Source organism: Oryx dammah, unplaced genomic scaffold (genome assembly GCF_014754425.2).
Source record: "Oryx dammah isolate SB20612 unplaced genomic scaffold, SCBI_Odam_1.1 HiC_scaffold_10, whole genome shotgun sequence".
Taxonomy (NCBI): Eukaryota; Metazoa; Chordata; class Mammalia; order Artiodactyla; family Bovidae; genus Oryx; species Oryx dammah.
In genome coordinates this window covers 52,361,268-52,505,446 of record NW_024070194.1, presented here as the reverse complement: position 1 = coordinate 52,505,446, position 144,179 = coordinate 52,361,268, and the positions used below count along the sequence as shown (strand labels likewise).

The following is a 144,179-nucleotide window of genomic DNA, read 5'->3' as shown; positions in this document are numbered from 1 at the left end:
GCCTAAAAACTATGAAAACACATGTTTGACCACTTTAACAAATTACCTTTATAATGACAAAGTAGAAAAATGTATAGAAAGCTGCAGCTTTTATAACATTGCAAATCAGTAAAACAGCAAATGACTAAATTTAAATTTTTGTATAGATCAGCTTGTTTTGTTGATGCATCATTAAGTCATAAGACATATAATTTATAAATTATAATTAATTCCATGAAGTTTATTTTTATATGTTCCTTTCCACAAAATCAATAATTATGCTGTTATAATAAAGATACATATATATACATATATATACATAGATTTGCCCAATTATATCAGTAATCACCTAAAGAATTATTTACAGTAGAAATCAAGTGACAACTTTTGACTATATTTCATCCAAAATGTAAATTAATGTTTACACAAAAAATACAAAATCATTTTATATACTTTTTTTAAGATATTTTCTTCCATAATAGAGTTATTAATTAAAACAAAGGTAAAATACAAATTACATTTAAGAGTTTCCAAAACTTTTATCAATTTAAGTTGCCGACTATAACTAAAATTAGACATCCATTTATTTTTTGAAAATTTAATTAAGTACAGAACTAAAACTATTTGTAAACCAGGGCTCAATGTTCATCTAATTTCCAACATAAAGAATTGATACCATGCTTCACACACCTAGACCTACATATTTACAAGTAAGAGTGGGCTTCCTTGGTGCCTCAGACAGTAAAGAATCCACCTGCAACTTGGGAGACGTGGGTTTGATCCCTGGGTTGGGAAGATACCCTGAATCTGGCATGGCAACCCACCAGGAAAATTCCATGGACAGAGGAGCCTGGTAGGCTGCAGTCCATTGGGTCGCTAGGAGTCAGACACGACTGAGCGACTTCACTTTCACTTTTCACTTTCATGCATTGGAGAAGGCAATGGCAACCCACTCCAGTGTTCTTGCCTGGAGAATCCCAGGGATGGGGGAGCCTCGTGGGCTGCCATCTATGGGGTCGCACAGAGTCCGACATGACTGACGCGACTTAGCAGCAGCAGCAGTGAGTACTTCCAAAACCAGAGACTGGAAAATTCAAACTGAGCGGGACACCCTGGGGTTCCCAGGCAGGGAAGTCTTTCAAACAGTTGCCAATTAGGAGAGGGAGGGGAAGCAGAGATAAGGGAGGAGCAGTCAAGAACAACACTATAGCCTTGGGGCAAAGTCCCCCTCAAAGGATATACACAATGTCTTTAAACTCTTCTGCAAAAATAAAACTCCCACCAAAGAGAAGACCTAGAGAGAAGGTCACAGTTTGATAACCTCAAAGCTCATCAGGAGATCACCTGTTCAGTTCAATTTAGTTGTGTCCAATTCTTTGCGACCCCATGGACTGCAGCACACCAGGCAGGCTTCCCCGTCTGTCACCAACTCCTGGAGCTTGCTCAAACTCCTGTCCATCGAGTCGGTGATGCCATCCAACTATCTCAACTTCTGTTGTTCCCTTCTCCTTAAAGCCCCTGTACACACCCTGAGCCTTATCAGCAAGCCTGCCCTTGAACCGCTGCTATAAAATTCCTCACCAAATTTCCCCAGGTTGGGACAAACAGTTTCTCAGGGCATGAGCCACCTGTGTCCTCCTTTACCTGGCAAAGCAATAAAGCTCTTTTCTACTTCACCCCAAATTTTGTCTCTGAGATTTAATTCAGCACTGATGCACAGAAGTCAAGTTTTTGGCATCAAAATGAGTGCAGGTTCTACTGGGAAATTCATGTTACACAAAATCTATTTCCATCTTAGAAGAAAGATGTAACTTGTCTTCACTTTTAATTAAAGTGTTAGTTGCTCAGTTGTGTCCTACTCTTTTGTGACCCCATGGTTGTCTATGGAATTCTCCAGCAAGAATACTGGAGTGGGTTGCCATTCCCTTCTTGAGGGGAATCTTCCCAACTCAGGGATCCAACCAGGGTCTCCAGCATTGGAGGCAGGTTTTTGTTTGTTTGTTTGTTTGTTTGTTTTTAACCATCTGAGCTACCAGGGAACCCCACTTAATTAAATGTCTCGCACATTAAAAGTCCATTCTCAGCCCCCAGCTTTCTCCAACCCACTCCCAAGTCAGCAAACCTTTAAGACATTCAAATTTGATGATCTCTTTTCTTTCAAAGTTGGAGAGCAGAAAACTTGGATAAACCTTCCCTGGGGCCTCAGGTTTGTTGATCACCACTCTGGATGTTTAGGACCCTAAGTGTAGCTATGGGGATGCCAAGCACCAGCATTCATTTGTGGTAGGTTTTTGTGATTGTATGGGGCCCCCTAAAGCTCAGGGCAAGGATTAAGACTAGAGGACTCCACCCTACTACCCCACCAGAAAAGCTGAAACTGTTTTGTTTTGCTAAATTCACAACTTATTTTTGTATGAAAGATCAGAGGTCGGAGAAACATGGGTGCTGGGTAAAGGCTAATCCAGTAGGAAAGGTGGAGCCTGTGAGAAACTAAAAAGGTCAGGACTACCTAAAGTAGGTATTCAAACTCAAAGGCAATTTGCAAACACTTAAGATTTACTCTAAAGTATTCTCAACACACACCAACAGACACCCACAAACACACACACAAGGTCACTATTGAGATTTGTTGTTATTGTTTAGCCACTAAGTCATGCCTGACTCTTTTGCAACCCCGTGGAGCCCACCAGGCTCCTCTCTCCATGGAATTTTCCAGACAAGAATCCTGGAGTGGGTAGCCGTTCCCTTCTCCAGGGAATCTTCCTGAGACACGAATTAAACTCAGGTTTCCCACATTGCAGGTGGATTCTTTACTGTCTGAACCATCTGAGAAGCCCTATGTGAGGTTATAGGTGTGTAATAAACTTGATTGTGACAAGCATTTCACAATGTATACTTTTTTAAAATCATCACATTGTGCACCTTAAAAAAAAAACACATTGTACAAGCTAAATATATATACTTTTTAATCTGTCAATCATAACTCAATAAAGCTAGAAAGACAGAATTTGAGGCCAAATTTGAAACCACTGTGATCCATCGTATGAGACTACAGCAAATTATACGAAGTAATTTGTTCTACAACAACAAATATGTATGCTACATACGCAATGCTTATAGGTGCTACTCAGGAAATGACTTACAGTCCCCACCCAATCCCAGCTGAAAAAACACAATTCAAGTAAACCCTGAAGGTTGAATTTTGAAATAAGAGTTTCCTTCTTTGTCTCAACAGATCTGTTTACATATATCACACACAGAGATTTACTTTTTTCTGGAACAAATTATATACACATATAATTTATAAATTGTATATCTAGATAATTAACTCCAGAAAAATTGGGGGAAAAAACATGGATCTTTTAAATCATTTGGTATATTTGACTTTAAGGGCATTACCCAGGGTCTATTACCTCTCATAGTCACAGTCCCTGAAATTCAGGAAGGTTACTATCAGGTGGGCAATAATGTCCAGCTTAGGACCCCATGTTCCAAACAGCACAACAGAGCAAATGGAATTTCAATGACCCTCAGTTCATCTAATATAGTAGAAGGCACTATTTAGGCTAAAATTTAAACTAAAAAATATATTTTTGGACTCTTAGCAAGTTCTGCTTGTATTGACCCTGTTTATATTTCCAGATGTAGGGGGAAATTCCTTTTCTGATTTACTTTGAAACTTCTTTATTCCAGGATAATCAAGGTTTAGCTTAGATTAAATTTCACTTAGTGTTGATGAAAATAGTGTTTCTGCTACAGCTCGGAACTGAGTTGTACCTATTATGTTTTTTCCCCCACCTCTGAGAAGATCTTGAGTCATATCCTTGACAGCTAATAAGCACCCTAAACAATCAAGAGGCTTTCATCTAGATTTTAAATATCAACAAAAGCAGACAGTGAATAATAACCACCCTCCAAAATGAAGTATTTAGTAATGGTAGGTGCCAAGCATACTGCTAAAATGTCCTACTGTGTTATTTCTCAGAACCACCCTACAGAGCCTATGAGCATTTTTACTGTCACCTCCATTTCACAAGGGAGAAGGACCAGACAGAGAGAAGGACCAGTTCAGTCAACTGCCCTGGGTCACACAGCTAGTAAATGGCTTCACCAAGACTCCAGATCATATCTGCTAGATTCCAGAGCTCAATATTCACCCACCCCACACACTTTTTTTTTTTTTCCTTTTGGACTTATACGAGCCTTCTGTTTTCTACTCAAAGTTTCTGTTAGTTCCATTTCTGTCTCAACTCTTCATCCATTCAGATTATTTTTTGTAATTTTTAATTTGACTACAATGTTTAAGCCTGTATGTTCAAACAAATATAGCTTTCTGTCTGTTCAAACAAATATAGCTTTCTGTCTGATATAGACCGCTCTTTCAAAATAAATAAGATAATGATCTCTTTCTACATCCTAACATTTTCAGCATACCCCCAATGGAAATTAGCCAAGAATTTAAAACAGAGGTGTAAACATATTTCTCTATAGAAGAGTACTCATAACAATAGTTCACATCCTAAGAAAGCCAAAGAATGACTTGGAAGATTAATGGAATTCACTTTAAAGTAATGAAATTTTCATCAAATGGAGATTCTCATAAGGTGTAAAACAAACAAATATGATTCAATGAATTATTAGAAGTGAAACTTCAGGGCTATCTGAAATTACCCTCATCCAAAGAATCCTTTGCAAAGAAATAGAAAATCACACTGAAAGAAAAAATCTTTACTGGGAAGTGGAAACTTTCAAGACCACAGCAAACTAATTTGACTTAATTGTTGATCCATTTTTTGACCTGTACATCACTTTCTGCAATTTGACACAACCAGTGGTTTAACCCAGATCACACGGTTGACTTTTATTTGAAAAGCAAATAATCATCTACAGAAGTTCTTGATTCAGAAATGACTCACTGGTGTCCACAGTCCATGAGCACCGTCCCGTATGGACGGACTCCAGCTTCATGATTAACCTCTGCTATGGGCTCAGTCGACTTCGGAGACTGAGCAAATGACTAATGAGTGAAAAGCATTTTTCCCTCTGGTACTTACAGTGTGTGCACCTAGACAGAATGCTATGGCAACCAGAACATAGAGAAGTGATGGAAGGATGTTGCCGAGTAATAAGAAAAGCATTTTGCTGGAAATACTGAAGCTATGGGTAAATGAATATGAAACAGAAATGAAGTCTTGGGAAGGAAAAAAATAAACAGAATGAAAGGAGAGGGAAAACTCAAGAAATCTGGACCTTTAGGAGAAAGAATAAAACTTTACAGACATGAAACAAAATGAGAAAATTTTTCTGGGTAAAAGGGAATAAGTAATAGCAATAGAATCCGCAACTCAAAGAGTTTTGAGGCCATCAACCAAAATTAGGTAATTTCTCAGTCACATGTGAGCAGCTGTTATTTATTAATCACGAATGTCATAAACCATCACCATCATCTTCCAGAAGCATCTAGTAAATGTAAATTGTGCATGACTTGGGTTTTTCTGGCAAGAAAATTTCATATTCTTAGTTTTTAACCTACCAAGTCACTTTGGAGCACATTAAGTACACAAAAGTTTGCTGGTTGTTGTGTTACGCTGACAAAAATGGTCATGTATAAGAATATAGAATAGGGAAAAAATTAGAAATGGCCCAAATGTCACTGCATCTTGGCAACAAGAATTTTAGCATATATAATCAAGACAGCATCAAGCAGCCACTGAGTTTGAGATGAAATGGTGAGCTCAGTTCTTATGTCTGGGAGGCCTGAAGACAGGAGGGAATTAAACAGCATTTCTAGTGATGGATGAAACAGCTCAGTATCCAGGAGAGGGGGCTAGTCAGGAGTGGAGGCTCTAGGCAGAGCCTTGGCCAGTTTAAGTAGGTGTGTGAATGACCGACTCCTGATGTATGTATTGATATGGGTCTGAGATGAGCAGAAGCCATGCATGGACTGAAGTATAGAAAGTTATCAGCGCACTTTGCTGTACAGCAGAAATTGGCGCAACATTGCAAATCAACTATATATACTTCAATAAAAAGAATGTATAAAAAAGGAAAGCTATTAGGTAAGATGGAGATAAGACTTAAGATGACTGCCAAAATCCACAATGAGGAGAAAGGATGCTTTGGCATGGTAGGTTAAAATATTTAGAATATTATGCTTTTCTTCCTTGCTGACAATCATAGTTCTTTTTGCATGGAAATCTTGGTGGCAGAAAAAAAAATGTGAACATAGAAATCAGCATAGTTAGAACTATGTTAAGACTAGCCCAATCCACGTTGCATTCAGAAAATCTGAGCAGAAAAGAATAGCAACCACTGATGATCATCAAGTGCATTTGGGTGAAGCCAAAAAACTTGAATATTACTTACTTACCCTCCTGCCCCAGCTCTAATATGACCACTCAAGGCAAGTCACTGACAACTTTTCCTTCAGGACCCTTAAGTTCCGCACAGAACAGCGTGCACTCTAACAGCAGAGAAATTAATCAACCAATCAGGCCTTGAATCCACCCTGATATCACTCTCTGAAGATTGTTGTAGGAGCTCAAGGAGGGCTGTGATGCCCAAATCCACAGCAAACTTTCTGGAACAGGGTTGATTAGGTAATGGTCTGCAAAGAAAGGGCCCAGTTTCCAAAGATCCACAATGAGCCTCATGAATGGTGTGTTCCCACCGGCAGAACTGAGGGAGGGAGGGAATATACTCTCCAGCTGGGCTGATGTCCCATAATTGGTCTCTAAGAAGCAACAATTACTTTTCAGGTGTCCTGTCAATGAAGCCCTAAATACATGCTGCACTCTAAAAATGTCCCAACTATGTGTTATCTGCAAATCCATTACTGGCAAAGAGCCTATCACTTTTGGCCTAAAACCCTGCGATTCACCCCCTTCCTGCTGAATATCTCAAAAGGCAGGAAGAGGACAATGGAGCAGAATGTGACTAACCCATCCGTCAGGTCATTCCTGTGACTATTTCTGCAGCCCCTTTGTCCCCTCTCAGTCAGTATTAACGATACAGTCCAATTAAACCTCGCACTGGTTGTCCACAGGGATTCCTTTCATACAAAAATGCAATTCTCTCCCAGAGTCTCAGCATTACCTAATGGCCTGCATAGAATCAGTTGGATGGTCTCTGGCTGATTCCTGGGGGACAAATTGATCACCATGGCAATAATCAGAGGCTCTCACCCTATAGCAGGCAAGGTAAAATCCACAGTGTCATGGAGGAGGCAGACCTGATTATTTCAGAAAGCCTGCCTCCTTGGAGTAGGCTGCTGCTGCCAATTACACTACACACACACACTCACACACACACACACACATATACACACACTCACACACATACACAAAACCCCTGCCAGAATGTGGAAGCAGGCATATGGTTGTAAACTGAGTGGGTGAAACATGCCAACTTCTGATGCAGCCCAGCATCCTCTGTTCAGGTGGTCTGGGTCAGCTCTCTGTGCATAAGACCTGCTCAGCCCCAGGAAAGAGCTCTGATAGATATTTGCAGAAATAGAACTGGACTGAATCCGGAAACCACTGCACCAACCATAGAGGAGGAGGAGAAACAGTCAGGAAATGTGATCCCATGAGAACGTTTGAAAAAGTAACACAAGCCTACACCAAAACCCTCTGATAATTAAAAACTGTTTGATTTTACAAGTCCTTTGCCGAGACTATAATTACTACAAGAGGAACTATATCTAAATTCAATACATTTTCTGCTATATTGCCTTCAAATAGATTTGCATCTTTGGTGGAGACATCCTCTGAAAAGAATGGTTGCTGAAGTATAAATGAGGAGAGAAGTGTAAAAAAAGTATACACAAGTACTGAATAAATTCTATTGTATGGATTTGGCCAAAAAGTTTGTTCAGGTCTTCCATAAAATGTTACAGATGAACTCAAATGAATTTTTTGGCCAATCTAGTGTAACAAATGCCTAGTGGGCAAAACAAGACCAAAAATCTAGTTTCCTACTCTTATGTGAAACTGGTATGTTTGCACTGCACAAAGCTGGGAAAGAAACTGTTCCAAGGAGAAGTTAATGTATGTAGAATTATGGTTGTGGTGGCAGAAGGATGAGGGGAAGGGATAGTTAGGGAGTTTGGGATGGACACGTACACACTGCTGTATTTAAAATGGATAACCAACAAGGACCTACTGTGTAGCACAGGGAACTCTGCTAGGTGTTATGTGGCAGCCTGGATGGGAGGGGAGTTTGAGGGAGAATGGATACATGTATATGCATGGCTGAGTCCCTTCACTGTTCACTTGAAACTATCATAATATTGTTAATCGACTATACCCCAACACAAAATGAAAAGTTTAAACAGAAGTTAATGTATGCATTTTTAAAATTTTTATTTTACTTTACAATACTGTATTGGTTTTGCCATACATTGACATGAATCCACCACGGGTATACATGCGTTCCCAAACATGAACCCCCCTCCCACCTCCCTCTAATGTATGCATTTTAAAAATTACCTATTGTAAGGCACATACGTACTTTTCCTTATTACTCTGTACATTCCAAGGCCTTCAAAACATGCATGCACAACTATTTTCTTTAGTGTTGAGAACAATCTAGGGACAGTTCTCTGTAGATAATCGAGCAAGAGAAATACTTGTGAAGCCCTCATGGAAAGTTCCCCTCTTTGTGATGTCAGAGGCTGATACTTAGCTCCCTATGACAAGGAAGATGTGAGCTAGCAGTCAGACTGCTTCTCGGGGGACTGCCTGCAATCAGCTCTGGGGAGAAAGATGGGCCTTTGCAGGACTTTAATGAGCTTGCTGAAAATCGCACTGAACCCAAACACCGAAGGATTCCACAATTAGAAGTTGGAATTGTCTGTTCTCCTACTTTTCTGTCACATTTTTCAACTGGGTGTTAATAGGTCCTTCATACTCTTTTTGACTAACCCCTTAAATAGACTGCAATTAAAGAATCTCAGTGGTGCCATACCATATAGGATAAATCATATTTCAGATCTGTGAAAACTCATCTTTTTTTTCTTGTTCAAGAAACCACTATCTTGCATTAATCTATGTTAAAATAAATGTAGATTTGACATGGCGTTTTGTACAAAGTTTCTTTAAACTGCTGCCTTTTAAAATAAAGAGCAGCCTCTTCTTTGCTGGGACAGTAGTAAAGAGTTAACCTATTGATCTCTGAGTCTCAGTTTCCTCAATTGGTGAAAAAATTGAGATTTCTGTGTCTATCCCATGGGTTTGTGATGAAGATTACATACTTGGCATGTAAGAGTTTCTCAGAATAACAAGTTACTATTCCCTCCCATTTACTAACCATCTTTTTGTCAAGACTTTATGTTGAAAGTGAAAGTGTTAGTTGCTCAGTCGTGTCTGACTTTTTGTAGCCTGTAGCCTGCCAGGTTTCTCCATCCATGGGATTTTCCAGGCAAGAATACTGAAGTTGGTTGCCATGCCCTCCTCCAGGGGACCTTCCTGACCCAGGGATGAAACCCAGGTCTCCCACATTGCAGGCAGACTACCATCTGAGCCACCAGGGAAGACATTATGTTAAATATCCTTAAATATTTTATTCTATGTTCATTCTACTTGCTATTTCATAAAAAGAAAATTATAAAAGTATATTTTAAAACCTCTGAAGCATAGTTTAGTGAATCTTTGGGAAATTAATTAGAGGAGCCGAGGCATAACATATCCATACATAAACCTCATCATAAATTTCTTTCAAATCAACTAAGTGTCCTTTCTCACCTCAAATGCCTTCATTCTTTTTATAGTCCTCAATTCAGGATGTGCAGAGACCTCCTAAAGTAAGATTTTACCAAAACCAAGCTGGGAGCCAGGGGTGCATTTCATTTGAAGAAGTCCACTGTTACTTAGTTCCTTAGGGGCAGGGGGTGTAACCTTTGGCATGGGGCAGAGCTGGTTCAAATTCCAGTTCTACTGTATTTGGCTGGTTGATCACCAGCAAAGTGTTCCAACTTGCTAAGTCTCAGTTTCCTCAATGGTGCCATGAGCCATACCCAGCTCTCTGCAAGTGCTGTCAAAGACTCAGGTGGATTTATGGTAGAGCTAATTAAGCTCAGCTTTCAGGACTGTTCACATGCATGGGGTGTCTTCAAGGCCCTCTACCTAATAATGTATTTCTACTTTTTATTTCTTCTCTTAAACAGATCTTCTCAATTTGTGTAAACATCAGGCTCCACAAATCCTGGATCTACCCTTGCATGATGGTTAAACAGGATAATAAACATCCTTTGCAATTATCTAGTAAACAGTATTATTGTCATCAGATTCACAGGCCAAGTGACTGGATTTGATATGAAGCCAATGCATAGGTTATCACATAATGATATTGCTTACAGGTTACACAAAGTTTAACCTAATAACCTAAATGGGAAAAGAATTGGAAAAAGAATAGATACATGTATATGCATAACTGAATCACTTTGCTGTACACCTGAAACACAATATTGTTCATCAACTATACCCCAATATAAAGGGGTATAGTTTTAAATATAAAGGGGTATAATATAAAGGGGTATAAAATTTAAAAAGAATCAGTAATTTCAAAAGAATATTCATTGATTCAAGAGTCATTTCCCAAACATTTACTGGGTACCAAGATTTAGTACAATAAAAGCAAATACAAAATAAAACTTAAAAAAAATGTAAACTCATCTTAAAATATGTCACACCAAACCTGGTGAGATGCTAGAACCAAGCTCTAGTGACACACTTGGGTTAAACACTAACATTAAATGTGTAACCATATTTGGGTATATTAGGAAGTCAGGCTTTAAGTTAATACGTCACAGGATGTATGTGCTAAAGTCACTTCGGTTGCGCCTGATTCTTTTTGACCCACCAGGCTCCTCTGTCCATGGGATTCTCAAGGCAACAATACTGGGGTATGGTCAGTTTAAATGAGGAGGAAGCAAATGTAAAAGCCTTGAGTAAATGATTCACAGTGTTCTAGGTGGGGGAGCCCAGGCTCTGCCTCTCCAGGGACTCAGTATGACATGGTTTGTCCACACATGGTCTGTCTTCCATTTGCATCTTGACATCCTATGGAATCTCAATGAAAATACAACTTCCTTGACCTCAGCATTGCTCATGAAATCAGGACCTCTGCAGGAGAAGTTCAAGATTCTGCCTTTTTGTTTCTTTTTAAAATTTTTGCCCCCACTGTGAAACATGTGGGATCTTAGCTCCTTGACCAGGGATTGAACCTGTGCCCCTTGCACTGGAAAGAGGAATCTTAGCCAATGGACTGCCAGGGAGGTCCCCAAATTAACCATTTTAAAAGTGAACAATTCAGTGGCATTTAGTCCATTCACAGTGTCAAGAACTCTTACTTCTATATTGTTCTAAACCATTTCCATCGCTTCAAAGTAAAACCCTTTACCCAGTAGGCATTTTGTCCCTCAGCCTCCTCTCCTATCTCACACCATCACTCAAACTCCTCTGTCTCTGTGGACTTGCATATTCTAGATACTTTGTATAAATGGAAACATACAATATGTGGCCTTTAGTATCCAGCTTCTCTTATTTAACATAATGTTTTAAAGGTTCATTCCTTTATTCACCTTGTGGCAGGTATCAGTTCTTCACCAGGAGTCTGCTTTTCTTAACCAGCTACCGCACCCTGGTGATCCTGAATTCCAGTTAGTTTGACAACACTTGCTTACAGATTAAACATGAGATAGATAACTGATGGGTATTTTTCAGGAGTCTGTATATGTTTCTGCCTGGCCCAGAAGACAAGAAATTTTCTACTGCCAGTATAATCCTTCTCTTCCACAGTAAGAGACGAGTGGTTTGTACATTTTGTCTCTTGATGCATTGTCTTTGTGTGTGCATGGTCCTGTCCGACTCTTTGTGACCCCATGGACTGTAGCCTGCCAGGCTCCTCTGTCCATGGCATTTTCCAGGCAAGAATACTGGAGTGGGTTGCCAGTTCCTCCTCCAGGGGATCTTCCCAACTCAGAGATTGAACCTGTGTCACCTGTGGCTCCTACACTGGCAGGCAGACTCTTTACCACTGAGCCACCTGGGAAGCCCTCTCTCTCAACAGGTCTACGACAATTGTAGATAAAGAGCATGGGAAGTTTGCCATTAGCATCTAGCCACAGGTAGAGGACAGGGATGTTGCTAAGAGGACCCTTCCCCAAAGAAATAACTATCAGTTCAAATTGATAACAGTGCCAAAGTTGAGAAACTCTGGTTTTAGCCCCTAGAGCACGTGGCCCTGAACTTGTCATTGCTGAAAGACACCATGTTAAAAGTGAAACTTTCCTAACTCCATAATCTAACAGGATGTCAAAGCTGTTTTCCCTGAAATAAACTGAAATCAAAAGATTTTTTTTAAGGAGCATGCCATTCAGATATAAATCATGATTTTGGTATGATTAGGTATCTATATACTAAGATGGTTTAATGTTAGCTGAAATATGGATCTACTGCCCAGAGGAATAGAATCTTCCTGAAGATGGTAGATTAACAGCCACAAAAGCCTAAAACAAAGTTTCTAGTGGATGGACAAAATGCCTGCTCTCTGGGGTTGTTATGTTTCAACTTTGCTATCAATAATGGATGGAAACCTAAGACGCATGCTTAAAAATAGTTAGAAAACACAAAAAATATGGAAGGAATAAATGCCTGGGACGGGATAATGATCAAGCTACAGAACAATCCAAACAGGACGGAATGTGAAACAAAAACAAATCAGATCATGGAACGGATGCCAGCACGAGTGAAAAGAAAAGAAAACCAGAACTGTCTCAGGAGGGTATTTTGAATACAGGTTCTGTTCAAGTCAACAGGAAAATGCTGTTAATTTAATGCTGTTGCTGCTACTCTTCTATGTGCATGTATTTTTAGTGTTTGGAAGAAAATAGTTCTATTCTGTGCTGGTCAGACTGTTTTTTGGAACAGATTCATTTCTGGGCGTAATATTTTAGGAGGAGAAATTTTCAAATTACTCTGTAGGCAGAAGGGGGTTGGCTAGGATGGTGAAGTCTAGCACCTAATGTATGCTCCATGTGATAATTTGAAGGGAAAAAGGCTTTCTTCAAATAATGTACTGTCTGTAGATTTACTCTTTTAGTTGCTCAGTTGTGTCTGACTCTTTGCAGCCCCTCGGACTGAAACCCACCAGGCTCCTCTGTCCATGGGATTCTTCAGGCAAGACTACTGGAGTGAGTTGCCATTTCCTTCTGCAGACTTACGCTGTTGGTGTTTCCAAAATCATGACTCTGTGACGGATGCAAGAAGGCATATTAATAGGACTTCCGTGCTAACTCAGTGGTTAAGAATCCGTCGGCCAATTCAGTAGACAAGAGTTCTATCCCTGGTCTGGGAAGATCCCAAGTACGCCAGAACAACTAAGCTCACATGCCACAGCTATTGAACCTATACTCTAGAGCCCACTGAAGGCTCACATGCCTAGATCCTGGGCTCCACGAGAGAAGTCACTGCAATGTGAAGTCTGTGCACCAAACTAGAGAGTAGCCCCCACTTGCTGCAACTAGAGAAAAGCCCATGCAGAAAGCAAGACCCAGGAGAGCAAAAATAAATAAATAAATAGATAGATAGATAGATAAATTAAATTATTCTTTATAAAAAAGAAGACATATTAAGTTTAGGAAAATACAATGAAACAGCTAAGTATCTCCCAAAAACGCAGTGGAGAATCCAGAATGGAAGTAAGCTCCCTGTTGTGAAGGTAATCAAAAACAGACTAAGGAACAACTGAGCCAGAATTGGTAAAAAAAAAAAAAAAAAAAAAAGGTTTCTTTCTCTTGATACTGTTTGGAAAGGAGAGTGGATAAATCTGAGAGGCTTCCAACTCCATAGCAAAGTTTCTATGATTTGCTTTATCTTAGCTAGCTCAGTGTTTAGGCTTCAAGCTAAGACTGGAGAATGAGCAGAAAACAACTAAGAGCAGGAGAAATTAAAAAATAAAACAGGGACTTCCCTGGTGGTCCAGTGGCTAAGACTCTGTGCTCCCAATGCCAGGGGCCTGGGTTCAATCCCTGCTCAGGGAACTAGACCCCACATGCCACACCTGAGTTCAAAGGCTGCAACAAAGACCCAACACAGACAAATAAATATATATTAAAACAACAACAACAACAACAACAACAGCGGAATAGCCATTCAGTAAGTATATATGGAGCACACACTAAGTGCCATTCCTTATTCCAGGCGATGGGGATACAGCAGGAGAAACATTCCAACCTCAATTTCTGCCCTCATAGAGCTTATATTCTATTAAGAATAGAATATATGTATGAGAGGTGTTTGGTAATTTCCTCCTGCTATGAGAACACAAAATAAAGTAAAAAGGACTGGGAAACATAATTGTGCTAAGAGGGACTTACTTGAATGAATGCTTTTCATTCTAAATAAATCCCAAGATTGCTTATCAATAAATCTATCCCATATTAAGATTTTATTGGCTTCTCTGAAGCACTGTAGTCTGTTCATTTAGAGAGGGCACACTGGCTGCCCACACTCGCCTTTTAAACATCCCCAAACGACCATCTGACTCTATCAATATTGATTTCTTTACAGGAGGTCACCACCTACCAGATATTACATCCATCACTACAAACAAGTTCCCCTTGACATATTGACTATTTCATTTTTCTTGTCTTTTGGTCAGAACCTCCCTTCTAATTAATGTATTCTTGGTTCCATCAGTGTGTATATATTTGATGTCCCCAAGACCCTATTGGCTACCTGCATCACCAGCTGCTTCATTCTTATAACTGCCATTTCTCTGTCTCTGGCTTAGTGATCTTGAAGCCTGGCTCTGTTTGCCTTACATCTTATTTAATTCTAAATCCAGGAATGCTTCAGTGTACCTGCCTATCTTCTATGGTAGAGTCTCTCTTCATGACCCACAGGCATCACTGGGAGTGAATGACTTGAATTCTCAGAGTCTTCCATGATCAGATTAACCCCCTATTTGCTCTCTCTGCTTTGATTTCTGGTGTCTGCTCACTTCTGTTCACCTTCAGGAACAGTGTTAGTTACTGGGCTCTGGAGGTCAATGGTGAGGGTGTTTGAGTTAATAACCTCAGCAAGCCACGATGCATTGATCTGCAGCCTCCAAGTGCACTCATATTTCTCTCCCTGGAATTAGACACTCAGCTGTCTGCCAGGGTGCCTCTTGCCAGACAGTCTCAGATTTGAACTATCCAAAGACTCCTCATCAAGCTGTTCAGGGAGAGTAACAACCCACATAGCTCATGCTAGTGCTCCATTCCTAGGGAACTGCTGCAACCTGACCAACCAATCCACCCAATACCTCCATCATGGAAGATGAATGTCTCTTTGCTTCCATCCTTGAAGGGGGGGAAAGTAGCTAAATGTGATTCTCTCCTTCCCGAAGGCTTCTATGCAATAAGTGGCCGGGATTAAATTATATAATCACGTCATCTATCTGTTCAAAAGCCTGTCACTCTTCTGCTGCATGTACCAGCTTGTCCCTTTAGCAGAGGGGCTCAGTACTGTCAGCAGTGGAAAAAGGAACATTATGATGCCGAGTAATATAATTCTAAATACCATCAAGGCCATAAAATGGGAAGTGATAAATAATTTATATTTATCAGAATGACTGAATCTTATTACAAGTTCAGCAATATGATATCCTCCCAGACAGCACAGACATGGATAGAGAAAGAGAGCAGAATTTCAATAGTGTGGGCCAGGGTCAGATGGAATTCTTATTTAAAGCCCTATGAATCTGGTGTGAACCTGATTCATCTTGTTTTCACTGCTCCCTAGAAACGACGGTGCTAGTCTTCAAACAAGGAAAAAAGGAAATCCAACTCAACAAGATAATCTGGAATAGATAAGAAAATATAGCACTAAGTATTAATGCTAAGATGCCATAGTCGTTTCCATTCTTCATTCTGAGTTTACCTTTATTAATTCATTTCTTCATGCATTCATTCACTTTCTTAAACAATTAAGCATGTGCAAGATACTGTAATATTAATAAGAATCATGGAAGAGGTAACAGTAAAGAATAGATATGATTCTCACCTTCAAGTACTTTAGACTCAGATACAACATTCTGGAATAACCCTTGTGGGAAGCAGAACTCCACCTTTATAAAGAAGTGAGTGTATTTCTGAACTAAACACTAATACATTATCTTTTATCATCATCCTTCTATTTTGACGGTAAATGTCTAAACCAGGGACTTGCCAGGTGGGTGAATGGTAAAGAACCTGTTTGACCATGCAGGAGGCATGGGTTCAATCCCTGGTTTGGGAAGATCCCTGGAGAAGAAAATGACAACCCACTCCAGTATTCTTGCCTGGAAAACCCCATGGACAGAGGAGCCTAGCAGGCTACAGTCCATACGGTTGCACAGTTGAACACAACTAAGTGACTAAGCATGTGTGCCTAAACCAGAGCTGCTCACTCTTGAAAAGTTTTCTCCTGAAACCAGGTCCGTGGTTTGAAAAGCAAAAGTTCAAATATATTTGTATTTCTGAAATAGGATAATCAGAACAAAGCCATTTCTCAAATAATCAATCAGACTTTAGAACTTTTTTTTTTTTTTGGTGGGATATCTCTTACCAATGAGCACAGTGTAAGGTACAGAGTGATTTCTGATCATGTATTTGATTTAAAACACCTGTCCCTTTCGCATTTTCTGTTTGGAATGAGAGTAGCAGTTCACCTGTGTGAATCCTCCTCACCTGGTCTGGCTCTTCTTTCAGAGTTAGCTCCCAGGCTTCATTTTCTGGTCCAAAAGAGTTTATTAAATAAACTAACACTAACATCAGAATACATTTTAGGGGCACTTCCCTGGTGGTCCAATGGTTAAGACTGCCTTCCAATGCAGGGAGTGTGGGTTTGGTCCCTGGTCAGGGGGCTAAGATCCCACATGCCTTGTGACCAAAAAAACCAAAATATGAAACAGAAACAAGATTATAACAAATTCAATAAAGACTTTAAAAATGTGCTCAGTTGCTCAGTCACATTTGACTCTTTGCACCCTTTGGACTGTAGCCCTTCAGGCTCCTCTGTCCATGGGATTCTCCAGGCTAGAATACTGGAGTGGATTGCCATTTCCTCCCCCAGGGGATCTTCCCAACCCTGGGATTGAGCCCAAGTCTCCTGCTTGTAGGTAGAGTCTTTCACCGCTGAGCCACAGGGGACTTTAATGGTCCACGTTAAAAAAAAGATACATTTTTTGGCAGCCTTTCTCTGAATCCCCACTTTTCTGCAAGCCACACCTGAGAGACAACCAAGGTGGGAAAACCAAGGGACCCAGTGCTGCCACGAGCTACCAAATTTTGGCAACAGTGAGTAGAGGTGCTGGGCTAGTCCACTCTTCTAGTGACAGTGAGAGAAAGTGAAGTCGCTCAGTCATGTCTGACTTTTTGAGACCCCCATGGACTGTAGCCTACCAGGCTCCTCTGTCCATGGAATTTTCCAGGCAAAAGTACTGAAGTGGGTTGCCATTTCCTTCTCCAGGGGATCTTCCCAACCCAGGGATCGAACCCAGGTCTCCGTCATTGCAGGCAGACACTATATAGTCTGAGCCACCAGTAGGGAGTAAGTTAAATAAGCAAGGTGTCTGACTCTGTGTGACCCCATAGATGGCAGCCCACCAGGCTCTGCCATCTCTGGGATTCTCGAGGCAAGAACACCGGAGTGGGTTGCCATTTCCTTCTTCAATGCATGAAAGTGAAAAGTGAAAGTGAAGTTGCTCAGTCGTGTCCGACTCTTCAAAACCCCATGGACTGCAGCCCACCAGGCCTCTCCATCCATGGGATTCTCCAGGCAAGAGTACTGGAGTGGGCTGCCATTGCCTTCTCCCTCCCTCATTGCAGTCAGATGCTTTTACCGTCTAAGCCACCAGGGAAGCCTTCTAGTGATGGTAGTGGCTTACAAATGTATCCTCTTCTCCTCCACACACATTCCACCCAATTCTCTCCATTACCCTGCTTCAACAGAACCTCCACGTTGGATTAACAAGTGAATCAGCAAATTCTCAACATTGCCCAAAATGCATCAAGCACTTCTGTGCCTCTGAGTCAGTTCCTGCACTCCTCTCTCTGCCTGGCCTGGCCTTTCCTTCCCCAACCCTCTCCTGCCTCCAGAATACCAACTTATCCTTCAAAACCCAGTTCAGGGACTTCCTGGTGGCACAGTGGATAAGACTCCACCTGCCCATGCAGGAAATATGGGTTCAATCCCTGGTCGGGGAAGATCCCACATGCCATGGAGCAACTAAGTCCATCTGCCACAACTACTGAGTCCATGCTCCACCACAAGACAAGCCACCACAATGAGAAGCCACTCCACAACTGGAGAGTGATCCCTGTTTGCTACAACTACAGAAAGCCTGCACAGTGACAAGGACCCAGCACAACCAAAAATAAGTAAACAAAATTTAAAAACCCAGTTCAGGAACCACTTCCTTAAGCTCCATTCTACCATCTTTCTAACCACAGAGGAATGAACTCTTCCCTCCTGTTGGTTGCCAATTGTTGCTGAAACCAATTACCATCAACGGAGGGACTTAATCCAAACTGATGATCTTACCGTTCTGCAGGTCAGAAGTCCTAAACATCAAGGTGTCAGCCAGACTATCTTCCTTCTGCAGGCCAGAGGGGAGAATTCGTTTCTTCGCTTTCTCCATCTTCTAGAGTTGCTTGCACTTTCTGGCTCATGGCCCCTCTCCCAAGCGCTCTGCTCTCTGCTTTCCTCGCATCCTCCTCTCTCTCAGGAGAACTCTTAAGGCACCTGATTCTCATTAGGATCTAATTACATGCAACCCACCTAGATAAGCTAGTCTACTCTCCTCAACTCAGGATCCTTAATATTAAAAAAAAAAATTTTTTTTTTAAACTGTAGTTGATTTACAGTGTTGTTCCTGGGAGTGTGGCATTAGCAGAGGCAAACTAGTATGGTATAGGCTGGATTAACAACAAGGTCCTGCTGTGTAGCACAGGGAACTATATTCAATATCCTGAGATAAACCATAATGAAAAAGATCCTTAATATAATCATGACTGCAAAGACCCTTTTGCATATAAGGTAATGTACTCCCTTACATGCAAACAGAGGCTGAGATGGTTAGATGGCTTCACTGATTCAATGGACTCGAGTCTGAGCAAGCTCCAGGAGATGGTGATGGGCAAGAAAGCCTGGCATGCTGCAGTAGATGGGGTTGCAGAGAGTGAACAACAACAATATATTCCCAGGTTCTGGGGATCAGGACTTAGACATCTTTGGAGGTGCAGTTATTCTGCTTACAGCAAGTCCTTTTAAAGCCTCAGTCTCCTGTTCAAAATGTCCACGTTAGCTGCATTCAGCGTACTTTGTTGATAAAAGTCACCCTAACAGTCTCCTGGAGGATGCTTTGGTCTTTTAAGTTGTTTCTCCAATGCCTAGAATTTTGCTTATTATTTAGCAGTTGTTCAATAAATCGAATTGAATATTTGCAGAGAAGAAACTTGGTGGAAAAAATAGTAAGGACAATTTAACTGTAAAGTTATTATTTGACAAGAAAATATAATAAGGAAATTTTTGCATTGACAGGATTCCAAAATAAATGGTTGGGAAAACATAATCAATTCAGCATTTTGGCATAGTGTCTCATAGGCAATCACAGAACAAAACCCAAAAGGTCTCAATCAGTGGTACACAAACAACAGCTCATGGCTACCTTTTATTTGTAAATAAAGTTTTATTGGGACACAGCTGTGTCCACTTGTTTATATATTGGTTGAGGCTGATTTTGTGAGTCGGTGGCAGAGGTGAGCAGTTGCTACAGACACTACATCCCTGCAAGCTGAAAAGATTTAGTATTTGGCCCTTTATTGAAAACATTTGCTGACTTCTGAGCTAGATAATGAGAAAGGTTAAATCAGAATTTTGTTCCAGGCAGGTTGGAATTTTGAAAGCCAGATTCACCCATTCAACTACCATGGCAGTTGAATATCCCACAGTTTAGCTGGACTCCATCTTATTGCTTAAATTAGTAGGCTGACATTCTAATCCAGTCATGACATTATAAAGCTGGTCAGTTGATATATTTTGAATATCTTAATGATAGCCAAGATAAGATAGTGTTATATCCAATTTTTTATTCAATGATCAATCTTCCATCCTTATAAAATGTGGATTAAATTGTCTTACCCATGCTTAACAGAGGCACCCTTAGAAAATAAAATATTTAATATGTATCATTTCTACTTCCTACTTGTCTCTTTTGAATGCATTCACAGGCAATAAGGAGAAATAGCCACTCAATTATCTTTGATAAAAATTAACCTGTTTTAAGAGAAAAAGAATGAGGATGACAAGAAAACTCAGGAAGCTAAAAAAATATTTTTTCTAAAATATTACCTTTTAACAAAGATGGCTTTGTAGTTTTAAACAAATGAATAAATAAGCCACTATTTGTGGTATTTGTATGAAATTAGAATTTTTCATATATTTGGTCTGAGAAAATATATTTATTGGCCATTTTTGCTGTATCATTTTAAATGGTAACCCTTTAATTAAAAAAAATTAAGATTGAACAACAGCAAGCACTATTATAAAACTACTAATATTTACCCTACTTTCTCATTCTCAGGAACTGAAATTGGGAGTCTTAGGTCATGATTTCAGTTTTGCCATTAACTTGCCATGCAAACTACAAGTCACATACATTTCCATGGCCTCAGCTTTCCTATATGCAAAATCATTATAATAATATCTTCCTCACTTAATTCGTAGCACTGCTATTATGATAAAATGAGGTAATGTTGGTGAATTTGCACAAACTCTATACAAATGAAAGATATTATCATTATCTGATTATCACCTTAACCAAACTGTCTCTGATAGTAAAAATGTTGTGGTCATAAACATCTATAACGGTGCTCCACAGTTGACTATGAAATAATTCTCCTTGTGAATTTCATAGTTTAGATTTTATTTTGATGTAATAAACGAGCATAATTAACTTTTATTGTGTGCATTATTTGTGGGGATGTTTTAACACGTTAAGTATAGCCATTTATCTCAGCATTACCCAAGGATTACCAAGCTGAGAAGTGCTATCTTTAAAAATGGGGTGATTTCATTTGGAGATTTGAGTTTGGTTTTATTGTTGAGATTAATAAAATGTTGTTGTTTAAAATGAAACTGTTTTCTTTCCAGCACTTCATATTTTTGCTCGGTTAAAGAAACAGCAGTAACATGATTAGATGTCAGTAATTAAATATCTTTGCTGAACAGTATCTTAATAGCATATATTTAGAATGCAGCCATACCAAAACATTCAATTACATAGATACAGCTTTAATATTTAACAGCTTGTTTCTTAACTACCAACCTTCTGGTAAGCTGATGTTGACTATGGATAAAAGCAAGGAAGCAGCTTAGTGTCAAATTATGGGAAGTGGAATATATTATAATGGCGCTTTTTATGTTTTGCTATTCTCACATTCAGCCAAGTATAATGTTTTTACTTAATACATTTAACTATCAATTCATCTCTCTTATTTTTAGCAACAGGGGCCTTCAATTTTCTTTAAACACAATGAGGGCTTATCCAGGGACCAAAGAAGAAAAAAAAAGTCATTTAATTTAAGCACCACAAGGAAACGAACATGTATAAAAAACAATAGGCATTTCCAATAAAATTCCTGGAAAATAACAAGTTGAAACCACTGGAAAGGCATCTTAGGGAGTAGGGAAGAAAGCTATCTTGTACTCTTTCTTAGAGATGGGAATAGCAAAGGAGTTGGGCTTCTGTTAACTGCTTCTATGTTTCTCTTTTACACCTAACATTAAATGTGAATTTGTAAATAAATGGAATTATCCCTAATTTATTAATGGTGGACTCTGTTTTAGAAAAGAACCTCATGGAACCTCCCTGATGGTCCAGTAGCTTAGACTCCCACTCCTAATGCAGAGGACCTGGGTTCCATCCTTGGTCGGGGAACTAGATCTTGCATGCCGCAACTAAGATTTTGCATGCTACAGCTAAAGATCCCGTGTGCCACAACCATGATTGATGATCCCATGTGCGGCAACTAATACCCGGTGCAGTCAAAAAAATAAACTAAATAAAAGTAAATATTTAAAAAGAAAGAAACTAGTGTTTTTCCTAAATTTTGACTCTGATTCCAATTTCATGACTCCTTACTCTAAATCAGGGCTCAGTTCTTTTTTACTAAAAACCAAAGAACTAGCCATTGACTCGGGTAATACGTAGGGTAATAGGTCAACAATCCATGAAGGTAGGGATGTGTCTTATACTAAATTCTAGGTCCCCATAGCAAAAATGACCAGGACGGTTCGGGAGCAAGATGTCCATCAAAGACTGACTCACATCTCTGGTTGGGTAGCACATAAGCCAGGTTGTCAGTAGACACAACTGAGTCTGAAGTTAAACTGCAGGGATTCAAAGTGGAGTACCACCTACCACCACTTATTCCCTGTGTGACGCTGTGCAAGTGGCTAACTGTCCAAATCAGTCTCTTACCTGTGTGCATGGGTAGGTGCTAAGTAGCTTCAGTCGTGTGTGACTCTTTGTGACCCTATGGACTATAGCCTGCCAGGTTCCTCTATCCATGGGAATCTCCAGGCAAGAATACTGGGGTGAGTTGCCATGCCTACTTCCAAAGGATCTCCCTGACTCAGGGATCGAACCCATATCCCTTACATCTCCTGTATTTGCAGGTAGGTTCTTTACCACTAGCGCCAGCTGATGAGAGCTAATCACAGTACCTACTTTCTGGAAATGTCAGAATGTTTAAGCCAGGTGTGCAATTAGTGCTCAATAAATAGAATAACAAAGGTGAAACACTACTAGAGAAAAATGAAGCAAAGGGGAGACATTATATAGGAAGAGAGTGCCTGGGACTTCCTTGGTGTTCTAGTGGTTAATACTCCACACTTCCACTGCTGGGGCATGAGATTCAACCTGGGCCAGCAAAACTAAGATACCACATGCTGCAAAGCATGCCTGCCCCACCCCTCAGCCCACAAAAAAAAGTGAAAGGGGTTTGTTTGGATTAGAGCAAGTCTTTAAGAGTGTACAGAGAGGTGACTTTTCAGTAGTTGAAAGGAAGAGCATACCTCATCAGTGAATTCTGGCTCCTGCTTGTCAGTTACAGTTCCTGGGGTTTGGCCTTGACTTAAATGCCTTGCACTTCCTCTTTGACCTTTGATCCTTAAAATGTTGTTCACTGTTTCTGGCCTTTTGAACTTAATTACGATGACAATAACGATGGCTATATATCCAGAGCAGGCCACACCCTTTGCATGGGAACCACTGGACATAATCCTCCTTCAGTTCAGTTCAGTTGCTCAGTCCTGTCCGACTCTTGGCAACGCTCTTACAATTCTCCTTACTCTGGCTATTAGTGAGCACTTGACAGACATTTGTTGAGTAGCTGATTTTCCTGATAACCTTGTTAACTGTTCTGCACTGTTAAAGCAGAGTATCAAGTACCTTGTATGGAGATGGTGGGGGTCAGAGGGTGCCTAACGTTCTTTCTGGCAAATGAGGGCACTGAGCCCCCCACCCCACTGTCCCGTGAGACGTGTGCCTTGTGAAGGCAGCTCCCCTCCGTCCTTCTGCTCTATTCTCCAGCCAAGATCATAATCAATATCCTTTAGCAGTGAATAGCCTATCCATGGCTGAAATGGAGAGAGAAAAAAAAAAGAACTTTATTCCTGATTCATCTCTCAAGAACTGCAGTGGAGGGGATTTTGATAAAGAAGAGTGGTAAACATTCTCAACAAACACTGCTCTCCTTCAGTCTGTTAGGAAGGGAACTAAGATGCTGCCATAGAAGCAATATTTCTATGAAATCCTCCCTGATTATTTCCACCAGGGTCTGCCCAGTTTCAAAGCCACACTATTTAAAAAGAAAGGAGAGCAGGCATTGCTATGAATAATGGGGACATGTAAAGGGAAAAGCATGGGAGAATAGTCAGAGAGATAGCATTAAATGGCTTTTCATATTTGGCACAGAAGAAATCTTATCTTCCCCCCAAAAAAGCCTGATGAATATGTAAGCTGCTAATACTTCACTATATCTGAGTTTCTATCTTGGAGGGAAGAAGAATGATTTCATTGTGGTATTTTGAAAAGAAACATACAGAAAATGAAGAGAAGGCATCTCCACTCGAAGACTGAATGGTGTGTATCAGATTCTGAGAACTTGTCTCCTGTCACTAGCTAGAATAGAACCCCAGATTTCTATAGGGTTTGACACAAAGGGGAGGGGGTTTGCAGAGAACGCACCCCCTCTTTTACCTCTGGTTTAAAAACAATGGAGAGTGTTTCCACCATCACATAGCCAAGGGCTATTTTTAAGCTGTAGTTAGTTCACAGTCATTAGAGTCGAAGGACATCCAGGGAAGAGAGATCACTAGAGACTTTGCACCTATAGCATAATAGTGCATCAGCTATCAACCCGTCAGAGATGAACAAGCTGAAAATCATTTCATTCAGTTTGAAATAATTGAACTCAAACTCACTGGAAGTAATTCAGTGAAAACTGTTGGCTTCACAAAGAAAAACCAGTGTCAGTGAAATGAGCTAGCGAAATGAGCTATATCTCGCACTCTGTTACCTTCAAAGTGCCCCAGCCCAAGGTTCTCACTATTGAGATTTGGGACCAGATAATTCTTTGTTTTGGGGGGCTGCCCTGTGCGCCATGGGATGCTCGGCTGCATGCCTGGCCTCTAACCAGTAAGTGCAAGTAGGAAGCCGCCCCACTCCACGTCTCTAGACATTTGCCAAATGGTCCCAGGGCAGGGGGAATAGAGCAAGGCAAATCATCCCAGTAGGAAACCACTGTCCTAAACCCGGTCTGGTATTTCATTGATCCATAGTTTGCTCTCCACTCAGATATCCACATAAGACTCATCTGACATCATCACCAATTTCCCAATCATCACAGGTGGGAAGTGGAATATTCCCTGCCTTATCAGTTTAAAAAAAAAAAAAGGTCACAGTCATCAGCGGTTGAGTCACCACGAATGGCTGGCAAGCTGGTAAGCCTGAGGGAATTCAGGAAGAAAGGAACACCTGCCACCTAGCAGCCCACAGACTGCACCCACTCCTTAGAGTGAGCCCTGAGGAAACTCTGGACGTGAAAACACAGGATACTGGCCTCAGACAGCTGAGGTACCCATGGAAGGAATGATTTCAGTGAGCTCAGACTCTCGCATCTTCCCATACATAGAAAAGTGCTAAATCCCTAACTTGAGATATCTGGTTTTCCTTTCAACAATAATCTTTTGATGTTCAGACTACCTGCTCTTTGTTGCAAAACTTCTATATAACCTGGCTCCCCACCCCAACCTCTCACCTCCTAGGAGCAGTTGTCTCAGGGTTACTTGAGATGTTGTCTCCCCGCCTTGAAGTCCTAAAAATTCTTGCAGAATAAGCTCTCAACTTTTAGGCTGTGAATATTTTTCAAGTAGACACAGGCCTCATTTCAAAATGTGCTAGCCCACTCTATCCTTAGCTCACTACCCTTTATTTCCTCTTTAGAGGGCCCTTGTGCAGACCCCATTGCCTTCTTAGGCACTGGGCTAAATTGTTTTAAGGCCTTTAAAGGCACTGGTTGCAAAGCTGGTGAGCACTGGGTTCAAAGTCTGCCTCTGCCACTTAGAAGCTGTGAGACCTTCAACAAGTCATTTTGTCTTCTGAATCTTGGCACTCTCTCTCTCTCTCCATACACACACACGCACACACACACACACACACACAGTCAGAACAAAATTATATCTACCTGATAGGAATGCTGCTGATTAAATGATATTATATGTGATGCCTTGATCAGCATCTGCATGTACTTATCTTATGATAGCTTACAAAACTGCAAATATATTGCTCAGACATAAAGAAACAATTTGAAGATAACAATAGGAGGCCAGCTGGAGCTGACAACAGTATTTGAACTTCCCAGGTAGCACAGTGGTAAAGAATGTGCCTACCGATGCAGGAGATTTGGATTTGATCCCTGGGCCGGGAAGATGCCCTGGGGAAGGAAATGGCAACCCACTCCACTATTCTTGCCTGAGAAATCCCATAACAGAGGAGTCTGGTGGGCTACACTCCATGGGGGCTACAATCCATGGGATAACAAAGAGTTCAACACAGCTGAGCACACATGCACAGCATAAGAATGAACATCAGTGTCTTGGGAATGAAGGAGTGGTCAGAATAATAGGCAGGAACACAGATGGGTACAGATCACCTGGGCATTTGCAAGCAACTTAATGATTATGAAGGTCAGGGCCAGGAAATATAAAGTTATGGTGTACAAACATGGAAATGAAAATAGCTGTTGCAGAGAGAAAATACTACACATGCCTAAAATTGATACAAACAAATCAAGGCGTACATTGGTGATTGGTCCTTTTTGTTTGTTTGTTTCCTTGTGTTTCACTAGCCAACTATTTTCATCTCACTGATTTTCCAGATAATTTGGAAGTTGTTACCTGTTTGTAAAAGAAATCCCTATTTCCCTGAGATTAATTTTTACCTGCTCAGTGTTTCTCTGATTGATTCATTACATCAAAATCAAAACATGTTATCATGAAATATGACATTTCTATAGAACCTACTTTTCTAATACATGCCCAAAAAATACATGCCTACTTTTCTAATACATGCTGAAAATGCCTTGCTTGCAAATAAAGTAATTCTAATCTATATTTTTTATTCAAAAACTATTTATTTGGCTGCACCAGATCTTAGTTGTGACATGTGGGATCTTTCAGTTGTGCCTTGTGGGGGTCTAGTTCCCCAACAGGGATTGAACCCAGGTCTCCAGCATTGGGAGTCTTAATTTTAAAAGGAAAGTAAGTTTCAAAAACCCAACTAGTTAAAAGAATTTCAGAAAAATAACATAAAATGAATTGCACTGTAAACCTCATTTGTAGTTTCTTTATGTACCGAATATTACACTAGCAATAATTAGGAAGGTTTGAAGATAAATGCATTCACAATCTTCCCTTTAAATCCAATATAAATAGAAAATTTCACTGTTGCTCAATTAGAGGCTGAGCTGGTAGGTCAATATTTCCTTTTAGGTAACAATAGTCATGAGAGAGATTATTGTACAAGATCAAAAAAAAATACGCCAGTAGCTGACAATTGCATTTTTCTATCAGATACAGTCCTAATAGCTCTGTATACAACCACTATTAGGCCAAGCCCTAGCTAGCAGTGTCAGGAAAATTAAAACAGACAGGCACCTCTTTAAGGCACTTGGTACAATTTAGTGTGACTTAATAGGGTCTGTTTCAGGGAGTCTGAATAGAAACATAAACAGTTCCACCAAACTGTTCAGATCTTATTTGTGTTAGAATCATCAGTTGCTTTTGACCATGTTGATCATGAGGTCCTTTAATCTGACTTGCGCAGAGGTTGGGTTCCTACCAGGTATTGTCTTGGTTCTCTACATGCTTCAGTGATTCTACACTTTTATTTCAGTCTAAACAAATGCACATCTGGAAGAAACCAATGAAATAACAGGGTTCCTCAAGTTGGTATTCTGTGTACCTCTTTTCAGGCATGTCTTTTCAGTTACTATGTATGTCTCTCTGGATCCACTTTTAGGTGTCATTATGTTATTGCTGTTGTTCTTGTTCAGCCACTCAGGCCTGTCCAACTCTTTGCAACCCCATGAACTGCAGCATCAGGCTTCCCTGTCCTTCACCATCTCCTGGAGCTTGCTCAGACTCAGGTCCATTGAGTCATTGGAGTCAGTTTCATCCTCTGTTGTCCCCTTCTCCTGCTTCAACCTTTCACAGCCTCGGGGTCTTTTCTAATGACTTGGTTCTTTGCATCAAGTGGCCAAAGTATTGGAGCTTCAGCTTCAGCATCAGTCCTTCCAGTGAATATTCAGGACTGATTTCCTTTAGGATTAGCTGGTTGGATCTTCTTGCAGTCCAAGGGACTCTCAAGAGTCTTCTCCAACTCCAAAGTTCAAAAGCATCAATTCTTCAGTGCTCGGCTTTCTTTATAGTCCAACTCTCACATCCATACATGACTACTGGAAAAACTAAAGCTTTGACTAGACGGACCTTTTCAAAGGCCCTGAAAGAAATCTTTCCTCTATAAAAATTACAAATGGGGACAACATATTTTCCATCTGAATAGAAGAGAAATCCTATGACTTTTCCTATCATATGCTACCTCTGTTTTAAATGTTTAGAACAAAGATGAATTTCACTTTTACTGCACTGCCTCTTCAGCTGTTGAAAACAGTTTAGGGTACATATCCCAACTGGGAAGCTTTCCATAATAACAAGATATAAGAAAGGGCATAGCTTTCTTTTGCATTTTCTAGGCTAAATGCATATGAGCTACTTGGATTCTGGCCTTTTAAATGCACCCCTGCAACATTCACAGATGAGACAACACCCCAAATTTATTGTGTCTACCTTTAAACCAACTGAGTCAATTATTTTTATTTTCAAACCATATTTTAATTATGACCAGAGTTAGACTGCAAGGAGATCTAACCAGTCAGTCCTAAAGGAAATCAACCCTGAATATTCACTGGAAGGACTGATGCTGAAGCTGAAGCTCCAATACTTAGAGAAATGCAATGTGATTAAGGAAGCTAATCTCTCTCTCTCTCTCTGTCTCAGTTTCTCTGTCTCTCTCTCTCATACATACACCTATATGACCCCCAGGATTTGAATCATTCTGTAATTTGGTGAGTAAAGGAAGCAGTGAGGTAGAGTGTGTGTATGTTAAGGAAAATAGAGGCCACTGTTGATGAGCCAAGTTGATTTCCCACTCTGGGATAAAGGTCACAACTTCTAAAATCTCAGACTTCACTGCTGTTGGGTTATTTTCGCTCCCTCATTAGACATTTTATATCCTATGAGCTGAGAAGCCTCACCAACTATAGGAAGGGGATAATGACTAATTAAACATTTTCTAAAGCATGAAAGGGCTTCTCTGGTGGCTCAGTGGTAAAGAATCCACCTGTGAATGCAGGACATGTGGGTTCAATCCATGGGTTGAAAAGATCCCCTGGAGAAGAAAATGGCAACCCACTCCAGTACTTTGGCCTGGGAAATCCCATGGACAGAGGAGCCTGGCAGGCTGTAGTCCATAGGGTAGCAAAAGAGTCAGACACAGTTTAGCTACTAAACAACAACAACAAAAGCCTGAAAAATCACCTATCAACTAGCTGTAGACTCCTGGGTTCAACGGTGAGGCCAAGAAATCCAGATTCAACGCTCATACAACCTGGTGTTCTTTGGAAGAGTAATTCTCGGAAGGCAGGGCCTGGAAAATGATATTTTTAAAATGAGTAATTGTACTTATTATCAAGGAGATGGGAAAGAATAGGCCCTAATTTTCAGTATTTGTGAATCAAAGGAATGTGTGTTACTCCAAGGTAAGAAGCTAATAATATCTCTAGAGAGTGATGCTTTAGAAATCTGGCACCAAATGTCTGTGTTTGCAGAAATGCATACCTTCCACAATCCACGTTTCTACAGTTCTGGTTTGGCCAAGGCGCCCATTACATATTTGTTGATGCTTTCCGACCTTGTGTTGTTGATGCTGTTTTGTTTTTTTATGAAGGACTCCCAAAGTACAAGGCTCTGTTTCGTGTTTCTCATGAAATATCTGTTTACTTAAACATGAAAGTCTGTTAAGAAATAGAGTAAGAACATGGAAACACCATACAATAGGGGAGAAAATTTTACTCTACACAGATACGCATGTTCTCAACTTAGTTTTAGCTGTTTTTATTAAACACTGAATGGATACAAAAATTTAATTACAATATATGCATAAGGTAGAGTCAATTACAATAAAACTGACCACCATGTGCCCACCACTCAAAATAAGGAATATGGAGTGTTTGGGGCACTTTTAAGGGCCTCTATGCATCACTCCATGATTTCATACTGCTCTTCATACACCCTGAATTTTGAATTATCCTTACCATGCTTTGACATACATGTTGATATTCTCACACAGTGGGTGATTTAGCCTTGAATGTTCTGAGTTGATATAAATAGAATCACTGTCTGAATTCTTCTGCAACTTGATTTTTTCACTCAATAATATCTTCTGAGATGCATCCAACTTGATGTGTGCAGTGATATTGTATTCTTTTCACTGATGTATAGTACTGTTACATTACTAATATTTTAAAAAAACATACAAGATGGAAAATTGGTTGTTAAAAAATACATCTTCAGTATCTGATGTTTGAGAGAACTGTTAGCTTTATTTCCATTTGGCCATTGACTCAACTTTACACTTCCCCTGGAGAAAAAGGAAGGATACATGATTTATTAGTGCTCACAGAGAACTAGAAATTATTTTGCTCAATGATCTCACTTTTTTATATGAGGTACCTGAACTCTAGGTAGATGAAGGGACCCATGCAAGATTACAGAACACTTGGGGATTTGGGCATCTAACCTCAACCTCCATTTCATATCTCCTCAAAAGAAAAAGGGACTTACCCTCTGCCATTCTCTTCTACCTTCTCTTTTCTTCAGGAATAATTCATCAAGATACTAAAAGCGAGATTGCATCTAAGTGACCACAAATCCTGATTTTCAGAAAAAATGCAATGATTTTTCTACACGTTGCTAATCTTCACCATATGGAAATTGGTAGGACACAAAGCCCACTTGATACTATAGGAACCCAAATATCAAATATTCACTTTCACCACTTCCCTTGCAGCCAAGCCTTGGTACACAGGCATCTTTAATCTGTCGATACCTAAATTCTTAACTTTGAATTGGGAGAAAATGCCTTAAATCTTTTATTGCTGGTGGAAACAACATCTAATTTTCAGAAGTGGTAAGGGCAGATTTTTGTTGTTGAGAAGTTGTTGTTTTGTTTGACTCTTTGCAACCCCATGGACTGCAGCCAGCCAGGCTCCACTGTCCATGGGATTTCCCAGGCAAGAATACTGGAGTGGGTTGCCATTTCCTTCTCCGAGGATCTTCCCCACCCATTTGAACCCACATCTCCTACACTGGCAGTAAGGTTCCTTACTACTGAGCCACCTAGGAAGCCCAATGGCAGATTAGCCCTACATACACACAAATAAAAGAGAAACATGAGTTAATATGGCAAAAATTTCCATATTAGCTGTCAGCTGTCATGTACAACTATCACAAGTTCCACATGAATTCATGAGTATCTTGAGGGCCACAAATTAGAACATGAAGATGAGCAAGGAAAAGGATATTCGGCATTACTGAGAAATATTATTTCCTGTTGTAATGCTATATTTCCCTGATAGTATCTGACAACTCTTGGACATTTCAGTTTCTCTATTCTTACACCTAAGTTCTTTGGCTTCCCCAATTGTCCCTGGGCTCTGAAGCAACATCTCTCACGTTAGCAGGGACGCAACACACATTCACAGCCTTGGGAACAGGCACCTTTCGTTTCAAAGATGGAGAGCAAGAGATGTGAACAAGTACTTTCCCAGGGCCTAAAGGGTGTCAGATTCAAGAATGACTCCTACACTGCCAGCCCTGAGCACCAGATCCCATACATCAGGGATGCCTGGACATTCTTTAATGTGTATGTGTGTGGTGGGGGGTTGGAGGGAAGAAGCGGAGCCCTCTAAAGGGCAGGACCCGGGGCAGGGGTTGCTCTGTTGCTCTGGCTTGGATGTGAAGGCAGCCCTATTCACGACACTGTTGAGAGTATGGCAGCAGTTATATGAAAGGCCACTTGCCTGGGGCTTCCCTGGTGGCCCAGTGATAAAGAACCCTCCTGCCAATGCAGGGGACAAGGATTCAATTGCTGGTGCAGGAAGACCGCACACGCCATGGAGCAACTAAGCCTGTGCACCACAACTATTAAGCCTGTGCTCTAGAGCCCGTGCTCCTCAACAAGAGAAGCCACTGCAAGGAGAGGCCCACACACTGTAACTAGAGAGTACCATCATGCCCTGCAACTATGGCCTAAGAAGCAGCCGTGACTGTGATGCCCTTCCCAGCCTGGCTCTGTGGTCCTGCTCACTGCCTAGTCTCCCTTTACCCTTTATTTATGGTCTTACACCCACCTTCCTTGTGGTTGGATATCCATTTCATAAACATGGAAACTTTTCTATGGGGTTGGCCAAAAGTTCATTCAGGTTTTTCAGCACAGCTTATAGAAAACCCGAGTGAACTTTCTGGCCAACCTGATACTGAAATCCACCAGGGTTTTGCACAGGTTTGATAAAATCCCAATATTTTGCAGATGTTAGATGTACTTTTGAATTTCTAAATCACAAGGTCCAAGCAACAGGATTACCTGTATTGCAGATTAGATTAGCTAGAAAGTTTCTTTTTCCTCCTGGGAAATAGGTGTGAAGAAAGAAAATTTCCCTGGAATTTTTCTTTGTTTCCATAGTCTTTCAAGGCTCTTCAGGGGATTTTTGAAACATAGCCATTTGTCTAGTTAATTTCCCTGATCTGAAAGAGTACTAACTTCTCTTACCATCCCAGGTGGAACAAATAGTTACAACTCTAGTAGGTAGGTTAAGCCCAAGGTGTCTTGAAGACAGGTGTCTAGATTTTTGCATTTCAAAGAGAAATGGCCCCCAGAAGGCATTTGGAAAGATGCTCAACATTGCCAATTATTAGAGGAATCGAAAACAAAACTATAATGAGATACCACCTCATACCAGTTAGAATGGTCATCATTAAAAAGTCTACAAATAACAAATGCTGGAGAGGGTGTGGAAAAAAGGGAACCCTCCTATCCTATTGGTGGGAATGTAAGTTGGTGCAGCCACTATGGAGAACAGTATGAAGGTTCCTCAGAAAACTAAAAATAGAGCTACCATATGATCCAGCAATCCCACTCTTAGATATATATGTGTGTGAGTGAAGTCGCTCAGTCATGTCCGACTATTTGCAACCCCATGGACTGTAGCCTACCAGGCTCCTCTGTCCATGGGATTTTCCAAGCAATAGTACTGGAGTGGATTGTCATTTCCTTCTCCAGGGGATCTTCCTGACCCAGGGATCGAACCCAGGTCTCCCGCCTTGTAGACAGACGCTTTACCGTCTAAGCCACAGTTTCATATCTGGATGAAACTGTAATTCAAAAAATATGCAGGCACCTCTACATTCAGAGCAGCACTATTCACGATAGCCAAGACATGGAAGCAACCTAAATGTCCATCAACAGAAAGTGACAGTGAAAGTCACTCAGTCTTGTCCGACTCTTTGTGAACCCAAGTTGTAGCCTGCCAGGCTCCTCTGTCCATGGACTTCTCCAGGCAAGAATACTGCAGTGAGTAGTTAGTTAGCTGTTCCCTTCCCCAGGGCATCTTCTCAACCCAGGGATCAAACCCAGCTCTCCTGCATTGCAGGCAGATTCTTTACCATCTGAACAGATGAATGGATATATAGATGTGGTACATGTATATCACAAAAAGAACTGCCGTAAAAAAGAATAAAATGATGCCATTTTCAGCAATACAGATGCAACCGGAGATTATCATACTAAGTGAAGTCAGTCAGAAAGAGAATGACAATGATATCACTTATATGTGGAATTTCAAATATGACACAAATGAACCTATCTATGAAACAGAAACAGAATTACAGGCAAAGAGAACAGATTTGTGGTTACCAAGGGTTGGGTGAGGGCTGGAGTGGGAGGCTGGGATTAGCAGATGAAAGCTTTTATAATATAAAACAGATAAACAAGGTCCTACTGTACAACACAGAGAACTATAGTCAATATTTTGTGATAGGCCATAATGAAAAAGAATACACAAAAAAGAATGTATACATACTGAGTTACTTTGTTGTATAGCAGTAATTAACACATCACTGTAAATCAACTATACTTCAATTAAAGAAAAAAGAGGAATGGCCCCCAGAACATAGAGAATTCTCAAGGTCACAAAAGCCAGGACACCTAGTCTCTCAGGTTTCTGGAGAAATTTACTAACATACAAAAGGATGGAGTAGGTGGCGGGGGGATGGGGGTGGAGTGGGACCAGGGATCTCTCATCACTCATCACATCCCCTCACAGATGAGACTGCAACAAGAAGGATGGATGAACTTACTATTTACTATGAGGTATTTAATATGAAATTTCTCTCTGATTCAGAACACCCAATATGTTTATGCAGGATAAATTAGATAAGGATGAATATTAACAACCAAACTATGAGATCCAGGCAGGGTCTGTCACCTGCCTTTTCAGACCCCCTACATCAAAATCACAAGGAGTAGGGGTGGTGGTGAAGGATAAGAGGAGTAGGAGTCAGGACATTTAATTAGGAGCATTTTGAACCTTATCTCAAATCAGTCAGAATTTCTTGGTAGGGGACCCTGAAATACGCATTTCAACCAATACTCACCTGCTTTCCCAGCAATTCCTTTGCCCCCACACACACCCCCAACCCCTGCAAAATGCTAAAGGGACAAGACATTTGAGAAAAAGTTTACATGAAGACAGTGGTTCTCAATCTGTGATCTAGGACACTTGGTATTCCCTGGGTCCCTTTCTGCAAGTTTATGAGGTCAAAACTCTTCTGATAAAAATATTTCAATGCTATTTGCCTTTTTCTCTTACAAGACTACAGTGGAGCTTTTCAGGGACCACCTGCTGTGTGATGGCTTCACTGCTCTGACAGCTCACAGAAAATGTGTTAGGCATTCCTGTGTCCTAAAAAATCCCCAATTTTAATTTCTTAAGTATGAGACAAGTAGCAACATTAATAAAGGCACGTTGGAGCCCTCAGTAAGGTTTAAGAATGTAAACGAGTCCAAGACAAATAAATGTTTAAGAACTACACTTCTAAGCTGTATCAGACCTAGAGGTTCATCCTAGCCGAAGGCGTTTGCACTCAGATTAGCTGAACACAGTGAGCTTTTAATTCATAAATATACTGGGGAAACACTTTGCAAATTATAACTGTTTAATGCCAGTGGGGAACAGGCAGACCTCATTTTATTTCGCTTCATACATATTACATTTTTTATAAATGCATGGGTTGTGAGAACCTTGCAAGTCTATCACTGTCATTTTTCTAACAGTATTACATTTTAATTAAGGTAAGTACATTGCTTTTTGTACATAATGCTATTGTATACTTAATAGACCACAGTACAGTGTAAACATCATAACTCTTTTATATACTAGGAAACCAAGAAATTCCTGTGACTTGCTTGATTGCAGTATTGACTTTATTATGACATTTTTGAACCAAACCCAAAATATTTTCGAGGTCTGCCTATACTCTGTCACCTCTTCACTTTTTATTGTCAAACAAAAGGATTAAAAACTTCTATACTCCTTTTCTGACAGGTCACTATTTGCCTGGATCAGAGTGAATGTTCACTAAAAGTCACTGTGGTCAGTTTCAACGTGGCTGGTAATTTTTAACAGTAAACCACTGATAACTTCTGTGTGTGTAACTCCAGGTTAAGCAGGAAACCTTTATATTTCAATCCTTATTACTGGCCATCTTTCCAAAATGTAGCAACTTCTTTTCTTAGAAGGTAAACAAAATATCCTTTAGTTCTTAATCCAAGTTCTGCCAGTGTTTCAGGACAGGTGTTTAGAACTCAGATTCCTCTTTTTCTTTTGGCTGTAGCATGTGGCTTGTGGGATCTTAGTTCCCTGATCAGGGGTTGAAGCTAAGCCCTGGCAGTGAGAGACAGGAGTCCTAACCATTGTACCACAGGGCAGTCCCAGAACACCAATTCTTAAGCTGGAACATTACTGTAGAAGACAAAGATGGGTTAGTGGTATACTGGTATGGAGCTGTGGTTTTATTCTGCTAAGTTTTTCTAAATAGAATAGCTTTCTCTCTTATAATTTTCCCCTAAAAACAATTGGAATTAGAATAATAGTAGTGGTCATGTATGGATGTGAGAGTTGGACTGTGAAGAAAGCTGAGCGCCGAAGAATTGATGCTTTTGAACTGTGGTGTTGGGGAAGACTCTTGAGAGTTCCTTGGACTGCAAGGAGATCCAACCAGTTCGTTCTAAAGGAGATCAGTCCTGGGTGTTCTTCAGAAGGAATGATGCTAAAGCTGAAACTCCAGTACTTTGGCCACATCATGCAAAGAGTTGACTCAGTGGAAAAGACTCTGATGCTGGGAGGGATTAGGGGCAGGAGGAGAAGGGGACGACAGAGGATGAGATGGCTGGATGCCATCACTGACTTGATGGACATGAGTTTGAGTGAACTCCAGGAGTTGGTGATGGACAGGGAGGCCAGGCGTGCTGCAATTCATGGGGTCGCAAAGAGTCGGACACGACTGAGCAACTGGACTGAACTTGACCCACCTTGTATTTTTCCTATTTAAAATAATTTCACATTCCATTCCCTGGTGGCTCAGATGGTAAAGTGTCTGCCTACAATGCAGGAGACCCAGGTTCAGTCCCTGAGTCAGGAAGATCTCCTGGAGAAGGAAATGGCAATCCACTCCAGTATTCTTCCTTGGAAAATCCCATGGCCGGAGGAGCCTGGTAGGCTACAGACCATGGGGTCGCAAAGAGTCCGACATGACTGAGAGACTTCATTTTCACTTTCTTTCTTTTTTCATATTCTTATAATCCATAAAACTTACTATATGCCCAGAATATAGTCCCATCTGCATGTATGCTCAGTTGTGTCTGATTCTTTACAACCCCATGGACTGTAGCCCATAAGGCTCCTCTGTCCATGGGATTCTCCAGGCAAGAATACTGGAGTGGGTTGCCATTTCCTCCTTCAGAGGACCTTCCTGACCCAGGCATTGAACCCTCGTCTCCTGCATTGGAAGGCAGATATTTTGCCACTGAGTCACTTGGAAGGGTAAAGTGAGATTCAGTGGAGTTCATTAAAACTTAACTGGGTTCTATACATATTAAAATTTAATTTTAATTTATAAAAACTATGTTTTGAAAGTTAAGCTATTTCTCCAATCTACTTTTATTAGTAATATTTGAAATTTCTGAACAATATTTTTTTAAAATCATGCTAAAGGCTAAGGAAATACAAATAAACATACTTTTTCCATTGATTTAGGACAGCTACCAAGATTCTAATGTGTATCTCTTTCTCTAATTCTTATTTGTTTTTCACTTGTTTTGGTTCTGGTTTGCTTCCCCCTAAATTCTCAAATAATGTTCAAAACAAGTACTGTTGGATGGTGAATGCTTTTCTTCAGTAAATTATTATAGGATTATTCCATTTATAAGACAATGTATATTCACTTTTCAGTAGAAATGATACATCCTATAGTAACTTAAAGCATTTATGCTTCTGTTAATGTTTCTCTGTTCAACTTTTTTCCAACTTAACTTACAGAAGAATAAAATTACTGACACTACCTCAAGCAAAGTTCAGATTCACCAGGTGACACCAATCCCTTAGGCAAAGAGTTCCAGTGCATTCCAGATAGAGGGGGAATAAAAATGAGTCCTAGGTGACAAGTGGCTCTGTCCCTAATCTTCCAAAAAGCATGGAAGGGAGATGTGATTTCCTGTGCACAGCCTCCATCCTGCTGCTAAGTCACTTCAGTCTTGTCCAACTCTGTGCGACCCCATAGACAGCAGCCCACCAGGCTCCCCCATCCCTAGGATTCTCCAGACAAGAAAGCCTCCATCCTAACCCTAGATAATTAAAGAAACTGCTCCAACCAAAAGTAAGCCATTTCATACCCATACAGACTTGGACAGTTTAGCTTTGAAATGTAACTCGATTCCTTGAGAAGCTATCACCCCACCACTTACACAGCTTCTCAAACAGACACAATGAATTGCAAGGAAAATATATTACATACCTCAGTTTTCCATTTACAGCAATGATTGCTGGTTCTACAGAGTTTGATTGGGTGGGAGTTTTATGCTCAAAGCAAGGATTCTTACTATCACAGATTCCTTTAACCAAATGAACAGAAACAGTCAGTATTCAGCAGGGGTAGACTAGATGAAGCCTGTCTTTCTGGCTACACACTTGATCCATTCCATGTCTTGGATGAGCTGCTGCAGAGGGTTTTGAAGATCTGTGATGATATAAAGGACATGTGAATGATTCATTTGAATAGACTTAAACCAGAACTGGCCAGTTATTAAACTCAACTGGATAAGAAAACCAGCTACTACCTATGGGTGGAGAAGACAGAAATTCACAGTGTGACTTTAGAAGTATTGAAAGACTCTAATTCCAAAACATTCATACAGGGTGCTGCTGTGGTATCTGAAATGTACACCATCAAATGAATCACTACTTTGGTTTGAGGAAGTGTGTCTCTAAGTAGGCTTCCCTGGTGGCTCAGACGGCAAAGAATCTGCCTGCAATGCAGGAGACCCAGGTTTGATCCCTGAATCTAAGTGTGTTTTCCATGGAGCATTAAGAGGTGTTATAGTAAGGGGAAAAATTCACATAGACTTATATGTACATTAATGTTCATAAGTGTAGAAAAAAACTCAGGTTTAAATACATAGCTCTTTACTGTAGTACTTACCCATGCTGGGAGAAACTACAAACTTCTGAATCTCCAATAATGGGACATAAATAAGTAGTATTTCCCAACTCTACTGACCATAGGACACTTTTTTTTTTTTTTACAATATATCTTTACTAGATTGCTTTTTTCTCCCCTTAGATTAGAAAATGCATCTTCCCTAGCTGACTGCTGATAGCATGCGAATGCCCTAACTAGATGGACAACGTATGAACCCACACTATTCATGAATATCTGAGCCTGGGTTTTTTCCCATTAAAATAATTAGCTGCTCTGCTAATCCAGGCTCAAATATTCATGAATGTTATGGGTTCATAAGTTGTCCATCTAGTTAGGACATTTGTTAACAGATATATGTAGAATCTAGAAAAATGGGACAGATGAATCTATTTGCAGGGCAGGAACTGAGATGGAGACATAGAGAATGGGCTTGACACAGAGAGGCAGGGACGAAGAGGGTGGGATGAAATCAGATATTCGGACTGATATATATACACTACCATGTATAAAATAGATACTGGGAACCTGTTGTATGGCACAGGGAGATCAGCTCGGTTCTCTGTGATGACCTAGAGGGGTGGGGGGAAGGCTCAAGAGGAAGGGGATGTATGTACACATCTAGTTGATTCACACTGTTGTACAGCAGAAACTAACACAACATTGTAAAGCAACTATATCCCAATAAAATGTTTTAAAAAAAATAAGAAGTGAGGATAATGCAAAACAATATTAATAATTGGATACAGAGAATAGTAGCTTGCAGTAACAAGGAATTTACATTTTGAAGTGATTGAAAAAGAACAGGTAGCACCTAGAGGTGCTGGCGGCAGGGGAGGGGTTTTGCCGGGCAGGAAATCTCAGGTACAGTAAGAATTATTCCAAATCCCAGAGTGAGCAAAGAAAGCATAATGAGGAGTCCAGAGAGCATGAGCAAGAATCACCAGACAGACTAAAACAGACGTGAACAGGGGAAACAGGTGGTGACATTAAAGTGATTTTTGTTCAGGGAAATCTTTTGCCTAACTACCCTTTTTAGGAAACAAACATGTCACTATTTCTGATTTCCAGAAGCAGCCAGCTATGTGAGGTCCCCCTGCCTATAAGCCCTCTGAATGTAATTCTTCCTGCCGTCATCTATCAATAATTATAATTACAGTCAGCAAAGGAGTGGAGACCTTCAGGAATACAAAGTTAATGCCTAACAGTCAATATGCTGAGACTCTCCAAGGCTCTGAAGTTTAACATCACCTACATCTGAAGGCCCCACATCTAAGGAAAATGGGTTAACTTACTATTTTAAAATCATTCCTCAAAACCACATAATTTTAAATTCTGTATTTAGAATTTTCTCCTAAAAAACAAGAGTTGAAGATTCACTTCATAACAGAAGCATCAATCGTGTCTCCCAGTGGGATGTTAATTTCTACTGTAAAGTTCTGTTTAAGACTCTGAATTAACATGTGAACACCATTCTAATTTTAAAATTAAATTTCTCAAATATTTGAAATGATGAAGACTTTGCTTGTGCCTAAATATGCTTCTATGTTGCCCCTTCTTATAACTGAAAATAGTTCAAAAGCCAGTGGTGATGGAGGTTTTATTTGGGGAAATGAGTATATCATGTTAGCGCCACATTCAACAAAGACATGATATCTGCTGGGACTATTACTTTGAACTGCAGACTTTTCCTTCTGAAGGAAAACTGTGTCTTGCCATAGCAAGTATTTTTCTTCCACCCACCTAATGTCATGTTTTCCATCTTAGTACATTCAATGAAATATTTTTATGTGAGGTTTCTACTGCCTGTCAAAAGGTACAATCTGCCTGTTACATGATGCGCTAAGATATCTTATCAACTGTTAATTAGTGTGACAGCCTGCAACTTTTTTTTAAAATTCAGTGCAGTTCTGGGGTGTCTAGGCTTAGGTTAAAAGAGCAGGTTGACATAACTGCCCTCCTTTTACACATACTCTGTGTTCTCTGGAAACTGACAGAAATATTTTTTATACTGATAAGTCAGGCTGTCCTGTTATCTGAAAGAGGAAAGAAGGCAAGCAAAAAAAAGTTAGGGAAATGAACATTTCCATGATTTCACTCAGGCCAGAAGGAAAGTAATAATCTCACCTCTAGAGGTCTAAGTGAAATCTCATTCCCATATGATATTTTATTTTTAAAAATCATTTTAAAATATTAAATTCGCCTAATGTTTTTAAAAACAGTATGTTGTTTTCTTTTTAAATTTATTTTTAATTGGAGGATAATCGCTTTACATTGTTGTGTTGGTTTCTGCCATACAACAACATGAATCAGTCATAAGTATACATATATCACCTTCCTCATGAGTCTCCCGGGCGGGGGGGGGGGGGGGGCTCTAGGGCATCACAGAGCACCAAGCTGAGCTCCCTGTGTTTTCTATTACTACAATAAATGATGTGATCAAGAGTAGCTCACCTGGGTTTCCCTGATGGTCTAGTGGTTAAGCATCTGCCTGCCAATGCAGGAGATATGGGTTCGATCCCTGACCCAGGAAGATCCCAAATGCCACAGGGCCACTAAGCCCGTGCGCCACAACTACTGAGCCTGTGCCCTAGAGTCCAGGGGCCACAGCTGCTGAAGCCCACACACCCTAGAGTCTGTGTTCCACAACAAAAGAAGCCACCACAATGCGAAACCAGCAAGAGGAGTAGCCCCCGCTAACACAACTAGAGAAAGCCCAAGCAGCAACAAAGACCTAGCACAGTCAAAAAGAAGAGAGAGAGAGAGAGTAGCTTGTCCTTTTAAGTAAGTCTCCAATTCCATCTTTTGCACTTTTCCCCTCTTTGCCTGTCTCTCTATCCCTCACTGATTAGAATAATCAAATAAGGCTGGTTTAGGATCATAAATCTCAGCAGAACCACAGGGCTGGTGCGTCTGCTAGGTCACGTGTGATCAGTGAAGAGCCAGACTAGGTTCTCAAGAAATCTACAGGCAAGAAACAACTCCAGAACAAAGCAAAGGAGTTCTATGCAACTTGCTGACCAGGCAGAGGAACAGCACATTCTCAGTAGCGCTAGGCTACTTTTATGCAAAGCACGACTTAGGGCCAGTACCTAGAAACCCCTGCATCTCCATTCTGAAAGGTTTGCCGGTGTCATCACTGGAATATGATTTCCAGAGCACACAATTGAAATCACATAGAAACGCACAAATGTGCACTACAAAATAAGATACAACCAACATTACCTTTTTAGGCTTCCCTGGTGGCTCAATAGCAAAGAACCCGCTTGCCAACGCAGGAGACACAGGTGTGATCCCTGGGTTGGGAAGATCCCCAGGAGAATGAAATGGCAGCCCACTCCAGTATTCTTGCCTGGCAAATCCTATGGACAGAGGAGCCTGGTGGGCTACAGTCCATGGGGTTGCAAAGAGTCAGACACAGCGACTAAACAACAACAACATTACCTTTTAGAGCACTGATACCAAAATGCTGCTCCAATCAAAATAATGAAACAAGCTCATCAACACTGTTGCCTTTTGTGTATGTGTGGTGACTTTATTTTAGAAAGTTCCTAGATACTGCCTGTTTCCCAATCCTTTTTTTCGCCTCATCGCCTTTTTTTTGAACAAAATTCAAAGCGAGGAGCACTGTCTTACATGTCTTCTCACCTCTATTCCCACTCCATTCCTGACAAAGCCACAGCCTTCTCATCTCGTATCATCATTGAGTCCAAATCACTGGTTACAAGTTCCTTTCTGTTGGATGACACAGTTTAGGACCTTTAATCGGGACAGTCCAGGCAGCATGGAGATGGAGCACCTACCATCTGTGCTATTCCTTGGATACCACAGAATTAACTGGAGTCCAGCGTGACCTGTGGTGGATCCGAAGTCCTTCCTGGTTGCCCCTTCAGCCTCTCCCGAGCTATCCCTGCCCTAATATCAGCAGACCCGGTCTTATCAACTTCTCATCCTCTCTGTCCAACTTCCCTGCCCCACACTGCACCTACAAAAAGGGAGTCTGTGAGAACAACCATGTACACATTCACCAGGAAAAGCTTGGGACCTCTGATTTAAAGAGCAGAAAAGTAAGCCATTATGTCTTCACCCTCACCCAAATACAAAACAGTCCTTCTTGCAAATACCTATTTTGTGACTCTGTTAAGCCTCTGTACACACGTGCTCTGGACGTTAGAGAATTTTGAGTGTTAAGGAGAAGAGGGAAACAGAGGATGAGATAGTTGGACGGCATCTCCGACTTAATGGACGTGAGTTCAGGCTTCCCTGGTGGCTCAAACAGTAAAGAATCTGCCTGCAATGCAGGAGACCCAGGTTCAATCTCTGGGTTGGGAGATCTCCTGGAGAAGGAAATGGCAACCCACTCCAGTATTCTCGCCTGGGAAATCCCAAGGATAGAGGAGCCTGGCAGGCTACAGTCCATGGGGTCACAGAGTCAAACATGACTTATTGACTGAACAACAACTATGTTAAAACAGTCTTCTCAATACGTAACTATTGTGGACATTATTTCTTGGGGAATTCTAATTCCCCTAAGACTGGGACCAAGTCAAGCTCATTAATGGGTAACAGAATTTGACTTGCAGACTGTGTGTTTAATTCTGCTGTAGGAGAGAATTTTTAAAGTCATATCTGCCTGATTTTTTATGTCTGTGAGAAGCTAGTACCATTATTAACAAATTTTAAAAACAAGCTAAATTTGGGCAAAACTGTTAAGAAATGTGGCATTTGTTGTCACTTCACAACTCTGATTTTTAACAGTAATACTTTTTCTACTCTTTGGAATCCTATATCCAGGAAATGGTGAGGGTGGAGGTGCCAGAAATGCTGGGCATCTCTGCGAACAGCAAGGGAGTAATTAACCTTAAATTCAGGAAAGTGGTTGTCCCTGGTTAGGGGTGGTGGGTAGTAATACCAAAGAAGAGATTGCAAGGGACATCTATGGTATCAGTAGTGCTGGATGGCAGGTTCACAGATGTATATTTTATTACTACACTTTTTACTTTCCATAATTTTTATTGAATATGTGAAGTGAAAGTTGCTTAGTTGTGTCTAACTCTTTGTGAACCCTTACAGTCCATGGAATTCTCCAGCCAGAATACTGGAACGGGATCAAACCCAGGTCTTGCAGGGATCAAACCCAGGTCTCCTGCATTGCAGGCAGATACTTTACCAGCTGAGCTACCAAGGAAGTCCTTATTATATTCTGTGTCAATTAAAATTACTGTGTGCCTGATATTCAAATACGACTAGCATGTTAAAGCTTCCATGCAACTATGTTGTTGTTGTTGTCCAGTTGCCCAGTCGTGTCTGACTCTTTGGCATCGCATGGACTGCAGCACGCCAAGCCTCCCTCTCCCTCACCATCTCCCGGAGTTTGCCCAAGTTCGTGTTCATCACATCGGTGATGCCGTCCAGCCATCTCATCCTCTGATGTCCTCTACTCCTTCTCCCCTCAATCTTTCCCAGCATCAGGGACTTTTCCAATAAGTCATCTGTTTGCATCAGATGACCAGAATATTGGAGCTTCAGCTTCGGCATCAGTCCTTTCAGTGAATATTCAGGGTTGATCTCCTGAATACTCTATGTAACTTTTGTTTAAAAAGTTTTTTTATTAAAATGACCAAACTATCCTCATACCCTCAGTTCAGTTCAGTTCAGTAGCTCAGTCGTGTCCAACTCTTTGTGACCCCATGAATTGCAGCACGCCAGGCCTCCCTGTCCATCACCATCTCCCGGAGTTCACTCAGACTCACATTCATCGAGTCCGTGATGCCATCCAGCCATCTCATCCTCTGTCGTCCCCTTCTCCTCCTGCCCCCAATCCCTCCCAGCATCAGAGTCTTTTCCAGTGAGTCAACTCTTCGCATGAGGTGGCCAAAGTACTGGAGTTTCAGCTTTAGCATCATTCCTTCCAAAGAAATCCCAGGGTTGATCTCCTTCAGAATGGACTGGTTGGATCTCCTTGCAGTCCAAGGGACTCTCAAGAGTCTTCTCCAACACCACAGTTCAAAATCATCAATTCTGACTTGGATGACCGGGTAGTTAATTCTTAGCCCTTGGATTTTGGAGCCAGCAAGTCCTAGATTTGAATCTCTGCATAGCCCTTCAATAGTTATGAGACCTTGAGCAAAAACACATCATATTTATGAGCCTCAGTTTCCACATCTATAAAATGGGGATTATGCAAGCATAAAATCTTATAAATGGTTACCAAGGGCTACCAGAATAGAGACTGGCACACCAACTGTCAATAAATGATAGCTATTTTTGTAACTATTATTAGCTTTATTGCCAGGGCCACTGTTTCTATGTTCTTGCTCCTCAGCCTCTCACCCAAGGATCTGATGCTTGATTTTCCTGCCTTTATCCTGGGTTTCAAATCTCCTCTCCTGACTCTGGTTCCTGAGCCTCTGTCTGATGCTCCTCACATGGTTGTTTCATAGAGGACTGTACCCTGAGGCCCCACCTACCCTCTTACCTGAAAACATACTATTAACTTCATTCTATTTACTGCTTATTTCCCCCTGCTTTCTCCACTTTTATTGAGGTATAATTGACATACTGCATGGAATACATCCAAGGTGTACAGCATAATGACTTGACTTACATATATCATGATGATCACAAGAAGTTTAGTGAACATCTATCATCTCATATAGATACAAAATTAAAGAAACAGGAAAACATATTTTTCCTTGTGAAGAGAACTCAAGATTTACTCTTTTAACAACATTTATATATAACATGAAGAAGGAAATGGCAAGCCACTCCAGTATTCTTGCCTGGAGAATTCCATGGACAGAGGAGCCTGGTGGGCCACAGTCTATGGGGTTGCAAAGAGTTGGACCCAACTGAGCGACTATCATTCACTCATTCATATATAACACACAGCAATGTCCATTATGTTAATCATGTCATATATTCTATCCCTAGCACTTATCTATTTTATAATTGAAAGTTTGTACCTTTGGCTGCCTTCATCTGATTCCTCCTCTCCCAACCCCTTGCCCATGGTAACCCCAATTCTGACCTCTTTTTCTATGACATTGTTTGTTCTTGAAGTATCATTGACCTACAACACTACTTCTCTATTCTTAAACCATAATTACCTCTTCTGTCTAGCAAACCTCCCAGTCTTGCTGTGAAGCCTCCAGAAAAGACAACTTCATATAAGGCAGCACTTAATTCACACAGCAACCTATGAAGACACAAGGTCTCTGCCATCCTCAACACAGAAATTCTATCTCTAGTCTCAAGACAGCTTTTTCGATTTCCATTTTCTCCCAATGGGAGGGATCACAAATCAAATCTGCTAAGTCACATGGCCAAGCTTAGCTGCAAAAGAGGCAGTTAAAATCTTTAAAGATTTTAACTTTCATAAGTTACTTAAAAAGGTGTCTATGAACCCTGCTAAAATATTAGTGTAAAAGCAAAGGAGAAAGGATCTAAGGACAACCACCAGGCTGCCAGAGGGAGGTGATCATGTTTCCATTTCATATGAGGACAATGTGGCTCAGGGATATGAAGAGGTCCCAGGGACTGAAGTCAGGATTATCAGACTCCAGAGCTGCTTCTGAAGATACTGGTTGGTTCTACCTGGTTTTCTGTGTTCACAGAGGATAGAGCTGCCTCCAGCACACTCTGTCTGGAGATTCGTTCAAACAGAAGGCCTGACATCCCCCCACCCCCACCCCTCTGATTTTTATCTAGAAATGGAAGCAAACTCCTCTCTTCAGTTATTTTAGCTACAACATGATTTTTACATACCCCAGTATACCATTACTTCTCTTAACAATATTTACTAAGTCAGACACAATTTTGCCAACTACTCACAGGCAAGAGTTCTTTAGCGTAAGGTTGCACAGGCTGTGTTCCTAACATAGAACAAAATATTTAAAACCAGTACTTAAACAAGGTTTCAGAAAAGCAATTTAAACTAAATCCATGGTAAAACACACACACACACATTTTCAAGCTCCTGAAATGAAAACAAAGAAATTATCCATATTACTTAAAAGGAAAAAACTAGTCAAGTTATTTGAATTATACATTCAAGTCATCCTTTTAATGTTTGCTTCAAATCCACATTGTTTTGTTTTTCAACACTGAGAAAACTACCATTTGGCATTCTTAACAGACACACATGCTTGTACTTACAGTTAACGAATAACTTCCTTGCAGAGTTGTTTTTTTTTTTTGGGGGGGGGGTTGTTTAACATCATTCTGTTTCTCATTCTGTATCTTGCAACACTGTATTTAATATTAGAGACCAATAATTATGTTATCATGTGCTAACAGATGCCTCTAACACTTCAGTAATTCTCTCAAGAATTCAGAAGCCATCACAAAAGGCATTTTGTATTAGTTATTAACAACTGGCTAAAGAGGGTCATCTTCAATTTGCAAATGGAACCACCTCATTCTTCGACCAGGACAGATACTGTATTAATCAGGGTAGGCTCTCTGTGGTAACATATAATCCCATCTCAGTGGTTTAAGACATTAAAAGTACATTTTCCACTCATATTTTCTGGTAGTTAAGGTTGGCAGGAGGGCTTTCCTTCACATGGCCATTCAGATACAGCCTATTTCTCTCCTGTGGCTCCATGACCCACGTTTGAGGAATTGTCTCCCTCCTGTCAAAGAGTGGAGAAGAACTGGAGGATGTTTGGGGGGTGGGGAGGCTTTTTGATAGGTCAGTTCACAAAGGCACTTCTTCCACATCCTATTGGCTGGCACTCAGGGGCAGGACCATATCTAACTGCCAAGGAGCTTAGGAAATGCAGTGTCTTTATGTGCCCACGAGGAGGAAGAGAAGAACATAGGTTTAGTGAGCACTGAAGCGTCTTAGCAGCAGCAGCAGCAACAGGCTTCCCATGTGGCTAAGTGGTAAAGAATTCACTTGCCAATGCAAGAGACAAGAGACACGGGTTTGATACTTAGGTCAGGTTGGGAAGATTCCATAGAGAAGGAAATGGCAACCCACTTAGTATTCTTGCCTGGGAAATCCATGGACAACGGAGCCTGGCAGGCTACAGTCCACGGAATCATGAAAGTGTTGGACATGACTTAGCAATTAAATAAAAACAACAACAAACCACAAATACCATTAAGTCTCTGTTGCAAATACCAAAAGAAATTGCTAGGCCAGAAAAAAACAGAAACAAACAAACAAAACCCAACCAATCAAACAAAAAAAACCAGACAATTCACTTTAAAAGTTGTTTCAAGTTAATGATGATGTAATTAAAAATTATGGCCTTTTACTTATACTAGCAAATCTAGTGTAATAGGTATTCGAAATTCAAGTCAACTTTCATAAGTTATTTACACACAGTTACCTGAAGTCAAATATTTTTTATTGTGTTAAAATATTCAAAACATACAATTTATCATTTCAACTATTTTTAAGTGTCTGGTTCACTGGCATAAAGTATGCTCACTATCCATCTTTACAATTTTTTCATCTTCTCCAAGTTGAAACCCAGCACTCATTAAACACTAACTCCCTATCCTCCTAACCCCAGCCTCTATTCTACTTCCTGTCTTTATGAATTAGACTATTCTCAGGCACGTTATGTAAGTGAAATTATACAATATTTGTCATTCTGTGTGTCTGGCTTATTTCACTCAGCATAATGCCTTCAAGGTTCATCCAAGCTGTAGCATTATCAGATAGTATTCCTTTTTAATGCTAAATAATATTCCCTTGTATATACAGACTATATTTTGTTTATCCATCCATCCATCAATGAACATGTGGGTTGTTTCCACCTTTTGGCTATTGTGAATAACACTGCTATCAACACAGGCATACAAATATCTGTTTGGTTCTTTGCTTTCACTTCTTGGATTTACACCCGGTAGTGGAGTTGCTGGATCATTTGTTAACACTAGTTTTTGAGGAAATGCTCTACTTCTCCAAAGTAGTTGTAAATCACAATAGTTTTTGAAGACAAATTTGTGACTGGCTTCTACAAATGATTGTAATGACTCCTGTGTAAAAGTATAGTCCCTATTAAAAAGTTTTCTGATGTAAGTTGGTGTAGCCTATGGAAAACAGTGTGGAGGTTCCTCAGAAAACTAAAAATAGAATTACCATATGATCCAGCAATCCCAATTCCACTCTTGAGCATATACTGAGATAATGTCACACCATGCTAAGTCGCTTTAGTTGTGTTTGACTCTGTGTGACCCCCATGGACTGTAGCACACCAGGCTCCTCTGTCGAAGGGATTCTTCAGGTAAGAATACTGGAGTGGGTTGTCATTTCCTTCTCTAGGGGATCTTCCTGACCCAGGGATCAAATCTGCATCTCTTAAGTCTCCTGCATTGGCAGGTGGGTTCTTTACCAGTAGCACCACCTGGGAAGCCTCACTGAGATAATACTATGATTCAAATAGATACGTGTACCCCTATGTTCAGAGTAGCACTATTCACAATAGCCAAGACATGGAAACAACCCTAATGTTCATCCATAGATGAATGGATAAAGAAGATGTGGTACATATATACAATGGAATACTACTCAGCCATAAAAAAGAACAAAACAATGTCATTTGCAGCAATATGGATTCAGCTAGAGATTATCATACTACATGAAGTCAGAAAGACAAAGACAAATACCATGCAGTACCACTTATATGCATAATCTAAAATATGGCACAAATGAACCTAACTACAAAACAGAAACAGACTCCCAGACATAGGGAACAAACTTGTGGTTGCCAAGGGGGAGGGAAGGACGGGCTTTGGGATTAGCAGATATAAAGTATCATATATAGGATGGATAGACCCAAGGTCCTACTGTTTAGCACAGGGAACTATATTCAATGTCCTGTGGTAAACCATAATGGAAAAGAATATTTTTAAAAAATGTAAAAATAATTCCCTGGATGGGGAAGAGGGTGGGGTTATGTTACTCTAGTTCTTTAGGAACTAGAATAGTTCTAATTTCACTTTTTCTTTGCCTCTAAATAATAAAACACATTGAACAGTTAGCTGTATTCTCTGAGAGGTAAAAAGAATAGGAGTTTGATGGGAAAATTGTGTGGAAAGCTCTGTCCTATCTCTCTTGTGACATTGGCGTCTAACAGATTTCCTAGAAATGATGGTACTAGTTTATCACACCATGACCAAAAATTAAACTGAGAAAAACTTCTGTAGCAGTGAAAGTTTTAACTTCTAATTACCAATTAAAACCTGACAGCAACACTCTTCAAGAATTGATATCATTAACTGTGCTTTTCCCCTGCCACTCATATGATAATTATCTGGATTACTTTATATTTTGTCTTCTCCAGATTTTTTCCTATAGTCTATTTCTGCATAAATATTTAATACAGTTAAATAGGGTGATGAAAACCTGACTGTCTTCTGGAAGTTGAACCCAAACAGCAAGGGGTACTGGATGTTTGGGTTGGATTTTATTCTCTTTGCCAATTTAGTGTTTCTGAGTATAGGTACTGCCAAAATTCAAAGATACTATGAAAATAAAAAGCAGGTACTGTGGAAACGAGAGTGTATTTGAACTAAACCCTTAACAGAGAGATTGATTTGGGAAGCTTTGGTTCCTTAATAATATGATTTTTAACTCAATTATTTCATCACAGAAAGATGATAGTAGAGTGATATTCTAGGTTTCAAAAAATATCTCCAAATTAAGCTTTTCCAGGAAGAAAGGCTGGAAAAAATGACACTGGGTACAAGGCTTGATGGCAGATTACGATTTGTCACGGCAGGACATCATAAAAGACCTCTTTCATCCATTCTTGCCTACCAGTCATCAGGGCTAATAGATCTGGGGTCCAGTTCTGGAGCACGTTTATTTTCATTATTTTTAAATAGGACCACATTGGGTGTTTCAGTAACAATAGTGCTTACATCACATGTGACATGAAATGGAATTAGAGTCTATAAACTCAAATGCTACACGCTATCAAGTTTTTTCACTGCTGTGCATTGAATTTGCATAATTTAGCTCCCCGTGTTCAAACACACGCGTTCACAATAGTTTGAGAAATTTCCTGAAATAAAACTCCTACCTATTAATTTGAAGTTTCTTTGAAGCTGCTTCTTTCAAAACAAAGAGAAATAAAATCTAGAGCAGTTTCTCTTTAACACTATCTTTTTAAGGTGTTAAGTCCTAGAAGGAAGAGCCTGCATGTGAAATCCATCACAAATCTTCCACCATGGGTGTAATGTGGGCAGTGGAGAATTTAGTAACTTCCATAAAGGAAAACTGGAGTCATTTTTTTAAACATGAATCTCGTGTATAATTTCATGTCTGGCAGTGTGGACTAGTGAAATACATAACATTATAAATAATGGACTTTTAGGCCTCTCCTTAACAACCACAGTCAGGTACACATTTGTAGGGCTTCATGGCTACGATACAATCAGAGCAGCCGGCAGCACTGAAATCATTCCAGAAGCTTCCGCTGATCCATCTATTCATCATATAATCTTCATATGAGCCCCAGTCATTCCTGGTAATAGTCACCTCTCCAAGACTCACACCCCTGGAGTTCTTAACCCCAACATTTTTATTCTTTCTTCTGCCACCCCTGGGTGCTATTTTTATCCCCTTCTTGGCTCCTAGGATGTAAAAAGCCTGCTCTCCCAGTATTTTTTCTCTGCCTGTCCCTCACCAACCAACGTCTTATACTTTTACCCTCTTGATAAAAAACACCCCTTGCCAAAACCCTTATTTTCTTTCTCCTCTTTTTCTCATTATATATATTTTCAAAAAATTTTTTGGTTATTTATTTAGGATGTACCAGGTCTTAGTTGAAGAAGGCAGGATCTTCATTGATCATGCAGGCAGCATGTGTCAGATCCAGTTCCCTGACCAGGGACTGAACTTGGGCCCCCTGCATTGGGAGCATGGAGTCTTAGCCACTGGACCACCAAAGAAGTTCTTTTTCACTTAAATATATTAATGTATTTCCTAGCATCATATTGAAGTTCTCTGTCCTCTACTAAGAGGGCAAGTGCTAAGACATCATCAAACTGGGCTCTAGGCCTGACCTTGCACAAGGCACTTTTCTGTCTGCTTTCTTATCTGTAATCGGAGGAGAAATTGATCCTATCATGCAGACTGTTCTAAAAGTTAAGATAACAGACAGTCCTTAGAGTAGCAGAAGGCCCCTCAGGAAACACCTATTACTATTAATATTATTATCATTATTAATGTTTGCCTTCATTTCAAACGACATCTGGAGGTTCTTCCCATCTGAGTACTCATCCTTTTTTTTTTTTTCCTCAGAATTCAGGATGAAGTTAAAGCAGTGCAAAAAGCAGTAACCACAGAGTAATACTTAAATTCTATGCAGTGGTAACTGCTCTCCGCACTGTTTCCTAGACTGACTCACAAGTATTCAGGAAGCCTGTTTGTCATATCAAGTGCCTGGCCGGAGCTCATGTGAGTCGTTCAGTTGTGTCCGGCTCTTTGCCACTCCATGGACAATAGCCTGCCAGGCAAGAATACTGTTCTCCAGGCGAGAATACTGGAGTGGGTTCTCACTTCCTTTTCCAGGGAATCTTCCCCACCCAGAGATCGAACCCCGGTCTCCGGCACTGCGGGAAGATTCTTTCCCATCTGAGCCACAAGGGAAGCCTATCTTGTCACATCAAGTGCCTGGGCCAGTGCTCACAGCATCACTCTCATTTTAAAGATGAGAGGCCTCAGGCCCAAGAACATGAAACAATGAAGGAATAAACTAATGTCAAACATCATGAATTTACTAAATGCCACCTAACTGTAAGCTTTAAAGTAGTAAATGTTATGTATATTTTACCACAATTTAAAAAATCATTTGGGAGGGAAAAAGAGAAAAAGAAAGAAACTCAACATTGTCCGTATTCAGGATGCTGATCCAAATTCTGTTCTTGCCATTAAACTACCAGTGCACTCCCCCTGGCTTGCTGTCCTTGCAGGAAACTCAAAATAGCTTCTAAGGCCTCCACGTTCCAGACTTTGCCACGGAGAACTGGGATCTGGGGTAAATGCAACTGCTTCCTTTCTCCCTGGGGGCTGTAGTTCCTAATCCTTCAGACTCAGCCAAACTAGAAAGGGAAACCTCTCCTTCCAGAATATCTGGCGGGTACAAGAGACTCGCGCAGAGGAAGTGGGTTCTTAGCTCAGCAGTTGAGCGGATTCTCAAGCTGTAAGTCTGACTGCTCAGGGGAAGGCCCAGCGGCCAGGACTTGAGCTCAAATAGCCTGAAGGCGGGCGGGGCGGGGGCGGGACCGAAGGCGGGGCCTGGCAGGAACGTGCTGGGCGTGGCCGAGTCTGGAGCGCAGCCCAACAGGAGCCCATTGCGAGTAGTCTTAGGTCGGGGGCGGGGCCGACGGGCGCCTAGTGGGCGTGGCCGAGGGCAGGTGGGCGCGGTCAGGGCCGGAGGGCAGGGAAAAGACTAGACCGGAGGGTGAAGTGGGCGGGGATTGGGGACAAGTCAAAGACCCGGAAAGTTGGCCCTGCAGAGGGTCCCCAGGGAGAAGGCGGCACGCAGCAAGTGGAGGGAAGGAGCCCTGGAACCGGAGCGGGCGCGGGAGCTGTGGGCCCGGTAGGAAGGGTGCGGTCGCTGTACAGCTGGGCGCGTGAACTCCTGCAGGGACCGTGGCGAAGGTCCCGCCTCGGGAAGGAGTCCCTAAGGCTTTGGCTTCTTGCTGCCTTTCTCCTATCGCTCTCGGGGAAGCTGCAAAAACGGGGATCTTGAGGCTGCGGGAGGCCTGGGAGACTGGTCTAGGCTTGCCGGTGGCTTGTTGCCCCGAAGTCTGGTGGTGGTGGTTTAGTCGCTAAGTCGTGTTCGACTCTTTGGATCCCATGGACTGTATATAGCCTGCCAGGCTTCTCTGTCCATCGGACTCTCCAGGCAAGAATACTGGAGTTTCCATTTCCTTCTTCAGTACCGAAGTTTAAAGTCCTGCACAGTCAAGCTTGAAACCCGAGATTCAGAGTCCCGCTCAGAGCGAGGCCGAGGGCCCCTCGTGGCTCCAGCTCAGGGTTGGTGGGCAGAAGTGCTCTGGGGTCGTAGTTGGGCAGAAGTGCTCTGGGGTCGTAGTTGGGCAGCTGTGCTGGTTTTCACTTCTGGGGTCGTAGTTGGGCAGCTGTGCTGGCCTCAGGGTCATCTTTTCCACGCTTGTTCTCCTTTATAAGCTTTGAAATCATACCTCTAAGCCTTGGGCCTCAGCTTGCCGCTTTATTTTACTGTCGTGGTCTTTCCATTGTAAATACTCCAGATACACTTAGGTGCGGATATGATCATGGTATTTACAGCCGTGATGTGATATTTTGAAGATGCCTCAGGTGCAGAGACACCTGGGGTGGGGAGACGTTTAGAGAACTTCCTCCATGTGTAGACACATGAGTCTATTCATCCTTAAATCACTTCCAGTGGAGAAAACTGACAAGCATTGACTCCTATCCTAAAGAATCTGTCACGTTCACTGTCATATAGAATGAATATCAGTAAGAAAAAGGCCCTAAGAAGTAGAACACCTCCTTGGCCAGTTACATTTTATTTTACATTGGCAGGAGGGGTGTACAGCTTTTATCCTGAAGGCCTGCTGTAATTCCAGAAATAACCAAGCCCCTTCGAAAAGAAATCTCAGTGCAAGAGGCAAAGAAAAAGAGATCAGACAGCTGACTGACTGCTGATAGCAAGATAGCAACTTAATTTTTAAAAGGATAAGAGTTCTACTTTATGAAAGGCTGTGTTCATTTGTGGAGCCTAGATGCTGCTTTATTATTATAAAAGTGACTAAACTATATGTAATGTAGATTTTTTAAAATAAATATTCTGTTGTTGTTCAGTCGCTAAGTTGTGTCCAACTCTGCGAACCCGTGGATCGCAGCATGCCAGGCTTCCCTGTCCTCCATTATCTCCTGGAGTTTGCTCAGATTCATGTCCATTGAGCTGGTGATGCTATCCAACCATCTCATCATCTGCTACCCTCTTCTTTTGCCTTCAGTCTTTCCCACCATCAGGGTCTTTTCCAGTGAGTTGGCTCTTTGCCTCAGATGGCCAAAGTACTAGAGCGTCTGCTTCAGCATCAGTCCTTCCAATGAATATTCAGGGTTGATTTCCTTTAGGATTGACTGGTTTGATCTCATTATACACTTTGCAGTGCGTATAGTTAAAATTTGACCCAGATAGGAGCAAAGAACAACAGATCATTTACAGTCTTGAAAAGTCTATCCCCATGTATTTAATGCCTTCTTAGTCTTGTGCTTGGCCCTAAGATCCCTGGTATTGTAGTAGGTAGTGGACCCCTATGTAAGGCTTGTAGAAGTTGTTCTCAGAAATAAGCCTGAAGACAAAATAATGAACTACAGAGAATGGGAGGAGCTTTCTGACCTTGGAAAATATCCATTCTTGTTACCATATGCTTTAAAGTGTTACTATATGAGGAATCTTTCTTCTACATATCTTATATACCTGAGTCAACCAAACAGTAACACTGCTGAGAAGTCCTTAAGCTGTGTACTGCCTATGAACATCACTGTTAATAGGAAAACCTGAGATGGTTGTTGAATACGTTTTTCATATACTGAACACGGCATCATTCTGTTTCTCAGTGGTTCATGTTTTTCTAAAAATGTTTCATTTAAAAAAAGCCTTCTCATTCATAGACTTTCCTCCCTCACTTAAAAAAAAAAAAAGGAAGACGAAAAATAAAATATCTGCTCCCACTTAGTCATCTGGCATAAACTGGCTCTGTGGTTCTGACGACCTGTTTCATGAAACCATTATCTCTCTGAGTACAACTGTCTCTGCCTGCTCAGCATGGGAGTCCTAAGTGTTATCCATGTCCTGTCCCCTTCCAATGAGGCATGGCCACGGAGCTGCCTTGGTTAATTCAATATAAGTGGAGTGACCTGTGTCACTCCCAGGTGGAAGCTTTAAAAGCCAGTGAGAGGCATACCCCACTCTCCCTCTGCCAGAGTGACCACTGGTTTTCTAGACAGTGGCTGTTCTGTCAGCCTGGAACACAGAATGAAGACAACCAGCAGAGTCCCCATCACTCTGTGTTAGACACAGTGTGAGCCAGAAACCAGCTTCTGTTGGGTTTAGGCCCCAGGGTTTGGGGATTTGTTTGTTAAATCAGTATAACCTAGCCTATCCTGACTAATACAGCCAGGTAAGGTCTGAGTTACATGCCTCCAGGGATTACTGGTTTCCAGCTTATCAGATATCTTGGGAGCCTAAAAGAGGGAAGGTTCTGTAAGAAGTGTGCTACTGTGACCAGTGTTCCTTTTTAACTATCAGATGAGATAGAAGGTAGACTTGTTTCCAGAACACTCAAGTCAACTTTGTGATTTTAATCAAAGGTGAGGAAGATGGCATTTAGATGTTTAATCATGTTCTCTAAGGGCAGCAGGTGTTAAAGTGTAAAGTACATAAAAGTTCAATGTCCATAAGGGATAGGAATTAAGGCTGTCATTTTCAGCCTTAATTGCAATTTATATATAAATATATGCATAAATATATAAATATATTTATATCTATAGATACAGATATATTTATAAATACATAAAATGTAAATATTTTATATACTTAAAATATATAGTATAAAATGTATATTTATATATATAAATATATCTTGTATACTTATAAAATATAAATGTATTTTTCTATATAAATACATTATTTAAAATTTTAGCATTCTTCCCAAATTTTCTGATATAGAGGAAGGTTCACAGATTCATTGTTAAGAGACAGTTCTTTCCAAATGTAGTTATATCAATAGATGCATTGCAGAAATTATTTTGTCACCAAGGGACACTTGAAATGAATCATCCATACTTACCATTGACTACTTTCTAATTTTTTTTTAAAGCAGCCTCAAACAATACTTTAAATATCATTTCCTTGCTTCCTTATTTCAGATCTAAGAGGATCAGACCTAGATTTTGCTCTCCCCATGCATGAAGCAATGTGTTCCCTCTTTTCCTCTGACTTAAACAGAAGTGAAGCAGGGAGCGTTTTGCTTAGGGCAGAGCCATGCTGCCTTCTTAGGAATGTTGGCTATAAATCCAGTCTCCCTAGAGGTTAACAATCAAAGTTCTCCCCCTCTCTTACTCAGACGAATGATATGATGATGATAAATGGCTTGGACATGGCTGCCCTGAGCACTGGTGTGATGAATTATGTTGTTCAGGGCATGACCAAAGATCCTCCACTGTCAGTCGGCCACACTGAATATTGGCAGTTTTCCTAAGTAGCTTTCTGCCAATTTTGGTCTGTTTTGCATATTAAATTCTCTGTTCTCACTGGTCATGGTTTTAGTTCTTAATCATCTCTGTCTTCCTCTGAATTCACTTAGCTAATTAACCTTTTGCTTTCTCTGTTCCCTATTCACTAAAAGGCTGGTCTGTGTCTCCCAGTTGTGTTCAGTAAACACGGAGTCTTTCGTCACAGAAACTGTTAAAATAATAATTATTAGTCCTTTCCATTAAATTCAGAGTAATGGTAGCTTATCTCGCAATGGCTTAATTGGGTAATTATTTAGTGTTTGGAAAACACTTTGAAGACTCTATTGGTAAATATTATTATGAATTTAATGTTCTGTGTGCAATTGAAAGTGCACTGCAACCACAAAATCCTTAGTATTTTTGTGTACCAAAAAGATGTCTTTCTTAATATTGCTATTTTCAAACTTGTATATTATTGATTTTTGAAATATTTAAAATATTTTCTTTCATACAATCTCAAAGTTATCATGTTTATTCAGTCACATTTCTAGATCTCATGTACTACATTCCTTATGCCTCTGAGAAGTTAGACATTATATTCTTGGTCTGTGAAAGTTTGTAGGAAATAAGAAGTGGATTCCCTGGTTCAGGGGTATTTCACATTACACAGCTGCCACATCTGTTGTGTGTGGTATCTGCTTAACTTTTCAGCAAGCTTTTCTATTAAGCCCTGACAAATAACTGCAATAATGATTTATTTCCTCTCAGTCTATACACTGAGCTGTCACCTCATTGGCATCAACATTTGTCAAAAAGGATTAGATTATATTGCATATGCCTGGCCAGACTCTTGACAAATTTTCTACTCACTTGATAGACCCAGAGCCCCCTGGTGTAATTAAAGGCCACTTCCATGGCTTGGACTACACGACCTCTATTACTGACTGTATTGGTTTGCTAGGGCTGCATAACAAAATATCACAGGCTGGGTGACTTAAACAAAAGAAATTGATTTTCTTCATTTTTCTGGAGGCTAGAAGTCTGAGATCAAGGTTGTAGGTAGATTTGGTTTCTTCTGAAGTTTCTCTTTTTGGCTTGTTCATTACCCGCTCCTCCCTATATCGTCACATGGTCTTCCCTCTGTGTCCTAATCTTTTCTTCCAACTACATGAAATAGTCTGCTAGATTAGGACCTACTGTAACAAACTCTTTTTAATATAGTTTCCTTTTTTAAAGACCCTGTGTCCAAATACTGTCACATCCTGAGATAGCAGGGGTGAGGACTTGAACCTAAGAATGTTTAGAGAGGGTACAATTCAGCCCATCAGACTAGCCTACAGTAATAATGGTCTCTGTGTGTGCTCATTTGTGTCCAGCTCTTTGTGACCGCATGAACTGTAGCCTGCGAGGCTCCTCTGTCCATGGAATTTTCCAGGCAAGAATACTGGAGTGGGTAGCCATTCCCTTCTCCAGGGGATCTTCTTGACCCAGGGATCAAACTTGGGTCTCCTGCATTGCAGGGGGGTTCTTTACTGTCTAAGCCTCCAGGGAAACCCAGTGGTCTCTAGAAACTACCATTTTTGGAGGGTTTAAAAAAATTATCAAATTTGAACAATCAAGTGATAACTACAAATTTTTGTAGAGCCTACTCAGTTCAGGAACCTCTTAACATTACTTGGAGGAGAGCTTTATGTTTGTGACTTAAAAGACTGAACTGATGAAAATCAAAGCAACATGATTAGATGAATTCTACATAGTGTATTAAGCTGTTAACCATAAAATGCATGTAAGCAAGTATATCTTGCTGTCTAAACTATCACCATCCAGATATTTGTGATGACAACTAGCACATATTTTTAACCTAGAATATCCTCTCTGAATCAAAAACATGCCTTGACTAGTCTGGCATCAAAAAGGGTAACAGGATATAAAATACACTTTGGTCCTATCGCACATATTTTCCCTGAAGGGTGACATCTTGTGCTCCTGCTGTAAGATGTGTTCTGAATCTCTGCCTCCTTATTATCAGCTGAAAATGTCCATGAAAGCAGAAGAGTCTCTGAAGAAAGATGATGAACCAAGAGGAAGTTAGATAAGCTCTTATATTTGAAGAAATATTGGGAACGTGAAAACCTCAAAGACGTCGATGTCCCCTGTCTGCATCAACCATGCACACTAGAGTTGATACTGGAAAACTTCACCATGTTCAGCTTCAGAACAGAATTATAGTTTTTTTCTTTTAAAGCTCTTTTTAAAAATGCCTTTTGCAGTAAACGGATAGCCAGAAATCCTTAGAGGATTGTTATGTGGGTTTGTAAGAGTATGTTAGTAATATTTGGGATAATTGGTTGAATGGTTTTGCATGAGCTGTGAAATATTATTTTCCCTTCAAAAACTTTGTAGTTGGAATTACTGTTGAAGCTCTGTGATGATACATAAGGGTTCATTACACTAATCTTTCTATATTTGTAAACTTTTAAAATGTCCACATTAATAAGTTCAAATAAGAGAATTCTTTCTTCAAAGATGAAATTAATTATGTATATAATTATGTAATCACATAATCATATGAATGTATAATTAATTTCTTCTTTATATATAATTATATATATATATCTCCTGTAATGCACAATTTGGTACCATCACATTTAGAGGGACAGATTAAATTTGAACAGTAAGGTATGCAGGTTTACATAAGAGAATATACACATAGGTAGAATGTGGTTTTCACTACCCATCATCCCATAGAAAAGTATTGTTGAAACCTTTACCCAGGAAAGGCTACAAGGATGTCTTTGCTAGTTTTAGCCTAGATTATTTGACACATGTTCTTATTTATCACTTCCTGGTCTATGGCACGTCTATCATATCATGAGTCAGTGCTTTTCTACAAGTTACAGAGTTTCCCAGGCTGCAGTTTCTCCAAGTTCAGTTTTTAACTTCAGCGCCTCCATTTGCCACTGCACAAATTCACGTAACACAGGAATTTCAGAAGGGCCACTGGCCTCCAGTGCAGATCTAAGGCCTAAACACTGATTCCCTTTGGCTTCTGTGTTCTTTTGAACTTGCCCCAGTATCAACCAAGAAAGAATAGTTTCCAAGTATTCTTCTTTCTCCTGTGGAACTAAATATCTGGGAGCAACTGAGTGCATAAGTAGTGAAGATTCTGCTGTTTTAAGTACAGACATGATGGAGACTTTGACCTTACAGCCGTATCTGCCCTGCTACGTGTCTTTCTGACCTTCTTCATTCCTCCCAGGTATTGCCTTTTTAACTTTTTGTCCATCAGAGTATTTCAGTGGAAAAATTAAAATATGTCAAGCTAGGAGATTCAAGTTTAAACAGTCCTCATGCAGATTCTACATAGTTCTATATATTCTTGCCTACTGAATGTCATTGAATTGTTAAGATTTAAAATATATACAAGAACATATACAGTTTCTAGCATTAGGGATATTTCGTGGGCCTTTGCTATTACGTATTCTTGCCACAGTGAGCTCAAAATGATTAGTTTCTAAATTATTTTGCTTTTAAAAATCAGAATTGCAATTTTTTTTAATGTGGAGCTTTCATAAGGCATTGTGTAAGGATACTGTGTTATCTGATGAAGCTGTTTCCACTTACTTATTTTTATTTTTGTTTTTAGTAATAATTTGGCTAAAATAAGTTTTCATTAAGAAAAGTGAAAGTGTTAGTCGCTCAGTCATGTCTGACTCTTCACTACCCCATGGACTGTAGCTTGTCAGGCTCCTCTGTTCATGGGATTCTCCAGGCAAGAACACTGGAGTGGATATCCATTCCCTTCTCCAAGGGATATTCCCAACCCAGGGATCGAACCCAAGTCTCCCACATTGCAGGCAGATTGGTTACTGTCTGAGCCACCAGGGAAGCCCAAGTTTTCATGAATTATTCTTATATAATGTGATGATTTTATAACACTGTCACTAAAGGAGAGTTTATTTATATCTTGTTTCTCTAAAAAGAGTGATGTATTAAAACTTTAGAGTTTTACTCTATAAAAATTGGAAAACTTACTAAGTAGTTTTACTGTCTGACCACAGTGTCTCGATCTATAGTTTTTTACACCATATAATATCACATTTATATTTTTATATCCACATCATTTAAAATGATGTCAATTATAGGATCAATGAAAAGGTCTGAGAATTAAAACTGGATAATAACTTTCTCTGACTAATTAGAAGTCAAGATTATATTTCTGAGATGTTGTGGGGATGTTACCTCCAGAACAGGAATTAGTTCCTTAGTAGGCCAGAAAAATTAAATGTGTTACAAGACATTGCAGAGATGTTAAATGTCATTTAAAAAATTCATTCATTTTCAATCAGAGGATAATTGCTTTACAGTATTGTGCTAGTCTCTATCATACATCAACAGGAATCAGCCATAGGTATACATATGTCCCCTCCCTCTAGAACCTCTCTTCCACCCCATCCCACACGTCTAGGTTATCACAGAGTACCTGATTTGAACTTTCTGTGTCTATGTCATCAGAGTGAATGAGTAAATTCATCATTCATTGGTATTCATCAAATTTGATTCACTCTCATATCATCTTTAAGAGTGTTTGCCCAACAAGGACCTAATGTACAGCACAGGCAACTCTGCTTAATGTTATGTGGCAGCCTGGATGGGAGGGGGTTTGGGGGAGATGGATCCATGTATCTGTGTGGCTGAATCCCTTCACTGTTCACCTGAAACTATCACAACATTGTTAATTGGCTATACTCCAATATAAAATAAAAAGTTTAATAAAAAAAAAGTTAAAAAAATAAGAGTGTTTGCTATGCCTATGTACTACCTTCACTACTAATGACAATATTTTTCTTTAAACCAACCCATTGTTTTTCTTTGGCCTCATCCTAAGCAAAAATGTCTGAAATCACAGGCTTGCAGTGTTTATTACTTTCTCCCCTAACATATATTAAATAAGTAAATACTTTTTTGAAACATTTTTAAATGTCCATATATCACCTAAAATCAATTTGAACACCAGTGGAGTATATATCACTTTCTGAAAACAGTGACAAAAAACAAGCAAATTGACTTTTTATACTTATCTCACTGCCCACTAAAAAGTAAAATAATTCTTAGTTGAAAAGTTGGCACACAGTCATTTTCAGAATAGTTTCTGCACCTGTACTGTGATGATTAGAAACTCTGAAAACAATAGAAAATGTAATTACCTATGTATCCATATGTCTCAGTGTACACATATACTTAGATAATGGATCATTTTAGCTGGTACTTGGGAAAGAGCCAAAAATTTTCAGTTGCTTAGACCAGTAGGCCCCAACATTTTTGGCACCAGGGACTGGTTTCATGGAAGACAATTTTTCCATAGACCCAGGGTGGAGGTGAGGTGGGGCGAGGTGGGGGATGGTTTCAGGATGATTCACATACAGTAGGGCGCAGGCTCCTATGAGAGTCTAACGCTGCCCCTGATCTAATAGGAGGCAGAGCTCAGGAGGTAATATGAGTGATGGGAAATGGCTATAAATACAGATGAAGCTTTGCTTGCTCACCTGCCTCTCACCTCCTGCTCTGCAGCCCAGTTCTTAACTGAGGGTCCCAGTTAGATAGTCAGCATCATTTATCTGAGGGCTAATCACCACCATTATTTTATATTAGTGCCTCTATTTACTCTTAGTCATAAGCAGTATAAAGGGTGACCATAGAAAAGGAATCATCCAGGTAGCAAAATATTTTTCTTTCATTTGCTAGTAATAATCTGAAGTTAACAGTAAATACTGTAGTATAGTTTGCTATAAGATGGTTTGCCTTGGTGGGAAATCAGAAAAAGAACTAGAAAGATCAATATTTTTTATGTCCCTTGCATAGCAATGTTTCACCTGATTTTCCACTACAGGTATATCCCCATTTGTTTAACATCTAAACACAGTGAGCTCTTGGAGGGGTGGCTACAAAACCAGTTTACAGGTCTTTGAATGTTACTTCACATAGAATCAGAGAAGTTGTATCTGAAAGGAATGTTAGAAATCACCTTGCTTATTCCTTTGTCTTATTAATGAGAAAACAGGCCCACAGACTAAGTGATTTACCCAAAGACACACTCTGAGCAAGTCAACTTTTTTTTTTTGGTAATATAGATGTAGTTGGTAAATTTCTAGCTTGTCTTTCTCTTTGGGAAATAGTGATATTTTCATAAAGTAGTATGCTGTCCCATCTGTGTGTAGTCTTCCATTTTTGGAATACAGCACGTTAGCATTAACTTTTGATGGCACTTAATATATTATATAGCTTCTAGCTTTTTAAAAAATCAATGTATAGCTGATTTACAACGTTGTGTTACTTTCTGCTGTACAGCCAAGTGAATCAGTCATACATGCATATAAATTCTTTCTCATATTCTCTCCTATTATGGTTTATCCTAGGACATTGAACATAGTTTTCTGTGCTATACAGTAGGATCTTATTATCTACCCATTCTATATGTAATAGTTTGCATCTGTTAATCCAAAAGTCCTAGTCCATCCACCTGCCACAGCCCCTCCCCCTTGGCTACCGCAAGTCTGTTCTCTATGTCTGTGAGTCTGTTTCTGCTTCACAGAGATGTTGATATTTTAGATTCCACATATAAGTGATATCATATAGCTTCTAACTTTTGTTTGTATCAAAAGATTAACCTACTGCATATTATCATAAATGATATCTGTTGCCTTCAATACATTTGAACAAGAGAGGGAAACTGGTATTTTTTAAGCAGCATCAAGATTTCAATATATTTCCCATGATAAATAAAATTTCTGTTCTTATGGTTAGTGCTCTTGGATTCAAATCTCCCTGAGTTCCTGATTTTTTCATCTCAGTATGTCTGATAATAAAATAATAGCAAACTGATAACCAAAGGTAATCAAAGTAATTTTTAATATGAATTCATAATGAAAAGTATATGACATGAGTTACTCTGAGCATTAGCCTGAGAAGTGAGTTGAACGTCATGTGGTGCCCATGCAAGAACTCAAGGAAGACTGGGTATCAAGGGCCATAGACTTTACCTATGAAATTAAAAATCACTTCTAAAGGAAGGATAACTAATTTCGTTTATGTAATAATATTGCTCTACAGCCTGTCAGTAAAAGCAGCTTTGAGCACTTAGAAAGCACATCTGTATCTCATTGCGCTGCAATTTTAAAAGTGTCACTAGTTTTTTTGGGAAACTGAGCCATGGCGTAGTTCTCAGATTTCCCAGGCACATATAACTAGAAAAGGGCAAAATTAGCAACCATGAGCCCTCTGAATGCTGATATTTGCCATCACTAAGAAAACAGGCAATCTTTAATAAAGTAAGAGACATGGCCAGTTGGTTAATTCCTCTGCCGTTAATGCGACCGGACAGTCCGTATTCCACATCTGCCCCCTGCGTTTTCAGACCCACAGCAGCTCTGAAGCCTGCGTGTTCTCTCCAGCCACGATCATGAACTCCTCCATCCATCAGCATCTCTAGAACGCCTGCCACAGGCCCGTCACCATGCTCAGTGCTGGCTGTGACCTGACTCTCACTGAACGTTGAGCAGAGAGGAGGGTTCCTTGAGAGTTAGGATAATCCGTTTGCAATTCCCCCACAGTGTCTCCAGAGAAGATCAGAGGCTCCTCCAGTGAACACAGTGCCCTGCCAGGCTCTGCATCACATGCCATTTGTCACTGACACACATAGGCAGTTTACTCTGTGGCTTCAAACCAAGGAGAGTGTCAGGGCCTGGGTGGTGCTTTTCTGAGCCTTGATGTGGTGCTTAGGGAGACCATCTCTGCTCATTCCTCTATTAGTGAGAAAGATCAAGGTCCAGCTTCCAAGCTCTGCTCAGACCCCAGCAGAGGAGCGGGTTTTTTTGCTCTCTCTTTTTGCTTCATCCTTGGGTGGGGCTGTGGCTGTGAAGCCTTTCCTTCTTCCCGGGGTTAACGGCTACAGAGATGCCAGCTGGACTGTAAGGAAGGCTGATAACCTGGACTCCATTCCTGCCATACAGTTTTAGTCTGACCCTTTATTAATTGGCAAACCTTTTCTTTTCAGGAGCACCTTGTGTGATTGTTCTCATAGGTATGTAACACCAGTTACTTCAAAATTTAGCATACGGGGCCTTCCCTGATGGTCCAGTAGTTAAGACTTCACCTTCCAATGTAGGGGGTGTGTGTTAAGATCCCACATGCCTCATGGCCAAAAAAACCCAAAACATAAAACAGAAGCAATATTGTAACACTGGGTTTCACTGGTGGCTCAGCTGGTAAAGAATATTGTAACAAATTCAATAAAGACTTTAAAATGGGCCACATTAAAAAAAAATTCTTTTAAAAATTAGCATAAGAGTATTAATGCTGCATGTAATTGGTCATAAACCTGACTAAATTACAAAGTCCTCAAAGACAGGACAACGTCTGCTTTTCCTTTCTGTACCACAGAGAAGGAACAGACCTCCTTTCTCACTGTTGTGTGAATCCTGAACAAACACAAAGAAACAAGGAAAACAAAAACCTCACCTCCTGTGAAAGGAAATTTCTTCAATTAAAGGTCTCAAGGCCAACCTTACTGTAAAATGTGCTGACCTTTTGAGAAGTGAAATGCTTTACTGCTAAGCATCACTTTGTAAAAAAACATTTTTTAAGCTTTCACATCGCAACGACAGGGCTCCATCACGATTAATCTTATATAGCAATGTAGTGACAATGAGATGATTTCTCTGGAGAACCTATGCTAATACTATTAAAATGCTCTTACAATGCCAAAATGATTGCAGTGGAAGCATGTGGGGACTGTGCTTATGAGATTATGATATTCTAGTGATGGGTGATTACCATAGGAAACTAGTAATTCAAGTCTGCAGGGACTTGCATTATGAAGCCATTATAACATGAGATTATAATGACACAATAACTTCGATGCACATTCGTGTTTTGAAAACGAAAAGCTAATTTGAATGCAAGTAGTGTTTCCATTAAGTTGTAATTAAACACTGAAAGCAATGCTTGTTTAAATTTAAGACGGAGACATACAAGCCAGAAGTGAAAATGGTGGGAAGGAATGCATGCCAAGGAGAGGTTTAGGAATGGTTAGAGCCATTTACAATTCTGCCCTTTAGTACTTACTCAGGGTGAAAGCTCACCTCCCGAGACTGTCTCCCCATCTGCTGGCCCCCTAAAGTCACCAAGAGCCACATCAGGACCCAAGAACCCTGGAGGCAACTCCCATTTCTATCACTGCCATCAATTAACATTTGAAGCCTTCTGGTTTTATTTTGAAGTGGGCATGAGAGTACCTTACCTCCCTCAACACAAGAAACTAATCTTTTTTTTTTGCCATTAAAAATAATCTTTTTAAAAATATGATATACTTAATCCATGTTCAAAATCCGACAAAACAGATAAGCACAAAGGAGAAAAAGAAAACAAGAAAAAAATCTACCCTTATAGCCACTATATGCCAATACAAATAAAAAAAAATACCTACTGTATAGCTCAGGGACCTCTACTCAATATTCTGTAATGACCTGTATGGGGAGAGAATCTAAAAACAAGTGGATATATGTATATGTATAACTGACTCACCTGGCTGTACACCTGAAACTAATAGAACATTGTAAATCAACTATACTCTAATAGAAATATAACTAAAAAATTCTACCTCTAGAAATAACCTCTATTAGCACCTCTGGATATTTTCTTTCTTTCAGACTATTTCCTATGCATAGTATATGCAATTTATCCCTCAAAATATGTTTGTTTTTTTTTTACAATACTGTAAAAACCTACTTATTCATTCTTCCCATCCCTCGAAGTTGCAAGATTTATTTCTTATCCAAGAGAATCTAGTTGATAAGTTTTTGTTTTCTAAAGGTCAGCTCAAACTGGACAATTTTACATGTCACCCAGGAAATTATATTTTGCTATTAGAGAATAGTATTTGTCAGAGTTTATGCTCTGCATGTATCAGTTACAGGATAGTTCTATAGTAAAATTTTCAGATTCTTGGCAACACTACAAATGCTTCATTAACATTTATATCTGTTTAGTAATGAGTGGTGCATTTGATAAGTCAGAGAGTTCTTAATTGATAATTTCTATATGGCTTAGGTCAACATAAAGACAGATTATGAAAAACTAGGAAAATTCAGGAGCTGCTGAACTTATTAGATAAACCCCTGCATTAGCTTGTTCAGATGGCATAAGGACACACAACAGCTAATATATACTCCCTCCTAGTGATGACTCAGAGAGGTTATTACTCCTTGGTTTAAATATAGTTGAGTTTTTTGTTATTAAGTATTTCATTTGCACTTAGAGATGCTGGACGCTTTATCATCACTTTTTATTACCACTACTTCCAACAACCAATTTAGGTAGATACATGCAAATTACTCCAGTCCTTATTTTTATACTCACACTTAATGGCTTGATTCGTGCCATCTAGGCCACAGCTGAGTTGGGATTAGATTTTCTTCTTCCTGAGGGCAGTAAGTGATGTTCCCTCTGAATGGTATTTCCACATTAATGGACACCAGGATAACTTAATGTGGTGATTACAGTAAATATCTACATGGTTGAAAAAAGGCAGCACCGGACTAATGAGTTAGGAGACTGAGTTCTGGTCAAAGTTACCAGGAAAAAAAAAAATGATTCAGTTTTTACATCTGAAAATGAAGCCTTTGCTGGGACTTCCCTGGTGGTCCAGGGGCTAAGACTCAATGCTCCCAGTGCTGAGGGGCCTGGGTTCAATCCCTGGTCAGGGAACTAGACCCCACATGCCTCAACTAAGAGTTTACATATCACAGCTAAAGATCCTGCATGCCACAATTAAGGCCCAGCACAGCCAAATAAATTAATAAATATGTAAAATACAGTAAAAATAAAAATGAAGTTGAATTAAGTAATTTCTGTAGTCCCTTTGAGCTCAAAAATTTCAAGATCAAATAGTATGTAACATTAATTGAAGCTTTCACATTTTAATTATAAATATTATGCATTTTAATATTTAATCTTAATGTTTATTTTACTTGCTTCAAAGCCATTCATCTAAATGCAAAACCCTACTTTATTTAGATGCAGCCAATAATTTGTCATGTTTTAGCAGACTTGTAATTTGAGTTCAAAAGTCTTTTATATTTAGGAAATTGATGGAAATGATTAAAGTTGCAGATGTAAATCTAATGCAAAGAAGAGATTAAAATTATAGTGCTTTGGCATACACATACTTGTTAAAGTACAGTTAGAACTCAATGAAAGGAAATAGTGTGTTGAATAATACTTAAAATATATTATTTTCTGTGAATTCTTAGAAAGCAAGGAACAGCAATGATTTGAGGTATGAAATTAAATTATAATATTAGAAAAACTTTCTAAATCTTTTAGGGTATCTTACTTTTAGGAGGAAAATAAATACATAATATATTTCCTTTATATTTAAATGCATATACATGACTAGGGATCAGTTAAGTTTGTTTTGGTTGTAGGTAGTTTTCCTAATTTCATGAGACATTATCTAGAGAATTTAGAATTCCATTAGAGCACTTTTTCTGCCGTATCAAAGACTGAAAAAGAGTGTTGCTCTAAGACACACGTAGTTATTACAGACTTGCCCTGGTCCCACTGTAGTAAATCAGTTCTCAGGGAGGAGTAGAAATAAGCTGTTTGTTACTTTATTTTTAGTACATCAAATACCAGTCTTTCCCCAAAAGAGGTTTCTGTGTCAGATGCCACCCTCTCTTAGGACCAGGCAAAATTCGTTTTATCGCCTTCTTTCCTAGATCCATCAGTTCCTAGATCCATCAGTGAAGATTATCTCTAACACTATTTTTCTTAAACTTGAGGATCTACAGATTCTCAACAAAATTTTTTATTTTTTTTCTTTCCATTTTTATGATAATCTAAATAACTGTAAGCATAGTCTGGATCATTATAGCATCTTACATCTGATCATTGCTGTAAGATTTCATTATTTGTATCTCCATTTGTTTTTTAGACTTCAGTGATAAGAAATTATTACCTAAAACCACAGGCAGCATCTATCTTTTTTTCTAATTCCCTCCCCCAAACTGTCTTTGTTTCCTTGGGAGTCATGACTGTGGTTTGTAGGATGTTCAGGTCAGTCTCTCAGTTGTGTCCTACTCTTTGTGACCCCATGGACATGCCAGGCTTCCCTGTCCATCACCAACTCCTGGAATTTACCCAAACCCATGTCCATTGGGTTGGTGATGCCATCCAGCCATCTCACCCCCTTCTCCTGCCTTCAATCTTTCCCAGCATTAGGGTCTTTTCAAATCAATCAGTTCTTCACATCAGGTGGCCAAAGTATTGGAGTTTCAGCTTCAACATCACTCCTTCCATTGAACACCCAGGACTGATCTCCTTTAGGATGGACAGGATCTCCTTGCAGTCCAAGGGACTTTTCAAAAGTCTTCTCCAACACCACAGTTCAAAAGCATCAATTCTTCGGCACTCAGCTTTCTTTATAGTCCAACTCTCACATCTATACATGACTACTGGGAAAACCAGTAGTTTGTTAGGAGGTGGTAAGATCGAAACAGTGTTGATATAGTCTGGTGAAGTGGTTTTGGCCCTTTAATTTCCTTCATAAGAAGTGGATTTAGTTTATAAACTAGATAATATATGATAACTGCATGTCTATTATTTAGAGTCTAACTTTAGAATCCATACCACTATCCTAAGAGTAGAACCAAGAGTCAAGACTTACTCAGTTTCCTAGTCTTCATTTTTCCTAGCTTTTGCTATTTGCAACTGTGTCTTTAACATAACCAACCTCCTTAAGACTGGTACCCAATCTCTGTGTTGCTAAGGAAAGGATGAGGATATAGGGAAGGCAGCCAAGCTTCTGACAAGCCCACCAATCAAAGCTAAGAGATTGGATATCATGATACATTTGGATTCTTGTCCTGTGTTCTTTTGCAAGAAAAGGGAGATGTCTGTTTTTTTGGTGACCATTTTAAGTGTTCATTAATAAGTGCAGGTTGACTATGTGGGAATCAAATCTAAGAGTAGCTGTATGTATATTGATAACTGACTCTGCTATACAGCAGAAACTAACACAACATTGTAAATAAACTATACTACAATTTAGAAATAAATAAGTAAAAAAAGAAAAAAAAAAGTACCAGTTGAATTGCAAAAGAGAAACCTGAGAGATTTTTCTTATACTATTTTTAAAGGCCTCCTAGGGGATGCTTCCAGGGACTAGAGCAGTACATTCTGCCTTCAGTGAAAATGGAAGATAGCCCATCATTCTTATCTGAATAAACCCCATTTCCTCCTTGGTGAAATGGGAATAATAATAATAAAAGTGGATTTCAGCTAAAAGTATGTCCAGTGGTCCAGTCTTCTTGTCTTCTTGGTGGCTCGCCTTCTGGTGATCCCTTGTTAATGTTACAAGGACATTAGGAGATTTAATCAAAGTTCAGAGAGAGTCCTGAGCTTTTCAGAGAAATACATGACATTATCATTGTAGATCATACTTTTGATATTTCATAATCTCTTGAAGGTAATGAGACCAGCAATATAGAATGTTGGGACTGCACGACAGTCACAGTTTTAGGGAAACACATTCATACCACGTGATATTTGTAGTGGTCATCGTCATTTGAGAGGTCAGAGTTCAGTTACTGCGAATGTTCTAATTGTTCAAAGTATTTTGATTTCATTTTTCTCATCAATAAGTTTGAGAGGTCAGTGAGTATTCAAGTCACTTGTGTTCAGTCAGTGTTTAAGACTTTCCAATCGTGTTTTCAAACTATGATTGGGAAAGGTATTTTACGCAGCTAGCATTGTAACACTTTTGCAAGTTAGAGGAGAAAAAAAGCCCATGTTCATCCAGAATTCCTTTCTTCTGAAATGTACTCCTGCTCTTAAAGTCTCTGAGGAAGAATGAAAATTCACTTTTGTTTCCTAACTCATCCTAGCCTTCAGTCTCCAGCATTCAGCCTATCCTTGCGCTGCCCGTTTAATTACCATCCTAATACAAGTTTCATCCTCTAGGGCTAGCCCATGCTGTAGTGGTTTTTGCTACAGACCTGCTAGTCAATCCTTATATGAGCCCCTAAAGATTGCTTACAAACCCCTAAACATGCCTTTCATTGTTCATGCTACCCGAATGCCTTTTTGCGAAAATCTTAATGTTCTGCAGGCTTGCCTAAATGCCAGCTCCTCCAGGAAGCCCTCCCAGTCCCTCTAGCACTGGTGACCCTCCCAGTCCCTCTAGCACTGGTGAACATTGTCCAGACAGTACTCTCCAGGGCACTTGCTCTGTACCTCTTTTCTCACATTTACTGCACTCTGCTTTATACCATAGCTGTGCCACTAATACACAGAAAATAGCAATCTTGCATTGGAAGCTCGCCCTGTATCACACACTTATGTTGGAATGCTTCAGCTTCCTAAGGCACAAATGTTCCTTTTTCATCTTTGTGTGCCATAGTATCCTCCTCCTTTGGACTATCCTCCTCCTTTGGACATGGTAGATCCTCAGCAAACATCTTCAGCAGACATTAAATTGAAATGTATGCAGGTGAAACTTGTGGATCCCTGGAAAGCAGGCTCTTTTATGCCACCTTTCAATGCTCTGAAAACTGAAGGCTCAAATTATCCCCTCAAACCTACAAATCAAAGTTGCTTCTCTTACTATTTCAAGACAAAAACAATAGCTGATCACAAGCTGATAAAGAGGCCACAGTGCTGATGAGAGCATCAGATTGTTTTTGGCTGAAATTATGGTCCATCAGTGTGGAACTGAAGGGTGGGTAGAGCTCAAACTGTTCATTGGTTGAACGGACACTTAAAAAAATATTTTGGCTACACTATGGGTCATATGGGATCTTAGTTTCCTGATCAGGGATCGAACCCATGCCCTCTGCATTGGAACATGGATTCCTAACCACTGGGCTGTCAGAGAAGTCCCTGTATAGACACTTTTTGGGCATCTGCTTCTTGCCTATAACTAATACTGCTCAGAGGTGGTACCTACTTCTCCATGTGTGGGAATGGAATTAAAGTGGTTATCAAAGCCAAGGTAGTTACGTGTACAACACATTCCAGTATTCTTGCCTGGAAAATTCCATGGACAGAGGAACCTGATGGGCTACGGTCCATGGGGTTGCAAAGAGGCAGCCATGACTGAGCACATCAGCACCTCTTCCTCAAGCATGGGTGGCATGTCTCATACAGGTATCCAGGTAGACAACAGATAGTGTTTTGGAAGTCTCGAGAATAAGACAAGGGCTATATTCAGGTGAAGAGTCCTCTGGCTCTCCTTGACCTTTTTCTGCAAGACTATTTTTTTTTTTTTTACACCAAACAGGCTAAGCTTGACGATCTAAAAGCACATACCTGGTACTGAGTCTTTAAGTCTGAACTAGCTAAGCAGGATAGTAAAACTCAAGACTCTTCTGTGTCTAAGACACAGAAACTAAAACAGTCTACTGTGTGGTCTACCTGGCCTGAGATGATTTTGTGGGCCATACCTTTTAGATAGATAGGTATTTGTGCAACAGAAAGACTTTCTGGGATTCCAGGAAAATTATGTTGAAGTTCAGCTGTCCTAAAGAGAAATTAGTGTGGTTGGCCTATGTATTAAAAAAAAAAATTAGTTGTAAGAGATGTTATCCAGTTTTACTCCTTATAAAGGAGTGGTTACTACTATGAATCACTTGTAGCAATTTTACTAAGTATTTTTAGTTGCCTGATTTATATTTGGTGTCTACAAATTCAGGCAGGAACATCCTTGAAGATAAAGCCACTTGACTTTTTTTTTTTTTTTTGTATGTTCAAGTTTTATTTCATAAGGGAAAAATAATTTTTTTTAAGTACATGTATTCCTATGTAGTACTGCATGGGGTGCAGAAGGATTAAGCTACAATGGCAAAAAATGTTCTGAGAAGGCAAAGATACAGGAAAGTGAGAAAAACAAACAAGGCATCAAAATTCATAGCTCCCAAACTTTGGGGAAAACATTTCCCATACTTTTAAATAAATTTCAGTGGTTTTAATTTAGGAAAATAATGTGATATGTCATAAAAGGGGCATACTATGATCTCAGAATTACCTATATCACATATATATTTATAAATATTCCAGGAAGAAAATTTTTAGCCATTTTCTAACAACCACAAACGTGTTGTTCTCTTCTGGTCCTAATTCTGCTTCTGCTTATTATTTCCTCACTTTGGCTTTAATATTTGTTTTCTTTATGTTATGTGTCTTTTGTGTAAGTTACCCCAAATCCTTCATGGAAAAAGGCTGGATTAAAACCAGCAAGCATATAGTTATTAATTAAGTACCTCTATGTGCCAGACACTGCCAGGGGATGAAAACTGAGAGGTAAGACATGGACTGTGTCCTCAAGAAGCTCAAAGTCCGATGGAGAGACATTGAGACAAGAAGTGAGTTTCAAGGGTAACCTCAGACATGAGAGCACCTCAAGTGGGCATCTTACCCAGATTGCTTGAGCAACAAGGGGAACATCAGGAAAAGCTTCCAGTTAGAAATGATGCGAAAACTGCCTCCTGAAGGCCTTGTACAAGTTAGTCAGGAGAGGAAACGGATTGAGGAAGTGGAGGGGGAGTAGGCTGGGTTTGTTATCTCAGAAAAAAAAGAGGCAGACACACAATCAAAGACTTTGAATAGGTGCAAGCATGTTGAGTATTTCTCATAGGCTCTACCTGCCAAGCACCAGGTCTTGCACCTAAGGGATACGCAATAAATATTAAAGGAATCTGATAACCGGCTTTTTTAAAGAATGGAGAAACTGGGTGTGAAAGGGTTAATTTGTGGAGGTTTCTGGAGAGATGTGGATGATGGGAGAAAGTACCTGAAGTGCACTGTGGCAAGGAAGGGGTGAGGGGAATACACTTAGGACCATTCTCAGGTGCCCTCAGGACCACACGAACTTGAAAATAGAGAAGGCATCTAAGAAAATAACATTGGGCTGAGAATTATGTCACAAAATCAGTGGGGGAGAAAACTACACAAATCTTAGAGTCTGTAGGAAGACCTTGAGTTGAAGAATTTGGCCTTTTTGAGTAACTGAAAGGCCATGGGGAGAATGGTTAGAGTGAATGGGTGGAGTAGAGTGAAATGCTTGGAGAGGTAGACAGGAACTAGATCATACCATGTTTTACAGGTCATGCCAAGTATTTTGGGTTTTATCCTAAGGGCAATGGGAAACTTTTAGGGGGTTTTTAAAGGGGCAAGAGACATGATCAAATCTGTTTTCCATTTGCAGCGACATGGACAGACCTAGAGATCGTCATACTGAGTGAAGTAAGTTGGAGAAGAACAAATATCATATGATATTGCTTACATGTGAAATCTATAAAAAGGGAGGGGGTAAGATGAATTTAACAAAACAGATAAGCTTTTTATTTTCATAGCTTGGAAAACACATTAAATCGCAACAAAGAAAAAATTTATCTTCACTATCTATTGCCCAAAGATACACAATATGCTTTAGTATTTCTAGTTAAACTCTACATATATGTGGCTATATACACTCGCCATAAATTTTCAGTTTTGCATTTTTTTCACATGTTAAAAGAGCATTTTATTCTATCATTAAATATTCCTAGATTATAAGGAAACATTCCTATATTATTAGATATTTTGGCCACTCTTTAAAATAATGCCATAATGAAACCTTTGGGAGTAATATTTTTTACAGGTATCAAAATATTTCCTGAAGACAGATCTCCAGGAACACTGTAACATTTAACGAACGTAGCTGCATATTGCTAAACTGCTTTTCAGAAAAGTTGGGCAAATTTGCACTCTGCCAGGATTACAGAAAGGAGGCCCCTGTGTTACCATGTTCACTATATTACTTATTTTTCACAAACCATTTGGTTTGTTTTAACCATCTCCCAACTGATGTTTTCTGCTGGGTCCCCCAAAATGTTTTCTGCTGGGTCCCCCAAAATGTTAGCCACTTCTGCTAACTTTTAGGACCCAGTTGTCACTTACAGTGGAAAGCTTTTTCTTCTTTAATGGGATGCTAGATTTCTATGAAAATTTTCAAATGGTTATCTGTGTTTCCTGTGTTGCAGATGGAAGTTATGTTCCTTAAATGTGGTATGTATTTTAAATACTTTTTAAAAAAATATTTTTATTTAGTTATTTGTTGCATCGGGTCTTAGTTGTATCATGTGAGATCTTTCATTGCAGTGTGAGGACTCTCTAGTTGGGGCATGCGGGCTTGGTTGACCCGTGGCATGTGAGATCATAGGTCACTGACTAGGGATCAAACTTGAGTCCCATGCATTGCAAGGTGGATTCTTAACCACTGAACCACCAGAAAAGTCCCTAAATACTTTTATTGTTAAGCACTGTTTGCAAAAAATTGAAATCAAGCTCCCTTCTCTGCCACCACATTTTGGGGATTATCTGGCAGCAGTAATGTCAAATAAATATCTTAGCTATTTGATATTTGAACAGCTATTTGAAATTTGGACAGTTTTCCATTATGCTGTATTTGCTGGAAATTATTTTTAAAAAATATATCATGCTTGAGGTTTAGTTTGCAGGCTTGAGAATTTTATGTATGTAGCCACTGCTCTCTTCATTTCTCACTAAGAAGGTGTAATTGAAACTAGACTGTCACATTTGTTTGTATATAAAAGAAAAGTAATTATTTGTGGGATAATCCATTGGGATTTGGGGTATAGTTCTACATATTATGTGCCCTTTCCTCTTGCAAACTAAAATGAAAAAAGTGGAGGAGGGGGGAATCTTATTGGAATCATAGAGTTAGAGTACATTTTCCTTTCTTCATGAAACTTTTCCCTCTTTCACTCATTCTTTAATGCACAAACAAATGACTTTCTCTCTATTCAGTTCAGTCCACTTTCACAGGTGCAAATTACATCCTAGATACTATATAAGCCTAGGGGATAAAAGAGAGATTCCCTGTGCTATACAGCAGCTTCCTACTAACCATCTACCATCTATTTTACACACACTAGTGTGTATGTATGTCAACTGTACTCTCTCAGTTCATCCTACCCTCTTCTTCCCCCTCTGTGTCCAATCTCTATGTCTGTGTCTCTATTCCTGCCCTACAAATAGGTTCACATGTACCATTTGTCTAGATTCCATATGTGTGTGTGTGTGTTAATATGTGATATTTGTTTTTATGACTCATTTGTGTAGCACAGGGAGCTCAGCTCCATGCTCTGTGATGACCTAGAGGGGCGGGAGAGAGGCTAACAGGGAGGGGATATATGTATACATACATCTGATTCAGTTTCTTGTACAACAGAAACTAACACCACACTGTCAGGCAATTATACTCCAAAAAAGGAAGACAGAAACAAATTTTTAGCTTACACTATGATGAAGCACAAGCTGGAATCAAGATTGCTGGAAGAAATATCATTAACCTCAGATATGCAGATGACACCACCCTTATGGCAGAAAGTGAAGCAGAACTAAAGGGCCTCTTGAGGAAAGTGAAAGAGGAGAGTGAAAAAGTTGACTTAAAGCTCAACAGTCAGAAAACTAAGATCATGGCATCTGGCCCCTTCACTTCATGGCAAATAGATTGGGAAACAGTGGAAACAGTGTCAGACTTTATTTGGGGGGCTCCAAAATCACTGCAGATGGTGACTGCAGCCATGAAATTAAAAGATGCATGCTCCTTGGAAGGAAAGTTATGACCATCCTAGACAGCATATTAAAAAGCAGAGACATTACTTTGCCAACAAAGGTCCATCTAGTCAAGGCTATGGTTTTTCCAGTAGTCATGTATGGATGTGAGAGTTGGACGATAAAGAAAGCTGAGTGCTGAAGAATTGATGCTTTTGAACTGTGGTGTTAGAGAAGACTCTTGAGGGTCCCTTGGACTGCAAGGAGATCCAACCAGTCCATTCTGAAGGAGATCAGTGCCAGGTATTCATTGGAAGGACTGATGCTGAGGCTGAAACTCCAATACTTTGGCCACCTCATGCGAAGAGCTGACTCACTGGAAAAGACCCTGAAGGTGGGAGGAGAAGGGGATGACAGAGGATGAGATGGTTGGATGGCATCACCGACTCAATGGACATGAATTTGAGTAAACTCCGGGAGTTGGTGATGGACAGTAAGGCCTGGGGTGCTGCAGTCCATGGGGTTGCAAAGAGTCGGACACCACTGAGCAACTGAACTGAACTGACACTATTAAGGAGAAGAGATTTCCTTTCCCCTACTACTACTGCTACTACTACTACTTCAGCTACTACTAGTACTACACACACACACACACACACACACACACACACAAAGCACATAGTCAAATAGAGACACATACCTTCATAGGTCAGTTCAGTGCAATGTGACATTTGCTGGGATCTACTTTTGAATTTCATACTGTGATATATTCACTATGAGTACCCCTCCCCCTCCAACATTATCAAGTTTAGATAAACCAAATCTATACACTAATGAATTGACATTCAAAAACTAGTTCCCATTTAAGCATTCCTGTTTCCATCATCCCAATTTCTGTTCCTGCCTTGCATCTGAATATCTTTTTCTTCATCTCTGTGGCTTGGCACAAATAGTCAAAAATATCAAGGGATAAGATGCAAATAGACTGCAAACTGAAATTGAAAGTTAAAAAAAGAGAGATGCTGTTGTATCATGAAGTTGAGGAAAGTGAAATCCTATGATGTATACCCACACAAATCCTATGATATATACAAACCCACACAAATGAGGATGTGACAGAATTAGACCTTTAACAGTATACGGATCACTGCTTCAAAAGAGAATATGAAGCATAAAACTGGTTAATGGAGGACTGTGGTAAAAAAAGAAAATGAAAACATCTTCAGAAGTATTTTTTCAAAAATAACCTTTTTCATCACTGGGGTGCAAAAGTAAAGAATATCATCATATCCCCTTAAGATTATTCAGTGGAAGTGACAAATAGATTCAAGGGATTAGATATGATAGAATGCCTAAAGGACTATGGACAGAGGTTTGCAACATTGAACAGGAGGCAGTGATCAAGACCATCCCCAAGAAAAAGAAATGCAAAAAGGCAAAATGCTTGTCTGAGGAGGCCTTACAAATAGCTGTGAAAAGAAGAGAAGCAAAAGGCAAAGGAGAATAGGAAAGATATACCCATTTGAATGCAAAATTCCGAAGAATGGCAAGGAAAGAAAAGAAAGCCTTCCAAAAACAACAGAATGGGAAAATCTAGAGATCTCTTCAAGAAAATTAGAGATATAACACGGGAACATTTCATGCAAAGATAGGCAAAATAAAGGACAGAAATGGTATGGAGAATGGTATAACAGAAGTAGAAGATATTAAGAAGAGCTGGCAAGAATAAACAGAATTATATGAAAAAGATCTTCATGCCTCAGAAAACCACGATGGTGTGATCACTCACCTAGAGCCAGACATCCTGGAATGCAAAGTCAAGTGGGCCTTAGGAAGCATCACTATGACCAAAACTAGTGGAAGTGATTGAATGCCAGTTGAGCTATTTCAAATCCTAAAAGATGAGGCTGTGAAAGTGCTGCACTCAATAATGGCAGCAAATTTGGAAAACTTAGCAGTGGCCACAAGACTGGAAAAGGTCAGTTTTCATTCCAATCTCAAAGAAACACAATGCCAAAGAATGTTCAAACTACCACACAAATGCACTTATCTCAAAAGCTAGGAAATTAATGCTCAAAATTCTCCAAGCCAGGCTTCAACTGTACATGAACCATGAACTTCCAGATGTTCAAGCTGGATTTAGAAAAGGCAGAGGAACCAGAGATCAAATTGCCAACACCCTTTGGATCACAGAAAAAGCAAGAGAGTTCCAGAAAAACATCTACTTCTGCTTTATTGACTATGTCAAAGCCTTTGACTGTGTGGACCACAACAAACTGTGGAAAATTCTGAAAGAGATGGGAATACCAGACCACCTGACCTGCCTCTTGAGAAATCTGTATACAGGTCAAGAAGCAACAGTCAGAACTGGACATGGAACAACAGACTGGTTCCAAATCGGGAAAGGAGTACGTCAAGCCTGTATATCATCACTCTGCTTATTTAACTTACATTCAAAGTACATCATGAGAAAAGCTGGGTTGGATGAAGCACAGGCTGGAATCAAGATTGCTGGGAGGAACCTCAGTAACCTCAGATAAGCAGATGATACCACCCTTATGGCAGAAAGCGAAGAAGAACTAAAAAGCCTCTTGAAGAAAGTGAAAGAGGAGAGTGAAAAAGTTGATTTAAAGTTCAACATTCAGAAAACGAAGATCACAGCACCTGGTCCCATCACTTCATGGCAAATAGGTGGGGAAACAATGGAAACCGTGACATACTTTATTTTGGGGGGCTCCAAAATCACTTCAGATGGTGACTGTACCTGTGAAATTAAAAGATGCTTGCTCCTTGGAAGAAAAGTTATGACCAACCTAGACAGCATATTAAAGAGCAAAGACATTACTTTGCCAACGAAGGTCCGTCTAGTCAAAGCTATGGTTATTCCAGTAGTCATGTATGGATGTGAGATTTGGACTATAAAGAAAGCTGAGCACCGAAGAACTGATGCTTTTGAACTATGGTGTTGGAGAAGACTTGAGAGTCCCTTGGACTGCAAGGAGATCCAACCAGTCCATCCTAAAGGAAGTCAGTCCTAAATATTCATTGGAATAACTGATGCTGAAGCTGAAACTGCAATATTTTGGCCACCTGATGCAAAGAACTGATTGATTTGAAAAAACCCTGATGCTGGGAAAGATTGAAGGCGGGAGGAGAAGGGGATGACAGAGGATGAGATGGTTGGATGGCATCACTGACTCAAGGAACATGAGTTTGAGTTTCTCCAGGAGTTGGTGATGGACAGGGAAGCCTGGCATGCTGCAGCCCATGGGGTCGCAGAGAGTCGGACATGACTGAGCGACTGAACTGAACTGAATTTCATCAAAAAAATTACATGCCTTCTTTCCCCAAATCCAACATTCGATTAATTTTTTCATCCTAAGAATTAGGACCTATCTATATTGACTTGTTTTTATAATATTTTATGTTTCTAATTTGAAATTTTAATCAAGTCCTTTAAATATGACCTATTATTCAATGTTGGTCTCTGTTTATTTTGATTACCCACTGCTGTGTAACAAACCATTCCCCCAAAACACAGGTTTTAAATAACAGCTGTTTGATTATCTCCCATAACCATAACTGTGTGGATTAGCCAGACTGTGCTGGGTTGGCTGTACCTGGGCCAGCAGTCAGGTGGGATCTTAGCTGGGTTAGAAGGTTCAAGACAACTCATTCATGTGGCACCTTCCAGAGACAGCCACAAGGCTGAGCTCAGTGGGATGATGGGGTGGGGATAAGCCTCTTGCACTATACATGTAAGTCTTAGGGTCTCTCCTTCTCCACATGAGAGGGTAGCCAGACTTCCTACATTGTAGCTCAAGATTTCCCAAATCACAAAAACAAGCTATTTCCAAAAATGTGAGTCCCCAACTGACATAGCATCATTACCGCCGCATTCTGTTGGTTAAAGCCAATCTCAGACCAGCTCAGGTTGAGCCTAGAAACAGGCTGCACAAGTGTATGAATATTGGAAAACACAGTTTACTGAAAACCAGCTATGGAGACCAGCTAACACACAGTGTGAAGTGCCTTCATTTAAAGAGGCATTTCTAGGACCAGTTATCCGTGGATAATGAGGACCTCCTGTAGCTGTAATCACTTCAGTCAGTCATTTCCAAAAGCCCAGTGAGTTGTGATGTCAATTCCAACAGTCAATCTGCTTTTAACAATCATGGGCCTCAAGTGAAGGAATTCCTTTCTAAGCAAATTAGTCTCAGTTTGATTCATCAACTCCAGTCTCTTATTGTTAGGGGTTTTTTTTAGAGAACAAGTTTGGGTTCATTTGCCTAAGGATACTCAGCAACTATTTGGAAAAGATACAGTTGGGCAAATAATAATAATAATTCAGGACATTTGTCTGGTGCTTTATAATTTACATAATGCTTTGGGTACCATCTTATTTGCTTTTCGTTTCAAATATTAAGCAGTAGATCAGGCAGATCTACCAGTTTTCAAGTGAGGAGACCAACAACATATGAGCTCATTGTAAGCTTTATAATTTTTCACATTTATACAGGTAGGAAACACTGGAGCCAGAACTTCAAGTTCGGGGTCCTTTCAAATCATCCATCCCTCCTAGCCTCCTGGAGAGTCCTCTTTTAAGCCGAACAGTGGCTGAAACTGAAATGAATTAATTAACTCTCTGTCTCTGACTCTCTCTCATCTATGTAAGTATTCACATGCATATAAAATGTACATTTTTTGGTTTTGGCAACAAGCTTTGTGGGCTCTTACTTCCCCAACAGGGACTGAACCCAGGCCCATGTCAGTGACAAGTCCTAACCTCTGGACTTCCAGGGAACTCCCTAAAATGTACATTTTAAAAATCATTCTTAAAGTACAGCCTTTATTCATAGTGAATGAATAGCACTAATATTTAATGAAGTTCGTTCTTTCACTTTCTTATTGTATGTATGCATATATGCATGTCTATCCATTCCAGTGTTCTTGCCTGGAGAGTCCCATGGACAGAGGAGCCTGGCAGGCTACAGTCCATGGGGTAGCAAAGAGCTGGACATGGCTGAGTGGCTTAGCACATGTATATCTATATAAAACATACATTTTTTAAAATGTTACAAAATGTTTTTAAAAGTACTATCTTCATGGATAATGATCTCTAGAAAGTCAGTAATATCCACTTCAAGTTCAAGGCTATCACCAAAACATGGATGTCATCTAGAAGTCATCTGGTCAACCCCTTCATTTCACAGACGGGGAAACAGACACAAGAGTGTGAAGTTATCTGCCCAAAGTCATACAGCTGTTTAGTGGCAGAGCCAAGAGTTTTGACACTAACCAAACTGTTCTTCCAGTTAAACCAAGCCACCTCAAAAACAGCCTCCCAGATGAAATTGTGTGAGGAATAGAGATGTTTTGTGGTTAAGACATTAATTTAATTTGCCAGGAATTAAAAGTAACACAAATTTTAAGACTCTTAATGACTAAATACAGTTAAGGACCAGCTGTGCAATTTGCTGAAAATATTGCTGTTTCCAAGAGACAACCTAGTGCTGGGAATCTACAGAAGAAAAAAAAAATCCTCTATAATAAGCTGAGCACTAACTTCACCTCAGAGAGTTCGTTACAAAGAAAAAGAAGTTCTAACTATTGCATCCAAGAGCTTGTCCTATGTTTCATTTCCAAGAGTATATGTTAGCAAAATCAAAAAGTTTGCATCAAACATTCTCAGCACTGAATGTGGAAACTTCTGAGAATGAGAAGGGCTAAGAAGAGTTAACATCTTAGTTTTTCAAATGAAGAAAAACGCAAAGATCTGTTCAGTTCTGCAGACAGTATTCTGCCAACATTGCACAACTATTACTTATATTAAAACAATAAGCAGTAAGCAATATTGTATTTTGGCCTCAGTAGAAATATTTTTTTCCTCTCTTCCACCCTCTTCCATACACCCCTCCTCTCTCCCTTTCTTTTATTATTGTTGTTGTTCAGTTGCTAAGTCGTGTCCGACTCTTTGCAACCCCATGGACTGCAGGACACCAGGCTTCCCTGTCCTTCACTATCTCCTGGAGTTTGCTCAAACTCATGTTCCTTGAGTTGGTGATAGCATCCAACTATCTCCTCCTCTGTTGCCCTCTTCTCCTGCTGCCTTCAATCCTTCCCAGCATCAGGGTCTCTTCCAGTTGAGGGGAATATATTTTCTGTATGTTGCCTAAACAGGTAATAGATTCAAGAAGCCAGTGATGTCATTTATCATAGCTATAATGTATGTGACTTGAAGAGTTGACCAGTTAGCACATGTCTGACTAAATTAGCATCAGTGAAGCTATAGGCTCCATCCCTTTAGTCGAGAGCCCCGTGTGATTTCTGGGTTTAATAATCACAGGAATGATTTGTCAGTTTAGAGGAACTGTTCGCATTAAGGAGCACAGGATCAGGAAGGGTGGAGCTGACCTAGAGGAGGGTCCCTTTGCCAAGCACACTCATCTGTGACCAAATTTTTCTAGGAATGTCACACCTTGGGTAGATCTCTGCTGCCATCTTCATATTTGTTGTTTGAGATTTGGAAATATCCCCAGTTTCGCTCTTTTACTTTCTTCAGTTCAGTTCAATAATTCAATTCAGTCGCTCAGTCGTGTCCGACTCTTTGCGACCCCATGAATCACAGCACGCCAGGCCTCCCTGTCCATCACCATCTCCCGGAGTTCACTCAGACTCATGTCCATCAAGTCAATCATGCCATCCAGCCATGTCATCCTCTGTCGTCCCCTTCTCCTCCTGCCCCCAATCCCTCCCAGCATCAGAGTCTTTTCCAATGAGTCAACTCTTTGCATGAGGTGGCCAAATTCCTGGAACTTCAGCTTGAGCATCATTCCTTCCAAAGAAATCCCAGGGCTGATCTCCTTGCAGTCCAAGGGACTCTCAAGAGTCTTCTTCAATACCATAGTTCAAAAGCATCAATTCTTTGGCACTCAGCTTTCTTCACAGTCCAACTCTCACATCCATACATGACCACAGGAAAAACCATAGCCTTGACTAGACAGACCTTTGTTGGCAAAATAATGTCTCTGCTTTTTAATATGCTATCTAGGTTGGTCATAACTTTTCTTCCAAGGAGTGTCTTTTAATTTCATGGCTACAATCACCATCTGCAGTGATTCTGGAGACCAAAAATATAAAGTCTGACACTGTTTCCAGTGTTTCCCCATCTATTTGCCATGAAGTGATGGGACCAGATGCCATGATCTTCCTTTTCTGAATGTTGAGCTTTAAGCCAACTTTTTCACTCTCCACTTTCACTTTCATCAAGAGGCTTTTTAGTTCCTCTTCACTTTCTGCCATAAGGGTGGTGTCATCTGCATATCTGAGGTTATTGATATTTCTCCTGGCAATCTTGATTCCAGCTTGTGTTTCTTCCAGCCCATCGTTTCTCATGATGTACTCTGCATAGAAGTTAAATAAGCAGGGTGACAATATACAGCTTTGACGTACTCCTTTTCCTATTTGGAACCAGTCTGTTGTTCTGTGTCGTTCTAACTGTTGCTTCTTGACCTGCATATAGATTTCTCAAGAGGCAGGTCAGGTGGTCTGGTATTCCCATCTCTTTCAGAATTTTCCACAGTCTATTGTGGTCCACGCAGTCAAAGGCTTTGGCATAGTAAATAAAGCAGAAATAGAACTCTCTTTCTGGAACTCTCTTGCTTTTTCAATGATCCAGCGGATGTTGGCAATTTGATCTCTGGTTCCTCTGCCTTTTCTAAAATCAGCTTGAACATCTGGAAGTTCACGGTTCATGTATTGCTGAAACCTGGCTTGGAGAATTTTGAGCATTACTTTCCTAGCATGTGAGATGAATACAATTGTGCGGTAGTTTGAGCATTCTTTGGCACTGCCTTTCTTTGGGATTGGAATGAAAACTGACCTTTTCCAGTCCTGTGGCCACTGCTGAGTTTTCCAAATTTGCTGGCACATTGAGTGCAGCACTTTCACAGCATCATCTTTCAGGATTTGAAACAGCTCAACTGGAATTCCATCACCTCCACTAGCTTTGGTCGTAGTGATGCTTTCTAAGGCCCACTTGACTTCACATTCCAGGATGTCTGGCTCTTGGTGAGTGATCACACCGTCATGATTATCTGGGTCAGGAAGATCTTTTTTGATCTTTTTGATCTGTTTATTCTTGCTACCTCCTCTTAATATCTTCTGCTTCTGTTAGGTCCATACCATTTCTGTCCTTTATCGAGCCCATCTTTGCATGAAATGTTCCCTTGGTATCTCTAATTTTCTTGAAGAGATCTCTAGTCCTTCCCATTCTGTTCTTTTCCTCTATTGCTTTGCATTGATCACTGAAGAAGGCTTTCTTATCTCTTCTTGCTATTCTTTGGAACTCTGCATTCAGATGCTTATATCTTTTCTTTTCTCCTTTGCTTTTCACCTCTCTTCTTTTCTCAGCTATTTGTAAGACCTCCCCAGACAAGCCATTTTGCTTTTTTGCATTTCTCTTCCATGGGGATGGTCTTGATCCCTGTCTCCTGTACAGTGTCATGAACCTCTGTCCATAGTTCATCAGGCACTCTGTCTATCAGATCTAGGCCCTTAAATCTATTTCTCACTTCCACTGTATAATCATAAGGGATTTGATTTAGGTCATATCTGAATGGTCTAGTGGTTTTCCCTACTTTCTTCAATTTAAGTCTGAATTTGGTAATAAGGGGTTCATGATCTGAGCCACAATCAGCTCCTGGTCTTGTTTTTGTTGACTGTATACAGCTTCTCTATCTTTGGCTGCAAAGAATATCATCAATCTGATTTCAGTGTTGACCATCTGGTGACGTCCATGTGTAGTCTTCTCTTGTGTTGTTGGAAGAGGGTGTTTACTATGACCAGTGCATTTTCTTGGCAAAACTCTATTAGTCTTTGCCCTGCTTCATTCCATATTCCAAGGCCAAATTTGCTTGTTATTCCAGATGTTTCTTGACTTCCTACTTTTGCATTCCAGTCCCCTATAATGAAAACGACATCTTTGGGGGGTGTTAGTTTTAAAAGGTCTTGTATGTCTTCATAGAACCGTTCAACTTCAGCTTCTTCAGCATTACTGGTTGGGGCATAGACTTGGATTATTGTGATATTGAATGGTTTGCCTTGGAAACAAACAGGGATCATTCTGTCGTTTCTGAGATTGCATCCAAGTACTGCATTTCAGACTCTTTTGTTGGCCATGATGTCTACTCCATTTCTTCTGAGGGATTCCTGCCCACAGTAGTAGATATAATGGTCATCTGAGTTAAATTCACTCATTCCAGTCCATTTTAGTTCACTGATTCCTAGAATGTCGACGTTCACTCTTGCCATCTCTTGTTTGACCACTTCCAGTTTGCCTTGATTCATGGACCTGACATTCCAGGTTCCTATGCAATATTGCTCTTTACAGCATCGGACCTTGCTTCTATCACCAGTCACATGCACAACTGGGTGTTGTTTTTGCTTTGGCTCCAACCCTTCATTCTTTCTGGAGTTATTTCTCCACTCATCTCCAGTAGCATATTGGGCACCTACTGACCTGGGGAGTTCCTCTTTCAGTATCCTATCATTTTGCCTTTTCATACTGTTCATGGGGTTCTCAAGGCAAGAAAACTGAAGTGGTTTGCCATTCCCTTCTCCAGTGGACCACATTCTATCAGACCTCTCCACCATGACCCACCCGTCTTCTGTGGCCTCACGGGCATGGCTTAGTTTCATTGAGTTAGACAAGGCTGTGGTCCTAGTGTGATTAGACTGACTAGTTTTCTGTGAGTATGGTTTCAGTGTGTCTGCCCTCTGATGCCCTCTTGCAACAACTACCATCTTACTTGGGTTTCTCTTACCTTCTCTTATTTACTTTCTTAGTCAAATAGAAGAAAGAAACTAGGGGATGAAACCCACCATTTTCCTTTGAGTTGTAGATACAAGTTGCTCATTTGTATCCCTGAGTGGGTTTTTTTTTTTTTTTTCTATTTTTTGGCCTCACTGCACAGCATGTGGCATTGAACCTGTGCCCTCTGCAGTGGAAGCCAAGTCCCAACCCCTGGACCACCAAAGGAAGTCCATGACTTTGTTTTATTTATGTCACACTTTGAAGAGCTTGCTGGGTCCCATTACTGCTCTGCGCACTGAGGTTGTTGGATTTCTTTTTCTTTATTCAGGCATGGCTATGGATCTTTGGACAGTGTTTAATAGGAAAACTTATAAATCTCCACACAGTAGAGCCACTTAACCATAAATATTTGGGTAAGTGGACATGTGGTAACGTGTGTGAAGAGAGATTCCTTGCGTCACTATTGTTCAGCCACCCGACCGATGCTGCCTGAGAGGAGGAGTGTCAAAGGCTTGAACCTGCGCATGATGGAAGTATTCAAAGTATTAGGTGGTGTTTAAAATATTTTAGTCACAAATCAAATGCCAGCTGTAAGTACAGCTTTTATGGAGCACTGCCGCTCTGTATGATGTCACCCATAAAAAATAGAAGTGCCCACACATTTCCATCAGACAGCACTTTTCTCTAAGGAGCCCATTTATTTGGGGGATTCTTTTATAGCATCAGCAAGGCCAGTGAGAAACTTCCATCTGCTGTACTTCTTTCTGCTTCTGCTGGCTCACCATCTCCACTGGCGTCCAGCTCAGACAAAGCCACCACCTCCTTTGGTCCAGATTCTACCCACACCCCGCTGGTGTCTGCAGGCACACTGGCCACCCTTCTGTCCATTCTCCACACAGTTGCCAGGTTATTCAGATCATATCTTCTCCTGCACAAAACTCTGAAATGCTTTCCCAGTTTTTTTTTTAAATGTGTTAGGGTTTGACTAGGGAAAGGAAACAACTCTAAGTGAGATGAACCAAGAGATTTATTCAGTCAGTTCAGTAGCCAAGTCGTGTCTGACTCTTTGTGACCCCATGGACTGCAGCACTCCATGCTTCCCTGTCCATCATCAATTCCTGGAGCTTACTCAAACTCATGCCATCCAACCATTTCAACCTTTGTCGTCCCCTTCTCCTCCTGCCTTCAATCTTCCCCAGCATCAGGGTCTTTTCCAATGAGTCAGTTCTTCGCATCAGGTGGCCAAATATTGCAGTTTCAGCTTCAGCATCAGTCTTTACAATGAATATTCAGGACTGATGTCTTTAGGATGGACTGACAGGACCTCCTTGCAGTCCAAGGGAATCTTCTCTAACACCACAGTTCAAAAGCATCAATTCTTTGGTGCTCAGCTTTCTTTATAGTCCAACTCTCACATCCATACATGACTACTGGAAAAACCATAGCTTTGACTAGACAGACCTTTGTTGGCAAAGTAATGTCTTTGCTTTTTAATATGCTGTCTAAGTTGGTCATACCTTTTCTTTCAAGGAGCATGCGTCTTTTAATTTCATGGCTGAAGACACCATCTGCAGTGATTCTGGAGCCCCAAAATATAAAATCTACCACTGTTTCCATTGTTTCCCCATCTATTTCCCATGAAGTGATGAGAACCTGATGCCATGATCTTCAGTTTCTGAATGTTGAGTTTTAAGCCAACTTTTTCACTCTCCTCTTTCACTTTCATCAAGAGGCTCTTTAATTCTTCTTCACTTTCTGCCATAAGGGTGGTATCATCTGCATATCTGCTGCTGCTGCTGCTGCTAAGTCACTTCAGTCGTGTCCGACTCTGTGCGACCCCATAGACGGCAGCCCACCAGGCTCCCCCGTCCCTGGGATTCTCCAGGCAAGAACACTGGAGTGGGTTGCCATTTCCTTCTCCAATGCATGAAAGTGAAAAGTAAAAGTGAAGTCGCTCAGTCGTGTCCAACTCTTAGTGACCCCATGGACTGCAGCCCACCAGGCTCCTCCATCCATGGGGTTTTCCAGGCAAGAGTACTGGAGTGGGGTGCCATTGCCTTCTCCCTGCATATCTGAGGTTATTGATGTTTCTCCCAGCAATCTTGATTCCAGTTTGTGCCTCATCCCGCCCAGAATTTCACATGATGTACTCTGCATATAAGTTAAATAAGTAGGGTGACAATATACAGCCTTGACATAGACCTTTCCTGATTTGGAACAAATCTATTGTTCCATGTCCAGTTCTGACTGTCGCTTCTTGACCTGCATACAGATTTCTCAGGAGGCAGGTCAGGTGGTCTGGTATTCCCATCTCTTTCAGAATTTTCCACAGTTTGTTGTGGTCCACACAGTCAAAGGCTTTGACATAGTCAATAAAGCAGAAGTAGATATTTTTCTGGAACTCTCTGCTTTTTCCGTGATCCAAAGGGTGTTGGCAATTTGATCTCTGGTTCCTCTGCCTTTTCTAAATCCAGCTTGAACATCTGGAAGTTCATGGTTCACGTACAACTGAAGCCTGGCTTAGAGAATTTTGAGCATTACTTTCCTGGCTTGTGAGATGAGTGCAATTGTGTGGTAGTTGAACATTCTTTGGCATTGCATTTCTTTGGGATTGGAATGAAAACTGACCTTTTCCAGTCTTGTGGCCACTGCTGAGTTTTCCAAATTTGCTGGCATTATTGAGTGCAGCACTTTCACAGCATCATCTTTTAGGATTTGAATTAGCTCAGCTGGCATTCAATCACTTCCACTAGTTTTGGTCATAGTGATGCTTCCTAAGGCCCACTTGACTTCGCATTCCAAGATGTCTGGCTCTAGGTGAGTGATCATACCATAGTGATTTTCTGGGTCGTGAAGATCTTTTTTCCGTAGTTCTTCTGTGTATTCTTGCCACCTCTTCTTAATATCTTCTGCTTCTGTTAGGTCCATACCATTTCTGTCTTTATTGTGCCCATCTTTGCATGAAATGTTCCCTTGGTACCTCTAATTTTCTTGAAGAGATCTCTAGTCTTTCCCATTCTGTTGTTTTCCTTTATTTCTTTGCATTGATCACTGAGGAAGGCAGAGCTTAGAACTTAAAAAGCTGTTGAAGAAGTGAACTGACAATCAATTCACCAAACATCAAGTTGCCAATTTCACCATTGCTTCTAGAATTATAATTGTGTATCTCCAATCTAGTCTAGTACCTGGCACAGAAGACATAAGGGCAGAAGGAGGGCTTATGTCTGTAGAATAGGACAGTGCATTGCCATTAAAGAAATTCCATTCAGGCATATGTAAAATCTTCAGAGTTCTAGAAGTCCTCCTCTGAAAGATGAAATATAACTGAAATGAATCTCACTCTAGGTAGACAGAAAAATCTTAAGCATAATGACGAGGGGGGAGCATGTGGCACAATTTCAATGAAACAAAACTAAATTGCTCCCAAACTACCCACTTACCTCCCAACTCTAATAATTAGGCCAATTTACTCTATATTTTATAAATCATTGACGCATATATTTTCAAAAAAGACTGAGCCTACATATCGTCTCTAGTTTCCAGCTCAAAGGTATAGTGCCTTTCTCTGAGTCTGTTCTTCTTCTTTATTTTTTTTTTTATTAATGTTGTATGCTCTTTTTATCTCTTTCTCTCTTGACTCCATACCCATTGGAATTGGTAGTGCTGTTTTCTCTGACTGGGCTCTGATAGGAATTGCAGACTTTCCTCAGTCTCTCTGAGTGTTCAGATTTCATATGTGAAGTACAAAAATCTTGTGGCAATTGTGTTTATAGCTCTGCCTAACCCTTTCCCCTCCCAGAGAAGGAAATGGCAACCCACTTCAGTATTCCTGCCTGGAGAATCCATGGACAGAGGAGCCTGGCAGGCTACAGTCCATGGGTTGCAAGAGTCGGACATGACTTATCGACTAAACCACCACTACCAACACTTTCCCCAGTACCTTCTGGGAAGGTGTATGCAGTGCTGAAGTTTGCAAGTCTTCTGTAAAATGCCAGAAGCCTTTTTTGTGTTGGGGCTGGGGTTGGGGCCGGAGGGGTGTGGGGGGATTGGGGGGCAGGAAGGTCACTCCTATTTGCACAGCTGTGCACTGCAGCTTTTATTCTGCACTTATTGCCCTCTGTGTTCTGTGCTCTCTCCCTATGGCAGAAGGCCATTAATAGCCCCTTGCCTGCAGATTAAGAAGAGAACAAGTTCCAGGCTGAAAATAGACCCCAAAGGGCTGCCTCATAGAAACCCCATAGTTTCTGCACAGAAACTATGAAATCTACCTGCATACTTCAATCTCACTAAAACAGGGTTCCTCAACCCCTGGGCCATGGACCTGTACCGGCCGGGTTAGGACCCAGGCCACATATCAGGAGGTGAGCAGTGGGTCAGTAAGTGAAGTTTCTTTGCATTTACAGCCACTCCCCATTGCTCTCATTACCAGCTGAGCTCCACCTCCTGTCAGATTAGCCTGTCAGCATTATACTATGGTAGGAGATCAAACCCTGCTGTGAACTGTGGATGCAAAGCATCTAGGCTGAGGGCTCCTTCTGAGGATCTAAGGCCTGATGATCTGATTCTGTGTTATGGTGAGTTGTATAATTAATTCATTATGTATCACAACATAATAGTAACAGAAAATAAAGTGCCCAATAAATGAAATGCACTTGAATCATCCCCAAACTATTCCTTCCACATCACCACCCCACCCCTTCATCCATGGAAAAATTGTCTTCCAAAAAACCAGTCCCTGGTGCCAAAAAGGATGGAGATCACTGCACTGAAAGACATTCTAGCTTAAAGTGGTGTTGGGTCTACTTTGTTCTTTACTCTTTTCTTATCTTTTAAGTATGGGCTACATTGTATGTGATCATAAGAAGCACCAACTAGTTCTGCCTGAGAGTGTTAGAGGAATTTCCTAGAGGAGATGACAGTTCTTAAATGATATTTTTTCACCAAGACTCACAGCTTGTGAGCTTGAAACTTCCAACACTGCTCTTTAAAATCTATATCAATTAAATACGTGGTTTGGCACTTTTCTAGTAAAAGCAATAGTGTTTTGTCAATTTATCCAAGTTTCTGGCCCCTGGAGATACTCCAGGAACACATCTGTAAGATCACCAGCCAGAAGGAGGGAGAGAGCCAGTGAACCCATATGGATCATTGAGTCTATTATTAAATGATACTTTGATTCCATCAACTGAAGGAACTAGCTACAGTCACAAGGAATAAAGCATTGAACAGTGGGTTCTTGGACATCATCAATGGAAAATATTGCCCTCTGTAGTGACTGGCAGCTACAGAGTGATTCTATAAATAGACAAACATCTTCTGTTATGACCACCATGTGAAATATTTAGCTATTGGAAGCCTGACTTGCAGAAGAGCACTCTCAAGCAAAAATTAATGGCCATGCTAGCCACAAGTCCTAAAGTTCTCTGTCAAACAGGCTAAATCAATCCTATTGGTGGCATTGCACACCAATATATGTCAAACACTTGGATTCCAGATGATTGCAGTGGCTTGATATAAAGTGACCCCATAACTCAGTATTCCTCTTTCTCTATCTTTATTTTCACCTTGTCTTACATATGCGCTGTACCTGTTACAAATTTGTCCTATACCCACTGTGCCCCTAAATGATGACTTTTTTAATCAGTCACTTCCTCTAAAAAGGAATAATGCAGGACATATATGAGTTTCCAAAGTCAGCGTAACAAAGGTGTGTGCTAGGTGCCAGACACTTGGACCGATCGTTTTACCTGTGCTGTATAATTTAATTTCATTCTTATGACAGCCTATGAAATGTGCACTGTTGCTCTAATTTACACATGGGAAAACTGATGCTCAGAAAGTCACAAAGGACCATCCTTAAAGGGATGTGGTTCCCTGGCAAAGGGGGGAAACAGTTTCAGAATTTCATTTAAAGGAACAAAGTGAAAGAACAAATATTTAATGAAATATTTAAAAGAGTTAAACTCATTGGGACACAGTCAGTTAGTAGTTATCAGGGTCTTGGGGAAAGAGAAAATGGGGAATTATTGCTTAATGTTTACAGAGGTTTTGTCTGGAGTGATGAAAAAGTTTTAGAAACAGATGCTGATGATGGTTGCAAAACATGTAATTAATGCCACTGTACTGTACATTTAAAAATTATGGTCCAATGATTAAGAATCCACCTTCCAATGCTGGAGATGTGGGTTCAATCCCTGTTTCGGGAACTAAGATTGCAACTGAAGAGCTGTAACTAGAGAAGCTTGAGTGCACCACAACTAGAGAAAAAGCCTACACGCCGTAATGAAGACTCCACACAGACAAATTTTTTAAAACCCACAAAACTGTTAAAATGGCAAATTGTATGCTATATATATTTTGTGCTTCCCAGGTGACTCAAATGATAAAGAATCTGCCTGCAATGTGGGAGACCTGGGTTTGATCCCTGAGTTGGGAAGGTCCCCTGAAGGAGGGCTTGGCAACCCACTCCAGTATTCTTGCCTGGAGAATCCCTATGGACAGAGCAACCAGGCGAGCTACAGTCCATGGGGTCGCAAAGAGTCCGACATGACTGAGCGACTAAGCACAGTAAAGGTGGCTCAGTGGTGAAGAATCGCATGTCAATGTAGGAGACTGGAATTCAATCCCTGCATCAGGAATATCCCCTGGAGAAGGAAATGGCAACCCACTCCAGTATTCTTGCCTAGGAAATCCCATGGACGGAGGAGCCTGGTGGGCTGCAGTCCATTTGATTGCAAAAGAGTCAGACATGACTTAGCAACTAAACAACAACATGTATATTTTACTATAATAAAAAAAGATGGGAGAGGAGGGAAAAAAAAGCAACAATGTGAGAGCTACAAAGGACACTCAGTTTTACTCAGTTCCCAGTAGATTTCTTCTGCCATCCCTTGAATGTGTCTGGTTGGTGCTCCAGTGTCTGTCTCTGGCCGTGGTTTTGTCCTTGACCGTGTACCTTCATCACTTTCAGGATATCCTTTCTCTTTTCCAAGTGAAACCCCTTCATTTATGAAATGAAAAGCTGTGGAATTGGGATCTTTGCTGTCACCGATACAAACTTGGTGCAGACTTATTTGTGTTATAAATGAAAGTAAACAGAGGATAAACAGAGTGGCTTTTGTTCTTTTTAGAGACAATAGATTTCCGTTTTAGAATGCACAGTTGCTTCCATTAAGCCTAAGAATTTTTGCTTTTAAAATTTTTGAAATGTATTTCTGACTGTGTGCTCTAGGCAAAATAAAACACCTAGAATGGAGAAGTTTGTTTGTTTTTGTTTTTCATTATTAGGCCTAGACATGCTCCTCCTAGCTGTGTTTTGGAGAATAATCTGTGAAATCATCAATTTTGTTGTATTCCTTTTTATATCTCCAGTTTTGACACAGTGGACCTGGCATCATGTGGCTAGTAAATGAGTCATGGAATGATCAGTCATCACAGTATATTTAATTTAGCTGAAAAATGACATATGGCTACTGATCTAGGGCTACTTCATATATAAGTTATTGATTATGAAGTTTTTTTAATGGACATTATTGTTGAATTATCCAAAGAAGCATAGCTCTAATGAGATAAAATTAAGCAAAAGAAAAATGTGAACTGAATATCAAGAAATACTTCCAGTAGCAGAACTTGGGATTAAATCAGACAGAGAAGTCCCAGTGGAAGTGGTTGGGGGACATTTAACACCATGAATGCTACTTCGAGCTGCAGTGAACTTAAACAATTTACAAGCAACAGACTCTGACTTTGGCAGGATGATGAGTGAGATCATATCTCTAGTTTCATTGATTCTCTTACCCTGGTATACATTCACAGCCTCACATCCCCTATGGACAGAATTTATGTGTGTGTTAAATTTTCTGATTATCATTTTCTTTTTTCCAGGAAACACTCTTTTTAGAGCATCTCCTGGTCCCATCAGAAATGTCTTCCTTAAGTGGGAAAGTTCAAACGGTCCTGGGCCTTGTAGAGCCTGGCACACTGGGTCGCACCCTGACCCACGAACATTTGACAATGACCTTCGACTGCTGTTACTACCCACCTCCTCCAAGCCATGAAGTTATCTCCAAGGAGCCTATTATAATGAAAAATTTATTTTGGATCCATAAAAATCCTTATTCCCATAAAGAGAATCTGCAGCTGAATCAGGAGACGGAAGCCATCAAGGAAGAACTGTTGGATTTTAAAGCCAAAGGTGGAGGAGCTTTGGTGGAAAACACAACCACTGGGATCAGCCGAGACGTGCGGACCTTGAAGTGGCTTGCGGAAGAGACTGGTGTCCACATCATAGCTGGGGCTGGCTTTTATGTGGATGCCACTCACTCTTCAGAGACCAGAGCCATGTCGGTGGAGCAGGTATCAATAAAAGCCTTCATTTCTTGGACAATTGTTGTTGTTGTTCTTTAGTCTCTAAGTCATGTCCAACTCTTTTGCAACCCCATGAACTATATAAACCACCAGGCTCCTCTGTCCATGGGATTTCCCAGGCAAGGATACTGGAGTGGGTTGCCATTTCCTTCTCCAGGGCATCTTCCCGATCCAGGGATCGAACCCTTGCCTCCTGCTTGGCAGGTGGTTTCTTTACCACTGAGCCACCAGGGAAGCCCTTCTTGGACAGTATTTGTGTGTAAATTCAGAACAGTCAGCCCTTCAGACCTTGGATTATCCCTACACGTCATCTACATTTGGAAATGTCATTGGCTCAGAGGCATGCTATGGAAATTTGCCAGCTAGCAAAGACATCTGTCACTGGGACCTAAATTAGGAACATTTCATTTTACAAAGAAACAGTGTCCTGGAAGAAGATCTTAATGCATGGGTCACTGAAAAACCCAATATGTTCATACTTCGATTCCCGTATATGATATTGGCTCAGTAGTGGTGGCACAGGCTTTGTGTAAATCTCAATTTTCCATTGTAAGCTTCAGTTAGGCAACCTCAGTTTTCTTTCTGGATTTTATAATGTAACCAGCAATAAAAATTCACTGTAGGGTGAAACTTGGCAGGCAGAGACTTGGCACTTTTGCAAATATGTTTCCTTCTCCTTTTACAAAACAAGACGGGTAGAAGAAATTCCACTTTCCTGTTTTTGTTTAAATAGGATCTTAAGCAAGAATGGGCAGAAAGAAAGTAAATCTTTCAGGGATTAAAGAGAAAGAATAAGCCACAAAGCTTTTTTGCATGTCTATGTGTGTTCCTTCTATATATGCACATAATACAAATGTATATGTATTTACATGTATATGTATATATTCACGTGTATCTTCCATTATCTGTTTCATAGGCATAAATGTCAGCTGCAGCCTTTGCAAAGAATCAGTTAATCTTTAAAATTCTTTATATTTCAGATTTTTATCTGCATTTTTTCCAGTCAGGCCTCTCTCTTTTTAATTGGTGTCTTTATTTATTTATTTATTTATTTTTGGCCACACCGTGCAGCATGCAGGATCCTAGTTCCTTGACCAGGGACTGAATCCAGGCCCCCTGCATTGGGAACATGGACTGCCAGTCTGTGTGTGTGCTCAGTCGTGTCCAACTCTTTGCCAGCCTGCCAGGCTCCTCTGTCCATGGGATTCTCCAGGCAAGGATACTGGAGTAGGCTGCCATTTTCTATTCCAGGAGATTTTCCCAGGAATTGAACCCGAGTCTCTTGTGTCTCCTGCATTGGCAGATGGATTCTTTACCACTGAACCACCAGAGAAGCCCAGGGACATACTCAAATATATATATATTTTAAATTGGTCCCTTTATATGCACTGATATTATTTGAAGACTATCCTGATATCAGGGATTACATGTTTTTCTAACCACACTTAGCAGTAAATATAAATAGGAACTGTCCCAAAATGTCATCTTAGAATTGTGTGCTGTGAATTTGCTTTGCTGCATAGTGTAGCTTCCCTGGTGGTTCAGATGGTAAGGAATCTGCCTGACCCAGGTTCGGTCACTGGGTCAGGAGATTTCCTGAAGAAGGGAATGGCAATCCACTCCAGTATTCTTGCCTGGAGAACTCCATGAACAGAGAAACCTGGAGGACTATAGCCCATGGGGTTGCAAAGAGTCGGACGTGACTGAGTGACTACGCTTTCTTTTTCATAGTGTAAAGGGAACTTCCCAGGAGGCTCAGTGGTAAAGAATCCACTTGCCAATGCAGGAGACACTAGTTCACATCCCTGGGTCAGGAAGATCTCCTGGAGAAGGAAATGGCAATCCACTCCAGTATTTTCACCTGGGAAATCCCATGGATAGAGAAGCCTGACAGGCTACAGTCCATGGAGTCACAATGAGTCAGATACAACTTGGCAACTAAACAACAAAAACAGTAGGGCAAAGGACAGAATAAACAACAGAGAATTAAAGAATTACTTGCTACGGTTGACACAGACTCAAAGACAGTCTTTTTACATTCTACATGCCCCTAAGATTAAATTATGGATTTTTATCTCAATGAATGAATGAATGTACAATGTATGTACTCTTCTTAAGTCACTTTTCCCCATGTAGCTTCCTAAATCCATGAATTTCTTGTAAAATAATCACAGTGAGATACTATTAGATCTTTGATTTAGAGCAACTTGTGTTTTTTGTGTTTTTTTTTTTAATTAAAAGGTTTTTTAAATTTTCTTTGGAGTATATTTGATTACCAATGTTGTGTTAGTTTCAGGTGTCCAGCAAAGTGATTCAGTTATACATATACATGTATAACTTTTCAAGTTCTTTTTTTTTTGCCACACTGTGCAGCATATGTCATCTTTTTTTGTTTTTTATTTTTATTTATTTATTCATTTATTTTTAAAATATAAATTTATTTATTTTAATTGGAGGTTAATTACTGTACAATATTGTATTGGTTTTGCCATCTTAATTCCCAATGAGGGACTGAACCCGGGCCCCCTGCATTGGGAGCACAGAGTCTTAACCACTGGACTACCCTAAAATTCTTTTAGAGTAACTTGTTGAATTTGAGATTTTACCAGTGAAATGCCTTTCTCATTTGCCAATATTTACTGAATGAATGTTGAATACATTTCTACATTTTTAAAAGAATGAGTGACTCAGTGAATAAATTCACTCACATACTGTATTGGCTCTCTGTTGATAAAATCTAGTCTATAAATTTTCATTCTCTCTTCCTTAGCTTACTGATGTCCTTGTTAATGAAATTCTCTGTGGAGCCGATGGAACCAGTATCAAGTGTGGCGTTATTGGGGAAATTGGTTGCTCCTGGCCTCTGACTGACAGTGAAAGAAAGGTTCTGCAGGCAACAGCTCACGCCCAGACTCAGCTTGGCTGTCCTGTTATTATTCATCCCGGAAGGAATCAAAGTGCACCATTTCAGATTATCCGAGTGTTGCAAGAAGCTGGAGCAGACATCGCCAAAACAGTTATGTCACACCTCGATAGGTAAGCAGAACATCTACCAATTAATGTCAACCATCACATGATTCATGGATAATCAAATAAATAGAATCATCAGATCAATGAAACACTAGAGAAAACTACTAACTACACGTTAGATAGTATTTAGAAAGTTTTACCATAAACATTAATAAAAGCCACTGATGCCATTTTTGTGTCCCTACTCTGTGTCAGTACCCTAGGTATTTTGCATACATCATTTCTTTTAATTTAGTTAATCCTTCATAACCCTTCAAGGTAGGTATCACTGCTTTGCCTCAAGGTATGATGTCACAGTTGATGTCAATTCCAACTGCTTAGTATTTACCAGTAGTTAGAGTGATTAATTCATCTGCAAATATAAAGGGAAGGCAAATTGGTTTCATTCTGAGAATAAAAACACACATATAAATGTTGAGGTTTGCTGTTGTGACTGATGGTTTGAATCATCTGAATTTTGGAAAATGCAATGCTAAAAAAGTAATAGTAATACATATATTATTTGTTTGGTGGTATTATATCTTTTCCTATGGTTCTGTAACAAATTGTAAGAAACTAGGAGGCTTGAGGCCAGCAGTCTGAAATTAAGGTGTTGGCAAGGCTGTGCTTCCTCCAAGGACCTACAAGGAGGAGCCTTCTTTGCTGTTTTCACCATCTGGTGGTTCCGGGCTTTCTTTGGTTTGTAGCCACCTAAATTCAATTTCTGCTCTGTCTTCAGATGGCCTCCTCAAGCCCGTCTGTGTCTCCCCTTTTGTTTCTTATGAGGACACCCGTCATAAGATTTAGTGCCCACCCAGATCATCCAGAATGACCTCATCTCAAAATCGTCAACTTAATTACATCTGAAAAGACCCTCTTTCCAAATAGGGTCACTTTCAAAGATTCAGAGAGTTGAAACATGGACATGTCTTTTTGAGGTCCACCACTCAGCCTCCTCATATTATATTGAATGTGTAGGGTCAGTAAAATAACTGACTATATAAAGAGACATTAGCTATAGTTATCAGAATGAAAAAGTCCAACAATGTTGCAAAGGCTAGACACTGGTCCTTACACTGAATTGATGAAGGAATTAACATAGTACCAATGAGGATAATAATACATTATAATTGCTTCTATCTTGCAAAGTGGAATAAAGCCATGTTAGCAGACTGATAAATCCTGATCATGAGACCTGACAGTCTGCTATTTAATAAATTAATGTTCCTATGGAATGTATTGGCAAAATGCTTCATCTTGATAAAAACACTGTAAAATCCTGTGCAGAAAAAATATTAAACATGTTACAGTTGTGGCAGAACAGAGAAGCCAGTGTTAATGGGAAAACTGAGGGACATCGAGGTAAAGGCTGTTGTTCTGGGAGCTGGTATCCAGATCAATACTTGGCAATCTTCAGGAATCTTCTGGTTGTATTGATAAAATACAAGGATGCTTCTCAATAATGGTCACTGAGGTAGTACATCACAGTGTGAAGAATAGAATCTTTGGACTCAGAGACACCTTCTTTTAAATCTTGCCTCTACCATTTGCTCTGAGGTCTTGGGTAGCTTCATTTGAATTCAAAATAATGTATTTTTTATCATATTTTGTATGATATGGAATGTATATAGCACCTTTAATCAATAAGATGATTTTTAATTCTTTTTAAACAGTGTGAAATGTATCAGACATGCAAAAGTATATAGATAATATATATTAAAATTTAAAAATATTTATTAGGTTCTTGAAAACATTGTGTTCTGCTGTTATCATATAAATGCTCTCTATATATCCATCAGACTACAGTTGTTAATGGTGGTGTTCAAATATTCTTTATTTCTACTGATCTTTTGATTTCTCAATTTATTGGTTACCATGAGAAGTATGTTAAAATCCATCATGGTGGATTTTTAGTTTCTGATTGTACATATTTCAATTTTTGCGTCATATATTTTGAAGCTATGTTATCATGTACATACAAATTATTATTTTTCCTGGTGAAGTGCAATATATCAACATATATTGAGCTGCTCTACATTGTAATGTGAATACTGGGGTGGGGGGGTTGGTTTTAAAAGCTGTTTTACCTGATGTTAACGTGCCTATATCAATTTTTACATGTTTGTCTTTATAGTTTATGTGTGTCTTATATAAAAAGCATATGGCTGGGTTTGGAGTTTTACCCAGCCATATTCTTTTTGTATGGTAAACCCAATTTTTTACATTCACGATGTTTACTGATTTTTTGTCATAGTTACTGTTAAAATTTCTTGATTTATTTTTATTGTTTCATTTTCATCTCCATATTCTATTTTTCCCCTTCTTTGGAAGATATGTATACTATTTATATTCTATTAGTGGTTACAGTAGAAAACTCAACATGTATATTTAACGCATAGAATTTTAAAAGTTTTGAATACAGTAAATATTTTTACCTTCCTTCCTTCCTAGTAATACAAGGACTTTAAAATCCTTCAGCCTCAATTATAATCTAAGTTATATGCTAAATTTTTCAGGATGTGGGGTCTACTTGATTTTTTAAAACCCAGTAATTAGATATTATTTTGCTATTAAAAACATGGTCAGTATATATTTAGATTAATGTTTTTGCTTTTTTCCTTTGCTTACCATTTTTTCCTCACATGTCAGATCTTTATCCTTGAAATATTACTTATTTCCTGAGGTACATCATTTGAAGTTTCTTTACTGAGGGTCTCTGTTTTGGTAATAAATACTTAGGTTTCATGTGTCTGAAAATGACTTTATTCCTTCATTCATAAGGAATAATTTAATATAATAGATAATTTATAATAATGAATTAGAATGGATAATTCTATTTAAAAGTTATTCTCCCTAAGTCCTTTAAAGATATTCCATTTTCAACTGACATGTATTATTGCTGTTATATCAGCTTTTAGTAATTGTGTTTCCTTTTAAGTTATCTGTCCTTTTTTCAGCTTACTTGTAGAATCTTTGTCACCTGTTCTGTATTTTCCCCTATGAGCTATCTCGGTGTGAATTTCTTTTTTATTTTGTTGCTTGGAATTCCTGGGTAGGAGAGTATTTTTCCACTGTTTCTGAAAAACTTCAGCCATTGTCTCTTCAAATATTGCTTCCTATTTCCTTATTATATGCATTGTAGACTGTACATTGACACATGTAGGATCTTAATACCTGTACTTCATTATCCATTTGTGTCTTTGAGCCGTAATTTCTTCAGTTTCATCTTCCTATTTACTGCTTCTCTCTCCAGTGGAATCAATCTGCAGCTTAGTCCATCAGTTTGTGTTATAATATTAAGAACTATAGATTTTTTTTTTCTTCTATAAGTTCCATTTGGTTACTTTTCAATTCTCCTTGGTTAATTTTGATCATTTATTTTTCCTTCATCATATTTTCAGCTTCATCTTTTAAAAATTATCAAAAATACAATCTTAACTCTGTAGTTAATAAAACCTAATTTCCACTGTCTTTTTACTCTGACCTTATAGTTCGTTGGTTCTTCTGGCCCTCATTCATTATTTCCTTGTAAAATATTACTGTGATCTTAGATTGCTTGGAAATTATTATGAGTTCTGGGGAGAGTGTTTTCCTATTTTTTTTTCTTTTGTTTGTTTCTTACAGGTAGTTAGGGGGCATTACTACTTGAGACTACTTTGAACTAAATTTTTTAAATTATAAACCAATTTTTACTGTGGTAAAATACATACTGCTGAAGAATTGATGCTTCTTGGAGAAGACTCTTGAGAGTCCTGTGGACAGCAAGGAGATCCAACCAGTCTATCCTAAAAGAAATCAGTCCTGAATATTCATTGGAAGGACTGATGCTGAAGGTGAAACTGCACTACTTTGGCCACCTGATGTGAAAAACTGACTCATTAGAAAAGACCCTGATGCTGGGAAAGATTGAAGGCAGGAGGAGAAGGGGACGACAGAGGATGAGATGGTTGGATGGCATCACCGACTCAATGGACGTGAATTTGAGTAAACTCTGGAAGTTGGCAATGGACAGGGAGGCCTGGCATGCTGCAGTCCATGGGGTTGCAAAGAGTCGGTTGCAGGACTGAGCAACTGAACTGAACTGAAAATACATAGAACATAAAATTTACCACCTCAACCATTTTGAAGTGTCAAGTTCGGTTGTTTTTGGTACATTCACATTGTCTGGCAACTAATCTCTAGAACTCTCTTCATCTTGCACGACTGAAACTCTATGGCCATGAAACAACAATATCCCCTCTCCCCTCCCCACTCCTCACCCCCAGTCCACGGCAAACACCATTCTACTGTCTGTCTCTACGAATGTGACTACTACAGCTATCTCATATATGTACAATTGTACCGTATTTGTCTATTTGTAACAGCTTAAATGTTTGAGGGTTTTAGAACCACACAGATGCTATGAATTTTGGCCCCTAAATTCAGTAAGTACAGGTTTGTGGTTATTGATTCTCATGGAAGACTCTTTTCTGACTACCTCCATTCCACCAGAAGACAAAGACTGAGGAAGAAATAAAATCTCTAAAGATTCCTTCTGTGGGCCAGGTTTTTACTGAGTCAATCCACATGGGTGTTTTTGGGGGGTAGTGAAATTAGTACTCCCTTTATGTGCTGATGGAGGCTATATCTCTGATTTATGTCTGTTCAGCCCCAGCACTTTCTCACTTCACCTTTGAAACCCTCCAGGTATGGATCACAATAAACTGGAAAATTCTGAAAGAGATGGGAATACCAGACCACCTGACCTGCCCCTTGAGAAATCTGTATGCAGGTCAGCAAGCAACAGTTAGAACTGGACATGGAACAACAGACTGGTTCCAAATAGGAAAAGGAGTACATCAAGGATGTATATTGTCACCCTGCTTATTTAACTTCTATGCAGAGTACATCATGAGAAACACTGGGCTAGAAGAAGCACAAGCTGGAATCAAGATTGCTGGGAGAAATATCAATAACCTCAGATATGCAGATGACACCACCCTTATGGCAGAAAGTGAAGAGGAACTAAAAAGCCTCTTGATGAAAATGAAAGTGGCTTAAAGCTCAACATTCAGAAAATGAAGATCATGACATCTGGTCCCAGCACTTCATGGGAAATAGATGGGGAAACAGTGGAAACAGTGGCAGACTTTATTTTTGGGGGCTCCAAAATCACTGCAGATGGTGACTGCAGCCATGAAATTAAAAGACGCTTACTCCTTGGAAGGAAAGTTATGACCAACCTAGACAACATATTCAAAAGCAGAGACATTACTTTGCCAACAAAGGTTCGTCTAGTCAAGGCTATGGTTTTTCCAGTGGTCATGTATGGATGTGAGAGTTGGACTGTGAAGAAGGCTGAGCGCCGAAGAATTGATGCTTTTGAACTGTGGTGTTGGAGAAGACTCTTGAGAGTACCTTGGACTGCAAGGAAATCCAACCAGTCCAGTCTGAAGGAGATCAACCCTGGGATTTCTTTGGTGGGAATGATGCTGAAGCTGAAACTCCAGTACTTTGGCCACCTCATGCGAAGAGTTGACTCATTGGAAAAGAATCTGATGCTGGGAGGGATTGGGGGCAGGAGGAGAAGGGGACGACCAAGGATGAGATGGCTGGATGGCATCACGGACTCGATGGACATGAGTCTGAGTGAACTCCGGGAGTTGGTGATGGACAGGGAGGCCTGGCGTGCTGCGATTCATGGGGTCGCAAAGAGCCGGACACGACTGAGCGACTGAACTGAACTGAACAGAAAAACAGCAATCTGACTAAAAACGGGCAGAAGATCTGAATATATAGTTCTCCAAAGAAGACACAGAGATGATGAACAGGCACATGGAAGATGCTCAATCTCATTAATCATCAGGCAAATTAAACCACAGTGAGATATCATCTCACACCTGTCAGAGTGGCCATCATCAAAAAGAACACAAATAACAAATGTTGGCAAGGATGTGGAGATAAGGAAACCTTTGTATAGTGTTGGTGGGAGTGTAAGTTGGTACAGTCACATGGAAAACAGCACGGAGGTTTCTCAGAAAACTAAAGATAGAAGGCGTACATGACCCAGAAACTTCACTCCTGGATATAAAGCCCCAAAAGCCAAAAACAATGATTCGAAAAGATATGTGCACCCCCAATGCTCACAGTAGCATCATCTGCAATTGCCAAGATATGGAAGCAACTTCAGTGCCCATCAACAGATGATTGGATAAAGAAGTGATATACAGTACTCCATTATATATAATGGAATACTACTCAGCCATAAAAAGGAATGAAATTTTGCCATTTGCAACTACATGGATAGATAGGGTGCTACTAGAGAATGACAAACACTATATGATATCACTTATGTGTGGAATCTAAAAAATACAACAAACCAATGAATATAACAAAAAAGAAATAAGCTCACAGATAAAGAAAACAAACTAGTGGTTACCAGTGGGGAGAGGGGAGGGGGAGGGACAAGGTAGCAGAAGGGGATTAAGAGGTATAAACTACTATGTATAAAATAAATAAGCCACAATGATATTCTATACAACACAGGGAATATAGTCAATATTTTATAACTAATAAATGGAATACAAGCTTTAAAAGTTGTGAATCACTATGTTGTACTCTAGAAAGTTACATAATATTATACAATTACACTGCAATAAAAAAACATGTGGGAAAATGGCAGCTCTGGGTCACCCCTACACCTCATTTCTCTGCTCTGTCTTTTGTTTCTGCCCACCCCCACACCGCCAAGCAAGTCCTTTGCTTTTCTACCAGCTTAGACAGGCATTTTAAAATATGATCTTTTGTCCCCTTTCATTTTATTCATTATTTTACATGTACTCTGCTTGGAAGTTTTCCTGTGAATGTTCAGCCTGCCTTACTGCTTAAACTGGCTCCAGCTAATTCTTAAAGAATCTTTAAGATTCTTAAAGAATCTATCTGTTTATAGCTAGACATGTAAGCACGTTAGAAAATGATGCTTGCTCAGTTGCTTAGTCATGCCTGACTCTTTGCAATGCCATGGACTATAGCCCACCAGGTTCTTCTGTCCATGGGATTACCCAGGTAAGAAGAGTGGGTTGCCATTTCCTTCTCCAAGCCAGAAATTCAACTTATGTCTCCTGCATTGGCATATGAATTCTTTACCACTGAGCCATCAGGGAAGCCCTAGAAAATGATGCTTGGCCTTAATAGAACATAACCTTTCACTGGAAATTGTGAGATAAACCTTAACTTCTGAAACAGTAGGACTTCTCTGTTCAGAAAATCAAACTATACCCCTAATCAGGGAACTAAGATCCTACATGCCATGCAGCCAAAAGGTTTAAAAAATAATTAAATAAAATAAAATTGAGTCTTTAAAAATATTTTAATAAATAAAAAAATATATATATGCATACATATATATGTCTGTATATATATATATATATGTTTATTTTTTGCTCACAAAATCAACATGTATAGGTGCACAAATATGTGTACACACACTTGTATATGTATTTTCTTTTGAACGATAAAGCTACACTATCTCAGTTTCATTGACTGTCATTTCATTGCCTCTTTTAAAAATGGCCTGGGATGGAAAGTAGAGAGCTTGACCTGACATCAGCCAAACTTAAGAGCATCCTAGAAAATGCTGAGACCAATCCTAGAACAGTCACCCATTCTGTACCCATACAGGGATGATTCAGGGTTCCAGTGTCTAAAAAAATAGTACTGTGCCTATAAGTATGAATATTTCAGAGCACAGGCAAATTAGGGGAAATGGCCTCACAAAAAGGAGTGCACTGGGAAAAACAAACCAAATAAAGTAACAGAAGAAAAAATTCAGAGGGGCAGAAGCGGGCAACTTTAGCTTTTTGATGTGAGTGTTCACAGCAAGACAGCTGCCAGGCTAACGTTCGACTAGGTCATCTTTTCACAGACTCTCCGAGGTCCACTGGGCTACACACACAGTCTGATCTGTGTTGAAAGGGCAAGGACTTCAGCTTCTATAATGGGGACACATCACAAAAGAACATGTATTTCGTGTAACAAAATGCACAGACAACACACACAAAAAGAAGAGAATCCTGAAAACAAGCCTTCCAGGAAAACAACAACAGAAAGTCTGGGGCATAAAGGAAAAGGTTCTGACCTGCAGGATGTTGTGGTTGCCGGTAGCAAGTTAAGATGCTAGCTCTGTCCTGTGACCTTCTTTTAGGACACGGGGCTTTCTAGCTTTTTACAGGCTTTCAATCCCTGTAAAACTGTTCATTCCTCTCTTTAAAGGTAGGATTTCTATCATTTGAGAATACAAAATACAATTACTTCAGAGTCAGAGTACTTAATGATAGGGAAATATAAGTAAATAAATGATATATGATAAAAAATAAAATACTTCAGGGTGTCCATAATCCTGGACACCTTTAATTTATTAAAGCAATAAATATTTTTGAAGATATGTAACTCTTCACTCACATTCAGACATAAGGCATTTTATGTTAAAATACATGCACATACACATAAAATAACAAAACTGTGATAGGCCTAGCCAAAAGAAGCAGTTGGGACCCTGAGAGGGAAGGGTTAATCAATGGCCATCACCTTAGGACACTCTAAACCACATTGTTGTCACGTGACCATTTGTGACCTGCTTCAGGTCATTTGCCTGGAGACAACAGCCTGACAAGATAAATCTGCTTCTGTGTCTAGTCCCCTCCCCTAACCATCTGTTCTCTTTAGGAAATGCAGGCCGGTGGAAGTGCCCAGGAATGCAGCAGGTGTAACCCAAGGGAACATCACAGGCGGGTGCCCTTGACAGTTACAGCCACCCAAAGTCAACATTTGTCAGAAAATAACACCAGCACTTCCGGGTTGCTGTCTGGGTTTTTAATCCACAAATGCTTTGTGCCTTTTAATCACTTACTAAAACTTGTCTATCTGTTAAAACTCCAGCCACATTTTCAGGTGGCATGTCATCATAGCCCTGCCTCTGGGCCTGGTCTGATATAGGACATATGTGATGGAAGAAGACAACCCAGGGAGAATCTTGTTGCCACCTGCCTCCAAGGAAGTTTCATCTGCCATGGACTATAGAGTAGCTTTAGGTATTTTTATGACAACAAAATTCTTTCATTACCAAGGAAGGTGGGGTAGAAAGACATGGTTGGAAGGTATTTGGGCACTAGCTATTTACTGATCAAACTCCAAGCCCCTGGGAGGGCAACAGACAGGTACTGTGCCTCAGTCTTTTTCTACTTAATTCTATATTTAACAAAACAGAGGGCTTTGATGGAAACCCAGGGCCTAGAGTTTGATTAGGGGCACAATGATAATTAAGTGCAGGAACACAGCACATCTCTCTGAAAATTTCTCCCCATGGAAGGCAGAGGAATATTACCTGAGGGTTTCTGAAAGAGAAGGCAGAGCACAGGGGATGGACTATCAACACATGTTATTCTCTTTAGCCCTGATTATTCATGCCAAATTTGCCCACCTCTTTAAAGGATGCAATTTTGATACATTTTTTCATGCTCTTAATTAGATGAAGTAATGGAGTGAAGAATAATTTCATTTATTCTTTCATTCACCAAATATCTGTTAAGTGTCTAAGTACCATATATCAGACACTAGGATGTAGCAAGGAGCAAGACCCACTTTCTGGCTTCAACATGAGTATTCCATTATAATTATGGTGGCTTAACCTTAAGGGTGTTTTTGTAAAGCCACCCCAAAATAATCATTTGGGATCCTTGGAATTGCATACTTTTAATTCCTATGAATGCTAGTGAATTAATGTGAAACCATTCAAAAACAATTCCAGGCAGAAATTTAGCAAACTTAAACTTGACCAAAATATTTTAATATATGTAAATAGAATGGAAATACTTTAAAAAACAATTGGAATGTTTTGCATGTGAAATGGTTTATAACATTTATAATTCCCTGCATACAGTGCTATATTTCTTAATAGTTTATTGTTAGGACTATGCTTATGCATGCGTTATGTATGAAATGTATGTGGGGACAGAAATGAGTATGCATTGTAGAATATATACTTTATACACATTATATATAGTAAAGACAACTTATTTAGTCAAATAGGCTCAGATCTAACTATTGAGTGAGAAATGCAGGCACTTTCCTGGTACTCCAGTGGTTAAGAATCCACCTTGCAATGCAGGGGACATAGATTCAATCCCTCGTCAGGGAACTGAGATCCCACAAGCTGCAGGACAACTAAGCCCGTGCGCCACAACTAGAGAATCCGAGCACCACAATGAAAGATCACAAAGAAGCAACAAAGATCCCATGTGCCAAAACTAAGACCCGATGCAGGCAATTAAATAAATATTTTTTAAAAAACCCAAATCAAACAAGCAACAAAAGAAATTAATCAGGAACAAAGTAAGGGCCTGCTAAGCACATGATAATTTTTAAAAGCAAATATTTAGATCCCGGCGGGCTGCACACGCGGCGGCGTTTGAATGGCCGTTCCCTGGATCTCAGCCGGGGAGCCGAGGGATAGTCTGGGCTGCCGGGCGCAGTCGGTCAGCGCCTGGGCTGGGCGGAGGCGCCGGGGTACCATGAGGCGCCGGTATTTAAGACATTATGGCATCTGAAACCCACAATGTTAAAAAACGCAACTTTTGTAATAATACTGAGGATCATTCCATTGATCTTCCTAGAAAAAGGATCTCTAATTTCACTAATAAGAACATGAAGGAGGTTAAGAAATCTCCAAAACAGTTGGCTGCTTACATAACTAGAACAGTTGGACAAGCTGTGAAAAGCCCAGATAAACTACGTAAGGTGATCTATAGAAGAAAGAAAGTTCATCATCCTATTCAAAATCCTTGTTACAGAAAAAAGCAGTCCCCTAAAAGTGGGGGCTGTGTCATGGCAAATAAAGAAAATGAACTGGCTTGTGCAGGCCACCTCCCTGAAAAATTACGGCATGATAGTCGAACATATTTGATTAACTCCAGTGATTCTGGTTCTTCACAGACAGAAAGCCCATCATCAAAATATAGTGGCTTTTTTTCTGAGGTTTCTCAGGACCATGAAACAATGGCACAGGTTTTGTTCAGCAGGAATTTGAGATTGAATGTAGCTTTAACTTTCTGGAGAAAGAGAAGTATTAGTGAACTTGTAGCATATTTAGTAAGGATAGAGGACCTTGGAGTTGTGGTAGATTGCCTTCCCATGCTCACCAATAGTTTACAGGAGGAAAAAGAGTATATCTCACTTGGCTGCTGTGTAGATTTGTTGCCTCTAGTAAAATCACTACTTAAAAGCAGATTTGAAGAATATATAATAGTTGGTTTAAACTGGCTTCAAGCAGTCATAAAAAGGTGGTGGTCAGAACTATCATCCAAAACAGAAATTGTGAACGATGGAAATATTCAGATTTTAAAACAGCAATTAAGTGGGTTGTGGGAACAAGAAAACCATCTTACTTTGGTTCCAGGATATACTGGTAACATAGCCAAGGATGTAGATGCTTACTTATTACAGTTGCATTGAAAGACTTCATCTATAGCATTTGGCTATTCAGAACATCCTTGGACTATATGATTTCCCCAAAAATGTCTCATCTGAGAACTGTGAACTATGGAAGAAATCAAAACCATTTTTTCCTTTAGAGAAACGTATGATGAAACCACTAATGAAATGCTACCGATCTACTTCACATTGAAGTGGAAAAAGATCCAAAAGGAGCAGCTTCAGCTTCAATGAGGTGAAAGTGCACTACAAAGATTGTTCACCTTTGCTGTGTTTGGGATTTATATGGTTATTTGGTAACATTGTTTAAGAACTACTAGGTCTTAATGCAATCCTGCATAAGAATATAATTTATACTATGTGAAAAATAAGACAGGACTTATTACTAGGATTCACAGAGACCAATCATCATTACTTTTTTTTAAGATTGTGTTTTATAAGAAAACACTTAAATGTGTGCAGCTACTATTTTCTTATGTTGAAAAGACTTTGAAAGTTTAAACCATTATAGCAAATAATCAGTACTAAAAGTTTTTTGTTCACACTGAGATACTGTGTATGCAAAATGCCTTAATTATTAATAAGCCAATGTGTATGATAACAATATCTGTTTAAGAAAATTAAAAGCAACCATGCTTCTGGCATGATAAAATCATGGAATTAAATCAGGGGTTTCCATTCATGTAGAATGTTGTTAAAACTTATTCTACACCATTCTTAAAACTTGAGAATATTTTTAGTATCTCTGATTTTTTCTTTTTTTTTTTGGCAGAATCATGTCATGTATGTATGTATGTGTTACTCCTATATATAAGAAAAAGGCGAATCTGTATTTGTATGAATGCTTAACTGGAAATGTCTATGGAATTGACTAATTTATATTCACTTTTTATTGTATATAGATTTCTGATATTTTCAGTTCTGTATCATTTAAGTTTTCTTCATTTGAGTAAATTGACTAAATATTTCTATTAAAAAAAAGCAAATATTTACTAATGACACTGCTTCTTTCCCATTTCCTAATGTCCACTGACATTTCTTCTGTTACCACTATTGCAGGCGATAGAAAAATATAAGAACTAGATGCTTTTAAACATGTCATCATAGCTACTGTATAAACTTAGTTATTCTGCAGTTAAATTTTACATAAGAATCTACATTGCAACCCACAGAATGGGAGAAAATATTTGCAAATGAATCAAACAACAAAGGATTAATTTCCAAAATATACAAACAGCTAATGCAGATCAATTAAAAAAAAGAAACAATCAAAAATGGACAGAAGATCTAAATAGACACTTCTCCAAAAAGACTCATGGATGGCTAAGAGGCACATGAAAAGATGTTCAGCATCACTACTTATTAGAGAAACTCAAATCAAAACTACAATGAGGTATCACCTCACACCAATCAGAAAGGCTATCATCAAGTGGCGTAGGACAAACTAAGAAAGTAGAGGGTAGGACAAATTGAGAAAGTAGCATTACATATATACACTGTGCTGTGCTTAGTCGCTCAGTCATGTCGGACTCTTTTCAACCCATGGACTGCAGCCCACCAGGCTCCTCATCCGTAGGAATTCTCCAGGCAAGAATACTGGAGTGGGTTGCCATGCCCTCCTCCAGGGGATCTTCCCAACCCAGGGATTGAACCCCGGTCTCCCACATTGAAGGCAGATTCTTTACCAGCTGAGCTACCTGGGAAGCCCTGTATATACACTATCATGTGTAAAATAGATAGTAGGAAGCTGCTATACAACACAGGGAGCTCAGCATGGTACTCTGTGATAACCTAGATGGGTGGGGTGGTGGTGGGGGCAAGGCTCAAGAGGGAATGTATGTATATGTGTATATATATATGGCTGATTTGCATTGTCATACAGCAGAAACCAACAAAACATTGGAAAGCAATTATCCTCCAATTAAAAAGAAAAGGAAAAAAACTCTTCAAACAACAAATGCTGGAAAGGGTGTGGAGAAAAGGGAAACCTCCTACACTGTTGATCGGAATATAAATGGATACAACCATTATGGAGAAAAATATGGAGGTTCCTTAAAAGCTAAAAATAAAGCTACCATATGATCCAGAAATTCCAATCCTGGGCATATATATGAAAAAAATCATAATTCAAAAATATACATGTATCCCAGTGTTCATTACAGCACTATTTACAATAGCCAGGATGTGAAAGCAACCTAGATACCCACTGACAGAGGAATGGATAAAGAAGATATGGTACATATTTACAATGGAATACTCAGTTCAGTTCAGTTCAGTCGCTCAGTCATGTCCGACTCTTTGCGATTCCATGAATCGCAGCACGCCAGGCCTCCCTGTCCATCATCATCTCTCGCAGTTCACACAGACTCAGGTCAATCGAGTCCGTGATGCCATCCAGCCATCTCATCCTCTATCGTCCCCTTCTCCTCCTGCCCCCAATCCCTCCCAGCGTCAGAGTCTTTTCCAATGAGTCAACTCTTCACATGAGGTGGCCAAAGTACTGGAGCTTCAGCTTTAGCATCATTCCTTCCAAAGAAATCCCAGGGTTGATCTCCTTCAGAATGGACTGGTTGGATCTCCTTGCAGTCCAAGGGACTCTCAAGAGTCTTCTCCAGCACCACAGTTCAAACGCATCAATTCTTCAGCGCTCAGCCTTCTTCACAGTCCAACTCTCACATCCATACATGACCACTGGAAAAACCATAGCCTTGACTAGACGAACCTTAGTCAGCAAAGTAACGTCTCTGCTTTTCAATATGCTATCTAGGTTGGTCATAACTTTTCTTCCAAGGAGTAAGCATCTTTTAATTTCATGGCTGCAGTTACCATCTGCAGTGATTTTGGAGCCCCCCAAAATAAACTCTGACACTGTTTCTACTGTTCCCCCATCTATTTGCCATGAAGTGATGGGACTAGATGCCATGATCTTCGTTTTCTGAATGTTGAGCTTTAAGCCAACTTTTTCACTCTCCTCTTTCACTTTCATCAAGAGGCTTTTTACTTCCTCTTCACTTTCTGCCATAAGGGTGGTGTCATCTGCATATCTGAGGTTATTGATATTTCTCCTGGCAATCTTGATTCCAGCTTGTGTTTCTTCCAGTCCAGTGTTTCTCATGATGTACTCTGCAGAGAAGTTAAATAAGCAGGGTGACAATATACAGCTTTGACGTACTCCTTTTCCTATTTGGAACCAGTCTGTTGTTCCATGTCGAGTTCTAACTGTTGCTTCCTGACCTGCGTACAGATTTCTCAAGAGGCAGGTTAGGTGGTCTGGCATTCCCATCTCTTTCAGAATTTTCCACAGTTTATTGTGATCCACATAGTCAAAGGCTTTGGCATAGTCAAGAAAGCAGAAATAGATGTTTTTCTGGAACTCTCTTGCTTTTTCCATGATCCAGCGGATGTTGGCAATTTGATCTCTGGTTCCTCTGCCTTTTCTAAAACCAGCTTGAACATCAGGGAGTTCACAGTTCACGTATTGCTGAAGTCTGGCTTGGAGAATTTTGAGCATTACTTTACTAGCATGTGAGATGAGTGCAATTGTACGGTAGTTTGAGCATTCTTTTGCATTGCCTTTCTTTGGAACTGGAATGAAAACGGACCTTTTCCAGTCCTGTGGCCACTGCTGAGTTTTCAAATCTTGCTGGCATACTGAGTGCAGCACTTTTACAGCATCACCTTTCAGGATTTGAAAGAGCTCAACTGGAATTCCATCACCTCCACTAGCTTTGTTCGTAATGATGCTTTCTAAGGCCCACTTGACTTCACATTCCAAGATTACTAAGCCATAAAAATGAACAAAATAATGCCATTTGCAGCAACATGGATGGACCTAGAGACCATCTGTCTCAGAGAAAGACAAATATCATATAATATCACTTATATGTGGAATCTTAAAAAAATGTTAAAAATGAACTTATTACAAAAATAGAAGTGGAGTCACAGACATATAAAGCAAATTTATGGTTATCAGGGGTGAAAGGAGGGAAGGGATAAATTGGGAGATTGGGATTGACATATACACACTACTATATAGCTATGTATAAAATAGATAACTAAAAAGAACCTAGTGTATAGTACAGGGAACGCTACTCAATACTATATAATGACCTATATGGGAAAAGAATCTAAAAAAGAGTAGATATTTTATAACTGATTCACTTTGCTATACAGTAGAAACTAACACAATATTGTCAAATCAACTATACCCCAATAAAATTTCTTAAGAAATCTTCATTGGTTTGTAGAGAGTACTCAATGAGACAGAAACACACAAAATGTGAGCACATTTCAGTGTGATGTTGTGTAGTGACGCTGGCCACAGCTACCCCTTCACGAATGCAGCACATATTCCATGCATCTGAGACAATGGAGAACGAGAGGGTGCTGGGAACACAGTGTCTGATCCTACCTCTGTCAACAGCACCTACTCTCTGAGTGACCTTGAGCAAGTCACTGAAGCCTCCAAGTCTTTTACGCATCTGTCAAAAGGAGTTAAGAACAATTATTTTTTAACCCTTAAAGTGTTAGACAAATTTCCCCAAGTATTGCTTGTCATAGTTTTCCTTTTACTATTTAAGAGAAGTAAAATAAAAGTAAAGTAAAAAGACCTATTTAAAAACAAATAGAAAATCCAGGCAAATATTGGACAAACTGAAATGGAGCAAAACTACTTAGTATACCTGAAAGTGCTGAATAAAATGCAATTAATTAACTTATGCTAGTAATTGGTATGTGTTAATTATCCCAAATTGTACTCTTTAACACAGACACTTGGGCGAATCAGTCCAATGTCAACAGCAAATGAAGACACTGGTCCTGTCTTCTCTCCAACACATTATAGCCACCAAAACCTCCCACAAGTAATTTTTTCTTCTAAAGCCATTTTTCATGACTCTGACACCATTCCCAAGAAATGTGACATTTTAACAAATAGGATTGCCATGTCTATGAGATTTATCTTCACTCTCCTCAATACCATCATTCCATGAACTATGTATCGCTTTACATGAAAAACGCAACCTCTTTTGTGCTCTGTGGCAGCTGCAAAGTTCATATGGTAAAAAGCTCTTCCTAGGGTAGATAAACTGTGAAATGCATTTTAAAATGAAGTTTTAATTACATTTTGCAATTCAGAGCCAACTTCTGGTTTTAGTGTAATTTAAACAAGGGTTTTTCTCTCTTGCAGCCATCTGTTCCTTTTCCTTAAGCTTAGACTTATGTCATAATATTGAGAATGTGACGTCATTCTCTCCTATGACGTCATTAAACATCTCTGTAGGATAATGTGCCCAAGCAGACAACTGAATCATGTTTGTTCAAATATATAGATAATAGGGAATATGCAAAATAAACACATGGCAATCTAAATTATTTCTCTATTGCTTTTTATTCCCAGTTACTCTCTACAGTTGAGAAGCATAAAAGTAATCCTTTATCACAAAAAGAATCCTCTAAAGAAAGACAAAAGAATCTTTCAACTACCTACATGTATGTGAATAAACTAGTATATTAATGTGAATGTACCATGTGAATTGGTGGTTTTGAGTTTGTGTGAAACCAAAGTTCCTGGTAAATATTTACTTGAAGTAATAAACTATACTTTCTGGCTATAGACAATGTTTAGGCATTGTTGAGGGAATAGTCTTACATTTAAAACTTACATCATTCTATTCAGTTTCTGTTTTTGACATTGAAATAAATTAATTGAAATTCATCAATTAAGAATTTTTCAGATTTTGTAATTAAGCTGTAACTGCCACTAGTAATATAGGAATATATCTAATGTTTTAGAATTATAGTAACATTGAATTTATTAGATTATAGTAATTTATATATTAATTACTTTTAGACATCATATTATAAATATTTTAAAAATTATTTTAGTTATTAAATCAATAGTTCTAGGTGAGTTTAATAATTCTTTTAAGTAGCTGTTGAAGAACTCTCATTAAATTGTAAAGAATCCCACATGGTATGATCTGCACAAATATTCATTGGTTTTAAATTAAGAAATTCAGTGACGAGGGAGATAGAATTTTCAGGGGCGGTTCTTTCGTGGTAGACAATTTTTATAATAACTAGTCATTGAAATTCAACATTGTTTTAAATAAATCAGTTGTCTATAAGCATCCCCTTATTACTGTATTTTTAAATTAAAGAAAATTTTAATTACTTGGTCAAGTTCATAAGTTTCAGCACTGAATATCTTCTGTGTTTCTGGATGTGTCAGGCTCTGAACTCAAGTCTCAAAATAGACCAACACATGATGCTTACCCTCCAGGCCCAGGAAGTCACAGGCTGGATGACTGATGAATTCCAAAAAAGTCACTGCACAATATAATGAGAAGTGCACTAGCCTAGGAGCTAGAATTCCTGGATTCCTGGTCAGTTAAGAAACCCAAGCTTTGGTTTCTTCATTTCTGCATTCGTGTTAATACCCGGCATCTGTATTTCACCAGTTCATTATGAGTTTCAGAACCTACCCTTTCCATGCTCTTGGTAGTATTTAATGATGCCAACATCTAATGAACTGCCCACAGGAGGTACTGGTTTCTCCTTCTCCACTTCTGTCACGAGGGGGACCAAGTCCCATCACTTGACTCTTCCTTCTTGCCCTGTTCTGGTCTATGACAGCATGATTCGCCCAGATGCTAACCTAAATTCCCCTTCCCTTTGCACCCCCACAAAATAATAACTGTCTACCCCACAAAGATCTCCAAATACAGCCCCTCCTATCCATTCTTCTGTTGTTAACTTAATTCAGATCCTCATTTGTCCCCTAAACCACTGTAATTATCTCTAAACAGGAAATCTCTCTCAGTTTTGCTCCCTAATCTAGCCTCCATGTTGCTACTATTTGGATCTTTCCAAACACAAATCTGCTTTACATATCTCCATCCTGATTTACAACTCTTCAGAGGTTACATGTCACCTGCGGCACAAAATCCAAACATCCGGGTCATTTGGTCCCTACCAATCTTTCCAACTCATCTCCCGTCCTTTCTAGATGCACAGGCAGAAGCTGGGCTAAAGCCACACTGACCACGATTCTGACTAACCTATGCTGAGCATTCCTACATGCCTCTCACATGACCTCATCCCTCTGATGTGAATACAATATTCTCTGATCTACTAGGCAGAGCCTTTCTTCAATATACATCTCATCAGAGATGTTTTTCTCTATCAAGCCTTTCTTGAATGAGCCAAGCAGTGTTTGATATCTCCTCTGTGTCATCCCAGATCCTAGGAGTATTTTCTTAGACTCAGTAAGGTCTGAAAAGCAATGATCTGTTTCCATGTCTATTTTTCCTGTTGGACAGTGATCTTCTTGAAGGACGGGATTCCATATTATTTGTCTTTGTTTTCCCAGCTCGTCCATCATAGTAAATAAATGATCAACAATTTCTTATTAGATGGATGAATGGATGGATAGATGGATGCATCTCCCCTCATGCACGTTAGCACTGATAAATTCAGACTTATCTTCCAGAAACAACAAGCTCTTTTACCTCTCAATAGGTATTCTTCTGGATTTTCCATCCTTCATCTGACAACTTGAACCCTATCAACCTACATCTGAATAGTTTTCTTCAAGACTCAACTCAAATGAGTTGCTTCTTTCATTTTCCTTTCACAATATTTTGTATGTATTGTACTATAAAAAGCTTTCAATTACAATAACTGTAATTATTAATTTAAATCTGTGTTTCCTTCCATGACTTTCAGTTCTTTGAGACTGCTGCTTAAATTTCTTATTCATAGGAGTATTCCCAACACAAAAGCTAGCACAGGGTAGATAGCAGTACAAGACAGTAAATGTTTGCTGAATTAATTCATGAAGGTGTGCTTGAATGTATGAGATGAAATCATATATTTGCAAGTTCTTTGAAACCGGAAAAGCCCAAGACAAATGTTAGGTAATGTTATCATCTGGATCACACCCACGTATCATATCCTTTCCTCTGCTTCTTAGTCCTTTCTTCCCAGAGAGCTCACAGGCCCGTGTCTAAATTATCACTTCACACAGATTTCCTTGCTCCAACTCAGAGTGCATTTTGACATTAAACTAAACCCCTCAGCTCTTGGATAAAGATCTAGAATATAAAGAGGTTTGAAAAACAGAATCAATCATCTTGCGTTTCAGTACTGGCCTTAAAAACGTACATACGTGATAACCATACTCTGAAAATAAAGACAGCCAGATGGTGTCAGAGAACTGTTTTCTTAGCTAATAGTGATATATTTGTCATCAATGTATGCCTGTTCCTTATAACGAGAGAATCTGTTTACTGGTTGAGGAGCAAACAGAAGAAATGATATAATATAAATAATAAGAATAAATGCTTGATATGAATATCTCATCTTCCTCTTGGGAAATTCCAGGATATTTTACAGATAACATTTGTGATCAACATTATTGACCTTGAAGAAGGGACTTTCTCCAGTGTGAAACGCAGCAGCTCTTCTGCATCTCACAATCACCACGCTATTTAGGGCAAGAGGTGAAAGATATTTACCTCAAAGGCTGGGGAAGACTGGAATAAGAAAGCATGTAATTATTCATGGAAATAGACTGTATGGCAACCCACTCCAGTATTCTTGCCTGGAAAATCCCATGGACAGAGGAGCCTGGCGGGCTATAGTTCATGGGGTCACAAAGAGTCGGACACGACTGAGTGACTAACACACATAGAATATGGAATGAGGAAAACTGGCTGAAGTTGACACCCTCGCTCTTGTAAGAAGTGCTGTGAGATCACTGATGACCGGGAGGGGCAGGACCTCTGTTTAAGCCTCATCTGAAAGACGTCAAGCAGAGTATATTTTTCCCTGGTACCATTTTGACATCTGGGGTCAATCCTTTCTCCAAGCGGAAAAATAAGTCACATGCATAAATGCAACTTTAGGAGCATCTTGACAGCCCCTGGAAGTCATCCAGCTGATTGTCCGCTGAGTGTAGTTAAGTCACCTTGTTAGACATTCTGTATGCTGGGTGAGATGCTCTTGTGATGGGGTGTATTTCTCCATAGGGAAGTGCTGTCGTAGGGAATGTGGTGGTGGAAGTGGGTGGGTGCTCTCATCACAAAAGGAGCAGTGGGGTGTAAGACCGGGACATCTGAAGACGGATACAAATTGTTCTTATTCACCAGCTGTTCATTTCAGAAGTTAAGGACTCCCAGACTTTTCTGAGACTTAGTTTCTTCATTTATAAAATGAGGACAATCACTGAGGGTGGGGCCCTCATGATGGGATTAATGCTCTTCTAAGAAGAGACACCAGAAAACTTGTGAGAATGTGGCTGCCTGCAAGCCAGAAAGATAGCTCTCACCAGACCTGACCATGCTGATACCCTGATCTCAGATTTCTAGCCTCCAGACTATAAAAAACAATATATGTCTATTGTGTAAGCCAAAAAAGAATAAAAATAAAATGGGATGCTCATACTTTTCTCATGTAGTTTTTGTAAGAATTAAATGATATGGGGCCATCTGAAATGCCTGAGGATTATTACGTGTTTTATTTTCTTGCTTCACCTGCTTCTCTATCCTATCACCTCATTAATATCTAATCCCAAACTCTTTTTTTTTGCAGGGCTCTCTTCTGAAAAGTATGTATGACCACTGACACTATTTTTTCCCATAGGTTTTATACTGTGTTCCCTTCTTTAATAGGGAGAAATTAAGTGAACTCATTTCTTAGTTGCCTTCACACTAATGTTCAGTTATCTAGGCTGTGTCACATCACCAGATGTCACTAATAATAATATTGGGTTGGCCAAAAACTTCATTTGTGATTTTTTCCATAACATTTTATGGAATGAACTTTTTGGCTGACTCAATATATGCGTGTATATGTGTGTGCAAGGCTTCTCCGGTGGCTCAGTGGCAAAGAAGATTCAGGTTAGATCCCTGGGTTGGGAAGATCCCCTGGATCTGGCAACCCACTGGAAATGACAACCCACTCCAGCATTCTTGCCTGGGAAATCCCATGGACAGAAGAGTCTGGTGGGCTACAGTCCAGGGTTTGCAAAAGAGTCGGACGCAACTTAGCGACTAGACTAAACTAGAGACATATGTGTATGTGAATATATATATATCTCCTGGCTTTTTAATGACAGCAAATTTGTCTGTCTCCTTTTTTAACTTCATTTACCCAATGTCTAAAACATGAGCCTAATTGCTTCTTTTCTGAAGTCTTCTCCCCTATACACTGCTGTGAAATTTTTCACAGTGTTTTACAGAAGGACCATTTCCCTTAAGTTGTACTCCTTTCTAATTCCCAGGGATTACATTTGACACTTACATGTGTAGATGAATCTTACTGAACATATTCATCTTCCTCTAGAAACTTACCATGCCATTTTTCAGATGACATTTAAAATCCAGGCAAGGATTTATATGTAACTGATGTCTGGAGGTCTGGATGCCTGCATTCCTCACCCCTCCCTGAGATAAAGCTTTTGGAAGACCACATACAGGAGGATCACGCAGGGTCTCATGGGCCACTGTAAGGCCTTGGCTCTTTCTCAAGGCAAATGAGGAGCTGTTGGTGGTTGTGAACAGAAGAGAGACCTGATTTGACTTAGTTGTGAAGACAGACTTTGGTGGTTATAATTGAATAGACAGTAATAGAGTGAAGGAAGAGAAACAAGGAGAGTGCTTGAGGATCTATTACAAGGATCCTGCAAAAGATGATGGAGTTCTGGATCAGGAGGGCAGCAGGGAAGGTTGTGACGTATCTGGATTCTGGTCATATTTCGAAAGTTAAGCCATAAGTCTATTTGATGGGCTAGATGTAGAGGGTTTTACAGGAAGAAAGAGGAAAAAACCCCAAGGTTGTTGGTCTGAGCAGTGGATGGATGCACTTGCTATCAACTTAGACAGGGGAGGGTGCTGCAGCAACTGGTTTGGGGTGGGACATGAGGGATTTAGTTCAAGGCATGTTAAACTTGAGTTGTCTATTAGACATCCAAGTAGAGATGGCAAGCAGGCAATTAGACATGCAAATCTGAACTTTGGAAGAAAGGACCTCACCATAGAAGACCCTTAATATGTGACCTTTAATATTTGTGAGAGGCTTAGACAAACCTCAGGTTCTAAGCAACAGTCATGATTAATAGAGCTTCTTCTCCTTCTCTGACCATATCACTGGAAATATCCAGAATGACATAATGGTCAAATCCTGTCTATTATATGCAGTGACTGAAGACCCCCACAAAATAATCCTTTCTTATTTGGAGAGTAAATTTCTCATTTTCAAGTGCAGTTTGAAGGTACAGTGGGGAGGGAATTACATTTTAAAATAAAAATTTAAAAACATGATGTACATACAAAGTCAATGCAATTCTGGAAAATGTCCTTTGAGGATAAACTATTTAGCCATAGGAGATGTCACATAGTATGATGATTAGGAAGTAGATTCTAGCCTCAAAATGAATTTACTTTCCAGCACATCACCTTGCATATCTAATCTCTATGCCCCAGTTTCCTCATCTATAAACCCGAGACCAGATGGGATTATAGAGAATATTAAGTGAGATAATAAATGAAAAGCACATAGCACAATGCCAGAAGCATAGTAAGGTCTTATACTTGTTGGCTATGATGATGATAAGCAAATTTATTTTTCAGTTGGAACTAAGACTGAAAGATTTTCTTATAGTTTTTCATTTACCATGAAAAACTGAGTCTCAAGGAATTTAGGCCTAAAGAAGCAAAAAGACATTGCAATCAGAAATAAGAGTCTGATCCAACCTGTTATGGGCAACTCCATTGCTTTTCTTGACTCCCCACCCTGACCCACCCTGGTATTTCACCCATATTGGTAATCAACAAATGGTAGTTAACAAACCAAATAAACTGCCTCAAAAGGAAAAAGAAATACTAAACTTATCTCTTCCCCCTTATGTTAATTGTGTATATTTCATTTTTAAGCATGATTCTTTGGAAAACAGAATATGTTTACTATAGAAAAACACATATTCTTTTAGCCGAGTAATTCTGGAAGCAAAAATGGTCTCCATGGTAAGAAGAAAGAAAAGGAGTAGTATTAATAGAAGGTGGCACCGAGCTAATGTGCATTTTATAGTATAAAGGAAACAGTTTTTTTAGCCTCCCTGCCTAAAACAACATCATGAACTAGAAGTTATGCTAAATTGGTGAAGAGAATAAAAAGGAACCAGCTACAGTATGATTGCTCAGAATCAGAGTCAAGAGCCAGCTACCAGGAAGCAGCCTGGGACAGCAGAATCCTCTCACTCATGGACACAGAGGCTTAACTGGTCCTCCTAGGGTTTGGAAGAGAGGCTCTGAAAATACTTCTGACCTCTTAGAAGCAGATTGATAGACGTATAATAGTGCCTTAATCTTGGCATCCTGATGTTGCCAAAGTAATAGAATATCATAATGGAAAAAAGTCTAATAAGACAATGATTATCTGATGTTCCACTTCTTCTCCAGGCCAGCTTTGGATCCTGAACAATCTCTTCTTTTCTCTTAACTCCCTTCATGCAATATTTAATGAGGCTTTTTTCCCTTATTTTTTTCCATATGGTCTCCTGGTAGGATCCTTCCTTTCTTCATCCTTCTTCCCTCCTTCCCTTCTTTCCTTCCTTCCTTTCTCTCTTCCTTTTTCTCTTTCTTCTTTCTGTTTTTGAATCTCTGCAGTGATACTTTAGGGATTAACTTTCAGTTCAGTTCAGTCGCTCACTCATGTCCAACTCTTTGCGACCCTATGGACTGCAGCACACCAAGCTTTCCTGTCCATCACCAATTCCCAGAGATTACTCAAACTCATGTCTATTGAGTCAGTGATGCCATCCAACCATTTCAACCTTTGTTGTCCCCTTCTCCTCCCACCTTCAATCTTTCCCAGCATCAGGGTCTTTTCTAATGAGCCAGTTCTTTGCATCAGGTGACCAGAGTTTTTCAGTTTCAGCTTCAGCATCAGTCCTTCCAATGAATATTCAGGACTGATTTCCTTTAGGATGGACTGGCTGGATCTCCTTGCTGTCCAAGGGATTCTCGAGTCTTCTCCAATACCACAGTTCAAAAGCATCAATTCTTCGGCACTCAGTTTTCTTTATAGTCCAACTCTCACATCCATACATGACCACTGGAAAAACAATAGCTTTCATTAGACGGACCTTTGTCAGAAAAGTAATGTCTCTACTTTTTAATATGCTATTGAGGTTGGTCATAGCTTTTCTTCCAAGGAGCAAGCATCTTTTAATTTCATGGGTGCAGTCACCATCTGCAGTGATTTTGAAGCCCAAAAAGATAAAGTCTGTTACTGTTTCCATCGTTTCCCCATCAATTTGCCATGAAGTGATGGGACCAGATACCATGATCTTAGTTTTCTGAATGTTGAGTTTTAAGCCAACTTTTTCCATTCTCCTCATTCACTTTCATCAAGAGGCTCTTTAGTTCTTCTTTGCTTTCTGCCATAAGGGTGGTAATATCTGCATATCTGAGGTTGATATTTCTCCTGGAAATCTTGACTCCAGCTTCTGCTTCATCCAGCCTGGCATTTTGCATGATGTACTCCACATATAAGTTAAATAAATAGTGTGACAATATACAGCCTGACATACTCCTTTGCCAATTTGAAACCAGTCTGTTGTTCCATGTCCAGTTCTAACTGTTGCTTCCTGACCTGCATACAGACTTCTCAGGAGGCAGGTCAGGTGGTCTGGTATTACCATATCTTGAAGAATTTTCCACAGTCTGTTGTGATCACACAATCAAAGGCTTTGACATAGTCAATAAAGCAGAAGTAGATGTTTTTCTGAAACGCTCTTGCTTTTTTGATGATCCAAAGGATGTTGGCAATTTGATGTCTGGTTCCTCTGCCTTTTCTAAATCCAGCTTGAACATCTGAAAGTTCATGGTTCACATACTGTTGAAGCCTGGCTTAGAGAATTTTGAACATTACTTTTCCTAGCGTATGAGATGAGTACAATTGTGCAGTAGTTTTAACATTCTTTGGCATTGCCTTTCTTTGGGGTTGGAATCAAAACTAACCTTTTCCAGTCCTGTGGCCACTGCTGAGTTTTCCAAATTTGCTGGCATATTGAGTGCAGCACTTTCACAGCATCATCTTTCAGGATTTGAAATAGCTCGACTGGCATTCTGTCACCTCCACTAGCTTTGTTCGTAGTGATGCTTCCTAAGGCCCACTTGACTTCACATTCCAGGATGTCTGATACTAGGTGAGTGATCACACCATTGTGATTATCTGGGTCATAAAGATCTTTTTTGTATAGTTCTTCTGTGAATTCTTGCCACCTCTTCTTAATATCTTCTGCTTCTGTTAGGTCCATACCATTCCTGTCCTTTATTGAGCACATCTTTGCCTGAAATGTTCCTTTGGTATCTCTAATTTTCTTGAAGAGATCTTCAAGAAATGAATAGTTTTTCATTCTATTGTTTTCCTCTATTTCTTTGCAATGATCACTGAGGAAGGCATTCTTTTCTCTCCTTGCTATTCTTTGGAACTCTGCGTTCAGATGGGTATATCTTTCCTTTTCCCCTTTGCGTTTAGCTTCTCTTCTTTTCTCAGCCTCCTCAGACAACCACTTTACCTTTTTGCATTTCTTTTTCTTGGGGATCATCTTGATCACTACCTCCTATGCAATGTCATGAAGTTTTCTGTCCATAGTTCTTCAGGAACTCTATCAGATCTAATCTCTTGAATCTGTTTGTCACTTCCACTATATAATCATAAGAGATTTTTTTTAGGTCATACCTGAATGGTCTAGTGGTTTCCCCTACTTTCTTCAATTTAAGTCTGAATTTGTCAATAAGGAGTTCATGATCTGAGCCATAAGCAGCTCCTGGTCTTGTTTTTGCTGACTGTATAGAGCTTCTCCATCTTTGGCCACAAAGAATATAATCAATCTGATTTCAGTATTGACCATCTGGTGATGTCCATGTGTAGAGTCTTCATAAGTGTTATTGGAAGAGGGTGTTTGCTATGACCAGTGCATTCTCTTGGCAAAACTCTATTAGCCTTTGCTCTGCTTAATTTTGTACTCCAAGGCCAAATTTGCCTGTTACTCCAGATATCTCTTGACTTCCTACTGTTGCATTCCAGGGGTTAACTTTATGTATCCTTTTTATCTGTTAGAGTTTAAATTTCTTGAGATAATCTACTCTTGTTCCAGACTTGACTTTTCTGTCTGAAGCCTGCACTTATCCTATATTTTTCTCCTTTTCTGTTCATTTACATAGTCTTACAAAGAGTGATATTTTTGCTATGATCTCTACTGAAGTGAGAAGATACCCATAAAATTAGCATAAAATAATAAATTCTATTTAAAAAATAAACACACCAGAACATAAATATCTATAGGAGCACTGCCCCTTAAAAAAACTGCACTGATATTCACATAGGCTTTGGGATTAATTTTAGAACCACTTTATGATCGTCACAAGAAAATCACCCTGTTGCCTAACTTTGGCTTCATGTTTTATCCAGATCAGTATTACTCACCTAATTCTCCAGTCCTGGCCAGATTTCCTTTTTGATAGTTTTCATAGTTCATATCAGTCCCACTAAGGATTTTCAAAAGAATATAGAGCCTACCCTGAAGACAATTCTGGAAAAGAATTACAACACTGTTTTTGAGATGGCAGCATAATTAAAATGTCTATAGTTTTGAAGCCCTTGAGACGAGAAAACTCCCTTTTGGATGAGAATGTTCCCTAATTTCTGGGCTTTCCTGGTGGCTCAGACAGTGGGGGAGGGGGGGAGAAAACTGCCTGCACTGCAGGAGACCCAGATTCAATCCCTGGGTTGGGAAGATGCCCTGGAGAAGGGAACGGCAACCCACTCCAATATTCTTGCCTGGAGAATTTCATCGACAGAGGAGCCTGGTGGTCACATTCCATCAGGTCGCAAAAGGTTGGACACAACTGAGCAACTCGCACTTTTACTTCACTTTTTCTAATTTATAGTAACAATTGAACTTAATATTTTATAGTTACATCCTAAAAGCCAACTCCAAAATTCTTTTACTTGATTTCAACTATATTCCAGTACATAGTGTGCTTAACACCTTTAATGTGTATGTGTGGAAAACATGGTCTTGATAGTAACAATATGTCTGTCTTCTTGTCTCTAGGACTATCCTGGATAAGAAGGAACTACTGGAGTTTGCTCAGCTTGGCTGTTACTTGGAATATGATCTCTTTGGTACTGAACTTTTTCATTATCAGTTCAACCCAGATATTGACATGCCCAATGATAATAAAAGAATTAAAAGGTAAATATGATGAAATTTCTCACAGCATTTCCTTTTACCATTTCTTCCGGACTTTCATATCTGGGTAGGAATTAGTAAAGATTCAGGAAACAATAAGCAGGCGGAACCAGAGACTTGCAAGGGAAAATATATCAATGCTGTTTCAGGAAGGCAAATCTCTATATATTATTTCAAGGAGAAAATGAGTCAAGCTAAGTAGGTAAAAGCTTAGCAGAGCCTTAGAAGTTCAGTGCAGATGGGCAGCTGATAAGAAACACAGATAATACTCAATCTCTGCTCTGACAGTAAAAGAACAAAAGACATTTCCCTGTTTTTATTCCTAATGAAGTAAGCTGTTTCTTTCTCAGGTTGATCACACCAAAGTCCTAACTGCCTGCAATGAATTTTTGAAATGTTTATTTAAAATATTCACTAAAGAGGTAATTGCAACTGAAAGGCTATAAGGTCAAACATTATACAAAGTCCAACCTCTCAAAATTGTTTAATATTTGTGAGAGAAAACAAATAACTGTACAAGTCATTCATTCTCTGCACTCAAGTGCAAATTTTTGAGAGTCAAGACTAGACGGTTATCTGGTTTGCCTTGGTTACCTGGTGATATAAAGAATGAATGCACCAAGTTAGGGAACCTGGGAGGTGAAATAGATTTGGGATCAGCAGGATGACTTTAGTTTGAGAATATAGTGTTGCTATCCCATGGGGCCATGGGAAAAGGATGTGAAGCTCAGGACAGAGACTTGGGCATGCAGCTAGACATTGTTGGTTTGCATGTGATAGTCAGTAGCGTGGGAATGAATGAGATCACTCCAAGAAGCAAATGAGGACAGAACCCTGGTGACCACCCACATTTAAGGGATGAACTCAGAAATAGTCCCTCAAGGACAGGTTGAGAAATCTTCAAAGCATTAGACTATCCGGGAAATGCATTGTTATGGAAGTTGGTGGAGAAGGATACTTAAAGCAGAAGGACTTGAACCCTTGTACTAAGTGGCAGATACCAAGAGAGATAAAGATGGAAAAGTATCCATTGAATTTCACCATCAGGAAGTTTTCATTTCACAGTCAGTAAGTGCAGCCTTGGCAGAAAAGACTTGAGGAAAGACTAGAAAGTGAGCAAAAGGACAGAGAATATGGAGGTGACTCTTTCAAGAAACTTGGTAGTAAACTGAAGCAGGGTTGTACAGCTAGAGCTAGAAGACCAGACAGGGGACTTCCCTAGTGGTCCAGTGTCTAAGACTGCATGCTGTCAATGCAGGGGGCCCAGTTCAGTTCCTGGTCGGAGAACTAGATCCCACATGTTGCAACTAAGAATTTGCATGTGACAACTAAGACCCGGCACAGTCAAATAGATAAGTAAATAAATATGAAAAAAAAAAAAAAAGAAGACCAGACAGGGCCAAAGAAAGGGTTTGTTAGGAGACCGAGAGGATGAATCCAGAGACTTGGCGCTTATTCTATAGGGTTGGTATAGAATTTATATGAAATAAAGCATGTAGTTTTTAGCTGAGTGTCTGGGGTATACTATGAAGTGATCAGTCAGTGTTAACTTAAAAATATCTGAACAGATAAGAGATATAGAGCAAGACTCCTGAGGAGACAGATGGAATTTGGGCAGCAAATAGAAGGTTCGTTAAATCAGCCATAGGCTGATTCTTGTTGATGTATGGCAGAAACCAACATAACATTGTAAAGCAATTATCCTTCAATTAAAAATAAACCAATATTCTCAGAAAAGGAGGTATGCTATTTCCATAGAAAGGAGAGGAGGCGAGGCAGGTAATGGAGTGAGTGCAGATCAATGTCTTGGTGAAAGGGACAGAACACTGAGGACAGATGGTCCCATTTGATCTCGAAAGCTCCTGCGAAAGAGACATGGTCATCCCCTGTGAAGGAAGGAATAGATTCAGGGCAGGACCTTGTATAGGAGGATGAAGGCTGGGAGTGGATGGGGAGTGACTGAGAGAGATACTGGCTCAGGACATGTTGTATGGAAGACCCAGTGGAGGCCAGAGATCATTACTGCATGACTGTCTATTAGCACCAAGCTGCATAATTTGGTGGTTATTTTCCTAAAAAAGATATTTTGTGTTTTGGTAGTAGAGCCAAAAAAGTTTTGTGAGTAGAAGTAATAGATGTAAACAGAGAGAAGGTTGGGATTCTGTCTGAAGAACATGCTTGATATCCAAAGGGGACAAGGGCAGGGTTGAGATGAGGGTCATGAGGTCCAAGCTGGAGGGAAGAAAATATATAGAGAGATGGAAAGAGATATCTAGCAGTAACATAGCAGGGGTAAATCCCTGGATGCTTTAATGAAGTGAGTGAATACAGAATGTGGAAGAGGGTGAGCAAAAAAGTAGAAAGATGCAACTCGTGGTCAGGGTAGAAAACAGAAGGTTGAGCAGAGAAGGAGTTCTCCATGATGACAAAAGCAGAAGAGCGTTTTGAGTGTAGAAAACTCGTTGGAATGGGAGTAAGCCAAATTGGAGTAAAGAAGTGATGTCCAGAAAACGTGAGGCTTGGGCGGCACATGAACTACTATGACCATATGTACATATGTACAGTGGGGTCTGGGGAAGGTCTAACAGCTTTAGGGTCTTTCCCCTGGGCAGCTGATCTTTACATGTGGGTCTTCTGCTGTCCCGTGAACTGACATACCTCCTTGATGAGCTCATTAATTAAAATACCTTCCAGTTTAATATTATTAGAGAAAGATAGTTGAGCAATGTCACAGTAGTTACAAAAACATGAGACACTCACTCTACATCCTTAAACTGCCTTGAGTGCCCTGACTAGTATCCCTAGGTCTTTTTTTTTTTCATCCAACTACTCAAACCAATTCTTTGATTAACAGATTTATTGTTTGTTTGTTTTATAATTTAAATTTACTTGCCCAGAAGTACCATTCAATATTGGCAAACCGTACTAGCTTGAACTCAGAGGTGAATATTCTCTGGAATTTAAGATGAGCCTGTGTGGTAGATCTTTCTCATCTTTCATGATCTCAAAATCATGACTTCCTGATGAATGCCCTAAACAAATATTTTACAATTCATCTTGGAAACAGGAAGTTTGCTCCCAGGGTTCGCTTCCTTTCTCTAAGCCCCCTTGTGGCAGTGAGGTGTATCTTTTCTACCCCTATGCTTTGCAGAAGGCTCCTAGACTTTCTGGAATAGAAGAGGGGATCCATAGGGGGAGATAGATGAGGATATGAGCTTTCATTGTGCCAAATGTAAACATTCTAGATGTATGGATAACCTAGATAGTATATTCAAAAGCAGAGACATTACTTTGCCGACTAAGGTCCGTCTAGTCAAGGCTATGGTTTTTCCTGTGGTCATGTATGGATGTGAGAGTTGGACTGTGAGGAAGGCTGAGTGCTGAAGAATTGATGCTTTTGAACTGTGGTGTTGGAGAAGACTCTTGAGAGTCCCTTGGACTGCAAGGAGATCCAACCAGTCCATTCTGAAGGAGATCAACCCTGGGATTTCTTTGGAAGGAATGATGCTGAAGCTGAAACTCCAGTACTTTGGCCACCTCATGCGAAGAGTTGACTCATTGGAAAAGACTCTGATGCTGGGAGGGATTGGGGGCAGGAAGAGAAGGGGACGACCAAGGATGAGATGGCTGGATGGCATCACGGACTCGATGGACGTGAGTCTGAGTGAACTCCGGGAGATGGTGATGGACAGGGAGGCCTGGTGTGCTGTGATTCATGGGGTCGCAAAGAGTCGGACACGACTGAGTGACTGAACTGAACACATCTGTGTTTGTGTATATCTATGTGTCTGTATAAGTACGTATCTTTAATCTTTTGTAAATTATAAGTCATACAGAGTGAAGTAAGTCAGAAAAACAAACGTCATGTATTAATGCATACATGTGAAATCTAGAAAAATGGTATGCTGCTGCTGCTGCTGCTAAGTCACTTCAATCGTGTCCAACTCTGTGCGACCCCATAGACGGCAGCCCACCAGGCCCCGCCATCCCTGGGATTCTCCAGGCAAGAACACTGGAGTGGGTTGCCATTTCCTTCCCTAATGCATGAAAGTGAAAAGTGAAAATGAAGTCGCTCAGTCATGTCCGACCCTCAGCGACCCCATGGACTGCAGCCTTCCAGGCTCCTCCGTCCATGGGATTTTCCAGGCAACAGTACTGGAGGTATAGATAATCTTATTTGTAAAGCAGAAATAGAGACACAGATGTAGAGAACAAATGTATGAATACCAAGTGGGGAAGGGAGGATGGCCTGAAGTGGGAGATTGGGACTGACGTACATACACTACTATGCATAAAATAGATAAATAATGAGACCCTACTGTATAGCACATGGAACTCTACCCAATGCTCTGTGGTGACCTAAATGGGAAGGAAGTCCAAAAAAGAGGGGATAAATGTACAGGTGTGGCTGATTTGCTTTGCTGTACAGTAGAAATTAATACATTGTAAAGCAATTATACTCCACCAGAAATTAATTTTTTTAAAAGTCATGCATTAAGTCACTGGACTCCAGTACAGCTCAGGGTGATTATTAAATGACCGTTGGGGTTGTGTACACCCTAGTTTATTTCCTTGTCCCCACCTCTAGGGTGCTTGGTTTTCATCACTCATCAACAGTCCTTCTCTGAGCTTCAGGAATTGTAAAGCTTTGACGTGAACAGAGAAGCATGCTTCTGCCTACCTCTGGTTTTCAGCACCAGAAATTCTGTGTCTAACACCTGTTTTCAATCTTCTGCTCCATTTCTCAAATCTTATTATATCTCTGCCTTTTCACACTTTGTAGTCTCTCTCTAATATTTGTTTGCAAAACACTAACTCATTTGTATTTCTATAATTATTGTGATTTCTTGTCTTCTCATCTGTAGTGGTTCCTTCCTTCTGACAGCCTCTAACTACTGTTCTACACAATGGCACAGCATGTGAGATGATCCCTTATTTTAGGAGCAACCAGGCGGCTTTCTTGATAGTCAAGATAAAATTATGTTTCTAGAACCAGAACATTCTCTTTCTCATGAGATAACTAGTCTTCGGTTTCTTGACTTACTGAGTTCTAACGGTTCCCATTTTCAAATGAGTATCTTTCCTTGCTACTGTGAAATTTAGTAACTTTGTGTTCCAGGATATGACTCAGGCCTCTTACAGGTATGTTTATCTATATGATATGCCTCTGTAGTAATAAGATATCATTTTTTCACAGACAAGGAAAAGAGACAAAAATGTTGAGAAACGCTCAGAAAATACACGGGGAAAGTATACCTTAAAATTTCCTGTAATGGGAAATTCCCTTTAAATTGTGAATCAGGGTTTGTCACCCTAAGTTTCAGCATTATGCATGCATCTGTGAAATATTTCTCTTCCTTCATAAATGATGATAGAGCTGTCTTAGATAATTCCCTTAAAGAGAGGTTGTTCTAAAAGCAACTTTAGATCAGAACTTTTGGACATTATACAAATTTTAAAGACCAACAAACCAATGTCCTACCCCTATATAGGGGGAGGTAAGGGTACATGGAATACAGAGGTGGGGGATTAAAAGGTACAAATATTAACTATAAAATAAGCTACAAGGATATATTGTACAATGTAGGGAATATAGTCAATATTTTATAGTAACTATACACAGAGTATAATCTTTAAAACTTCTGAATCACTGTACTATATACCTGTAACTTACATACCGTTGTACATCAACTATTCTTCAGTTAAAAAAAAAAAGAAGCAAATAATGATGGCGGCACAGATAACACTCCAAGTATTTTTAGGACACACTTGGGGTACATGTGGTAGGACTGAAGATTTCTAGATGAAACAGCCAGGTTGGCTTTTTTCTGGCATCCCTTTAAGTGTAATTTGTTTTAAAATGTATGTTCTCATACAGAATAGGTAACTAATGAGAACCTACAGTGTGGCTCAGGGAACCACACTGAAAGCTCTGTGGTGACCTAAATGGGAAGGAAATCCAGAAAAGAGGGGATATATGTATACACGTGGCTGATTCACTTTGCTGAACAGCAGAAACTAACAGCATTGTAAAGCTGCTATACTCCAATAAAAATTCATAAGAATAAAATAAAATGCACATTCTCAGAAGGCAAAGCTTTGTGTTCAAGTGTGGTGTTGTGGCGACGCAAATTTTGCTTACTGTTGTTGTTGTTTGGTTGTTAAGTCATGTCTGACTCTTTTGAGACCCAATGGACTCTAGCCTGCCAGGCTCCTGGCATGGAGCCATGGGATTTTCCAAGCAAGAAAACTAAAGTGGGTTGCCATCTCCTTCTCCAGGGGATCTTCTGAGACCAGGGATCAAACCCCCATCTCCTGTACTAGCAGGCAGATTCTTTACCACTGAGCCACCAGGGAAGCCCTTTGCTTACTGTAGGATTTATTAAATATGACTCATGCCCTAGAATGCCAAAAGCACTATTGAAGCAAAAAGGATACCTTTCAAATAATTAGCCCTTGGAGGAAAGTGCTGCCCATCTATCTAGATCCATTGGGGAATTTAGGGGCCAACAAGATAATATAGAAAAGGTCAGAGAACAGCCAGGGTCTCCAAGCTGCATGTCCTGCCCTCAGAGACCCATGGAAGTCACGGCAGACACTGCCCAGCGTCCAGACATCCACAGATGGTGGCTGTCACGAGGGGACTGACTCACACTACGGATTACAGCACTTAACAAAGCAAACAGGATTAGATGTTTAGACAATAGGCAGAAAGCTGTTCTATAGTTCACTGACTATAAATTTAAAGGAACAGTTCATTATTTATAGCAATTTCATTGACACAGAAGGAAGACAGAGTAAATTTTTATTGGTAAATTTAATCCAACGCTCCCACACTACTACCAAGTCAAAAGACCCATCAGCTTCAAAAGGACTAACGCAGAGGGACTGAAACTGACCTTTTAAAAATGATGACTGATCTAAAATATGACACGTATGAACTATAGCTACAAAACAGAAACAGACTCACAGACATAGAGAACAGACTGATGGTGGCCAAGGGAGGGGAGGGGGACTGGGGAGGACTGAGAGTTTTGGATTAGCAGATATGCAAACTTCTAGAAACAGGATGGGACAACAAGGTCTGCTGTGTAACACAGGGAACAATACTCAATATCCTGTGAAATAGCATCATGGAAAAGAATGTGAAAAAGAATATATATGTATAATGGAGTCATTTTGCTATACAGCAGAAATGAACACAAATTGTAAATCCACTCTACTTCAATAAAATTAATTTAGAAAAATGACAACCAAGGGATTTCCCTGGTCCAGTGGCTAAGACTCTGTGCTCCCAATGCAGGAGGCCCAGGTTTGATCCCTGGTCGGGAAACTAGATCCCCCATGCCACAACTAAAGATCCTACATGCTACAATTAAGACCCAGTGCAGCCAAAGAAATAATAAAATAAATAAATATTTTTAAAAGCTGTCTACTGCATCACATGTCCTTCATTTTAAAACCAACCAATTTTAGTTTCAGAACATTTTACTTGTATGAAGATTCCTATCGTTTTGCTATTTTAATCCCAAATAGTCATTGATTTTACTTGCTAGAAAACAAAAATAGGAGAGACAGAGAGACTGAGATCTGAAGAATGGGTTCACTAAGTGAGGTATTTTAGAATGGAGAGCTGGATACAAATTCAGGATAAAGTTATTTAATGAAATGCTAAAATGGCCATTTATTCAAACTGGCACATCTGATTAGAAGCTATCTTTAATGCAGGCTTGCCAGGCATCATCATAAATATCACAGGCTAGGAATTTCTGTGTGCATGGAATAAAAATCCTCTTCCTAGTACGACAGGATAATATCTTTAGCATCACCACGCAATATTTATTAAGGGTGTTTTCGCAATGGAAGATGGTATCTTTACGACAACACAATAGGTTTATGAGTAGGAAAAAGTTTAAAGCATTCTGAATGTTGTAAACGTGAAACCAGTGCCATATAATGAATTACCATTTTTTCACAGGGTGCGACTTCTGGTGGATGAGGGCTACGAGGATCGAATTCTGATGGCACACGACATACATACGAAGAATCGGCTGACGAAATATGGAGGTCACGGCTATTCCCATATCCTTACCAACATTGTTCCTAAAATGTTGCTGAGGGGGATAACTGAGGGTGCACTTGATAAGATACTGATCAAGAACCCCAAGCAATGGCTAACTTTCAAATAGGATGGTTGTTATGAATTCACACCTTGAATGTAAAGCTTGCCTGGGAACAGTGATTTCAAACCCACTGTGAGATATTAATCAGATCCACAAAGGACTAATGGCAGAATATTTCCTTTTTATGAGAAATAGGAGACTTTTGCCTTCTCAGAAACTGGCTATTCCATCTGTACCTTTAGGGAGCTGCGGAGCCTAATTAAGCCCTATTGTTTTTCCTTCATAAAATAAATACAGAAGTAGCCATTTCCAAATGATGATTTACAGTTTAGACCCCCTGAGTAGAGTTTTGCTTCCTTTTGTTTTGTTTTCTTAATCCATCAGCAGCACTCCTTGAGAAAATTTAAACTGTTTTTAGTTAAATTACCCCCGTCTGGAGGAATCTAATGTTTCTTGTAAAATTGATGATTCTACTAATTATCCTGCTGTTCTTTAATTAATGCTTAATGAATAATATCCCACTTTAAAATAGCTTCTGCAGCAAAGGAAGCTAAATTTTGAGACATTTATTTTAAGGATACTGTAATACAATAACCAATTCACAACAGTAAAAATATTGTGGAAGGTTAATTATATCTGTTCACCTATCTTCATATACTTAAAATAAATCAGTTTTGTTGCCTGTGCCTTTCCGGTATCCAGTTTTCCTATATTGTCTTGTGATTTGAAAAATTTATATAGGGGGATATGAACATACAGCATAGTATTCTATTATAAAAATTCAATCATAGAAGTCAAAATATATTACATAATATAGTTTAATGAATCATTACATTTATAATAACAAAGGCCACAATTTAATTAATTAATAATATAGAATGCAAAAAAAGAGAAATGTTTGCCTTATATATATATTCCCTTTATTTTCTTTACCTTTCATTTGTCTTTCCTTGAGCCTGAACAGGAAATAATGCTTATTTATCTGAAGAAAAGGTCAGATCTATTAGAAATGACAGTCTGATTCTAGAGCCAAATTTTAAAAAGGTACCCAGACCTGATGTTTAGTGTAAATAAAACATTTTTTGAAACTCTTAGTTGATATGTACTGCTGTTTATAAACTAATCTTTTGGTTGAATCCTTCACTATACTATTTGCTACCTAATAAAGAAAAGTCTCCAAACTCTTACTGTTAATTCCTCTTCGATAAATACATATTGTTAAATGGAAATAAAATCCACTGCAACTCCTTTATAATTTATCTTACATATTAGAAAGGCCAAATAGAGTTAGTCATAGTGTTGATAAAGGGGCTAAGTGTTGCTAATCATGTAAATCACGAGAGTTACTCAGACCAAGGCATTTAAACCAAGCAAACAGCACTTTCAGATAGGAACACCAGGCGTAACTCATTCAGAAAGTTGAGGTTCGTGAAATAAAAGATATTTCTGTGGATCAACGATGATCAAGCTTTCTGTGTATTAGAACAGAAAGCACCCAAGAGGAAGGAGCCAGGAGAACAAACTAATTCCTTTAAATGAACAAATGCAAATGCCCTTCACCAGTAAAAGGGACAGATTTTTCAGTCTCTGTTTTTGAAATGTAGTTGTCAAAGAGTCTTCAAAGGCAACTGAGAGTGGAACAGATTTTTCATTGTAATAGTGGAAGTAGTCTGATAGTTAGGATATATCAACATGCATTTCAAATCTTTTTCTTAGAATAAAGAGATGGCTTTTGGCAGTGTATTTTAAACAGAGAGGAAGGATTTGCACTACTCTCAAAATCTACCTTACTGTCAGCTTCAGGCCACTTGAGAAAAAAAAATTGATCATTCAAATGCATATGATTCATAAACACTGCAAAGGACAGCTACTTCATCTCTGCAGTCCTAACAGTAACAGTCACAGAATGCAGTGAAAGTATTGATTGGCATATGGTAATAAAGAAGCCATAGGCTTAACTTACAGACATGTGATTTCTGGGGCACTGTAACCTGATAAAATTTAATTTTCTGGATCACTCTTAGAAGTCATCTGAATGATTTTGCTACTGCATATATTTTTGTCTTCCAAAATATATTTCAATCCAAAATAAGTAATTTATGCACGTTTGTGTTTCTGCCTACATGTACATATTTTTTAATTAAATTTTTGGGTCTATATAGCCACTGTACCTACGGTCTGAAGCCATATATATATTATATTTCATCTAACATATATATATATACATACACATATATATATGTAGCAGGTATTTGTATAAAATATATACACTTTGTTGTCATATTAGTTATATGTGAAATGGTTTGTTTTGAAATAACCTCAGGCCACGACCTGTTGTAACTATTTGAAGGCCTTATTTAGTGTTCCCTCGGTGATGCATGCAGCAGTGCAAATTAAACCTATGTGCATTGGGTTGTGAATAATCTTTTGTTTCAAAGAAGGCAAAAGCCTCTGTCTGATTTAACACCAAAGAATAAATTTCTCTGACTTGTCCAAGTAAACCTAAACACATTCTATTGACAAACCGGACACAAGGGATTTTTCTAAATACCATACATAATTACACGTTTACACACTTAGAGGGTAATCCTATGATACAAGTTCAATCTCTATTTTTAAGAACTATCACCCAAAAAGAAAAGAAGATTCCTAAGTCAAAGGAAATGTGGAAAATGACCATAGGCTTGGGAATTCCCTCAAATCCAGAAAAGTCCAGGTTAAGGCTTGAAGTTGAATCATTCCCAGGTCTAAGCTAAAGTTAACAAGAATACAAGGCAAACGATTTCTTTGGGGACAAAGCAGCATTGTGTCAATGAGACCCTCTCCTGCAGGGTAAAAGTCATTCTTTCCCACACTGTAAATGGACCCCGAGTTTCATAATTAGCAGATCAACTCACAGGAACCAAAGCTGACATATGGATAAAAGCAGTGAGATCACAGTACACCAAAGTATCATATATATCGAAGAAATAATTCAGTGTCTTAGATTTTTCTATAAAAATTTGTGATCTATATATAGGACTTCATTCACATGGACACTAACAATAAGGAGTATTTGCTTTGGCGGTAGTGGATCACACATCTGCTTATCTTGATTGTAATATATTTTTTTACATCATGTTCTGAGTACACAGATGTGAGTCAGGTAGCATTTGAATCCCCCACATCATATACACAGCTGAGGTGCCCCGCATCCAGCATCCCCTGGGGTCCTCGGTTCACTGACGTTAGCCACATGAATCCAAGGTCTGAACTCAGAGCAAGAAGCTTAGTTTTTGCACAATCAGTCAGCATAGATAATAAATCCAGAAAATGTGCTGTATTTGTTGTTGTTGCCTCCGTGGGCTTTCCCGCCATCTAACTTGATGTAGACTTCATCTCCTGGCTCCAGATGAAGAACCACACTGTTACTCGCATAGTCGTAATTCTGATCCGCATCTTGGGCAATTGCGCTGGCGCGCACCTGTGTGAAACAGACAAGAATTAGAATCTGCAAAAGAGATTTTCTTTTTTTTTTTTGCCATTCCCACAGCACCATAAATAGACTGGCCATCAGGGCCCTGAATTTAGCACAGCCAAGTCCACCTTGGCCTTGGGGCTTTATGAGGATATCTTTGCAACAGTTTCAACTACGCTATTGGAAAACATAAAATAGTGCTTTTCTGATGGTCATTCTAGCAGTCTTTTTTTTTTTTTTCCCAACTATATGTGGTAAACAATGCATACCAATCTCTTCTCTTCCTAAATCAGGACTTTTCTAATTCCTTGTATCTCTATACCCAATCACTTCCTGAAATGGCCATTGTTTTTTGCATTTTAATTTAAACCAAGCAGCAGTATTCTAACCAGTTGTCTATGAGTACAGAAGTTCAAACCAAACTTCAGTTGGTCCCTCTGATGATTAGAAAATTGAGATTCATGATATGTACAGACTCAGAGAAATCTGACTCTTCTAACTCTACTATCCAGAAAGAAGAAAAGAAGAAATCTTTTTGATTTGGGGCTTTCAAAATCTAATTCAAGGAAAAGCCTCTGTACCTGAATCAAACATTATTGGTTTAAAAGTTTTCATAGCTCTTATTTCTATTTGTGCCTTTTTATCACTTGTGTACACTTAACCTATTTAATTTCAATACATCTAAAACTTACAGAAGGAACAACATTCCCATGATTTGATGTCTCTAAAATTTCTAGAATTTTTGAATGATCTCATGGAATACCCTTTTATATTTAGGTGATTCTAAATGTGTGGTTTGCTCTGAGGATGGAGGTTTGCTTATACTCCACTCAGGTTGAGCCTGTGATCTCATTAGAGAGCTGACAGACACTTGCAAACAGTCCAATTCCCCATCATATCAAGTAATATGGACATTCTGTCACATTCTCAACTCCAATTAGGCTTCACATTCATTTAGTTGTATTTTGAGTCTACCTTGGAAAAAAAATTTTTCAATAGGCAGACTTGTACTTGATTTATTTCAGTAAAACATCTACTTTGTGGCTTGTTTCTATTCCACTGTAATGATATTTCCCCAAATAACACAGCGAGTGATTTAGTGGTTTTGTAAACCTGTACTATGTAATAATGCATGACTTGGGGTGCAATATGTGGGATTTTATCACTTGGCAAAATGAGAGAAATGAGACATAAGTCAAGCATTTCCATTCCTTTCTTTCAAAATTTAAATGATAGGTTTTCAAATTAAATTTTCATGTGGTATGTTCTCACAGTAATGCTGAAATGTTAAAAAAGGAGAAGGCTCTTTGACACTGCTGAACTTGTAATTCGAGTAGTATTTTAAGCATTTCTTTCTGGATATCATATGGCAAAAGGAGAAAAGGGCTTAAAGATTTAGAATCATTTAACACTGTGCTAATTGACACTAATATAGTGAAAGCAATATATAATTATGCTGAGAAGCACTGATTCAAATGTATACACCACTTTAGTGAAGTCATCTGTTTTGAACATTAATAAAAATACAACTTAATGTCATAATATTTCTTAGGAATTAATCCATTCGATTATAGGAGTTGGATGCTTTGATTCACTAATTTCATCTAGTCATTACATTTCTAGGAGAAAATAATCTACAAGGAGGACAGCATTCTTAGGACTTGATTTTTTTTTTTAATGTGTGGATTTTTAATGAGTGAGAAAAATTAAAATACAAAATAATAGCTAGCCATATTAGTAATATATGAATTATCAACCTATAATAGGTTTCTCTCCTAATAATTAGCCACACATTTTTACTTAGCACTTTAGGTATTTACTATGAAATTCTATGGGTATTGTGCCTTAACACTGTTTTCTTCATGAGGGCATTTGAGAACTGGGATGATCAAAATCAGTTGATTTAGAGATAACAGTCTTAAACACATACATAATGCAATTTTTGTTCTATTGCATTATGGGGTCTAACCACAAACCCATGTAAATGTTACCATTTTTATTCAGTAGGTGTTACCATGAAAATCTGCAAATGCATTAGGGTGATCCCACAGACTGGAAGGTTACCCTTACAGTTTTCACTTCCTTTGTTGGATAAAGCCAGTGTGATTGCTTTTTAATGAAAGTCATTCTCTAAGATTTTAACCTGTACTGTACCATAATACTCTCCCAATTAAATACGTGCCATATTCTAGTGTACTTTGCTGGATTTTTGTATGCCTGCTCACCTGATCATACTATAAAGGTATAATGGAACTTGAAATTTCAAGCTCTAGTATACAGCCCAGTAACTTCCAACAATTCTTCCTTTAAGCCATCAAACTATTGAGGAAAGAGATGTATCTACCCTGGAGACTATTTTCAGGTTCCAAAATGTATACTGATTTCAGCATTTTTTCTGAGAGGTTGATGCATTCTTTTCTTTGCCCCATATACCCATTTCTACCTAAATGTACTCTAATATCTTTTCATCTTATAAGTTAACTATTTAGATTCTGCTGATCTTTAATGCATGTTTCACAGCCCCTAAAAAGATAATTAATTTGACACTTCATGAATCTTGCTAATAAATTAATACCAGCCCACAAACTGTCCATTATTTCCAATATATCTCATATTTACTGGTGCCATGACTAATAAATTCTTAGAGTAAAAATGGATCTTTAATTATTTTATAGTTCTTATCTTAAGCCAGTTTTATTTTTTATTACAGTAGCTTATTATTTTTTTTTCTTTCCAGAAAATTAGAGTAGCTTATTATAGTGGTATTATAGTGACTGGACTCAAATAGCTGCATTTTTTATTCAGGATATAAACTTAAAAAAAAATTCCTGTCTCTGTTAAAGCTATTTGAGTCCAACTTTTGCCTTTAATATGCACTGTCATGGGCTTTTAACACATGGTAAGATTAAATTTAGGTTGATGGTTTCATGGGGAATATGAGAATCATGGTCTTTTAGTTCTCTGTTTGTGAGGATATAATAGGTTATGTTGCCTTAGCATTATCTTATTAGTGAGGGTTTATCATTAGAGACAATATTTATGGTAACATTTGCTAATTTAATTAATTGCTACTGATGCTCTCATAATTTCATTTTCATTGTACTTCTGTGGAATCATAAACAAAAGGTTAAGTGGTGTATCAGGTTAATTTACTGGCCTTTGATGTTTCCATCTGTGATTCTGCATTCAAACAAAAAGCATAAATAAAATGGTTCTCATATGGTTACGGTCCAGAGGCATTCCTCTATCCTAGAGTGAACTGCTTTTTTAGTTTAATTTTTTGTGCTTCTCAAATCTGCTTAATCCATAGAACATTACACTGACATGGATCTCTTGAGTTTCTGTTTTATGAAAACAAATTAGGTCAGCTCAGAAGAGGGTACTGCTGTCTAAGAAGTGATCAGACAAGAGTAAAATTGAAAATCAAGGATCAACTCTTTCTTTAATATTAATTAAAAAAAGATTTTGTAAGATTTGTCATTTGTAATGCCTGCAGACCAGACTTTACAAAATAGTTCTCTTCTGGAGATAGAATTTAACACTAATATCGTAATAACCATTTTGCAAAACAGTCCTTGCTGAACTCGAAAATATATTGTTTGCTACGGTATTTGTTTTTCTGAATAACTTGTTGCTCACCTTTTATAGAAGCAGCAGCTTAATAATGCCAATGAAAAGCATTATACATTATCAGGTCAGCTGTTTTGCCTTTTTTTTTTTTTCCTGATCCTCACAGAATGCATTTCCTAGGATGATACAAAGAAGCCTTCTACACTTCAAACAATGAAATAATTTTAAAAAACAAACTGCACATGGAACACATATATGGTAAGGTTTTCCTGGAATCTAAATCTGGCCTCAGCGTCAACATTTAACCTAATTTAAATGTACTGCTCCCCAGCTTTTCATGTAATTGCAATTTCCAGAGACTTAAAGATGTGTGCTTTTATACTCTGGCTGAAACAACTTGAATCTTTTGTTTTTTTTTAAATTGGAATTAATACCTCTAAAAACAATCTCTTCAGCCTGACAGTATTTGCTAGACTTAATCTTTGAGTCAGAAGGCAGCCAAAATGTAAATAAATGGGTGCCTCATCACTGCCTACTGAGGGGCTGTTCACAAATCATTTTGTTAGGGTGACACAATAGCTCTATTTTGGTTACAATGAGTCATGCCCTTTTTAGCCATTTACCTATAACGAAGCCACTGCTCCGTGAATAATTTTTATTTATCTTAATATTCTTTTCATGCATAATAACTATAATAAACAACCCTGTCAGTGCCTCCTGGTGGCCATTTTCCCTCTTTTTTGTTCTATCCGATCTTAGGGTCCCTTAAGCCATTTACTTCTGAATTCCTTTAGAAGTGAGGGGTGATAGGAAAGAGAACGAACAGGATATTCCGCCCTTTCTCTTATTTATTTAGAGCATTTGTGTTTCACTTTGGAAGAATTCTGACACCGTGAATTGTGTGTTTGGAATAAATTCTGGTTTAATGTGGCTTAATAGAAACCAGGGTTATAGCTAGAAAGGTCTCAATTCAAGGGACAAGCGACCTGAAGCCTGAGAATCCTTGTTACATCACAGTTGGCTCTCGCAGGGTCATGGGGAGCCAGATGGAGGGGGGACTCTGTGCCACCCGAGAAGCAAAGTTAAACCCAAGAACTCAGCCCAGACTGCAGGCTGCAAGGCCTCCCTCAGCGGCTGCCGATTTATCGTGTGCAGAGGGTCTGAATACACCTTGAGGTAGATACAAATATGATTTCCTCCCCTGACTAAGAGATCAGACACACTTCGGTTTTGCAATGACCGCGGATTTCTCAAGGCATCGGGAAAGTGGCCCCAGCCTAACAACGCAGACCAGTGGCCCTTGGAGCAGCGCCCAACGGCTTGGCTCAGGGGAGCAAGTCGTCTGGCCGAGGGCTAACCTGAGGCTATTTCACAGTCCAGGCCAAGGCCACCGCTGCTTGTGAGGGAAAGGTTGGGTTGGAGAGACCCTCACGAAGGCGCCCTGGGGCTCGCTGGCAGGGAGGCTCATCGCCCCGGGGTTGGGTTGGGCCACCAGCTTCCTGACCACCCGCATGTGCCTCCTCCGGCTCCAGCCCGTGGAGTTTGGGCTGTGTGTATGGGAGCGTGTTTTATGGCACAAACCCAGGATTCTCAACTTTTCCTTTTGTTAGCAGCACTTATTGCCTCTCCCCCTTCTTCAGCTGAAATCTAAACCAGAGTTTTGCATCTCGAATTTGACTACTTGTGAGTTTATCCGTGCCTGGCGATCGCGGATCCCGTGGTCCTGCCTTGGCCCGGGGTGCGCCCTGGGCTCGGACTCACTCATCCGCGCCCCTTCTATTTTTTCCTTTGGGCCCAGGTCTTTCTCCCTCGGGTTTGTCACGCTGGCACGCCCACTTCTGGCTCCCCTAGCCCTCCCAATTCCCGGCAAAATCTGACAGTGACCCCACGCTGGTGAGCATCCCACAGCCAGGGCGCGGGGGGCGGGGGGGGGTGTGGCTTTCTCCTCCGGGACTGCCCGAGGTGCACGAACTGTCCCGGGACCGAATCCTGCTTCCCGCTTCTTAGGGTCGCTCGCACCGAGCGCAGGTGCCCGGGCTCGGAAGCCACCCTCGCCAGGCCTCCGGGCGCTCTTCCGCGTACGACCCCCGCCTCCCCAGGGTGGGGACAGCATTCTCCCTCGCTGGAAGCTCCTGGGAGCGGGAGCTGCCGCGCCCTTCCTCCGCGGGCTCCCACCCCCCATTTCCGGGGTCTCCTCCCTCTCGCTTGCACCTTCTCGAGCGCCCTCCCCGCCCTACGCCTGCTCTCACCTGGTTGTTTTTGCAGAGATCAGCCCACATGCTGGTGCCATCCCCTCCTCGCATCAGAACGTGGTAGGTGAAGAAGTAGATACCCGGGATGGAGCAGGTGAACTTGCCCGTGGTGGGATCGTAGTGGTTCCCGAGGTTGGTGACCACGTCGTCGAACTTGAGCACCTCGTAGCCTTCGTGCTGCCGCTTGAGGCCGGCGTAGAAGGCGATCTTGGGCACCGTGCTGTAGGTGGCGGCGCTGATGGCCCCGGCCGCGTTCAGGCCCGGCGCCCCCGGCGGGCCCGGCAGGCCTTGGCGGCCGGGCTCGCCCTTCTCGCCCGGGGGGCCCACGGGGCCCGGCGGCCCGGGCTCACCCGGGGGCCCCCGCGGGCCCGCCTTCCCCGGCCTGCCGGCCTCGCCTTTGGGGCCCTGGATGAAGGTGGGCAGGGACTGCATGAGGCCGCGGTCGGGCGTGGCGGCTGTGCTGGGCGCCTTGGTGCCCCCATAGGGGTCGCAGACCATGCGGCAGGTGCCCAGCATCTCGTAGTGCGCCGACGTGCCGGCCGAGCTCACCAGCACCGGGATGAGGATCACCAGCAGCAGCACCATCACCACCCCCAGCGCCCCGGCTGCAATCAGGCGCCTCCTGCTGCCCACCAGCCGGCTCAGCGCGGGGCGATCCTCTTGTCTGCTTTTGGACAAAATTTTGAAGGTTGGGCGGGGACCTCCTCAGAGCCGAAAACAACCCCCTGCGAACCCCAAGTCCCCTGGGCGGGCGCGCGCCGGCCGCTCCTCGCGGGCTCTGGCTCTCCCCCCAGCTGAGGCTGCGGCTGGGGAGGGAGCTCGGACGCCAAGTGACTTGAGCTGAAGTCCCGAGCTGGGGGTGCGGGTGGGGGTGGGGGCAGGGGGAGGGGTGCGCAGGGCGCCCTCTCGCCTCCCGCGAGCCCCTCGCACCTGTGGCTGCCGGGGCGCCGGCGCGGCCGCCCTGAGTGCAGAGCAGCCGCCGCCTCTCGCGCTCGCCCGGGCCGCTCACACTTTTATGCCGCCGCCTGCGATCGACTTTTCCGTTTTTGCCGACTGCGCCAGTTCGCACCAACTTTCCGTCTGAAGTTGCCTTTTTCTGCCTCCTCTTCTTTCGCTCGCTGGGATCGCCCTTCTCCTGCCTTTTCTTTTTTTTTTTTTTCCCCTCCTCGGCAACCACCAGAACTCTAATAGATGCGCATCCCCAAAACCCCGCGCACCGGCCGCACGAGTTAGGGCCCGGCGCCCCCCGGGTGAGTGGAGCGGTGGCGCTGGGCACCAGTGGCGGCTCGGAGAGGCTCCAGGCTGGATCGGAGGAGCTGGCGAGCAGTGGCGAGCGCCTCACGGCCGGGAGCGGAGCGAGAGAGAGACTGAACGCAGAATTCTGCCTGGGTACCACCTGCCAGGAGAAGAGGAGGCTGACAAACGCGCGCCGGAGCAATTTATAGGCACCCAAGGCGCAGAGGAAGGGGAGCCGCTTTGGCATCTCATTGCGGCATCTGCTCTGCTCATCCCACTCAAAGAGAGTTTGGCATTACTCTGACAATGTGGGATTTTTCCCCCCCCCCCTCGGCCTCTCTCTCTCTCTCTCTCTTTTTTTTCCTTC

The 144,179-nt window shown here is 40.0% G+C and overlaps 3 protein-coding genes across 4 annotated transcripts; 2 read left to right on the top strand and 1 right to left on the bottom strand.

The window, feature by feature from the left end:
• The first annotated feature begins 52,878 nt into the window (after positions 1-52,878).
• Positions 52,879-140,362, top strand: PTER (phosphotriesterase related). Of its 2 annotated transcripts, none has more exons than XM_040248969.1 (5): positions 52,879-53,008; positions 93,953-94,423; positions 97,206-97,471; positions 125,037-125,177; positions 133,153-140,362. In XM_040248969.1, exons 2-5 carry the CDS (start codon positions 93,992-93,994, stop codon positions 133,361-133,363), a joined length of 1,050 nt encoding a protein of 349 aa, XP_040104903.1. In that variant the 5' UTR covers positions 52,879-53,008; positions 93,953-93,991; the 3' UTR covers positions 133,364-140,362. The 2 variants fall into 2 exon arrangements, with proteins under 2 accessions (XP_040104903.1, XP_040104904.1); XM_040248970.1 differs by lacking the exon at positions 52,879-53,008 and adding an exon at positions 59,878-59,899.
• On the top strand, positions 107,884-109,024 carry LOC120869575 (KATNB1-like protein 1). The gene has a single exon (XM_040248972.1). The coding sequence runs from the start codon at positions 108,017-108,019 to the stop codon at positions 108,929-108,931; it is 915 nt and encodes a 304-aa protein (XP_040104906.1). The 5' UTR covers positions 107,884-108,016; the 3' UTR covers positions 108,932-109,024.
• On the bottom strand, positions 134,098-143,344 carry C1QL3 (complement C1q like 3). Its single transcript, XM_040248973.1, has 2 exons — positions 142,574-143,344; positions 134,098-136,760 (listed from the first exon to the last, which is right to left on the bottom strand). Exons 1-2 carry the CDS (start codon positions 143,159-143,161, stop codon positions 136,581-136,583), a joined length of 768 nt encoding a protein of 255 aa, XP_040104907.1. The 5' UTR covers positions 143,162-143,344; the 3' UTR covers positions 134,098-136,580.
• Between the last annotated feature and the right edge of the window lie 835 nt (positions 143,345-144,179).

Excerpts from the sequence above, each read along its gene's own strand:
- PTER (XM_040248969.1), top strand. The coding sequence starts at position 93,992 with ATGTCTTCCTTAAGTGGGAAAGTTCAAACGGTCCTGGGCCTTGTAGAG. Across the intron at positions 97,472-125,036 it reads GTTATGTCACACCTCGATAG|GACTATCCTGGATAAGAAGG; the intron begins GTAAGCAGAACA and ends TCTTGTCTCTAG. Across the intron at positions 125,178-133,152 it reads GATAATAAAAGAATTAAAAG|GGTGCGACTTCTGGTGGATG; the intron begins GTAAATATGATG and ends ATTTTTTCACAG.
- LOC120869575 (XM_040248972.1), top strand. The coding sequence starts at position 108,017 with ATGGCATCTGAAACCCACAATGTTAAAAAACGCAACTTTTGTAATAAT.
- C1QL3 (XM_040248973.1), bottom strand. The coding sequence starts at position 143,161 with ATGGTGCTGCTGCTGGTGATCCTCATCCCGGTGCTGGTGAGCTCGGCC. Across the intron at positions 136,761-142,573 it reads ATCTCTGCAAAAACAACCAG|GTGCGCGCCAGCGCAATTGC; the intron begins GTGAGAGCAGGC and ends TGTTTCACACAG.